Source organism: Molossus molossus, unplaced genomic scaffold, assembly GCF_014108415.1.
Source record: "Molossus molossus isolate mMolMol1 unplaced genomic scaffold, mMolMol1.p scaffold_m16_p_1, whole genome shotgun sequence".
In the NCBI taxonomy this organism is placed as follows: domain Eukaryota; kingdom Metazoa; phylum Chordata; class Mammalia; order Chiroptera; family Molossidae; genus Molossus; species Molossus molossus.
Genome location: NW_023425344.1, coordinates 156,863,967 through 157,003,550, shown reverse-complemented (window position 1 = coordinate 157,003,550; position 139,584 = coordinate 156,863,967). Strand labels below are relative to the sequence as shown.

Sequence of the window (139,584 nt, the reverse complement as noted above, 5' to 3'; positions counted from 1 at the left end):
ACTTTTCAGTAAGAAATTCTAGACAGCAGAAGCCTGCAGCACGCTCCACATCTGTGGTAGATGGCGACTCCTAGGGCATGTGTCAGAGTCTTGATCTGTTCTCACCCTAAGGGAGCTACTTGTCCAGTCTTGATGGGAAAGTGTATACAAGGTGAGAAGCATGGTGAGCTTCCAGGTCTGCTGTCAGGATCAAAGCCCGGCCTCAAGCTACTAGACCCTGCTTTCACACACTCCTCCAGTCCTGAAAATCCTGAGATCCTCCTGGCACTTTATGGGAGAAGCGCAAAAAAGGTTCACTTCAGCTTTCTCTGGACATCGTGGAAATGAACTGAACCTCCGAGCCCCAGGAGGAGCTCTGGCTAGATTTCAAGACTAGCATAAGTTTGCAAGGAAGGCGAAAGCCTTTTGGATCTGAGGGTCTTTGAGGCATTAGAAGTCTGTAATTCCATGTCCTAGGAAATTCTTTGATGGCTACAGCATTCCAGTGTGGACAGGCCTGGATGTGAGTAAAGCCTTTAATAGGAGTCAGTATTAGCCCACAGGTGGGGAAGTTAGTGGTTATTCATGGTAAATGTAGATTTTCTCAATTCCGGCAATTTTTCTAGTGAAGACTTGCCCACTGACACTAATTGCCCCTTTTTACTTTATTTTTTTATATTTTATTTTTAATGTGAATATTTTCAGAGAGAAAGGAAGGGAGAGGGAGAGAGAGACAGAAACATCAATGAGAGAGAACATCAACCAGCTGCCTCTTGCATGCCCCCTACTGGGGGTCTGGCCTACAACCTGGGCATGTGCCCCAACCCGGGAACCAAACCGGTGACCTAGTGCATGGGTCGATGCTCAACCACTGAGCCTCACTGGCTGGGCCACATTAGGAATTTGATCAGGGAACATTAAAATTTCTGTAAGACTAGAGCCCTGGCCGGTTTGGCTCAGCGGTTAGAGCGTCGGCCTGCGGTCCTGAGAGACCCGGGTTCGGTTCCCGCTAAGGACGCGTACCTCGGTTGCAGTTTGTCCCCGGCCCTTGTCGGTTGTGCAGGTGGCAGCCACTCGATGTGTTCCTTTCACATTGATGTTTCTCTCTCTCTCTCTGTTCCTCTCTCTCCCTCCCACTCTACCTGAACAAAAAATGAAAAAATGTCCTCTGGTGAGGTAAAAAAAATAAAAATAAAAAAAATAAAATAAAATTTCTGTAAGACTAGAAAACATATGTTTATGCAAACATATTTCAAGGGCTGAGTAGTCAAACTTCACGATGAAGTTTGTATCTTAACACACTGGTGTATAGACAGTTAATGAATATGAAGTCAGAAATCTGGGCTTCAGGTCTCAGCCTCTGCTCCTTTACTACCACCACCACAGTATGAAGCATGTAAGAGTTGGAAGCTATTTGGTTTTGAAGTCAAGCAAAATGGGGATCAGAATAGCTGGTCTACCTTTTCTGAACTCGGACGCGCACCCTCCAGACTCCAGCGTGGGGGCAGCAGCTTGAAAGGCACCAGAGACATATGGGGAAGAACTGAATTGTTTGGCATTGGAGCAAGGGCTGGAGAGGCGGCTTTCTCCTGGACAGACGTGCTGTCAGAGGCCTTTGTTCCTTTGGTGAGCCCTTCCCTGGGGCGGCAGACAGCCGCCACATCTGGGACTCCATCAACCTGGCTCACACTCTTGGCCCCTTTTTATTTTTATTTTTTTTTTTTTTATCCTCACCCGAGGATATTTTTCCATTTCTTGTACAGATAGAGTGGGAGGGAGAGAGAGGAAGGGAGAGAGAGAGAGAAACATTGACGTGAAGGGACACATCGAGTGGCCGCCACCCGCACGACCAACCAGGGCCGGGGACAAACTGCAACCGAAGTACGTGCCCTTAGCGGGAACCGAACCCGGGTCTCTCCGGACCGCAGGCCGACGCTCTAACCGCTGAGCCAAACCGGCCAGGGCTCTTGGCCCCTTTTTAATGGAGTGGTTTCTTGGCTTTTCTTTGCCAGAACAAGCCAAGCTGGTCCTCATTGTACAGGCATCCTCGGACTCATTTTTCACTAAAGAAGATCTGTGTGATAATATTATTTTATTAATTGAGGTGGATGAAAGAGAGGGTTGAAACCCTGATCCCTAGTACCGTGGCTATACAAGAGGGCTAGGTGTCTCATTCTTGAATGGCTTTATAGACACTGAGTCTAAGAGTGAAACAATGGAGGAAAAAAACCCCACCTTAATCAACTTTCTTCCAACCTTTCATCAAGAAAGTTTCAGAGTCTAGGTGGAAGCCCTTTCCCAGTTTTCCTTTTTCAAAGCCACCCTAGAAAAGTCTCTTTTAGACATTGTCCAAGTGTGTGTTGTGCAATTTCTAGAGGAGAGGCAATGTGGGATAGATGAGGAGATCCCTGGCCAGGAGTCCAAGGCCTTGGCCTCTCATCCAGGCTTTGTACATATGCAGTATGTGACTCAGATCAAGTCTCCTCACCTCTCCTCACCTCTGTCTTCACAAAACTAGATAAGAATGATAGTACCGCCCAGCCGGTGTGGCTTAATGGTTGAACATTGACCCATGCACCAAGAAGTTGCCAGTTCAATTCCCAGTCAGGGCACATGCCCAGGTTGTGGGCCAAATCCCCAGTGGGGGCATGCAGAAGGCGGCCAATTGATGTTCTTTTTCATCGATGTTTCCATCACGCTCTCTCTAAAATCAATAAAGAAAAAGAAAAAAAAATGATAGTACCGCCTTGGCTGTTTGGCTGAGAGGTCAGAGCATCAGCCTGAGGACCAAAGGGTCACAGATTCAATTCCCAGTCAAGAGCACATGCCTGGGTTGCAGGTTTGATCCCCAGCCCCTGTCTGGGTTGTGTGGGAGGTGACCAACCCTCTCTCTCTTTCACTCTATCTAAAAAAATCAGTGGAAAAATATCCTCAGGTGAGGATTAACAAAAAAATATATTAAATAAAAATTTAAAAATAAAATAAATGGTCTAATTAAAAAAAAAAAGAATGATAGTGCTTGACCTATGCTCCTAAGAAAGTAGTTATGAGAGTCTAGTAAGGTGATGGATGTGGATGATTTGTAAATCACCACTGAAGGTGGTCTTGCCATAGAGGGAAGGAATCAGATCTGTGTTCCAATTTCAAATAAGCATCTTCTGTGAACCATTCTCATTGCCTGTAGAGTGGAGCATGTAAAACTGACTATTTTCGCCTGGCCGGTGTGGCTCAGTGGTTGAGCGTCAACCCCATGCACTAAGAGGTCACTGGTTTGATTTCCAGTCAGAGCACATGCCCAGGTTGTGGTCCTGATCCCCAATGGGGGGCATGCAGGAGGTGGCCAATCAATGTTCTCTCTCATCAATGTTTCTCTCTCTCTCTCCTTCTTCCTCCCTCTCTAATATTAATAAAGAAAAAAAATTTTTTTAAACAAAAAACTGACTGTTTTCAGGGAAAAGTTTGAATCTGTGACAGAAGACTTAGGTTCTAATCCAGTTGCTGCTAACTCACTCTGTGATTTAGGCAAATAACTACCTCTCTGAGTCTCAGTTTCTTCATCCATAAAATAGGAATAATACCTCCCTCGTTTTCCCCACTTGGAAAATGGGAATTATAGTTGCCCTTTTTTCTCCCCCTGCAAATGGAGATGGTAATAATAGCCAGTCTACTCTCAGCAGTGAAATAACTGGATTGCTTTACTCGTTTGCCTGCAGTATACACTTGACATATTTCACAGGATTTGGAGGTTCCGAAGAAACAGGAGTATGAAATTGCTCTGTGCAGATAAGTTCTAGATTGATATCAGACATCTCTCATTTGGTAAATATTTATGGAGTGTCTACTACATGACATTTCATGAGCGAGGGAAAGCAATATGGTTCCTATTCTCATGGAGCTTACAATCTAGGGGGGAGATAAATATTAATCAAGTAATTACACTAAAAGTTGATATAATAGGCATTACTCTTGAGTAAAAGTAATGTAGACATTCTTTCAGCTCCAGAACATAGCTGTGCTGTGAGTGACATTCCTTTCCCTGCAGAAGATCCAGAGGCTGTTAAGGTGGAGGAAATATTACCCAATTCTGGTTTTCTAGGTAGCGGCTTCCTAGAATCTGGAAGAGGCATTCCTTTCCTTTCTGTTCCATAGCATAAGTCAAAGATATTTTTAGCTTTTATCTTTGGAATTTCAATTTGGTCAAAATTAATATTGTTGGAGGGAGGGGGAGAACCCAATTTTTATAAAATGAAGATCTTGTCTCAATGCTAACCTATTGCGACTCTCACCATCACTCCAGAAGCTCGATGGAAAGACATGTTATCCAAGAAATACAGTAAGAGGAGCAAGAAGTGGTCAGACCCTGCAGTGGGCTGCTGGTGTTACACATCCCGCCTTCCAGCGGCTCCCTCCACTGGAACAAGGGAAGAAGCATACACTCTAGAAATGTCAGTGTGAGCCAGAGAACAGAATGCTTACTGAGTCCCATTGCAAAATTTGTTTTCCCAGAACCTTTAGTGGAACATTAACACTATTCATACTTGAGAAGATGGGATCTTTTCTTTCTTCTTCTTTTTTTTTGGGGGGGTTAATATTCACGCAAGGATATTTTTCCATTGAGTGGAAGAGAGGGAGGGAGAGAGAGGGAGAGAGAAACATCAATATAAGAGAGACACATCAATTGTTTGCCTCCGAACGCCCCTGAACAACAATGACTGGGGCCAGGGATCAAACCTGCAACCCACACATGTGCCCTTGACTGGGAATCGAACCCATGACCCTTCTGTCCAAGGGCCAACACTAACTGCTGAGCCGAACAGGCCAGGGCAAGATGGGATCTTTTCAATAACATCATTCTCACTTGCACCTTGCAGCAGCCATTCCTGGCGCTGAGAAATGCCTACTTGTTCCCCAGCTTCCCTTTCAGCATCTTAAAGACCAAAGTCAAACCTTATTTTTCTCCTGTATTGATTGCTTCTTTAACCTCTTGAGCTAATTTTTTTTTTACCCCTAGTTATATTGCTCTCTTCTTGGCTGGCTTTGAAATGCCCTACAGATCATTCTACTGATAAATACCTGCTGGGCAAAGAATTTATTATCATCTTTCAGGGCTTGTTCTCAGTTCCCAGCAGCACATTTAGTTTGCCAGTTGATGAGTCACTTGACAGGGTGACTGAGTCTTGAGTCTTGGGATACTAGTGCCTTTTAATATCCATTAATCCATCATTCATGCAAAGCACATATAGGGATAGTCTAGACCCCTTCCCTCTCCCATTAGTCATTTCACACCGCAACATTTTAGTTTGAAAAGGAGCAGCTTAGTTTGCATCCTAGAGGAATAGGACATTATTGGTTTTTAGAATATAAATATTCTTTCTTCCCTTTGGCTGAAATATCTGGATACATGGCCTGGGATTAAAAACTGAATTTTGGTTTAGAAGTAAGTTTCAGGACTGGATTGAGGATGGGTTATGGCTAAGGTCTGAAAGATTTTTTTTGTTTTGTTTTGAATCTGCCCAAGGATATTTTTTCCATTGATTTTTAGAGAGAGTGGAAGGAAAGGAGGGAGGAAGAGAGAGAGAAACACTGATCAGTTGCCTCTTGCATGCACCTTGACCAGGGCTGATGGTCGAGCCTGCAACCCAAGTATGTGCCCTGACTGGAAATCGAACCCACGACCTTCCAGTGCATGAGACAATGCAATACCCATTGAGCCACACTGGCTGGGCTGAAAGACTATTCTTGAAAGCTGAGCATAAAATTCTATAATCTGCATCTGGTTCAACCCAGTACAAGTTTCAAACCACTAAAGAGATATGGTGGGAATTTTAGATGTCCTCAGAACACTGTCAAATTCAACTGGCCCTTAATACTCCATCTAGCTCTGCATTTCTACCTGGATTTGCCTAGCCTCTGCTTCTTCACTCAGGCCTTTAGTGGTGCAGCTGGGGTGGGGCTCGAAGAGAGCTTTCAAAGCATCTGTCCAGGGATCCTGATCCCATCTTGAATAATAAGAAATAGACAAAAGAAAGCTTGGGAAGGAGCAGGTCAGTCACTTCCCCCACACTCCTACTCCTCCCCTGCCCAATACACACATCGCCAGCTGTTCAGTCCTTGCTGCTGGCCTCACTTTTCTGGAGAGACAGGCTCTTGCGTAGAGAAGCAGAAGCAGATTAGTGGAGAGAATGCTGGATTAAGCATCAGGAGACTGACTTCTAGCTCCAATTTTACCCATCAGTAGCTGCGGCATTTAGAGACAGCCACTTAACCTCTCTTGGTTTCTTAGTTTGTAAAATAGAGAAACACCTAAGCCCTGGCCAGAGAGCTCAGTTGGTTAGAGCATCTTCCCAATACACCAAGATTACAGGTTTGATCCCTTGTCAGGGCACATACAGGAAGCAACCAATGAATGCATAAATAAGTGGGACAATAAGTGGATGTTTCTCTCTCTCTCTCCCCCTTCCTTTCTCTAAAATCAATAAATTTAAAAATGTAAAAAACAACAAAATCCTGTTCTCTTTATAAAATAAAATAGAAAAATACCTGCCTTTCCTCGTCTTCCTGAATTCCATAGGTTGTTGTGAGGGTCACATGAAACAGTGGAGGAGAATGATCTTTGGAGGAATATAGTGCTGAGGCTTTGCATGGATTGCACTCCTACAAACCACTGCCAAAGAACTAGGACTGTTTTTATTTTTTTTTTTTGTTTGTTTTGTTTTTATCCTCACCCGAGGATATTTTTCCATTTTTTTGTACAGATAGAGTGGGAGGGAGAGAGAGAGAGAGAGAGAGAGAGAAACATCGACGTGAAGGGACACATCGAGTGGCTGCCACCCGCACGACCAACCAGGGCCGGGGACAAACTGCAACCGAAGTACGTGCCCTTAGCGGGAACCGAACCCGGGTCTCTCCGGACCGCAGGCCAACACTCTAACCGCTGAGCCAAACTGGCCAGGGCTAGGACTGTTTTTATAGGGTTGTTTCCTGTTTCTCTCCAAAGGTGGGGCAATTGTGTCTGGGGTAGAGGCCAGCCTCCAGGAGTGCTGTCCACACTCAAGGGTCTAGAAAACCCCCAGTCATGTGATATGGCCACAGTCTGTCCCTTTGGCTCACTTTTGAAGCTAACTGGCAGCTGGTCTCTGACAACATCCCATTTTTCCAGCCCTGTCGTTTCCAGCCAGTCTTAAGACTTTTGTCACCTTGGTCCTGGCCGGTTTGGCTCAGCGGTTAGAGTGTTGGCCTGCAGTCCAGAGAGACCTGGGTTCAGTTCCCGCTAAGGGCATGTACCTCGGTTGCAGTTTGTCCCCGGCCCTGGTTGGGTCGTGCGGGTGGCAGCCACTTGATGTGTCCCTTTCACGTCAATGTTTCTCTTTCTCTCTCTCCTTCCCACTCTGTCTGAACAAAAAAATGGAAAAATGTCCTCGGGTGAGGATAAAAAATAAAAAAAAGACTTTTGTCACCTTGGATAGACCATATGAAGTCCAGTCAGAGGATCCTGAGGTTCAATACCTATGCCAGCACTTATTACTGTGTGGATGTGGGCAATACACTTGGTGTCTCTGAGACTCAGTTTCCTCCTCTGTAACATGGGAGAAATTATATCTGACTCCATAGGCTTGTCCTAAGGATTAAAGAAGACATGTAGAGTACCTGACCACATTCCTGGTCTCTAAATGCCTATTATCTGCTCCTCTTTCCCTGCTTCTAAGAGGAATCACCTCTGCCTGAAGGTGATTCACGTAACCCAAAGGTATTTTAGAATCAGATCAGAGACCTAATCTGGTCCTGCTTCTTGTGTTGATACTACTATCTCCCTGGTGCCTCATGCAGGAAACATCATTGGCTCTGGAATCTTCGTTTCACCGAAGGGTGTGCTGGAGAATGCTGGCTCCGTGGGCCTCGCTCTTATCATCTGGATGGTGACGGGTCTTATTACAGCTGTGGGAGCCCTTTGCTATGCTGAGCTTGGGGTCACCATCCCCAAATCTGGAGGTGACTACTCCTACGTCAAGGACATCTTTGGAGGACTGGCTGGGTAAGAGGTTCTACAGAGACCTGAGTGGTCTAGGAAGCCAAGGCTGGGGGTCGCCAACGTGCTGAGGAGAGCTAGAGAATGGGATTCCTCTTTTGTCTTCATGTCATGCTTGCTAGTGAGGCCTTGTGTCCTCTTGATGCTTGTGAGAGGAACCAAGTTGTAGTTTGAATCTCTGTTGGCCTTAGTGGGCAAAATTCTATAAGTGAGAACAAATACAGTGATACCTCGGTTCTCGAACATAATTCGTTCCAGGAGGACAGTCGAGAACCGAATTGTTCGAGAACCGAAGCAATGAAACCAATAGGAAAGCGTGACTCCACAAAGCCTGACTCTCTCTCTGCACTCACACTGATGACGCAAGCAAGGCGCGCTGGGCCGAATGAACGCCATTCGGCTCAACTCGGTTCATCTCGGAAGTTCGAGTTCCAAATATTTGTTCGGATTCCGAGACAAAAGTTTCTCGAATCTCCTGGTCGAATACCGATTTGGTCGAAAACCGAGGCGTTTGAGAACCGAGGTATCACTGTATGATAACTCTGACTGGAGATTTCAAGGAAAAGCACTTCACAAAACAGAGCCCTTTTATCTTGACAAATGAGAGTGACCACCTAAGAGACAGAGGTACTCTCTTCTCACATTACCATGGATAATAGCCTCCCTCTAGAGCCAGGCTCTGATCTTGAATTTCCCCAGCTTTCGCAGCCCTGCTGCTGAAGAACTCAACCCCCACCCAGTGGGCCAAGCATGTGGAGGACACTTCCACCAAAAACACCTTCTCAATGCCTCCCCTGGCCGTTGCTCAAGTGGCCACACCTTTAGCATGTCCTGGCTTTTAAAATTCTGAGGTTGCAAATTTTCTTTTCCACCGTTGGATGCTGGGGGCCAGAATAGTAAAGAAGAGACAATGAAAGGAGAGCGAAGAGTGAAAGAATGCCAAGATGTGTGTTAATACTAGTTGAAACTTAACTCTTCATCATTAAACCATTTTATCATCATTGCAGAGGGCTGGGTGTCTCATTTCAGGGGGCACTGGGCTCCTTAGCATCTTGGAAACAAAAAAGGAAATGCATCTCTTTAGCCCACCTGCCTCTCCTAATGCTGCCCCATGACTTGCCCAGGCTTCCCCTGATGACTTCTGAATTCCTGCCATGCTTTCAGTGGGGGTGAGGGGTCTCCATTGCTGTCTTGGGTCAAGTCCTGTCCTGTTTCCCCTTCAGGTTCCTGAGGCTATGGATTGCTGTGCTGGTGATTTACCCCACCAATCAGGCTGTCATCGCCCTCACCTTCTCCAACTACGTGCTACAGCCACTCTTCCCCACCTGCTTTCCCCCAGAGTCTGGCCTCCGACTCCTGGCTGCCATCTGCCTACGTAAGTGCCATTTGGGCCTTGCTCTCAGGATAGCCTCTTTTAGTCTTCCTAGTGGTCGCCATGTCTCTGCTTCTTCTTCCTCTCTCTCTTTCTTTTCTTCACTCTTTTACTTTTTTCCTACCTGTGTGCTTTGGATGAATGAATTCTGCATACAATTACCTGGTGTTAAAAAAAAGAAGAAACGTAAGTAGCTGCTCAAAGGCACAGTAATCTTCATTGGCAGCGTTCTTTATACAAAGCACTTTCACTTATATGATCTGATATGAGCAAATGACAAGCTGAGCAGTATTATCATTTTTCTTAGTACAGATAAGGAAAGGGAGCCAAACAGTGACTCACCCAAAATGGCAGGGCCTGAGTGGAACCCTGGTGTCCTGAGTCCTTCTCTTCCCAGCACACACATTGTTCTGAAGACTCCTGCTGCCCATAGGAAGATTTTTCTGGCATTGTCCACCTCTACCTCAACCTGGCAGCTCACATCTTAAAACTCTTTGGATGGAGAGTGTAGAGATGTGAGTTGGGGGGAAATAAATGAATTGTTTGTGGTTCCTTGATAAGATTTCTGTCTAACTGGGGAGAAAAGCCATATAGAAAGATTCTGTGGTTAGGATTCAATTGCAATAAAAAGTCAAGGAAGGGAGAAAGATTTCTGTCAGCTGGAATAGGTTAGAGAGGCTTCATAGAGAAGTTTTCCAACCTATATTTCTAGGAAGTTTCAACATTTTTGTTGTTGTTGTTAATCCTCACCTGAGGATATGTTTCCATTGATTTTAGAGAGAGTGAAAGGGAGGAAAACAGAGAGAGAGAGAGAGACATTGATTGGTTGTCTCTTGCACGACCCCCAACCAGGGCCGGGGATCGAACCTGTAACCCAGGTATATACGTGCCCTTGACCAGAATCAAACTCGAGACCCTTTGGTCCTCGGGCCGTCACTCTAACCACTGAGCAAAGCTGGCCAGGGTGGAAATCTCAGCATTTAATCTCTGATATCAAGCATCTCAATGGATTGGGGGTATTTTACATCTTTCAAACAAAAACTAATTTATACAGTAATATTTAGATCTTTCAGAAGCTCTGCTTCTAGAGTTAGCTCAGTCTCTGCCTTCCCATACCTTCCAACACACATTTAGCTGGGGATAGTGACTACCCTGGCCACACCCTTTCCCAGGTCTTAACACTCTCCTTCTGTCATGCTGGTGGGATGGGGCAGGAGGGATAACTCACCCATGCCAAAGCTCTCATAGGACAGCCAGCTGGGCCCCAAGTGGTGGTCTCCTTGGCAAGTGTGCCCTCTTTGGCAGTGATGTTCAGTCCTGGGATGGACCCCTATCTTCAAGCAAGTGGTACTGTGGGGCCAAGACAGTTGTTTGATCAGGCCTGCTCATGGATCTAGAGAGGCTTGTGGGCTCCAGAACCAGGCTGCTGGAGACTGCATCTCAGTACCACTTTCTAACTGCTATGAGTGCTTGGCAAAGCAACCCCCACCCACCCCACAGTAGAGTGTGGTTGCAAGGACTGAATGAGACAGTTGGGCACCTTGTGGCCCAGCCATTAGTCAATGAAGGTGGTCAGTGAGGGTAGTCACTCGGTCCTTATTTGCTAGCTGGATCTAGAGCTAGAAGAGGTGGGGGAGGGGGAAGAAGGCGTGGGAATGCAAAAGAGTTGCTATTTCTGCCTTCAGACAGGCTAATGGGAGTTAGAAGGGGGACCACATGAGTGCTGGCTACTGCTATTTCAGTGTCTCGTGCACACAGACACTGCTTCCTCTTTCCTGCTGATGCTGCTCAAGTGTCTCAGACAAGAGGCTACCTTTACCCTCCAACCAGAAATCGAGACTCCTGAGGCTGTTCAGGCCATTCCCTGAGAAACCAGGCCACTGCAGGGAGTTCTCTGAGCAGCTGGACCCCACCGCTTCCTTTGCGTTCCCCAAACCCATCGAGGGTAGCTGACGATTTCGCAAAGACCTTCTGGAGTAATATAGCCTAGCATATATCCCCTTAGGGCAGAGAGGTACAAACCCTCCCAAGAGATGAGAATTGCTCCTGCCGATAGCCCAGTTCCAGAAAGACAGGTTTGTATGTGGTTCCTTCAGCAGCCTACACCTCATCAGGACACTGTGAGCACCAAGCCAGGAGGAATTTAGAAACTCTAATGACAAAAATGATAAGATCTTCCCTTCTCCTGATTCCTGACATCAAAGGTTCAAGAAAGCTTATCTGGCCTGTCCTCTGCCTTCTAAGTAGAACTGCAAAGAAATTATGAACAGCCTAACAGAAGTCTGTCTTGCCCTCCAGAGATAGGAATTTTTCAATGTCCTTAAGATATGTGTTCAAATACTTTTCCACCTTCATAAAAAGAAAGGATTTCTTAAACCCAAACTTATCCCTCCTGATTTCCTTGGGGAAAATGCAAAACAGTTCCTCATTTCACCTTGTGCACTACCCGTGACCTTCCAGATGTGAAGGCCATGTAGAGTCCCCAACTTATCTCTCCACAGGGGTGCCCATGGCCACTGGCTGTAGCCACACACCCACTCTTTCTCACCAGACACTCCCAGATACTTTGAGTCTGTGTGCAAAGGTTCTGATTTCTGGATCATTGAGTACTTTTTTTAGGGAGGGGGAGCCCACTTTTACAGGCCTCTCAAATAATCTCTTAAGGTATCCAGTAAAATAAATCAGAACCGGGCTGTCAGGAAGGCTTAATGGAGTCTATCTGTCATTAAATGCTGATATATTTTATTCCAGCACCCCTCTCACCACCATCCAGCCTCACCCCATCCTCCTAGCAAGTGCCAGGCAAGCCAACAGTATAGAATAGGCCCAGTGTTCCCTGGCAGTAGAGCCGAGATTGGCCCAGTCCAGCCATATTCTTAAGAGAAGCAGTAGAGAGCTTGGGGGTGGTCTGAATGTACTGCTATAAGAAGCTCTGCTTTCTGCTGTGTCATTTTGGCATGCTGGTGTGTAATGGAGGGCATCGGGTTGAGGGAGCTGGAGGACTGGGCAGGAGCTCAGCGGGGAGAATCCGTGTAGCAAAGCCCCTGGCTGGGGTTTGCTGTTGGAGAGAGGAGATGAGGTCAAATGTGGTTCCATGGGGCGTTATTAAAATAGATCAGATGAAAAATGATGGTAGACGAGCCTGATGGGGGTGGAGAGGCAGAAAGAAACTGCTGTAACTGGCTTGCCTGCTTGGAGTCTGGAGCGGGTGTGGAGGAGAGGAGAGGGAGAGAGAGAAGGAACTGCGGATTTGGATCAGGCTTATGCAACTGCAGCTGCCACTTTGAGTTATTTTATGATTTAGGTCAAAGCTGATTATTCACTGCTGAGTCAGCAGAATGTTCCTAGCCACCAGCCAGTAAAAAAAAGAAAGTGCTTTACGTTTTAATTAAATGAAATGCCTTTCTCCCTTCTCCAGAGCAAGCATATTAGTGGGAGGAGCGAGTTAGGAAGGAGGGGAACGGGTGTTAAAACTTTGTTTGGGTGCCATCTTTTATGATTTATTTGTGTTTCTTTTATTTTGTATTTCATAAGTAAATAATTATATTCTCTAAGTAAAGGACAATCCCCTTATCTTCACCCCTCTCTCCTGCCCAGGAGTCTTGGTAACAGTGGGTGGGTATCCTTACAGTTCTAAATAAAATGCATCTAGTGATGTACGGATCTGGGTATACAGACATCCATGTTGATAGGTTATTTCTGCAGCTTGCTTTTTTATCGTGTAGCTGCCTCTTTTGGCCATTACCTAAGTTTCTGGTTATAAACAAAGTGGTCCCAGTGACACAGAGGAGCACAGGTATTCTGGGGTCCCCCACTTGAGCTTCTTGCTTCCTAAAACTGGGTTTTCCTTTGGGATGTTTGTACCTCCTCTGTTGGGGACCAGACCACCTTTCACTCAGGCAGCTTCCTGGCCTCCTTCCTCTCTTTGGGGACTGAAGTCACGTCCAGTATCTGAAGCAGATTTTTTTCTTCTCGTTCAAGTTCCCCTCTTGTCTCTTAATGCCTTATGCTAAAGAAGTTTCTCTTCTTTCCCACCCCGAAGAGAACAGAGTATTGTGCATGAGTTTCATAAGTAAAAATGCTTCTTATCTTGTTTTCTATCTCTTTACTGAGATTCCTAATAAGCTAGTTTTCCAGGACTTCAGATTTTTTTCTTCTTCAGGACTTCACTGTATACATTGCTTTTAGCCCTGAGTTGCTCAGCAATTCCTCTACAGAAAGAATAGGGGACTGCAAGAAAGTTTCCAGGTGCTCGATACAAGATGCTGTGATAGATAAACTTATGTGTGCTGGTTTGCGTGTCTCTTGCAAATTAATCCCTTGACATCAGAGGATTCCACAGTCTTTCCTAACATCTAAACCCCATAATCTCGGTTCATTTTCCTTTGAGGCTTCATACTCTCGAGCCCCAAACTTCTCATCCCTGGGCACTAAACGTATTGCCTCAGATGCCTGGGCAGCACTATCTTCCTGCCCTTCCCTCATCCCCAGAGAGTTCTTTGGGTGTCTCATCAGCCTTATATACATATATAAATCAGGACAAATTCAGACTGGCCTAGATTTGATTCCCATATATCTAAGCCCCCTTTTTTCTGTACATCTTCTAACTAGCCAACATTTAAAATATAAATGTATTAAAAATCTCTTGGTTTTTACACAATAATCAATTTGACTAAAATCCCATTTATTATTATTATAATGCGTTAAGATAAAAATTACTTTGTAAATGGATTTTCTAGAAAAAAAAAGTAAAGAAACTGCAAATCCAACAGTTAATTACCATATTGAATTCCTACACTGAGGTGAGACGGGGCATTATTTATACAGTCTTGGAAGAGATTAAAGACTAGTGAAGAGATTAGTGCACAAACACATAATTACAATACAAAAGGTGCTTCAAAATTGGGAGAGGTGTGTTAGGGAAGGCTCCCAGATTGAACTAAATCTTGAAAGGCAAGTAGGTAGGTTCTAGATCAGCGGTTCTCAACCTGTGGATCTTGACCTCTGAGGGTTGAACGACCCTTTCACAGGGGTCACCTAAGACCATCAGAAAACACATATTTCCCATGGCGATTCATAACAGTAGCAAAATTACAGTTATGAAGTATCAACAAAAATAATTTTATCGTTGGGGGTCACCACACATGAAGAACTATATTAAAGGGTTGTGGCATTAGGAAGGTTGAGAACCACTGCTTTATTTTTTTTTATTTTTTTTATCCTCACCCGAGGATATTTTTCCATTTTTTGTACAGATAGAGTGGGAGGGAGAGAGAGGAAGGGAGAGAGAGAGAGAAACATCAATGTGAAGGGACACATCGAGTGGCTGCCACCCGCACGACCAACCAGGGCCGGGGACAAACTGCAACCGAAGTACGTGCCCTTAGCGGGAACCGAACCCGGGTCTCTCGGGACCTCAGGCCGAGGCTCTAACCGCTGAGCCAAACTGGCCAGGGCGAGAACCACTGCTTTAGATGGACATAAAAAAGAACAGCCAGGTAGAGGGAAGGACACAGCAAGACTTGGGCTCAAGAGAGAAATGGCCTGTTGGAGAGAAGTACTTTTGAGTGGGTGGAGCCAAGGAGAGGGACCAGAAATGAGGCTGAAGAGGTGAGCAGGAACCAAACCTTGAAGGATCCTGTACATCATGCAGAAGAGAGCAGACTTCATCCAAGGGATGGGGAACCACTGAAGGATTTTGAGGAGTAACAAGATTAGGTTCACATTTGAGTGAAGAAAAGACCATGAGATGATAAGTTAGCAGGCTAAGGATTTGTCCAGGCCAGAGAGGTAGTAGCCTAAAATAAAAACAAAGGTACAAGGAGAAGAAAACAAAAATGATTCAGGAGTAGAATCAGCTGGCCATGTTGATTGATTGACTACTAAGAGAAAGGAATCTATTTTATCTACAAATCAAAATGAAGTAAGTTTCAACTAATTGTCTTCAACGTTTGCGATAAGCTGTTATGTGGTTTCTGTGCTTCTACCTTCCACGTCCACTCCAAAGCCCTGAAGATCAGTGAACAGGTCTTTGGTTGGAAGTCTTTCTCAGGGTGGTTACATCAGAATGCTGCTCAAAAGTCTGCTCTAGAGTAATATAACTTAGGGGTTGGGACTCTCAAGAAGCATTATATAAACGAGAATCACAATACTTTGTTCATTCAATAAATATTTATCAAGAGCCCAGGATGTGCCCTGACCGGTTTGGCTCAGAGATTAGAGCGTGAGCCCAAGGACCAAAGAGCCCAGGATGTGCTAGATACTCTTCTTGGCACAGGGGATACAGCAACGAACCAGAAAATGTTCCTTCTCATCTGCAGCAGCAGCAGAAAATTAAGCCTTTTGTCTTAAGTGTTTACTGAGTCCACTTGTGTGTCTTTTATGGGTACTGCAGGGTACAGGATCATTCAGTCATTATCAAGTATTCAAATATCTGTTCTGCTCCAGACACTGTGTTAGGCATGAGAATACTTAGGAACCCTCAGTCCAATGGATGCTTATGACAGTTACACAGGAAATTTCAGTTCCAAGTGGTAAGTTCCTCCAAGAGGACAATATTCAGGGACTTGGACGTAACAGAAATGGTGGCCCTCTGGGAAAGCTCCAGGTAGTTCTGGATAGCCACAGCATAGACTAGGAGGTAAGAAATGTAGACAGCCCGGCCAGAGTGACTCAGAGGATTGAGTGTTGCCCCATGGACTGAGAGGTCCCAGTTCTATTCCCAGTCAGGGCACATGCCTGGGTTTCGGGCTCCATCCCCAGTAGGGGGTGTGCAGGAGGTAGCCAATTGGTGTTTCTCTCTCATATCCATGTTTCTATCTCTCTCTCCCTTCCTTTCTCTCTAAAAAAATCAATAAAAAACGTATTTTTTTTTTAGAAAGAAATAAATGTAGACAGAAGTGAAGACCCAGACATGAAGGGCCTTATGGGCCATGCTAGAGAGATTGGGCTTTACTCTAAGAGCAATGGGAAGGTATTAACGGGCTTCAAACAGAGGACTGATATTATCATATTTATATTTTAGAAGAATCTTGGCTGAAAGGGTAAAGGATGGAGTGCAGAGAGGAATAACTGGCAAGGAGACCAGTTACAGTGTGGTTACAGAAATCCAGGTTAGAGATGACCAGTATGTGAATTAGAGGTGGGGCAGTAGAAGTGGAGACAGTGTACAGTTGACCCTTGAATAACACGGGTTTGACTTATGTGGGTCTACTTATGTGTGGATTTTTTTTCCAATAAATACATAGTTGGGCCTCAATATCCCCAGGTTTCACGTCCATGGATTCAACCAACCTTGGATCAAAAACAGTATTTTTGCCCTGGCCAGTTTGGTTTAGCAGTTAGAGCATTAGCCCCTGGGACCAAAGAGTTTCGGGTTTGATTCTGGTCAAGGATACATATCTCAGTCCTGGCCCTGGTCAGGGTCATGTGGGAGGCAACCAATCGATGTGTCTCTCTTGCATCGATGTTTCTTTCTCTCTCTCTCTCACTCTATCTGAACATAAATGGAAAAATATCCTCGGTGAGATTGAAAACAAACAAAAAAAACCAGTATTTTTATTTCGTGGTTGTGAATCTGTGGATGCAGAGAGCTGGCTGTGTGCATTGTTTTACACCATTTTACATAAGGGACTTGAGCATCCCTGGGTTTTGGTTTGGGAGGTGGGGTCCTAGAACCAACCACCCTTGGATACCCAAGGAGAACTGTAGTTAAGTTTCTGGAGAGACAAAAGTAAAATGCAGATTTTCAACTGCAAAGGGGGGTGGGGGTGGGATTGGTGCCCCTGACCCCTATGTTGTTCAAGGGTCAACTGTGTTTGGTATCTACAAGTAGAAATAGCGGGATTTGGTAATTAATGGTGAGAGAGTCATGGATGGCACATTCTTTTTGGAATACAGGTGAAATAGATCAAGAAAATCACTGGATCATATTTTCATGTCTTTTCAGTGGTGTGGTTCAGACTGGGTTGAGTTGGCTCCTCTGTCTTTGCCTCTATTCTATTCACTCTCTAATACTTAAGCTTTGTTGCTGACACTTGAGGGAAGGTATCCCTTATGCTTTGGGACTTCATGCCTATAACGGCAGAGTAAACACCCATTTGGTGCTATTTCACTTCCTCCCTGCCCTATATGGCCTTTGGAGTATTCCTCGTGCATGTTGCCCTGACAATGAAGGTATCTCCGTTGCCTTCATCTTACATTTCTGTAAGAGCAATTCAGTCTTGAGCTCCAGTAAGTTGAACAACTATTGGTACAGTGCTTTTTAGTTTATACATCATAGTAAACAGTTACAAAGATCACAGAGAATTGAAAAATGGAGATCTTATTCCCTTGAAATCCACTGGTGTTGGACACCTCTGTCCACTAGTCAAAATCCAATCTATTTTCAGATTAGGATCTACCTGAGAAGTCGGAGTCTTCTTTTTAGTTTTAGTATACTTCAATTCCTGGTCCAGATCATCTCCTCTTTCCTGGCTTCCCATAGTGTCTCTTCTGGTCTCCAGCTTTTACTGTCAAACTGGAATTCTGCTGTTCAAAGGGTATACAGAGCCCAAGTGTTGGATACTGGGGAATGAAGAGCTTATTCCTGAGAACGTGTCCACCCCTGCTTGGAAAAATTATGAATGAGATTGAGGTTCCCTGAAACAGTTTTTCTGCAGTCCAGCTTCTACCAGTATGGAAACAACTTGCTGACTTTTTCCAACCAGCCTAGAAGCTTAAATTCTCCACTGGCCTTTTGTTGCTGACTCTCAAGGATCACTCCTCACCCTCCAGAGGAAATCACCCATCAATTGTATATGGTAAACTTTTAAGGGTTAATGTGACACACCAATTTATATCACATACCTAGGAACATAGCATCAGAAGCCTAATGGGAGTGCAGCCTAGTGGTACTGGGAGCTTTGGGGAAAAGAAGACAGGGTTAAATTGTTTTGAGAGTTTAGCAAGTTCGAGTACTAGCTGTCCTTGGAATTGGGTTGTAACCAATGTTGATGTAAGAACCTGTAGAGCCCTGGCCGGTTTTCTCAGTGGTTAGAGCATCAGCCAGCGGACCAGAGAGTCCCAGGTTCAGTTCCCACTAAGGGCACATACCTCGGTTGCAGTTTGTCCCTGCCCCCATTGGGGTCGTGTGGGTGGCAACCACTCAGTGTGTCTCACATCAATGTTTCTCACTCTCTTCCCTCCTTTGTTCCTGTTCTGTCTGGAGATAAATGCAAAAATATGAGGATAAAAATAAATCAATAAATAAAAAGAACATGTAGAGCATGTTCATAAAAAGTTATTTGAGTTAAACAGGGGATGCACCTGGAAACCCGATCTCAAAAGACTGAGATAAACGCTCCTGAGAATAACAATTTGCTATTTCTTTTATGCATTTGAGATTAAGGAGGGAAACTAAGGAAGATTACATGAAGATGGGGGAAAGCAAGGCAGGGATTAGATTACAAAGTAGTTCAGATTATGTGCTCATGCATTCGAAGGAGGGGTCTGATAGGGACATTTGAGTGTGTTAACCCAGATGCACAGAAACAATGGACAGGGCTTGCTTAAATCAAAGATAAATCTTTTACTAAAGAAATTATATGCCTGGGGCATGACTACTTACCATGACCTGCCCAGTTAGGAATTTATGATCAGACTACTCTGTGAGGTTACTTTCCCCAGAATCCCCTTTTTTCATCCACACTGACCAGTCTTGGGAATTTTGCATCCATGGACTTTGGTGGATACTAACAGAGCCCACTAAACTTTCCAGTCCATGAACCAACCAGACTTCCCAGGACCCACACCATTTCCCCAAGGCTGAGGATGATAGAGTCAGGTTAGCCCTCACAAGCTCTGTGCAGACCCCTTAGAACCCATTCCATCCCCTTTATTCTGAGTCTGGAAGATAACAGGAATTCTTCAGGCTAAAGCTAGAACAGTAATGAATAGGATTAAAATGGGACTCCCCAAGGTGGCATGGTACACTATGTCGGTCTCCTCTGCTTTTCAGGTGTCCCGTTTTTCTCACCTCCCCCATTCCAGCTCCTGACCCTTGCTTAGCTAATGCTGGAGAGAGAACTATTCAGCTCTTGGAAAATGCTGAGCTGGGTGTTTGGGCTTCTTGGCTGAACTAAGTACTGGATGGTGATTCAGCAAAAACACCATGTCCAGCAACTGGCTCTTGCCATTAGAGGGATCAGGATAAAAAGGAAGGTGCAGAGAGAGCCAGGAAGGGAAGGGGAAGGGGGAGGAGTTTAGCTGGAAGTTTCAGGAAAAGCTGTGTGATTCAGGACCTCCAGAAGCTCACAGCATCTCCGTGCCCCTCCTCCTCTGTTTGTTTGTGGTTGGAGGAGAGAGGCCATTCCAGAAGGCCTAGCACACTTCCTCTTCTTAGAGGGGCTTCTGAGACTTCTCAACAGGTGTCTGTGTTTCAAGACCAAAAGGGCTGGACCAGACAGGCAAGATGTTACTGTAATGTGTGTGGTAGGCCAGATCTATTTCAAAGCCTATTTATGGACCTAACAGAAGCTGGGATCAAAGCTTAGTTTATTACAGCGAAGGGCTACTTTGATCTTTTTGGTTGCTGTTGCTTTGTTTTGTTTTTGTTTTTCACCAGTCAAGTTATATACACATACAATAAATAATACCAACCTTTGTTTTCAGGTAGGCAGAGACTTGAGACTTTATAAGGCGGCTCCTCGCCCCATATGAAAATGTCTTGGCCCTACACTAGCAGGGAAGGATTCTAGGAAGCTGGCTCTGTGTTCACAGTCCTACCGCAAATTTCTCCCATCCTTTCTGAGGAAAGAGCTCAGGCTGACCTGCGTGGGCAGAACTGGAAACTTATCAGAGGCTTGGGTTGCCTGCGTAAGAACTCAAGCAGGGCTCCGTGTTTTCTTTGCCTATCAGTGCCTTTTGGCAGCCGGCACTGGGTGCCTCCTAGATCTGGCAACGGTGAGGCAAGTCAACCCAGAGCAGCCTTTCCACAATTAGAAACACGTGCCCAGTTCCTTCCAAGAGCAAGAGAGGCGGCCAAGGAGCCCGGTCCAGCCTATCACAGAGCGGAGCGTCGCCACACCCCTTCCCCTTCCCATGCCCCCCGCAGGCTGGGTGCTCATCCTCGGCTCCAGCGTGGGTGCCGGAGGGCTGGTCGGAGGGGTGCCGGAGGGCTGGTCGGAGGGGGACCACCTCGCCCCTTTTGCTCCAGGTCCAGAGGGAGGGAGTCAGGGGAAGCTGGCCAGAGCGTGGCAGAAAGAGAAGTGCACACCGCAGCAAAAGGTGAGATAGAAACCTACACCCTGCCAGGCACATGACCAGGTGAAATTTACTGCTGTTTGGGAGGGCTGAGGAGCTCCATCCCAGAAAGGTGCTTATTTTAACGTTATGGAAAGGAACAGGCTGTTCTGATTTACACAAAGTGGTGTCACTAGTTCTGCTTTTCAGCAGCTGCCTGCTTAGTACATGCCATCTTTATTTTTTGTGTCCTGGCCCCTTCTCTCTCTGTTCTCCTCAAGCTCTCTTTCTCCTTCTCCCTCCCTCCTTCCTCCCTGTTATTGTTTCTCATGCTCACTCTTTTCTCTTCTTCACCATCTGTCTTCATCCTTCCTCCTGCCTGTTTTCTCTTTTCTGAAAAGACAAGGAGAGGCCTGGTTTTGGAAATTCTAAAGGAAAACAAGGCTTTCCAAGTTCCCTCCATCCAGCCCACTCCTGAGAAAGGGGCAAGACCGAGAAATACAAATGGAGTTCCTGGAGTTCCAGGGAACATGTGATGATGACATTGAAAGGGCCCAAGAGAGAGGACATAGGCAGAGAGACAAATCTGCCTTACCGGAAATTACTCTCTAAAACTCTGGGGATGATAGATACGACTCTCTCTCGTGGTTTCTGAGGAGTAGTCATCTTAGTCGTCCCCCTGTTGCCACATTGGCATCTTACACCCTGCTGCCCAGAGAGCAACCTGGCCAGTATCCTCAGGTAACAGAATTGGAGCCCCAAGGGGCACTATCAGCAGTGACCATGGGCACCACTGACAGGAGCAGGGTGTGGAAGAGTTGGGATGTTATCATGTGGTGTGAAAATTTGCCAACTAAATCAGCACATTGGTGAGCTCACTTGCACTGCCCCCCTCGCAGAGATCCCCACCACTTCCCTCCACTCGGTGTCTTGCAAGGCCTGTGGACAGGGACTCTGGGATCTTGATATGTGCTGCTTGGTTGCTCTTTAAAAGCTTTTCTTTTTCAGGGTATGGATGCACCCTGCTTTCTGGTCTGTCTGCATGGTGTCTGGCCCTGTACTAGTGTCCTTTTGTTGCTGGAACAACTTACCATAAATTTAATGGCTTAAAACTACTTAGAGCCCTGACCGGTTTGGCTCAGCAGTTGGAGCCTCAGCCTGCAGACCAGAGAGTCCTGGGTTCGGTTCCCACTAGGGGCACATACAAAAAAAACTACATAGACTTATTCTTATCGTTCTGGAGGTCAGAAGTCCTAAGTTCAAGGTGTCAGCAAAGCTGTGTTCCTTCTGGAGGCTCCAGAAAGAATTGTTTCTTTGCCTTTTCCAGCTTCTAGAGGTCCCCTACGTTCTTTGGCTCATGGCCCTTTCTTCCATCTTCAAAGCCAGCAGAGTGGCATCTTCAAATCTTCCTTTCTCCCTCTTTGATCTCTGTTTTAGTCATCATATCTCCTTTTCTAACTCTGACCCTCCTGCCTTCTTCTTAAAGGGCTCTTATGATTACATCGAGCCCAGTCAATATCCCCATCTGAAAATCCCGAATTTAGTCACATTTGCAGAATTTTTTACATTATGTAAGGTAACATATTAACAAGATTAAGGTGTTGACATTTTTGGCCTCTCCCCATGAGTCCTGCTGTTATTGTCAAAGGGAAGAAGTAAAGAAGAGGCTTCTGTGACTCCCCAGACATCAGAGTCTGAGGATCAGAGCCGAGAGGGGGCCAGGAACGCCTTCTCTGCAGGAAGCAGGAGCTTGCCCACCCCCTCCACTGTGGACACATTCCAGGATCTGCATTGTCATCCATCTGAGAAGAACTCTGCGTTTCTCTGCCAATCCTGCAGCTTTCCCACAGGCAGGAAACACTGAGCCCACCTCTCCTACTTGGCAGTTGAAAGGCCCTGGCTCTGGGCAGGGCATGAGACTACTCCGGCCTGCCTCATTTTTTGTATCCCCCCTGTCACCTTGACATTACGCTTTTCAAACTGGGCAGATTAAGTTAAGTAACCAACCCCTGACTTCAGCATCTTCTTGACAGTCTTTTCACCTTTTTTTTTTTTTTTTTTAAGCTAGGAAACAAAGAAGAAAAGGCCTAAGAAATACAGATAAGCCTGGGCTTCCAAAGAGGGCCTTTAGAGAAGCAGCAACCACCCCCACAGCCAGATTACAATGGATAAGAACCAGAGTTTTATGCCTTTTTATTATTTTGTCCAGCTGGGCCAAAATGATAAAATTCTCCCTATTGCTAGGATCTCCCCATTGCTAGGATCTCCCCTTCCTTTAGGAAGCATCTCTGGTTCCCCTGGGCCGAGTTAGGGACTCCTCATGGACACCCGCTGTCTTCCAGGAAAACTCTACCATTACTACATCATTGTGTGATCATGTTTTAGCTCACCCATCTCCCCTCTTACAGTGTCAACTTCCTAGGGGCAAGGAGTTGAGTCTTCTTTATGACTCCCCCACTTACTAGAGTGCGTAGCAGGTGTAGGCCCTTTGTAGATGACAGCTGCATGGATGGATGAAAACCCTCACATTGCAAGCTGCAGTGGCCACTGGTCCCCATCTACATGTGGCTTCCCTGAGGTCACTGTATCTCAAGCATACAGAATTCACGGTCTGGCTGTGAAGAGAGGGAACATAGCCATCAGCAACAGAAAGGGGTGCTGGATAGCAGATGGGCAGAGGCAGGACGCCTGAGCAGGGCAGAGGCTTGGCAAGTATTGCCTTCGCTCACTGACCTTTCCTCTCTGGATGGAGGCTCAGGTTTCAGCCTGCTGTGAGGGAAACTGTCCTGTGGTACTAGGAGACTGAAAGTACCCTCTTTTCCTTCAGTCACATGCTGTGACGGCCTAACTGTGGGTGCAAGGTCACACAAGGCCTGCAGCCATGATTCCAAGGAGATCAGTGTCACAGGCAGCCTGTCTCCTGCCTCGTTCTCAGGAATTCTCTTTTTATTTCTGAAAGGTCCCTGTAAAGGGGGGAGATGAAATATTAGTCAAGGATTAGGCTCTTGTGAAGTTGTGGAGATGAGCTCAGGCAGGACAGAAGACACACACCTCAAGTTCATTTGACAAATGTCCCTTCCTTCAAACACCTCTGATCCCCCAGGATACTGTGGAGCTGACCTTTTGAAGGAGTCTTTCTGGCTGCCTTAACAAGGAGATGACTTTGTGTTTTCTGTCCCATCACACAGGGAAGTAGCCACATTCCCTCTCCTACTTAGTTATCCTGCTCTGTCCTTATTTTCCTCCACACACTTTCCTGATACATCCCTACTGTCTCTCTCTTCCCCTTGGTGGAGGGTAATTTCATTCTCTGCCCTTTGTTCTAGAATCCTTACCGATCCCTGAGCCGCATGGGTTTTGTGTTCTAATCTTCCTTTCTTTCCTAAGTCAGGTTCCTTTATCTTTTAGTCATTATTGCTTGTGTCTGCAGAACCCCTGGAACCCAGGGGCCCAGACTTGTCCCTAGCATGCCTCGGAGCCCTAGGGAGAAGCCCAGTTGCTGAGAGTGATTTGGGTTGGATTGTTGCCAGGCATGTAATCCTGAAACCCTTATTAAATTGAGTAAGATAAACCAAATGTGTATTTATCAGGACATCTCAGTTTATCTGGAACAGTCGAGTATTTACAACATGTTCTCCCTGTTCAGGTGCTTAAAATCCTTTCTCCAACAACATGTGTTGGTTCTCCTTATATGACACCATCTTGGATAACAGCCCCTCCACAAGTAGTCAAGAGCTTCTACTCTGGAAGTCAAGTTTCCTCTTGATCTTTTGGCTCTGTGAAACCAACTGAGGGTTGCATCTCCTTTTGATAAGTTTCCTGGAGAATGGGGGGATTAGTGTGCTTTGTGAAATGTATAGACTGTGATGAGATTGGAAGGGTAATGAATTGGGGCATTTTCTTTATTCAAGTATCAGATATTTGCTGAGCAGCTACTATTTGCGGGCACCAGTGATATGCCCTGGTATTAAAAATGAAAAAAATCGCCCTGGCGGGTTTGGCTCAGCAGTTGGAGCGTCGGCCTGCAGACCGAGAGTCCCAGGTTCGGTTCCCACTAGGGGCACATACCAGAAAAAAAGAAAAAGAAAAAAATCACAGGAGAGAGAAGGAAACAGATCGTTATGATACAAAGAAATACGTGCCAAAATTAGATATAAATAGAATGGTCTGGGAGGAGAAAGGAGGGACAGACTTTGTTCTCTGTCTGTAAAATGCAGCTGATAAATCTTACCTGGTGGGCACATTGTCAGGAATAAGTAAAATAATAATGACTCACAGAACAGGTGACATTTGAGCTGGATCTTGAAAGATGAGGAATTTGCCAGCTAGAGATGGCTCAGAGGGGAAGGTTAAAGAAGAAGAATAACAGTGGGTCCTTACTTTGCCAAAGTGTTCTCAGAATCAAGTAAGGTTGAAAAATATTTGGAAAGTAAATGCAGTTTCAGGATAAGCTATTGATAGAACTTGATCAGCTGTTTAAGTGAAATCAGAGGCCTGGTTAGCAGCTTGAGGAAAGAGACTTGTGCCCTTGGAGAACTAGGGGGCGTCCTGGTCACTATTTCAGGGGAAGAAGAAGTGAGAGGATTTAATGTCTTTTCCTTTATTCTCAAGCACTTCATAACCACCAGGAGGTTGAGACTCCCACTCCTGTATGAGGGCTCCCATGGGTTACTTAGGGACTGTGACAGTAAAACAGAGTTCCCTTAGGGGCTGTTTCCGTAGTGTAGTGGTTATCATGGTCGTCTAACAGAGTGTCCCTCCATCCTGGCGCTCAGCCTCTGAGCTCTCCTCCAGCCCTGGAGGTTCCACATTGTTGGGATCTCTGTGAGAGCCTATGACTCCTAAGAAAAGAGGCAGATTAAAAGTCCCCCATACCACCCAACAAGATATGGGGATGATGGAAATAAATACAGGAAAACATGTTCAACATTATTAGTCACTAGGGAAATGCAAATCAAAACTACAACGAAATACCACTTAACACCTATTAGAATAGCCAGACTTTTAAAGCCAACAGTAGCAACTGCTGGCAAAGATATAAAGCAACAGAATCTTGCATACATTGCTGGTAGAAATGCAAAATGATGCAGCCACTTTAGAAAACAGTTTGGCAGTGCCTTACAAAGTTTAATATACATTTACCATATAGCCCAGAATCCCACTCCTGGATATTTACTCGAGAGTAATGAAAACCCGATTCAAAGGCCTCTGCAATCTACTTAAAGATTTCTGTGCAAGTGTTTATAGCAGTTTTATTCATAATAGCCCCAAACTGGGAGCAACTCAAATGTCCATCAGCTGCCAAATGGAAAATCAAACTGATACATTCATATAACAGAATATTACTTGACAATAAAAAATAAACTACTAATATATATAGCAACATGAATTATCTCAAAAGCATGATGTTAAGTGAAAGGAGCCAGACACAAAAGGCTACACATTGTATGCTTCCATTTGTGTGACATTCTGGAAAAAGCAAACTATAGGACAGAAATCAAATTAGTGGTTGCCAGTAGGAGTAAGGGAATGATGTCAGAAAAACACAACATACGAGAGAACTTTTTGGACATGTTCTCTACAGAAAATGTGGTAATGATCAAACAGCTGAATACATTTGTCAAATCTCATCAAATTGTGCACTTAGAAAAATGAATTGTATTCTATATGTATTATACTCAGTAAACCTAAGTAACAAAAGATTCCTCTAAATGTCTGTTGCTCCAAAACCAGGCTCAGGAAGATGGCACTGAGGATCCCACCAGGTGCTCAGAGTGCCCCTTGAATATACAATGACTTGAAAACAAAGCCCACACTGGTGCCCTGATCAGCTGCTGCTTCCCCCCCCCCCTAAGCTAGTGCCCACACTTCCATGCCTACTTCTGGCTTCCAGCCCTGGGAAGGGCACATTCTGACCAAGCTCCAATTTATGGCACATAATTTCCAATCATAACCCATTAACCTAGCCAAAGTGTCTGGACATTGGGGCTGAGCTTGCAGGAGATTCGGCTCATCTGCTACAATTCCACTATCAGGAGCAGGGAGCATTTCTGCTTCTGTGCAGAGGGCATCCTGCAGCCTCATCATGGCCCCTGAGGGTATGTTTGGGGGTCTTTCATTTCAGTGCTCCTCACATGGGTCAACTGCTCCAGTGTGCGGTGGGCCACCCGGGTTCAAGACATTTTCACAGCTGGGAAGCTCCTGGCACTGGCCCTGATCATCATCATGGGGGTCGTACAGATCTGCAAAGGTGAGTATCATTGAAACCATGGGGCCCTGCCCAACCTTTCACCCGTTGCGTGTACATACCCCTCCTCATACTGACTTTGGGTGTGAGCACCCTGAGATTTCCCAATTCTGGCCTTAAATTACTTCTCTTCCTCACTTGCTTGACAAAGGGGAAGAGAAACCGTTTTCCACAGGAAGTAGAGCGTGCCCTGCCTGTTAGCAGATTCAGTCTTCCCATGCTGACCTCATGATTCTGAAGACTCTAGATCTCTGAACTCCTATCGCCCCCTTGCCACAATCCCCGGGAAGCTCCCTGCATCTTATATTGTATCTTGTCCATATCTTAAAATGGGGGATGGAGGAAGAGATTTTATATGTTTTTAAATTACTCATAATCTCTACAAGAGAGAGCTCTACATTCCTGGGGCCCCTGCCAACATTCCCCACTGGATTTGGTCCTTTCCAAGCCTGAGTCTGTATTTGGTTTCCATGGGACCCGTAGCACCATGCAGCTCTGCCCAGTGTCACTGCCTCCTGGAGAAAGTCAGATGACAAGCAGGAGACCTCCCACCTGCCCACAAGCCCCAAGGTAGTGTGGGGTGCCTGGATTTTTATTCCAGGAAATATAATTAAGGTTCTGCTATACAAAATGTCCATGATTATATTAATCAGTGGGATTAAGTTCTTTAGCAGGTTATATTGTTTTCAGGAATTTAGACTGAAGGAAATCACTGTGCTATATTTTCAAAAATAAAGTCCCTCTTAATCTTGCCCCAGTGCTTTCTCTTGGTCACTCGACTCTCCATATTTACCATTCCAGTGCTGGGTTACAGGTGGATAAGTAAAGTAGGCAGTTACTCTGTGTCTCATTACAACCTCAGTCAGCAACCTTTCTTGAGGTTACCTCTGTGTGCAGGATACTGTGCTAAGGGCTGGAAAGGAAATTTAAAAACTCTTTGCTGGCCCTGACTGGTTTGGCTCAACAGTTAGAGTATTGACCCTCAGACCAAACGGTTGCGGGTTCAATCCCCAGTCAAGGGCATGTACCTGGGTTGTAGGTTTGATTCCCGGCTCCTGGCAGGGTCATGTGGGAGGCAAACAATTGATATTTGATGTGCCTCTCTCACATTGATGTTTCTCTCTCTCCCTCTCTCTCTCTGTTTCTCCCTCTCCCTCTCCCTTCCTCCCTTCCATTCTATCTAAAAATCAATGGGGAAATATCCTTAGGTGAGGATTAACCAAAAAAAAAAAAGCTCTTTGCTGAAGGACCTCGTTCTCAAAGAATCTATACCATGAAAAGGGAGACCAAACACACACCTTAGAGACAGTTGGAGAGTGACAAAAAAGCAAAACAGGCTTGACTAATATAGCATATGGAAGCTTATGTTTGAATGTTTGTTGTCCTAGATGCCTTTTTCATGAAAAATACAAACTTAAATATCAGAGAAAGTGGTCAGGAGGCTGTAAAGGGTTCTAATCCTGCCTCTCCAAATCCCAGCTCTGCTTTACCCTTCTAGTCCCCCAAGTGACCCTGCCCTCCCAGTGACCTTCCTCTGGCCTTTCCTTCCAAGTACCTTTGCCTTGTGAAAAAAAAAAAAGAACATTCAGAACTGTGCTTTGAATCTGAGCCCCCATCGGACTAATGGTTAACAGGTTCGGGGAAGTCCTGGAGATGTATTTCCATGCTCCTGTTGGTCCCACTTCTCCAATTCATGGGGTTACTGGAGACAAGACAAAGAGCTGGATCATCACCACAGGGAGTAGTGGAGACCAGGCCAGGGAGGCCAGGGGGGCTGCTGGGCCTCTGACTGGTTTCCCTGAGCAGCCTCCTGTCCCTTGTGTCCACAGGAGAATACTTCTGGCTGGAGCCAAAGAATGCATTTGAGAATTTCCAGGAACCCAACATCGGCCTCATTGCACTGGCTTTCCTTCAGGGCTCCTTTGCCTATGGAGGCTGGAACTTCCTTAATTACGTGACTGAGGAACTTGTTGATCCCTACAAGTGAGTTGAAATAGCCTAATTCTTCCTCTCTCCCCGGAAAGGCCAAGGCACCTGCTACTGGAAAGAGGGAGCCACTTTCTGTTTGCCCACTTCTCTTCCTCCCAGACCCAGTTCTGACCATGGCCTGGAAATAGTTCATTTCCCAGGAACTTAGATCACTTGCCATTCACTCTGCTAGGAGAAGAAAATGAGCTGGTGACTGTACCAGATTAGGTTAAAGGCTGAAAACGGTGCTGAGATAACACTACTGCCTTAGAGAATGAAATGTGCCCTGAGTGGTTTCCAGACATCTTACCTGTTTAGGGGACAGATGTGTCTTTGTGTCTTGAGGCAGTGGAAAGGGTGCATTGTGGAGATTCTGGTTAAGAAGAGATCAATATCGTATCCTGCCGACTACGCCAAAAAAATAAAAAAATAAAAATAAAGAAGAGATCAATAGGCGAAGAATATATTTCCAACCTAAGCTGTTTCATTTCCTTTAAATTATCCTGCCCATATTGACACAAATCCTACCCGCACCCCTCCAGGGGGAGAAAACATTGCAGAAGGTCAGCTTCATGCAGAAATATAGAATGCACTCCCCGGCCCCCCGATGAGGCAGGTGGTCCCAGGTGCCAGACCTTCGCCCTCTCACCTCCTCTCCCTCTACAGGAACCTTCCCAGAGCCATCTTCATCTCCATCCCACTGGTCACATTTGTGTATGTCTTTGCCAATGTCGCTTATGTTACTGCAATGTCCCCCCAGGAGCTGCTGGCATCAAACGCAGTCGCTGTGGTAAGAAATCAAACTCACAGTCCCTCAAACATGGAAGGTTGACATAGACTTGCCTGCTGAGCTACCCTTACTTTCCCCTGATCCATGGATTTGTGGAAATGAAAGTCACCTCAAGTCTTTAGAGCAGAAATCACATCTTCAAGTGCCCAGGAGCCAGCTGATGGCCATGCTGTACCTAGAAGAGCCACAATAGCCGAGCTGAGTAGTTGCCACAGGGACTCTCTGGCCTGCAAAGCCAAATTACTTACTGTCTGACCCTTTTCAGATAAAGTTTTCCAACTCCTGACCTAAGGCACTTTAAACTGTAAATGTGATGATTGTATAAAGGAGACAGGCTTCTCCCCAGAAAGATGCAGTCTTGCACAAGACATGCCATTTCTCTCTGCCTCCCTTTCTACCTCAGAAAAGCATGCACTCTGACTCCTTCACTCATCAGGGGAAAGTGTGTGCCAGTAAATGACTAGGAAGTAGGAGTGTGTTGTGCTCTTTGGGGAAAGAGATAATGAAGGTCCAAGGCACTGGGGTTCTTGATATCCAGGTAAGCCCTGGGAGCCATGTTGCTCCCTCACCTGGCTTCACCTGGGCCATGGCCTCACCCTGGCAAACAGTGTCATCACTTGTCTTATTGAAAACTAAAGAAAGAGGTCCAGTGTCCCATAGCAGCCTGTTCCATGACTAAATATTCTAAACAACCCCTTCTCTATGATATGCTATAAGTCACGTGTGTACTTGGCTCAGAGAATATGGAAAGATGGATCCCCCAACATTTTATATTCCTTCAATACATAAGGACTAGTCTATAGCTTCACCACTGTTTCTTTCTCAGCCTACATAATAGCATCTTCTTATCTTTCTCCCAATATCATTTGTTTATGAATTTAGAAAGTCTTACCCTACAAATTAGGATTCATCTCTATTTTACAGAAGAGAAAACTGAGGCTCAAATATTAAGAACTTTGCTCAAGGCCTTACAGCTCCTAAATGTTGGGCTGAGATTAGAGCCCCAACCTGCCTGGCTCACTAGCGTACAATGTAGTGAGGCCTGGACTCACATGGCTGGTTTTCAGTCCAGGCCCCACCACTTCCTGGGTGTGCGATTTTAGGCAATCTATTGAATTACTTTGTGCCTCAATTCCTTCATCCATAAATCAAGGATAATAAATGCTAGTTCATTATTAATAGTATTAGTATTATTACCATACACTGGCTCCTTCAGGTAGCTAGCCCAGAACACTGTTGACTCCCTGCTGTGTAGTGGTCACTGTGGGAAGTGGGGGTGTGGGATGGGCGCCAGGGAGCGGACACCATCCCTCCTTTCAGGAGCTTAGCCAGAGGCTCCGCAAGGGTGGGGCTGGGAGGGAGCATTCCTAGCCGCAGCACACAGGTACAGTGCTGTAACCTCTCCTTTTCCACTCACCCCTTGTTTTCTCTCATAGACTTTTGGGGAGAAGCTCCTAGGGGTCATGGCCTGGATCATGCCCATTTCCGTTGCCCTGTCCACATTTGGAGGAGTCAATGGGTCCCTTTTCACCTCCTCCCGGTGAGTGTTGTCCAGGTCTTTCCGGGCAAGGGGCCACTCTGCTGTGCATATTGCTCTGTGTGTGTGTGTGTGGGGGGGGTTTGTCTTCGTCAGCAGAGTCTGTGTGGACAGCTGGGCCTTGCAAGGGGTGATTGCTTACGTGAGGGCATGCGTGTATCAGTGTAGACACGGAGAGGTGTATGCTGCTCACGTGGTTACCTGTGATGTGTGTGCTTTCACACGTAGTGGTGAGAAGCCCCATTCCACCTCATTTCAATAGGAGCAGGAGGCCAGGCTGCCTAACACAGTCCCACGTCAGGGACTGTGGTTGGTGGCAGGACTGTCTTGGCTGCAGCTCCCAAGCCCCTTTTCCACTCTCCTGGAAACAGACCATGCTGGCTAGAAAGCAGCCCCACTCTGAAAGAGATCAGGAGGGACCTGTGCCTGGGGGCTCTGGGCTGACCTCCCAGGAAAGTTCTGGGACCAGACTGTAGGCGGGACAGGATCACCTCTCAGCACCCTGCGGATGCAGGCTTCTCTCTGCTCCGCAGACAGACGTGGGAGGTCTTCTCGTGGCCACCACCGCTGAGACCCAGGTAGACTCACACGTGTGAAGTGAGAGGGCTGGGGAAGAGTGAAAGGAAAGCATTTGTCTAAGCCGCATCCCTCACCCCTCTCAGGGAAGCCAGAAGCTCAAATGGGCCCAGGAGTCCCCATCTCCTGCCTCCATATATCCAGGGATCTATCCCCTTGATATCCCTTCTTGCTGTCTCCAGAATGGGCTGTGAGAACAGCAGATGCTGGATGATATCCATTGGTGTAGCTCAAGGGGGTCTTCCCAGAGTTCTTAGAAAGCCCCCCTGTGCCCAGGGCACAATCCTACTCAAAAGATACAGCAAAAGGAATACGTCCCTGAGTTCAGTTACTTCTAAAGCCACCAATCACATCAGAAAGGAATTCCTGTGAAATGACAAAGTAGTGCCATGTTTTCAGGGCCCAGGCAGGAAAGAGGGAGTGTGGGTGTCCCTTGTTCCCCAGAACCCTATGACACATCCACAGCAACCTCGTGTGCGTATTACACAGGAGCAGTGGCCACCTGGAGGCCCCAGCCGAGGGCGAGCGGTGGAAGAGCAATGACCCATGAGGCTCTCTGGGATCTATTGGAGGAGAGTGACTGGCTACAGTCACTTTAGAGTGGGGTTTGTCCCTCAGGCAGGCCAAGCAGTGGTCTGCGTGCATGTGGTACAGCGGTGTGTGCATGCAGGAGATGTGGCCTGGTGTCCTCAGCCTCTGAGTCAGAGGCGCGGTTCGCCCACCAGGCCTCCTCTATCATCTTCCAGTTCCTTCCTTTCTTTCTTCTTTCTCCTTCCCTCCTCTCTTTCTCTTACTCTTTTGTGTTTTGGGGTATGGAGAAGATGATCCTTCCTGAGGAGTAGGAGTGTGTGTGGGTGTGTGTCATCCTTATTGTCATTGTCCCCTCCGTTGTCAGCTAGCTGGGCAAGGATTGCCTCTTGTGAACTTGACACTTGCAAATGCTGTTGGACCTGGACAACTCCACTTGGTCCTGGCTGCCTGTGGAGGAGGGACGTGACTGGGGGAGCCTGGCTATGTGCATGACGAGGCCCGCAGACACCTGGGGCTCAGCTGGGTGCATGAGGCTGCACTGTAGAGGCCAGCGCCCTGAGGCTGCATGAAACTAGTGATGCTGGCTAAGGTGTTCAATGATGGCAACTGATGGTGATGCGTTTGGGTACTTGGGACCATAATTGACTCCCACAGTTCTGATAAGCTACTGCTTTTAGCTGCACTCTCCCTTTTACACAAATTACAAGGTAAATGGCAGCTCTCTTCAGAACACCCAGTGTGCTGGCTCTGTGCATTTCTGTCTCCATCATACCATCCCTTTCCTCTCACCCTTTAGGTGCTCCATTCCCTGCAAAATCCTAGAAAAAAGAAAAAGTGGTATAATTCACACTAACATGTAAATGACTCCTAAAAGCTTATAGTGTTCTCTTTTCTCTCCAGAGAGGAAAGAGGAAGAGGGCCTGGTTTTTATTTTAAAATTTCTCTTTTTAAGAATAACGCTTTAACATCAATATCCTGGTCTTAATATTGTACTGTAGTTTTACAATATGTTGCCAATGGGAGAAACTGGGTAAAGGATATATAGTATCGCTCTATATTATTTCTTACAACTGCATGCAAATCTATAATTATCTCAAAATAAAAAGTTTAATTGTTTTAAAAGTTAAAAAATAATTTTTATTCTGATTGCAAATTTTTGTCTACTTTAGAATTTTAAAATTATTTCTATAATATCTAAGGAAGAAAATTTAAATTACTCATAATCCCACTACCTAGAAATAATTAGTTGGTATTTAATATATGTGTTTACATGCCCCATAAATAATTTCTCAATTAGTAGGAATTATACCGGAGTCATCAGTTTTCTCTCTTGCTTTTTTTATTTACCATTATATAGTGAGCATGTTCTCATGTGATCTATTTTTTTTTAATCCTCACCTGAGGATATTTTTCTATTCATCTTCGGACAGAGTGGGAGGGAGAGAAAGGGAGAGAGAGTGAAACATCGACGTGAGAAGGATATATTGATTGGTTGCCTCCCACACGACCCCGACCGGGGCCGGGACGAACCGCAAGCAAGGTGCGTGCCCTTAGCCAGAATCGAACACGCAACTCATTGGTCCACGGGCCGACGCTCTACCGCTGAGCCAAACCAGCCAGGGCTGATCAGTTTTGTTTCTAGAACATTATTATGACTGTATAATATTCCATCTTATGGATGTACCATAATTTATGTTACCAATCTCCTAATTTTAGGCATTGAGGACATTTCCTTAGGATGGCTTTTCAGGAATAAAATAAGTCACTTAAAGATACACATTTTTAGGTACAATTTACATACAATAAAACACACAGACCGTAAGTGTTCAGATTGATGTGATTCAGCGTTTGCAGGCAGACTTGTAACCATCACCCACAGCAAGATTCAGGACATTTTCTCATATCCCACAAGGGCCCACAGGTCTCCTCTGGTCCACCATGCATTCCCCACCCCCAGAGACAACTCCTTCTGAGTAGGAATGAATGCTTTTAAAGCTTTCTGTGTGCAGTTCAATCCCCATGTCTTTTTTGAGGATGCAGAAGACACATTTTTTTATGGGATTAAGGCCTTAGGCAAAGGAGGGAGGCTGTTCCCACAGCAGCACTCCAGGCGTTCAGAGACACCCACAGAGTGACAGCATTACCATCGGTGACCCCAAGCCACCCAGGCCTCATTCAGGGTCTCCATGCACCCAGGATCCATCCACTTACCCACTGGCTGCTTCTGGTTTGCCTGCATCTGCATTTGTGATTGTGGGTCCTGTGACTAGTGGGCTGGAAGGTGTGCATGAGAAGGGGGTAACCTGTTTGGTGGGGGTGATGCTCCTGTGTGGGCAGAAGGGGGGCATGGATAAAGCAGCCTGGGCAGGGGTGGGAGCTTCGTTCGGTAGTCCATGGGCCATGCCAGGCTTACCTGCTTTTCTCTCTGCCAGGCTATTCTTTGCTGGAGCCAGGGAGGGCCATCTTCCCAGCGTGTTGGCCATGATCCATGTGAAGCGCTGCACCCCCATCCCAGCCTTGCTTTTCACAGTAAGGGCCCCTCCTTCTGCCAGTCCCACACACACCCTCCCTCCCATGCTTGCTCTGAGCTGGAAGTTCATGCTTCGCACTCCCCTATAACCCTTCTTCTGTTCCTAGGTTTCACCCGTCCTAGATAATCTGACAAATAGTATGCGTAGACTTTACTAATATCAAGAGCTATAGCAAGGAAAGAACCTGAGTCCTGGAAGACCGGAAGGCTCTCAGGCCAAGTCATTTTCATTCTCCTCTCCTTTTGGATCAGAACGAAGTGACTTCCTCAAGATTTTATAACCTCAAAACGTGTCTCCTTCCTTAACTCTCCACTGACCTGTTGCCCACAGGGTTGCCACTGTGGCCCTCTGCTCCCAGCCCATCACCACACATCACCACCCTTCCCCATTGATCTTCCTGCCTAGGAAGCTCTGCCAGTCTCGGGAAATATCACTGAAACAAATTCAGTGTTAAGGGTACACCAAATAAGAAAAATAAAGGAAGACTGGAACATCAGAAATGGAGGAAAAGGAAACTTGGGATAAGGAAAACAGTGGAAATAAAATGACCCCAGAGTAGAATCATTTAGAGAGAGCCAAAAGAAGGAACAAAGATTTGCCCCTACAGAGCCGTATAAGTTATTTCTTTTTTCCCCTCTGGGTCCTGAATAAAATATTGAAAATTACTTTGGTCCACCAGAGAAGCAGTTAGACCAAGATACCAGAGCTCTCCAAAGTCAAGGGCATTCATTGTACATTAGGGGAATTTCAGAATGCTCACATACAGGAAGGAGGTCATCGTGTCGTGATTGGCTGCTTAGTTGGGAAAGGTGACTGGAGAAGACTCAGTGCTCCCAGGGGCCACAACTGTTTGTCAGTTTGAGCCACTGGTGCAGCATCGTGACTACAAGGCAAGCACAGTCGGAATCTGGCTTATTAATTTATTAAAATCTTCTTAGTTATTTTCACCGTCAGATCTCACAGGAAAACTAAACCTTCTGTTGGCCTGAGCATATTAGCAAAAGGGAAGAACATTCCAAGAGAGCCAGAGATGATTTTAAAGTTGGAAAGTGGCTTCTATCAAGGAAACTTAACAGGGACGTTATGAGGGTTAAACAAGTTACAATTTGTAGAATGCGGAGCATAGAGCCTGGCACCTAATAAATGCTGTAACTGTTTATGATATTTAAAAAAGAAAGGAAAGGAAGGAAAAAAATAAATTAGATGACTCAGACAGGAGAAGAGGATTAGGGCACGATAAAGCCTTAATCTACAGTTAACAACCTTCCCTAAAATGATAAAATGAAATTAATTTGTGCTACAACCAAAGAAGAAATGTAAATGAGACAAGGGTGGATATGGAACCAGGTGCCACTATGACCAATCCAGTTATTTATGGCCAAATTCTGTTCTGACCGGTTAGTGCCCATGCCACACAATGATTAAATATTTTGATTATCACCCTTGTAGTCGGAAAGAACTTCCTGGCAATGAAGGTTAGCAATGGCCTGGGTTTCTAGGGGAGGTTTTTAAATTTCCGTTTTGAGACATCCTTTGTGAAATGGCACCATCTGCCCGAAGTGGGGGGCACAGTCCTGATCTGTAAATAGCTCGTCTCCAATACCCTTCCACTGATTGATGCTTCTCCCACTCCCCCCAGTGCATCTCCACCCTGCTGATGCTGGTCACCAGCGACATATACACTCTCATCAACTATGTGGGCTTTATCAACTACCTCTTCTACGGGGTCACAATAGCTGGACAGATAGTTCTTCGCTGGAAGAAGCCTGACATCCCCCGCCCCATCAAGGTGCGAAAACCTCCCCATGGGGGGGGTCCCCCTTTCTCTACTGGTTCTACCTGCAACACAGATTTTTCAGTCGCCTTGTTCTCGGCTGCTGACCACAGATCGACTCCGTGATGGTAACAGACCCTTTGGGAAGCAAGGGCAATGTGTGAATGGGGCAGCTATTTCTTTCCCTTCTCTGTTGGGCAAATTGCAGCTGGAAAGATGTTAGATTAAATGATATTTTCATCACGTCATTCCTTTGTTTGCTATGACTGTGTCTTAAACTCCAGCTGATTGTTCAAGCCTTCCTTATCTCTCCAACATTTCCCTGGACCCTCTAGTCTGGCCAATCTCCTCCTCCCTCCAGAAGCTGGATTCACTTATGCTGTTTCTGTCCTAGGATGAGTTTCCTCCTGCCATCTGCCTATCCAAATCCTAACCATTTTTCACATAAGCTTCCATGACCTCCTCTTCTTTGAAGCTTCCTGGTTCACTCCAGCCATCCATGAGCAAGCCTCCCTTTTAAAACGACTATGGTCCTACGCCTGGCAGGGTCCTCAGGGAACCTGTTGATTGTTATAAGAAATAACTGTGTGCCCTGACTGGTTTGGTTCAGTGGTTAGAGCGTCGGCCTGCGGTCCAGAGAGACCTGGGTTCGGTTCCCACTAGGGCGCGTACCTCGGTTGTGGTTTGTCCCTGGGGTTGTGCAGGTGGCAGCCACTCGATGTGTCCCTTTCATGTCAATGTTTCCCTCTCTCTCTCTTCCTCTCTCTCCCTCTCTTTCTCTCTCTCCCTCCCACTCTATCTGAACAAAAAATGTCCTCAGGTGAGGATAAAAAAAAAGAAAGAACTTTGTGATGGAATGACAGAATTGCTCAGAACAAAATGTGCAAGTGTGCTGTGGGTTTTCCTGCAAATTAGAAGGATAGAGTATAGCCCTGAATTACTTGAGTAATTCTATTTTGTTTATTTATTTTTCATTTAATCCTCACCCAAGGATATTTTTTCCACTTATCTTTTAGATAGAGTGAAGGGGGGGTGGCATTGACGTGAGAGGGACACATCAACTGGTTGCCTCCCACAGGACCCCGACCAGGGCTGGGGACGAACCGCAACCGAGGTACGTGCCCTTGGCCGGAATCAAACCCGCGACTCTTTGGTCTGCGGGCCAACGCTCTAACCGCTGAGCCAAATCGGCCAGGGCAAATAATTCTATTTTGAAAACAGAGAGAGTCTAGATGCTTCTAGAAGGTTCTTCCAACTGAGAAATTGGGGGCTCTCCAAATCTCTGTTTTCCACTGCCACTTCCCTACCACTCTCAGAAAGCCTGCTGGAGGGAAGAGGCGGTAGAAGAAGCCCGTCTCCCCGCCACATGCATTATCCCTGAGAGAGGACAAGGGGGAGAAAGGCAGTTGAATCTGGAGGCTGGACAAGGACTGTGGGAACTCCCACCTCTGGTTAACAAGAAGGAATGAAGCCCAGAGAGAGAGACTTCTTTCTGAAGAAAGTCAAGGCCCCTGACTGCCTTATACTATGCTAGGTTTCCTGATTTCTTGGGTCTTGGCAGATTTATCTTCTCACATTGCTTGAGAGAAATAAATTGGGACTGTCCTGGTGAGAGGGATGGCCCTTTGCCATGTGCCCGGACGAAGGCCCTGCCTAGAAGTGGGTGAGGGGCAGGGAGCCTGGCTGACCCAGGTCACTTCCTTCTTGCCTCTCATTCATTTGTCCACTTCTCCTCCACCTTAGGACTTCCGCAGGTATACACTAATATACCAACAAGCTTTCCAGTCCCCAAGGGCTGCTCTGGCTGCCACCGGCACATGGCATGGATGGCAGTGCCTTGTTTGATCCCACCCAGGTGGGAGGAGAGGGGCAGGGAGGATTGTTCCCGCCTTAGGTTCCCCAGTCCTCTTCTTGTCCCCCTGCCCAAGTTCACCAGTATTTGTTGACATAGCACTTGTCCTGTCAAGGCTCGGGGTATGGGAGTCTCAGAGCGGAGTGAAGTCCAGCCTTTGCACTCAGAGAAGGGTGAAGGAGAGGGAGGGTGCCCTGATTGTGGGGTCATGGCATCCACACAGCTAACACCGCCTCTGCTCCACAGATCAGCCTGCTGTTCCCCGTCATCTACTTGCTGTTCTGGGCCTTTCTGCTGATCTTCAGCCTGTGGTCGGAGCCCGTGGTGTGTGGCATCGGCCTGGCCATCATGCTGACAGGAGTGCCTGTCTATTTCCTGGGTGTTTACTGGCAGCACAAGCCCATGTGTTTCAATAACTTCATCAGTGAGTTGTTCAAGGCTCTGGGTGGCTAGAGGGTCTGGGATGGAGTGGTCAGCGGTCTGACCGGGGAGCCCCACCAGAATCCAGAGACCTGGGCTGGGCCACAGAGCTCTGGGGAAGGAGCTGGGGGCAGGAAAGGGCAGGTACCTCTAAAACAGCTGACAATTCCACACAGACTCTAGACCTGCAGGGATAGGCAACGTGAAAGCTTCCCTGCCATGGCTGCCCTGGGCTGAGTGGAGACCCTGGAATTGGTGGTCAGTGGGCTTGGGGATGGTGGAAAACTGGGGCCTTGATGAGCAAGTGGCAGCTGGCAAACAGGCTGCCCAGAGACACAGGATATGATGGAGGAATATCTCCTGGAGGGGAGTTTCCTGAAGGCAGTAAGTGGCTCTGCTGAGGCAAAACCCAGGACAGGAGAGCAGAGAAGAGCGTGGGGGACCCCGCACTGACCTGGCTTCTGTGTCACCTCTCCCCACAGAGCTGCTAACCCTGGTGAGCCAGAAGATGTGTGTGGTTGTGTACCCCAATGTGGGGGAGAGCTCGGGGACAGAGATGATAAATGAGGGCACGGAGGAGTAGGCAGCCCATCAGCCAACTCATTGCCTCCAAGGACAAGGACTCGGTGGAACAGCCCAGCCCTGAGGACGACCATCCCCTCTCAGCTGCCTCCTCCCTCCTTCACCCCTTTCTACCCTCCTTCCCTGCTTGGGTTCCCCCAACACACACCCCTCTGCTTCTGTCATGCAGGAGCAGGACCTTGGGGTGAGTGGTAAGAAACTATAAACAAATACACTGACATTTGTATCCAAAGAACCAGCCCTTTACTCCCTGACCTGTGTCCAAAACCAGGGCTGCCCATGCTCAGAGCTGCCAGAGGGGAGGGGAGCTGCTGGCCGCCCTACAGGGCCCTCCCTCCCAGCCTACACCCATGTTGCCTCCTCAGGAGTCTGTGAGTTCAGTAAGGCCTAAGTTAACTGGAGAGATGTGTATCCCCTCCCTTCACCAGGGACCCAAGAAATCAGAGATGATGCTTCCCTTTGCCCTCTTCCCCACCCCTCCCATCAAGCCCCCACCCTCCCCAGCCTGGACTCCCTGTCCAGAGTAAGATTCCTCGGGATACCACTACCACCCCTACCACCCCTCCCCACCTCCCTGCCCTCACCCCCCCACCTCCAGCTAAGGACCAATGAAGCAGGGGAGCTGCCCCTCCCCTGACCCCCAGCCAGGCCCGTGGAATAGATTGGGAAAGGCTCTGATTGCAGAAACCTAGCCCTGCCCCTACCCCCTGCATCCTGCCCCCTACTGAGTGCCAAAGTTTCCTGAAGCTAGAAAAGTTCTCTCCTAATGACAAGGCAGCGCAGCTCCTCCTCCCTGCCTGTCCCCCTGGGAAGGAACAGTCACCCTGTCACCCTGCAGCTATGCTCCCAACACATACCAGGCAGCCAGCACTGCCTGCGCCCCCATTGTGCCCTTTTCCTCCTCTCTGGACCTTGGCTCCTGGACCTGGGACTGGGTGTGAAGGCTCCCCAAGCCCTTCAGGCCTGAAACCTGAGCCAAACCTGCCTTAAGTCACCTCCCATCCAAGAACTGGACCTAAAAATACTCCCTTATTTCTAACATTCAGGGCAGACCTAGTATGAAATGCTTTCCCAGGAGAGAGGGCGCTTTCCCCTCTCCCTAGAGGTGCCATTTGGGGAGAAAGTGTGTTCTGAAGGCCAGTTCCCCCCTCCTCCCCCAACTCAAACAGCCCTTCCCTCGTTCAGGCCCCACCACTGTCCTACCTTTGGACAGCCTCCAGGGCAGGGTGAGAAGGCAGGGGCAGAAGGTGCCTCTTTAGGGGCCCTCGGAAAAGCCTGTTGTCTGTGGTATGAGGACTGACAGAGGCTGCCTGTCCCTGTCCTCCAAAGGAAGGAGGCAGTGTTCGCCCTGGGCCTTGAGCCTTCCCACCATACCTGTTGTGCTGAGAACTAGGACCCTTTTGTCCCAAGCAGAAGGTCCCCCACTCCCCCAATTCTCCATCCCACCTGCTTAAACTGGAATAGCTGGGAGCCTCTTTGGCCCACTCCCGTCTCCCAGCTTCCCGCTTGGCCTGCCTGAGCCTGCACCGGTGAGATGCCAGGTTCGAGCTGAGTTATGGTCCCTGCTGAGTGGACTCTGGGCAGGCTGGGGCTGCCCCTGGAGGGTGAGGGGACCATTCTCTTATTCCTTCTTCTCATTCCTCCAACCTCCTTCTCACCTCCAATTATTGTTGTTGTGTGTTTTTTAAGTGGATGCCTTACTTTTTGGATACATATTTTTGAAGCTGGTATATCTATTTCTTTTGGGGTTTTTAATGTAAAGTTGTTTTAGGGGAGCAGGGAGTTAATTATACTTGGATAATAATCTTCCATCTTTGAGTTGGTTTAGGTTTTAGAGGGTTGGTTCGTTGGTTCTGTGGAGGGTTCGGGGTTTTTTCTTTTGACGTAATAAAATTTTTAATGGAAATGAAGTTGGCGGTGATAATTCAATGACCTTCTGAGACAGAGTCTCCGGCATTTCCTGTCTTCTTCGGGAGGTCTTTGGTTGCCAGGTTCCTTTCAAGATGGCATTCCTGAAGGCCTTTGCTCTGTCCCAGGGACCCAATGTCAATACTTTCAAACAGCCACCTCTCATTTTGAACCAAAGCTTTCTCTCATTTCTTTGGTGAAGTCACAAAGTGTTATTAAGTTCCTGCTCTGTGCACTATGCTGAGAGACTACAGACTAGCAGGCCAGAAGAACCTCATCACCACCCAAGGTGGGATATGGGCACCAGGCTGGATGGAGGAAGGCAAAGGCAGAGGTGGTCTTCATGGCCCGGTCAGCGAAGGCTTCTGGTGCCAGGACAGCAGAGCTGAGTAAGAAAGAAAGGGGCAGCCTGACCCTGTGGAGAGATACAGAGGGGAAATAGAGCACCCAGCTGAGTCCAAGGGGCTTGATGGGAGAGACTGGGAGATGAAGGGGGGTCCACTTAGCTGTACAGAGCCACCAAAGAGGAGACTTCTAGGTGGACTAGGGCAAGGGAAGAAGTGGTTAAGGTAGGAACAAGGACCTCCTGATGCTTTGGGTTAGTTGCTAGAGGAAGTTGTGGGATTAGGCCCTGTCCTCGCGGGGAGTTCCTCCTTTGTTGGCAGCCCTCCCACTGCCTGTCCTGGAGCGGCATCATTCCAGAGCCAGCACTGCTGACAGACACGGCAGGAGGGGGCGGGGGTGGACAGGTGTTAAGACATCACCTTCCACCACCTTGGCCACTGTGAGGACACAGGCGGGCAGATACCTCCCTGCCCCGCATGGCTCTGGCGTCCTTTGGGCTGGTGTTCTAGACTGAGGTTGGAGGCTGGCCATTCACAGGAGCACAGACATTTGGCCCTGAGTCCCAGGTCAGCCACCGAACAGCTGTGTGTCCTTGGGCAAGTCATTTAACTTATGTAGCTCTTTTAGAAGGGGAAAAAAGAGCACTGAATCTAATTTCACAGTGTTCCTCAATCTCCTAGCCCAAGGTTGTCCCAAAAGAGCGAGGGCAAAACTGGGCAGAGGCCAGTCTTGTGCAAGACGCCATTCTCCAAGCCTCACAGCCACCCTTTGAGACCCCTTCTTCCCCAGTACACACTTTCCTTTTCCCTGGGCCACCCACGGTCTTCTCCATGTTGCCCCATTCTGGCAAGTCTAGCCCTCCCAATCCCCTTTTGCTCTGTGGAGACACTTGTCCCTGGGGGCCCCCTCTCTCTCTGTAAGGTGACACTTGCTGATTTTTTCAACCTGGTCAAAGGAGCAAATGTGGGTCTCCTCCTGAGCAACATGCATTTATTTTTAACCTGGGCCTTTCACCTGTCTTAACCCTGTCAGTCACTTTAATGTTAGGAACTCAGATGCTCAGGCCTTAGGGAACTTGGGAGACTTTTGGAGGTCATTGAAATCGTAGCTGGTTAAGCATTCATTTATTAATATAGTCATACAACAAATATTTTTGCAACTGTTTTGTCCAAGAATTTTGCTATATGCGGTGGAATAGCAAACTTATTCCTGAATTTTCCAACCCAGTACAGACTTCAGATATTTTGTTCCATTTTCCCCATAAGAATATTTAAACATGTCAATTCACCTGTCCTTAATTTTTATTCAGGCAGTATGGTCACTACAACTGAAGAGGTCCAAAATGTGTATCTGACCCTACCTTCAAGGAGCAGATAGTCTGTAGGGAGAAAGCAAGAACACAAATGGCAACCCTGGCCAGGTAGCTCAGTTGGTAAGAGCGTTGTCCCAATACGCCAAGGTTGCAGGTTTAATCCCCAGTCAGGGCACATACAAGAATCAACCAATGCCCAGGCTGGTGTGGCTCAGTTGGTTGAGCGTTGTCCCATGCACCAAAAGGTCGCTGGCTCCATTCCCAGTCTGGACACATGCCTGGGTTGCGGGCTCGATCCCCCTTGGGGAGCATGCAGGAGGCGGCTGATTGATGTGTCTCTCTCTCTCTCTTTCCCTTCCTCTCTCTCTAAAAATCAATAAAGACATATTTTTTTAAAGAATCAACAACAACAACAAAAATCAACCAATGAATGCATAAATAAGTGGGACAACAAATTGATATCTCTCTCTGTCTCTCCCTCTCTAAGATCAATACATTAATTAATTTTAAAAAAGAAAAGAAAAGCATGCACATGGCACAGATGTGTGCCCTTCACAGCACCACTATCTGCCCACTCTGGCTGGACTCCAGCTGCTGCAGGCAGGGGCTGAACCCTGCAGCTCCCCAGACCCCAGGCAGTGCCTGGTACCTAAGTGTTCAAAGTGCTTGGCAAATTGAAGCATCAGATGAAGCAGCAGAGTATTTGTTTAGGAGACACAAACTGCTATGGGTGGCCAGAGGAAGGGCAGAAAGAGGCTGAACGTTGCTTTCCTTACATTATCTTATTCAAAGTTTAATTGAACAACCTAACCAACTGGCACGACTACTGCCATTTTACAAGTACAGTTAAGTAACTTGTCCAAGGTCACAGAACTGGTGACAAAGGCAGGATTCGAGCTCGGTTATCTCACACTTCACCGCCATGCGCAACCTCCTCCCTGTTGGAAAGACTAGGTGAAAGAGGTGGCCTTTGAACTGAGGCAGGTTACAGAATCAGTAAGATAACACACATGCATTGCTTCAGTTAATGCAAACAAGGTAACACCTGCAGGAAAAGGAGACACTGATCCTGCTGTCCAGGGAGGCTTTCTCTCCTGAGCAATTACGCAGAAACCAAGAATCCCTCAGCCCTTGATTGTCACTGCCCTCCCCACCCTCCTTCCTGCCCAGCATCCCTTCCTCCCCTGCCCAAACATCCAGAGCACCTCCTGCCTGGCCACACCCCTGGGTTACTGGGAAACACTGATGGCAGTACGTCAGCCACCAGCCTGGGAGGTGAGAGACCCGAGATCACTTATCTCCCCATGGCCAGAGCTGCCAGAGCTGCAGACTTTCTCATTTCCTGCTGGCTCTATTTGCACACCTCCCTGCTTCCTCCAGCACCAGGCTCATTCACTGCTGATATTCCCCTCCCATGCCCACTCCGCTCAGAATGGCTGACTGAGAGCAAAGAAGGGACTGAGTCACAGCTCCCCTTTCCCTAACCCTTCTTGACTAAGGTTTCAAGAACTAACCCACTGACCTTTCCCCCAAGATCAACGCAGCTTGCTTGAATGACCTTGGGTAGCTTTGCCTCTCAGCCTTGTTTTCCTCATTTATAAGGCTACGATAAAAATACCATCTGTCGCCCTGTTGGGTTTGGCTTAGCAGTTAGAGCGCTGGCCCGTGTACCAGAGAGTCCTGGGTTTGGTTCCCACTAAGGGCACGTACCTCGGTTGCAGTTTGTCCCTGGCCCCAGGGCCTTGTGGTTGGCAACCAGTCGATGTGTTTCTCTCACATCGATGTTTCTCTCTCTCCCGCCTCTCTCCCTCCTGCTCTATCTGAAGATAAATGCAAAAATGTCCTCGGGTGAGGATAAAAAAAAATACCATCTGTCACCTGGCTGGCTCAGCGGTTGAGTGTCGACCCATGCACCAAGTGGTGGCCCTTGCACCAAACAGTGGCTGGTCCAATTCCCGGTCATGGCACATGCCCAGGTTGTGAGCCAAATCCCCAGTGGGGGGCATGCAGGAGGTGGCCAATCGATGTTCTTGCTCATCAATATGTCTATCTCCCTCTCCCTTCCTCTCTATCTAAAATCAATTTAAAAAAAAATTTTTTTAATACCTACTTAAGCCCTGGCCGGTTTGGCTCAGCAGTTGGAGCATCAGCCTGTGGACCAGAGAGTCCCGGTTTCCGTTCCCGCTAGGGGCACGTACCAAAAAAAAATAATAATAAAATAAATAAATATCTACTTAAGCCCTAGCCAGTTTGGCTCAGCAGTAGAGCATCGGCCTGCGGACCAATGAGTCGCGGGTTCAATTCCAATCAAGGGCACATACCTCAGTTTCGGTTCGTCCCCGGCCCTGGTTGGGGTTGTGCAGAAGGCAACCAGTTGATGTGTCTCTGTCACACTGATGTTTTGCTCTCTCTCCCTTTCTCTCCCTCTCTCTCCCTCCTACTCTATCTGAAGATAAATAGAAAAAATATTTTCAGGTGAGGATTAAATAAATAAATACCTACTTAATTTTCAGGGAAACTGTCAGCATGAAAAAGTATATGTTTCAATGACTAAAAAAAGCATAACATCAGAAAATGTGAGGCTTTCACCATCATCACTAGTCTTTCAAAGTCGGGGAGGGCTGCCTGGTTGGTGTGGCTCAGTGGCTGAGCATCGACCCATGCACCAAGAGGTCGCTGGTTTGATTCCAGGTCAGGGCACATGACCAGGTTGTGAGCCTGATCCCTAGTAGGGGGCATGCAGGAGGTGGCCAATAGATGTTCTCTCTCTCCCTCTCCCTTCCTCTTACTCTAAAAATCAATAAAGAAAAAAAATATATCAAAGTAGGGGAGGGATGAGAATTTCTCCTCATTGAGATGAGGCCCTATCAGCCTGCCCACTCTCCCTATAAAAGCACCACAAGTCCTCATCCCAGCCTTGTTTCCTCTTCCTCCTTCCCCAGGGATCCCCAGCCTGTGTCTCCCGGTGCCAGGACTGTGGGAGACTGTCCTCTGTCCGCCATCTATTCTTGACTACAGTAGCCGCTCAAGTCTGGATTTTGGACCAATATTGCCACCCGATGGTCCACAGAGGCACTGCCACCAAATTGAATTAGTTTAGCTGTGGTACCTGTTTGCTGCAAGGTCTTTGGAAATGGGGAGAAGGCATAACAAATCTTCCCATCTGGTTCCTGAGATCTGTCTCTGGGATGCATGCAGATCTTCCCATGCCAGGTCAGGGCTTTAGAGAAAGCATCTCAAACCCTGCACAGAGAGATCCTGGGTATTGTGGGTGTGGGGAGGGAGACAGGAAGAGGATACTGAGGGTACTAACTAGAGGGGTCACTTGCCTGACCTCTAGGCAGCTCTGCACACTTTACTTTAGTGCTTAATGCCACACATTCCCCTTCTGCATTTCCCCACTGTGGCCTGGCCCTTGGTGTGCCTGACCTATAAAACCTTCCAGCTCCCCACAAGGCACCCCCAGCATTTGCTGGTGATAAAAGAGCCAGTAACACATTTCTATGTGTCCTTCCTTTTCATTGAACCTGCAGTCCTTTTTACAGATGGAATTTGACAGGTAAAAGCAGGGTCACAGCCGGTACCTCTGCCAGAAGGGAGCGGGAAGTTCCCAGAGGAAAAAAAAAGAGAAAAGAGAAGAGGCCTCCTGAGAGACCAAAAGTACAGGCAGCAAGCTCTGAGCCTCTCCTGAAGACCCTGAAACAGAGCCCCAGGAAGAGGTGATGACAAAAGACAAGGCTTCTCAAGCCTCACAAGAGGAAGTGGACCCAAGAGACACACATCGAGGTCAGAATATGGCTATGCAGAAGGAAAGACAGCAAACCGAGCTGCAGAGAGCACAGGAAATGAGGCAGAGCCCCAGGACCAGAGCAGGGCAGAGCTGGAGCTTGAGACTCTGGCAGCACAGGGCAACGAAGAGAGAGGCTCTGGAGCCGCCAAAGAGTGTGACAGTCTGTTCTTGGGGCAGCGACCTGCCTGGGTCAGGGGCACAGAGCCCAAGTCCTGATCAGGAGCCTCAGCCAAGCCAGGCCACTCAGGGCCAGTACCAGGCTGCTAACTAGCCACAGCTGGAAACATAAGGGTTTGGGCTATTGCACGGACCTTGCGCAAAAACCTAGCAAATGAGCGTGCTCTGGGCCACTACATAGATCCCATGTATGACTTGATCCCAGAACCTAACACTACTTCCTAAACCCCTCAAACACCCCCTGGCCTGCACCCAGGAGAATGCCCTGGGAGGTGGGGCTACAAAAGGAACTGACTGCCCCTGGGGGTGGGTGGAGCCCAGCCCTTTGGGGGACTGAGAGAGAGGTGTGTCGAGGGCGGAGCTCAGCCTAAACTGGGGGTCGGCACTGGAAGAGGGTGTTCTCTGTTCATTCTGACTTGGCACCTCATTCTGCACAGAACTTTTTGGAAGTCAGAGGGAAGAGGACACTCAGAGGGAGGTGTTGCCTTCAGCAAGGACGCTGGAATGCCCTGGACTCAACGGGGACTGGGGAGGTGTTCCCAGAAGCATCCGCTCCCAGGAAGCTCAGAACTCTGGCTTGGACCCTCACCAAAGAGTGCCCCAAATGCTAAATAAGCTGGGGGCCCCATTTCTCTAAGGCCCGAATCCCTCCCTTGGGGTGCGCCCTGCCCCTCCCTGAGTCACCTCAGGGAGAGAGGGGGAAAAAAGGGAAGAGAAAAGCTGCATTGACTACAGAGGAAGGAAAAGGAAACAGCAGAGGAGGGAGGAGAGAGGCCACACAGGAGTGGGTGACAGAGGAGCCCAAGAGGGCAGATCTAGGGCAAATCTAGGGCAGGGGGAGATACAGAAAGGGCCGGTTGAGCATCCCAAGGGTGCACCAAGAGCAGGGCTCAGGGGCGGGGAGCCCAGGGGGCGGACCAGCCATGTCTCACGGGACCTACTACGAGTGTGAGCCCCGGGCTGGCCAGCAGCCACTCGAGTTCTCAGGGGCCCGAGCAGGGCCTGGGGAGCTGGGGGACATGTGTGAGCATGAGGCCTCCATCGACCTCTCTGCCTACATTGAGTCTGGGGAGGAGCAGCTCCTCTCTGACTTCTTCGCTGTGAAGCCTGCAACAGAGGCGCGAGGCCTCAAGGGCCCGGGGACCCCTGCCTTCCCCCACTACCTGCCACCTGACCCGAGGCCCTTCACCTACCCTCCACATACCTTCGGCCCAGACAGGAAGGCCTTGGGACCAGGCATCTACAGCAGTCCCGGGAGCTACGACCCCAGGGCTGTGGCTGTGAAGGAGGAGCCTCGGGGGCCCGAGGGCAGCCGAGGGGCCAGCCGCAGTGGCTACAATCCTCTGCAGTACCAAGTGGCACACTGTGGACAGACGGCCATGCACCTGCCCCCAGCCCTGGCAGCACCCAGCCAGCCCCTGCGTGTCCTCAAGGTAAGAGCAGGTCAGTTCTCCTTGCCTTCCAGGGGCTGGAGAGAGGCCCATGTGGATGGGGGAACTCTGAGCTTCCTGCTTACATTCTTAACGGGTCTGTTTGGTGCTGCTTTGTGAAATTGACTCATCCCAAAGCCCTCTACAACCACCACCCAACCGTGACCCTGTTTTCCTTCTCTGTGAATTCACTCCCACCCTGATCCCTACTGTGTCCTGCAGTCCCTGTGGCCAGCTGACCTGCCCTGACCTCAGGCCCCCGCCAGCTTCTCTGCAGCCCACCTCCTCTTGTTTCTCTGCTGCCTGCTTCTAGAAGAGGAAATGCCTGCTGATCACAGAACTGGAGACTCAAGATAGATTGAAGGAAAGTGTCCTCAGAGAGTGTGGGAGCATAAAGGAGAGTTTTAGTCAGAGCAGAGACCCTGTGCATCTAGAAGGACAAAGGCTTCTCTGACTGGGAGCCAGGAGCTGGTTCTGGATCCCATATCCCTTTGCTCTGGCTGCCGGCATTCCTGCCCTGCCTCTCCACTCTGCTTCCTGGCCAGCCCTCACCTCTGGTCCTTCTGGGCCTTCCCCTCCAGGCCCCTATGGCTGCTGCCGGGCCCCCCTGCAGCCCTCTTCTCAAAGCACCCTCTCCAGCGGGCCCCTCACACAAAGGCAAGAAGGCGGTCAACAAAGACAGCCTGGAGTACCGGCTGCGGCGGGAGCGGAACAACATCGCGGTGCGCAAGAGCCGGGACAAGGCCAAGAGGCGCATTCTGGAGACGCAGCAGAAGGTGTTGGAGTACATGGCGGAGAACGAGCGCCTCCGCAGCCGAGTGGAGCAGCTGACCCAGGAGCTGGACACCCTTCGCAACCTCTTCCGCCAGATCCCCGAGGCTGCTAACCTCATCAAGGGCGTGGGGGGTTGCAGCTGAGCCTGGCTGGCAGACTTTGGGCACCTCCCCCCCTCGCCCGAACCTGGGGACCCCCACCCTGCTGGGGTCCTAGAGCCCTTCACAGGCCAAGCTTGAGACACAGACCGTGGACAAATGGCAGCGGGTGGCAAGGGAGGAGGGCAGACCTCAGCATTATGATTTTGTGGCTGAATAAATTTGCACTATGACTTGGTACTGAGGCTGTAGACTGGGTCTGGGCCTGTGTGATGTGTGTTTGCGTGTGTGGCATGGCCGTGCAGAGGAAAGACAGCAAACCGAGCTCTAGCGAGCACCTGGGAATGCAAGTGACTGTGTCTGGTTCTGCATGCCTCTTGATTCCATTCCCGAATGATTCCCAAATATTCAGCAGACATGCTGCCCACAGCTCTCCCCCAAGACAGCACCTGGACAGACAGTATGTCTGTCACTCTGTTCTTCTCCCCCTCACCCCACCCCCCCCACCCTGGACACTGAAGGCACCCTCCTGCCACCCCACAGGACACAGAGCGGCCTCTGGTTATCGTCCTAACAGAGCTCTATGGCTTGGAGGGAGATCTAGCACCACCCAGTCCCTGCTGACCCCAGCCCTGCTCGCCCTCACCTTGGGGTCTCACCTTGAGACCAAGGGAGAATTCCAGATGACTCTGCCATACTCGTGGATATCTAACTATTTTTTTTATCCTCACCCGAGGACATTTTTTTGCATTTGTCTTCAGACAGTGGGAGAAAGGGAGAAGGGAAGAGAGAGAGACACATTGATGTATTGATGTGAAAGAGACACATCGACTGGTTGCCACCCACACGACCCCAGTTGGGCTCGGGGACAAACTGCAACCGAGGTACATGCCCTTAGCGGGAACCGAACCCCGGTCTCTCTGGACCACAGGGTGACGCTCTAACCGCTGAGCCAAACCAGCCAGGGCTGGATATCTAACTCTTGATCCAGGACTCAATCCCTTCTCTCCAGATCCACAGCTTCACTCTACCAGATTGGCATGCCCCCATGGCTCCCTCCCACCTGCTCCCATCTTTGTCCCTCATCCCCTGGGGCCCTAATGCATGAGCATCTGAGTGCTTAGTTGGACCTGTTTGTATATGAGAAAATTAGTAAGAGAGGAGGATGACACCTCCCCCCGCCCCCGTGCCAGTGAAACCCCATGTTCAACGTGTTCTCTTTTTCACAGAATGCTCACCTAAGAAGCATGATAGTACAGTGCTTGAGAGCCTCAGTTTGGATCTCCCTCTGCTACTGACTAGCTGTGTGACCTGGAGCCAGCCATTTCTCTCTGTGCCTCAGTTTCCTCACCTGCAAAGTGGGAGTGGTGCTAGCCCCCACTTCGTAGTGCTATTATGTTCATAGATAAACAGGGCCTGGACCAGAGTCAGCATGAATAGTTATTTTTCCATTTTGCTAGAACTGAAAGGACCTCAGAGATCTCATCTAAACTTCTCATTTTTAGGTGAGGAAACTGAGGCCTCACAGAGGAGAAGGGACTTACTCAGAACCATGCCATTGGTTAAAGGCAGAACCGAAATTAGCTCCATAAAATCACAGATCAGAAGAGGTGCTGGAAAAGACCTCAAGAGATCATCCGGTGGGCTTGGCCCTCAGAGAAGCAAGATAGTGTGAGCCACATTTTATAGATAAAGCGGTTGAAGGGATAAGAGACATTCTCCTGCAGCTCACCCAGCCCCTTTGCTGTCTCAGCACAGGGCACCTGTCTCTCTACTCTGAGCTCACACCTCCCCTCAGAGTTATACAGCACAGGGCAGGGCAACTGAATCTCATTCATAAGTGATCAGTAATGCCTGACAGAGACTGGAAGAGAAACACAATACAGGCTAGAGTCTCCCCTAGACCACCAATGACTTGTAGGCCACTGCTGAGAAAGCCTGAGTTAGACATCAAGGAATAACTTTCTGAGAGGTAGAAAGACTGGGGTCTGGATTCTCCCTATTCTCTCTCTCCACATGCCCAGTGTCAGAGCCTTCCCACATTTTGGGCATTCATGTGCACCGTGCCTGCCTCCCCCAAGACTCATCCCTCTCCTGCCTTTGTCTCCATGTCTCTCGGGCACCATCTCTCCTACATCTGTGCCCTGGATCCCCTGTCCGAGGTCTGGTTTGGGCAGACAGATCTGAACCTCACCCACTGGAGCCGCCTCAGTTTGGAAGGGGGAGGTGCCAGTTTCTGTGAGTGCCTGGGAGAATCCTGCACCTTCCTTTCAGCGCAGAGGGATGGGTTGCATAAGGGGGGGTTGTACAGAACACACTGAGTGACTCAACCTCCGGATTTCCTCCTCCCAGCTCAAGACCACTGCCCCTTGACTTATTTTCAGGGTTCTGGGTGATGGGTCCTGGCTTCTTTCCCAGAGCTCTGAACTATGTCTCCTCCCAGCTCCCACTACCCCAGTGGCTGGCACCAGGACTGGAGAAACCCCACGGGACAAAAGGGCACACCTGGCCTCAGTGTGACACAGAGTGGCTGGCGACCACGCCCCCATCCTCTGTGGCAGATCATATTCCAGAGGTGGTGACAGGGAGCCAGATGTCACCCCATTCTTTTCTTTTTTAATTCTCACCAGAGGACATGTTTATTGGTTTGAGAGAGAGAGACATCAATGTGAGAGAGAAACACCGATTGGTTGCCTTCCATATACACCCTGACCGGGCATCAAACACACAAGTTTTTGGTGCACAGGATGATGCTCCAACCAACTGAGCCACCTGGCCAGGGCCAGATATTACACTTTTTGAATGAGGCTTTTAAGCTGTCCTCAACTGGTTTGGGCCAAAGTAACTTATCTTACAAGTATTTGTTGATCATCTTTCCTGGGCCAGGCCCTTGCAAGGGGTCCAAGACACTGTAGTGACCAAGACAAACCCAACTCTTAGCTGAAGGAGCAGAAAGAAAAGGACAACAAATGAGTGTGCTGAGTGTCTTCCGCTGCCCCTCTTTGGTCATCCTGCCGTGTACCAGGAGCGTAAAGTTAGGTGCTTGTCCCTAACCCCTCCCAGACGGGACAGATTCTCTCCACAGCTCCTTCTCACAAGATTCCTGCCCAAATGACCTGGGGTGGTGGTGGCCTCCCGCTCCCACCAACCCCACTTCTTGCTGCCTTCCCTTAATCTTGTTTGCCACACCTCTATAGAGCACCTTTATTAGTCATTAATTACTCCATTTGAATATGCCCATTGAGGAAATTGAATTAACAAGCAGATGGGGAGGCTATTTTAGTTGGAGTGGTCAAGAAAGGTCTCTCGCCCTGGCTGGTTTGGCTCAGTGGTTAGAGCGTCGGCCTGTGGTCCAGAGAGACCCGGGTTCGGTTCCTGCTAAGGGCATGTACCTCAGTTGCAGTTTGTCCCTGGCCCTGGTTGGGTCGTGTGGGTGGCAACCACTCGATGTGTCCCTTTCACATCAATGTTTCTCTCTCTCTCTCCCTCCAGTTTTATCTGAATAAAAAATGGAAAAATGTCCTCGAGTGAGGATAAAAAAAAAATTTTTTTTAAAGAAAGGTGTCTCGCCCTGGCCAGTTTTGCTCAGCGGTTAGAGCATCAGCCTGCGGTCCAGAGAGACCCAGGTTCGGTTCCTGCTAAGGGCATGTACCTCAGTTGCAGTTTGTCCCCGGCCCTGGTTGGTCGTGCGGGTGGCAGCCACTCGATGTGTTCCTTTCACATCAATGTTTCTCTCTCTCTCTCTTCCTCTCTCTCCCTCCCACTCTATTTGTACAAAAAATGAAAAAATGTCCTTGGATGAGGATAAAAAAAAGAAGAAGAAGGGTGTCTCTGAGGAGGTGACATTTAAGTCAAAACCTAAAAAATGTCCAGGAGACCAATATGCCAAATTGGAGGGAAGGGTGAGCAGAAGGGAGTACAAACACCAAGGCCCCAAGACTGGGTGATCACGAAAGAGAAAGGAAGCAAGAAAACCCCTTCCCGCCTTTCAGAAGGGAGCGGCAAGTGACTCTCTTCTCCTTCCCTCTGCTGGAGAGAACAGTCTCTAAAAGCTGGGACGGGATGAAGAGCAGGCTTATCTCTGATCCCGCTGAAGACAAAGCAGAGGCAGCAAGGAGGAGCCTCCAGGACCCAGGGCAATCAGCCCCATCTCTGCCTGGGGTTAGGCTCAGGGTAGTTTGGAAAACCAGCAAATCAAGGTGCAAACAGCGCACACAAACATTCCTCTTGGTTTGGAATCCACAGCCCGGGCCCACTTTTCCTTCATGAGCACATCTGGGGAGCAGGAGGAGAGTCCTGAGCTGAGAGATAGGATCTCAGGCCCCAGGGAAGCAGCAAGGAGGAAGGCTGTTTGGAGATACCGCAGAGAGGGGGAAGCTGCCCAAGGTGAGCCTGCCAAGGTCAGTCGCGGTGGAGGTTGCTTGTGAAAGCCTCTCCCCCTGCTCCGTGCACACCTCCCCACCCCACCCCCCATGATTGCCACACGCCTGGGCCCCCAGGGCCCCCATCCCAGTGTTGCAAGATCCCGGTTGGGGCTGTAGGGGTAGAAAGGGGCCTCTTTACCTCCACCCCTATCTTGCCCCAGGCCAGTGAAGGGACTATGGGATGGAGGGGGCTGCATAGGAGATGCTGAGGCAACAAGAGCCGGGCTGGCTGAGGGCCTGTGCACCTCTTCTTCCAGTCACTCCCGGCACCCTCACCAGCCCCCAGCAGGCAGACCCCTCCTTTCGGGACTCAGCCTGGGCTGCTCCAAAGTGGAAGAGTCCACCTGGACAGGACTCCTGGCTGGCCACTGTCAGCTGCTCCTATAAGCAGGCCTGGCCTGACCTCAGAAAAAACTTTAGTGGCACATAAAAAATTCTCCAAAGCTGCCCCATGGGGAGATGGGGAGAATTTTCAGAGGAAAATGGCTGCAACTGGCCACCAATTCTGACTTCAGGGAGCAGCAGAAGTATCCAAGGACTTGGGAAAAGGAAGGTTTTCTAAAAGGGAGAGACCTACCTGCAGAACCTCCCCCTTCTCAGAGATCTGAGGTAGGTAGAGGCAGGCCATACATAGATTGGGTCCATTCCCCACATCTCACAATCGTCGCCCCCAACCAAGCCCCAAACTGTCCAAACCTGTTGCCCCCACACCTAGCCCTGTCGCCCCTGGCGAGGCCATCCAACCCTGCTGCAATCGGGACGGTTTGCAAAACGCCTGCTAGCTCCCGCTTTGTCACCATCTGAGGTTAGGACTGTACTCGGGAGATAAGCCCAGGCCGCACCCGCCTGTCCCGAGTGAGACTGCTGGCCTGCTGCAATCGGGACGGTTTGCAAAACCCCTGCTGGCTCCAGCTCTGTCACCATCTGAGGTTAGGGCTGCACCCCAAGATAAAGTCTAGCCCTGCCCACTGGCTCTGCCTTCAAACCTCGCAAGCAGCATGGCCAAGAGAGAGTTCCTGGGAAATCTACTCAGGGTCTGGAAGCCGTACTCAGACCCAGAAGTCCTCTCCTCACCTCTTTCCCCCTTTATTCCTAGCCTCATCTTTGCTCACTGCCCTCATCACCATCTTCTCCCTTCATTCTTCATCTGCTCTCCTCACCTTCCTTCCATCTTCCATTCTCATCCTGCCTCATCCTTGGCTCCACCCTGCCTTCTCATTCATTCATTTGCTCAAAAAGTACTTAATAAGCCCTGGTCGGTGTTGCTCAGTGGTTAGAGTGTTGGCCTGCAGACCTGAGTCCCATCAAGGGCATGTATCTGGGTTGCGATCCCTGGCCCTAGTCGGGGTGCATGTGAGAGGCAACCAATCCTTGTGTCTCTCTCACATTGATGTTTCTCTCTCTCTCTCTCCCCCACTCCCTTCCATTCTCTCTAAAAGCAATGGAAAAAATATTCTTGAGTGAGGATTTAAAATTTTGTTAAGTACTTAATAAGCCTGGCTGGTGTGGCTCAGTGGTTGAGCATCGACCTATGCACCAGGTGGTCGCCGGTTCGAATCCCGGTCAGGGCACATGCCCAGTTTGTGGGCCAAATCCCCAGTGGGGGGCATGAGGAGGTGGCCAGTTGATATTGGTAGGTATTTAATAATACCTACTCCATGCCAGGCACTTTGCTTGTTATGGGAGCTACAAGATAAACAAGGAGGATAGCCCTTGTCCTTGTGGGGCTTACAAATTTATGAGGACAGACAAAGGGAATCTCACTAATAAATACATAACACTAAATTGTGGCCAGCGCTATGAGGCAAAAGTAAAATGTTGACTATAACAGATAGTTACAAGGGCACTTGATTTAAAGGTGTCAGGAAAGACTTCTTTAAGGAAGAAATATATAAGCAGGAATCTAAAAGGTAAGTAGGAGTCAGTCTGGCAAAAAAGTGGGTTTCCTAGCAGAAAGAAGTGTATGCAAAGGCCCTTAGCTGCAGGTCCTTTTCTGTCACTGTCAGAGACCGGGGAGAGGCTGGCAGACTAGACTGACAGGGGAAGATGAGGTCAGAGAGGGGCTGAGACCAAACTCCCTCCAGTGGATGGGATCCAGAGCACCAGAGGGAAAAAACACCTTCCAAAGGAAGGAGACATTTTCTCTCCTAACGAGAAAAGAGGATGGCAGCAGACACCGACAGGAACACAGAGAAGTCAGTAGCAGGCTGAGGCTGACTTCTATCTCACTGTGAAAGAGGAGATGACTGAGCAGGAGGCTCAGAGAAGGAGGCTTGAAGGTATAAAATCCGAGTTGCTGAGGGTGGAAGAGGAAGCTGATTGCTGAGATTTCTGACTTGGGAGCACCCAACTGAAGTGGATGATGACAAATTTAGAGTGACAGCAGTCTGTCCCCTGGGGGATTTCCCTCAGTGGTCCTTCACAGCTCAGCAGCAAATGGGGCATGGCCAGGGAGGTGGGATGGACAGGACAAACTGGGAGCTGCAGGCACTTACAAAAGAGGGATTTAGCGGTGAACCTGGCACCTAAAGTGGGCAAGGAGAGTTGAAAAGACAGAAAGGGACAGTGGTTCTTCAAAGTTGTAGAACAGCTGCAGTGAGCCGACTTGAGCAAACAAACCATAAGGAAAGGAGATCATATCAGAGAGTGGGATGTTTGATTCAGTTATTTCATAGGTGCTACAGTTTCTGGTAATGATAAGGCTCTGGGTATGACTCTGGGAGTGGTGTGCTAAGGTGGAATGGAGAAGAGTGTTAGAGATAAAAGAGTGAAGGAACCCAGACATCAGCGTACTGAACAGAGCGTGTTTGATAAATCACCGAGGACAACTGCTCTGTTCAGCCACGTTCTCTCTCTACCTCCCACACATCCCATATCATCTTTTTCACCTCCAACCCTTCCTCATCAACATCCCCTCTTCTTATCCCTACCTCTAACTTCCTATCTCCAGGCCCTTTCTCACCCGCATCCCCAAGCACTCTAACTTCCATTCTCCTAACTCCTCCCTCTCTTGTCATAGTCTTCACCTTCTCCTTGCCCATGATCTCTCCTCATCTCCACCTTTTCACCTCAGCCTCATCGTTCTCATCCTGTTTCTCTCATCACAGCTTTATTTCTCCTCCACACTGTGCACTTGAGAAGCACTATTGCACGATGGGTTAAAGCCTGTACTCCGGAGCCTAACTATGTGGGTTCAAATCCCACATTTTACCACCTACCCACACTGACTGATTTGGCTGTGCCTCAGTTGTAAAATTGGAATAATAATGATACCTGCATTGCATGGTGGCTGAAAGGCTCACATAAGTCTAAAGAGTTCGGGACAGTGTCGGGGCACAAAGGAAGTGCTCCATAAAATGGTTATTATCCTCACCCTCCTTACTTCCTTGCTCTATCCTCACTTTCATCTCTCATCTCTACTACGTTTCTGCACCTATTTCACACCTCTTCAAAGAGGCATAGGTGAATCAGACTCAGCTCCTACCCACAGTCTAGCAAAGATACAAGCACAAAAATAAACGTCAGGAGAGTATAATAAGAGCTACTTCAAATATGTTAAAGAAATGCTATTGGTGACCAGAGGATATGCAAACTGACAGCCTGGGGAATAAAGTCTCAACAGGCAGATAATTAATCTCTCAGCTGGATCTTGAAAGATGAAGAAGAATTTGCCAGGCAAATGCAGGAAAGAGGTATTACAGCAGAAGAAACTCGAGGTGTTTCTTGAGCTTCCTCTAAGAGAAGGTATGAAGTTCTGCAAGTGTGTGTGAAGTTAGGGTGAATCCCTGCCCTGGCGGGGCACGCCCTCCTCAGTATGGCCACAAGGGGGCAGCAAAGCATAGGAGCGGCTGCAAGCGGCGGCCCGAAAACCTGAAGAGAAGCCAGCCCACAGACCTTGGGTCCATCACCGAAATTCTGACCTGGAAGTTTTGTTTCCAAATTGCCCCGATCCCAGTCAGGAGAAAAGAAGAAGGATTTCAATACTTGGAGAAAAAGACTAGACTGGTCTTAGAGAAAAATCAAGAGTCCCCTAAAGATTTGTATACATGCTGATAAGAACAGAATATTTCTCCACTGAGTTCAAGTGTCCAGAGAATATGCACGCTTCACTTGACTTTGTTTTTATCATGAGCCAGACATTGTTCTCAGCACTTTACAAATCAACCCTATCAGGCAAGTACAATCATCCCCATTTTTGCAAATGGAAAAATTGAGGCATTTGGCTAAAGTTGCATAGAAGGTGGCAGAGTGTTTGGCTCCAGAGTTTGTATGCCTCTCTTGTCATGGGTAGTGCCAGCCACAGTTCTGGAATGTAAGAGTATGAAATTCAGCCTTCCCAGCCTGCTCTATCACTAGTTAGCTATGTTGCCTTATGTCACTGCACCCCGACCTGCCTCTTCAAAAGTTAAATAATAAGGTTAGGTTCTGTTCCTTCATCCACAAACTGAAGACTACGCCCTCTGGGCTATGCCGAGTGCGGTGGATACAAAGCCAGCCAGGAAGCAGGCCCACCTTGAAAGTGCAGGGTGTGGAGGGAGAGCCTCTAAGCCAACAATTATAAAAGAAGATGACAAGTGTTCTGTTAGGAGCAGGAAGGAGAGGTCGTCCTCACCCTCTGGTAGGTGTAAAATTTTGGCTGGAGGTGTTAAGAAAGGCTTCCCAGAGTAATTACAGGGAAGGTAGGAATTAGCCAGGCAGGCAGGGAAGGAGGAGTATCCAGGCAAAGTAAACAGGATGTGAAAGCACAGCATGAGCAAAAAAAACCACCCCAAAACAAAGGGAATTCCAAGAGTTCCATAAGGACATCTTTGAATATCTTCCATTACTGTCCATTTTAAGAGTTTACTTTCCCATGCCCCAGCCGGTTTTGCTCAGTGGTTAGAGCGTCAGCTTGTGGACTGAAGTGAACGGTCATGGGTTTGATTCCCTGTCAAGAGCATGTACCTGGTTTGCAGGTTTGATCCTCAGCCCTAGTTGGGTTCATGTGGGAGGCAACCAATCAATGTGTCTTCCTCACATTGACATTTCTCTCTCTCTCCCTCCTTTTCACTCTCTCTAAAATAAATGGAAAATATCTCAGGTGAAGACTAACAAAACAATAAAAAAAGTTTACTTTCCCTCCCCGGCATGCCTATAAGTGGCTTCTGTGAAGCCTCCCAGAGCTAACACAACAGTCTCTCAATGGGGGCTGCTAGTCAACCGATATGGATTTGTTGAGCACCTACTAAATCCCCTATACAGATGGAGGAGATGCATAGATGTCTGGCAGATCAGAGTCTACCATGCTCTGATATGGGGCTAGTGAAGTGCAGGAGCCTCTTTTGCCCATCTCCATGAACTAGGAAGACACCTATGAAACAAAGACTGCCCTGACACACACACACACACACCATTATGTTAACACCCTATTTTAGTTCTGGGAAGGTCCCAAGGTTGTCCCGTCAGAAAGGCAGGGGAATTAAGATGAGGAAAGGAAGAAGGTTAGGTGAGTTCCTTCGTAGGTGGGGCAGGGTCTTCTTTGCAAAGGTTGGTTTAGGCCTTGGGAATAACACTGCCCCTCCCCCAGCTCTCCACCTCTGGCGCCCCTGGGAGGAGGCAGTTTTGATCCTTGTGCTTCACATCCGACCCCCTGGCAGGAATTGTAGATTTAGTCAACAACACTCAAATCTTGAAAAAATAAGCAAAAGTGGTGAAGGGGATTTGCAGAGATGATAAAGGAAAGCCGGAAGTAAGTGAGGCAGGGAAGAAGGAAACAGAAAATAGAATCCAGGACAGGCTATGGAAGACACTGGAAGGAAGAAGCTGCTGCTGCTGCTGCTACTCCTGGGGGCTGCTGCAAGCAGATGTCTACATGACGAGACACAGAAGTCTGTGAGCCTTCTCAGGCCCTCTTTCTCCCTACCTCCCTCAAACTTCCGCTCTTCCTCCCTCATCCTCCCTGGCTCTCATGATCCTCAACCCCTCCGAATCCAAACCTGCTATATAAAAGACCCTGTGTCAGATGGAGCTTGGGATCCTGAGGGAGATGGGATGAGTGGGGAATCCCGAGCCCTGGCCGCAGTGAGAGAGGCTGCTCAGCGACTCCAGGGTGTCCTAGCAGGTGAGTGGGTGAATAGAAGGAGTCAGGGAGGGCTGAGGAACAGAGGGATCTGAGGCAGAAGATCACCACAGAAGAGGAACTGGAACTCTAAGATACTGGGGTGAAATGGGACTCTTGTCTCATTAAGTGCCTCCAGTGCAAGGACCCCTGCTTCTGAGCCGAGACCCTGCACAGTACTGCCATGCTATCTGGGGAGACCCAGATACCCCCAACTACCACAGGTGAGTTCAAGTCATTGTGAATGTATACAATACCTCTTCGAGGGTGCCCAGCAATGTCTCCAGCTGACCTCAGATATTCATTCTTGGCAGGTGCAGCCTCTTAAACCCAGGGTACAAAGGAGAGAGTTGCCTGGGCGTAAAGGTGAGAGCCACTTCTCAGCTGTGGGAATCTGAAGATCTCTAGCCTGCCTAGACCTCTCAAAGACCACCAGTGTCAGAATTACTTAATGTGCTTCCTAACAGTACAGATTCCTGAGCTCCCTCTTCCCTCGGCAATTTATTAAGTCACAGATTTGGTTGGGGTGGGGAGGATGGTAGAACTCCCTATTCTAACCCACTGCCTAAATGACACTGAATCAGGCTAGAGGTAGGGACTCTCTGCCCCGCACTAGTACCTAGTACCTAGTTTCCTATTGTCATATCTTCCAGCCCATCTGCTAATTTAGATGCCACATTTCACTCCCTGCCAGATCCCTGATGCTCATCTCCGTGGTTATGCTTTGTGGCCAGAGCAGGGTCCCCCACAACTGGTCCAGCCAGATGGGCCTGGAGTTCAAAACACAGATTTTCTCCTGTATGTGCGGGTTGCCCACACTTCCAAGTGCCATCGAGAGGTGAGGTTCAAATCAAATCCCTTTTCCCTACTCTGCCTCTCTTAATCTTAAATGAGGGACAAGGAGCATAAAAAGGAGTTTTTATTAAATTGTGCTTATTTGGGATAACTTGGGGCATGCTGATGAAGTGGGGATTAAAAACCCTCTAAACCATCCCTTGAAACCACTGGACCTCCATTTTCAGGAAGATTTCTTCTGTGTTACCCCACTTCTCTCCTTTCCACCCCTACATTGTCCTGACCCATCCACAGCCCTCTATCATTGCCTATGCTGCCTGCTGCCAACTGGACTCAGAAGACAGGCCCCTTGCTGGTACCATTGTCTACTGTGCCCAGCATATCACCAGCTTCAGCCTCAGCCATAGTGACATCGTCATGGTGACTGCTGCATAATGACAGGTTGGGGGAGGTGGGGCAGGTCACTTAGCTTCCCATAAAGTGGAAGAACCTATTTAGAAGGTGCCTCGAGTTCTAAGAAGTGATGGGGCAGAAGGGCTAGTGTGGTTGGTTGATCCTGCTGCAAATCCAGTTCCCCTCACTCTGCTGTCAATTGTCCGCAGGCCACACTACACGAATTGCTCCATGCCCTGGGTTTTTCTGGACAGCTCTTCAAGAAGTGGCGGGATTGCTCCTCAGGACCCAGTGGTAAATGAGAGGAATTAGGAAGAGGTCTTCCCACAACGTCAACCAGAAGGAATCACTACTATCTCATCAATTTCTTCTTTCCAATTCTACCTCACCCTTCCTAAATTTTCCTCATATTGCCTTTTCCCCTGTCTGTACTCAGTTCGAGAGAACTGTTCTACAAGGCAACAGGTGATGAGGCGAGATGAATGGGGACAGCTGCTTCTCACCACCCCAACTGCTAGCCACAGCCTGGCCAAACACTTGGGAGTGCTAGGAGTTTCACTGGGCGTCCCCTTGGAAGAAGAGGTGAGCATAAGAACACCTTGGGGTGATGGAAGGAAGAGGGAGTAGTGAGGTAGCAAACAGCTACCTTCCTCTAGTAGGGCCCCTTGTCTTCACACTGGGAGGCCCGACTACTCCAAGGCTCTGTAATGACCGCTATCTTCGATGGTGCCCAGCGCACTCGACTAGACCCAATCACTCTTGCTGCCTTCAAAGACTCAGGCTGGTATCAAGTCAACCACAGTGCTGCAGAGGAGCTGTTGTGGGGCCAGGGTAAGAAATAAGGGAGAATTACAGAGGGGCACACATGACCAAAGTCAGCTTGGGAGAAATGAGAGGGGCTGCAAAGGATTATCTGCTGCTAAAATGTAATGGAAGCTATATAAGCATAGCTAGCACAGAGGGATGTTTGGGGCTTCATTTGTTGAGGGCTCTTTCTCTTCTTCTCTCTCAAAAAGGATCTGGCCTGGACTTTGGCCTGGTGACCACATGTGGCACTGGCTCCTCGGACTTCTTCTGCACTGGCAGGTGTGTGTGCTGAGTGGGAGGGCTGTGCAGCATCAGTGGTTCCAGTGTCACTCTACCATCCTTCTCTCCAGTGGACTGGGCTGCCACTACCTGCACCTGGACAAGGGAAGCTGCTCTTCAGACCCTGTGCTGGAAGGCTGTCGCATGTATAAGCCCTTGGCCAACCAGGTGAGTAGACTAGAAAATAGAGAATGAAACTGAGTGGGCCTGGAGAGGAGTTAACTTCTAAGGCATTGAGACAAACACTATTCTACCTTCTGCCCTGCCCTTCAGAGTGAATGCTGGAAGAAGGAAAATGGATTCCCACCTGGGGCAGAGAATCCCCATGGGGAGATCTACCATTCCCAGAGCCGTTGCTTCCTTGCCAACCTCACATCACAACTGCTCCCTGGGGACAAGGACAGGCATCCCTCTCACATCCCACACCTGAGGGAAGCAGAGCTCACTGGCCACTGCTACTTACATCAGTGCACAGAGAGGGGAACCTACAAGGTGCAGGTGGAGGGATCCCCATGGGTCTCATGCCCCCCAGGAAAGGCTATTCAGGTGAGTGTCAGTGAAAAAGCTGTAGCACACTGGCAAATAAGTTCAGAAATGTTCGTGCAGTGGTACTATTCAACCTGTTTTATGTTTATTTTTGACTAAGTATCCAGTGAGCCTATGACTCTGGCTTAGACTACACATTTTTCTTAGGAGGATTTGAGCAAAAAACTGAGGTTCTAACTACACTCTGCTACATATTTCCTTGTAGATACCTGGGTACTATGGTCTTCTCATCTGTCCCAGGGGTCGGCTGTGTCAGACTAATGAAGGTACAGATGCTGTTACTTCCCCACCTATGAGCCTTTCAACCCAGGACCTGTTCTTCAGGCTGTCTTTAGGATTAGCTGGGCCCCCAGGCCATTCCCTGGGGGAAGAAGAACGAGAAGAGCTGACTGAAGCAATCCTACAGGCTCTGGTGAGCAGAGGAGGCACTGACAGGTAAAGGGACAGTTCAGGCTGAGGACTTTCACAGTGGGCCACAAAGAACGCTTAAGTACTTACTTCACAACTGTCCTCTGGAGACTTTCTGTTCATCCCACTCCCAAGCCTGTATGTTTCATGAGATAGTCTTCCAGGGACTATACCTCCACTGAGAGATCCAAATGTCCATTTAGGTGCTATTTCCACAGCCCCTCAATTACCACTAATCTGGTGTTCACTGTGCATATGAGGAAGTCCCCCGGTTGCCTAGGGCCTTCAGTTGGTATGCTGCACAGGGCCCTGACCCTGACTCTCCAGAAGAAGCCTCTACAAATATATTACAGAGGAGCCAACTTTACCACAGAATACACCAAGTAAGATAAGATCCCAAGTGGGTTGTTTTTTATTTCAAATTCCTAGTGCAGATGCTTGAAATTGCACGAATTAAGCACCTACTCATGTATATACATGAATTTAGACAGAATTATTTATTTCAGAAAACAAGGATCCCTGACTAACATGATTACTTCAGGCCTATCATTATGGGACACCCATCCCATCATGATAGTGGAGTTCCCCCATCTCTAGGACACAGGGATCCTACCCCACTCCTTTCTTAAGCACTACCCAGGCACCATGTCTAGCTACCTAACCACTCTAATCAAGCCTTCCATTAAGCCACTTCCCTCACAGCCAAATGAACTCTCCTTCCAACAATCCAAGATGCTGAAGACTTGGATCTTGGTCTTATTCCTACTTTCAGGTTCTACAGTCGCTTTTACTAATTTCCTGTTTAGCTTATTGTTTGTATTGGGGGGGGGTAGGGAAGTACGTGCCCCTAGTGGGAACCAAACCTGGGACTCTCTGGTCCGCAGGCTGACAATCCAACCGCTGAGCCAAACTGGCCAGGGCTAGCTTATTGTTTGAATGAAGCAGGATTTTATGGGCTCTATATATTATAGTAAAGGTAAAGCCCTTCACCTCCTAAGCTTAGGCATTATCCCAAGCCAAATATTATTTCTATGTTCCTAGGTTGCTGGTTACCTCGGACCACAATCACTCGATGACCCATTTAGGTCTGTCCATAGGGTTCTGCCTAACACTGCTTATCCTGGTGTGTACACTGGGAACCATGGCCTATCAGAAACGAGCTACTCTTCAGGTGGGGCCATCTGCCCCATACCATTCACCAGAGCTCCAAAGCACAAGGGGCCCAGTTGGAGGAATAAGGGAGGTGTGACGTTACCCAGAGCATGATGGAGGCAAGACAGAGATTATTTCTTGGAAGACAACCAGACGGAAGGTTGATCTACTACCTACACTTAAGTTCTACTTTTCTCATAATTACTCTTTTCATACTGGGTTTGCAATGAAAAAAAAAAATTAAGAGACTTATGGTTCTGAAGATTCATTCTTTATTTTGATACAAAAAAATAAACCCTTCAATCTCTAAAGAATGTTACTTTTCATATTGTTGTAGAGCAAACTTACAGAATATCTACTAGCAGCTCCAAATGCTTTAAAGAAAAGTCATCGCTATTTCGATTCAAACACACATCAGTATGGAGGAAGGAGTAACTAATTAGCTCCCTCTTCCGATTTTTCCATAATTTTTACTAAATTATCACAGGAAAGACAGTGGTGAGGATGTCACATAATTATGCCAGAATCTGCTAAGGGTAGTGAAACCAGCCAAATATAAAAACATGACTTTTTATTGCCCCTTCTCTCCTGTTTTTGGAGTAGGAGGACTCTATTTTATATCCCATGGGCCAGCAGTAGGCTTGATTTGTTATGTGTAGGTGCCTTTTGGTTATAGCTGCAAAAGAAGCTATTAAATTCTCGAGGGTTTGACATCTCTTGGAAAGATGCAAACTAGAGGCAGACTGCTGATCTGGATTTGCTTAGATAGAAAACATTTACACTAGGGGTCCTGCTGATGTGCTGTTAACATTGAAATAACCAGGCCTGGCCCTGGCCAGTGTGCTCAGTTGGTTTAGCATCATTCCATGCACCAAGAGGTGGTGGGTTCCTTTCCTGGTTGCCGGCTTGATCCCCAGTAGGGGGCGTGCAGGAGGCAGCAGATGTATGGTTCTCTCATGGATGTTCTCTCTTTCCCCCTCCTCTCTCTCTCTAAAATCAATAAAACAATTTTTTCTAAAAAAAGAACGAACGAACCAATCCTCTACTGGTTTTAAGCTCAGTCAGCAGATCAGGATACCATCCCATGAGCTTTAAGTGGCACATCTGGAGTTCTCACTGTAAAGTTGTGGCTTCAGCTCCATAGACTATGGTTATCTTCTCTGGTTGTAATGCCTTTCAGTCTTTACCAGCTGTAGCAGCCACTGCTTGGTAAAATTTTGCCACGAAGTCTGGCTCACTGACCTCCAGCTGCCTGACAAATTCATTGCGCTCCTCCTCAGCCCAACCTCGAAACCACTGATCCCAAAGACGTAGCTGGCACTCAAAGATACAAGGTGGTCGGTTGGCTCCAGACACACTAAGCTGCTCCAGACCTTCCAGCAATGGCTGTAGTTTTCCTGGCACTGCTTTAGTTACCAGGTCCTGTAGAAAACGTTCACGCTGGGGACCTGACCAACTGGCAAACCAGTGAAGAATACACTTCATTTCCTGGGAAGTGATGTAAGACATTGGGGGAGGAGAAGAGTTAGTAAAATTATCTGGCACTGAGGGTAAAGGAGAAGGGAAGTTTAACTGCATCGAAGATGATGATTCCAGTGGCATCCTGAAACATAAAACAGTTATATTCTCTTTAGATAGAGCAACCAAAGTACAACATCCCAAGAACAAGGGATCTTAACATACTCAATCAACATCTATAAAGAAAATTACTTTTCACCAATTCAATTTACAGGAAAACAGGGTCCTTTCTTTGGGTTATTATCCAAGTATTTTAGAGAAGTCATTCAAGAATAACTTCATTTTATACTTACCAGCCTCCCTCTCTTTTTCAAACCTATTATCCTCTCCAACTACTGTTTCCTTACATCATTCTTTTTTTTTAAATCCTCACCTCAGGACAACTTTCCATTTTTTATTCAGACAGAGCGGCAGAGAGAGAGAGGGAGAGAGAAACATCAATGTGAAAGAGACACATTGAGTGGCCGCCACCCACACAACCCAACCAGGGCCAGGGACAAGCCGCAACTGAAGTACATGCCCTCAGTGGGAACCGAACCCGGGTCTCTTGGGACCGCAGGCCGACACTCCAACTGCTGAGCCAAACCGGCAAGGGCCCTTCTATCATTCTTATAAAGAATCTAAAATTAACCAATACTTTTTCAAGTGACGACAAATTTTTTACTAAATTCTATTTCATGCATAAGCATGTCTCCCGTTTATTATTACTTCGGCAATTAAAAAACAACAAGCAGCCTTGTACAGAACAGTGAAAATGGCAAGAGGACAGTTTACAGTTATTCTGTAGGATAAATATCTATTTTCTCAAAAGACCTCTCGCCCTTTGACCATATCAACTCTCAGTTCAGATCATTAAAATACAAATTTCCAAAATTATTTATTCACTTCTCCAAGATCTTTAATGCTATCATTATCAACATCTGGCCATTTTTCCTGAATTACATCAATTATGTCATCTGTAAAGTCTCCTTTAATGATGATTTCATCCTCCCACTACTTAGTCACAATAGGAGAATTTTTGAGAAAAAAAACCTTTGTGCTTCTTTTAAGATCAACTTCAAAAGTTGCAAGGCCACCTACTCTCGTTACATATTTCTTCTTTGCTCTGTGAATTTTGGCTAAACTTGTGACAGCCCTCTTTCTTTGTTTTGGTTGACCCCTTCCACCTCTCTTGTTTTTTCTTCTCATCCTCTTCCCCTGCTGTTCCTTGACCCTCATTAATTCCAGGTTCTTCAATATATTTCTTGCTCACTTTCTCCTGCCTATTTCTATGTCCCAGGTTGAGTTAAAAAAAATAATAATGATTAATGTTGATCCATCACATCTTTCCTAAGCGAAAAAAGGAACACCCCCTCCCCTTTTTTTAAATTTGTTTCCTTTTATTGACTTTAGAGAGAGAAGAAGGGACAGGGAGAAAGATATAGAAACATCAATGAGAGAGAACATCGATCGGCCGCCTCCTGCATGCCCACTGGAGATTGGGCCCACAACCTGGGCATGTGCCCTGACCAGGAATTGAAACGGTGACCTCTGGGTGCATGGGTCGATGCTCAACCACTGAACCACACCAGCAGGGCAGGAACCCCTTTCTTAATCAAGCACATGCAGCTGGTCAGGGAAGACCTAGATACTAACCATTCTAGAGCCATCAACAGTGGAGGGGGAAGAACCACCATCATATATAGTGTCATATATGTGTGTGTGTGTGTGTGTGTGTGTGTGTGTATGTGTATAAACATTTCTTTTGCAATGTGCATATAGCTTCTAAAATATGCCAAGAATTTGATAACATCATTATTTCCTTATATTTCCTGTAAAGCACCAGGAAAAATTAAAGAGCAGAATAAATGATGGGCACCTGGCCAAAAATAAGATAACATAGTAAGAAAAACAAGAGAATAACCACGTGTTTATATAAGACTAAAAAAAAAATTTACAAGACTGAAAAACACAGCCTGGCCAGTGTGGCTCAGTGGTTGAGCATTGACTCATGGACCAAGAGGCCCTGGTTCAATTCCAGTTCAAGGCACAAGCGTGGGTTGCAGGCTCAATCCCCATTGGGGGTGTGCAGGAGGTAGCTGATCTGTGTCTCATTGATGTTTCTCTCTCTCTCTCTCTCTCTCTCTCTCTCCCTTCCTCTCTAAAAATCAATAAAAACATATTAAAAAAAAAAAAAGACTGAAAAACATCTAGTCGGTTTGGTGACTTAGGGATCTCTAACAGTGTTACAACACAGCTGTAGATGACAACTAATGTCTTTGAACAATTTTCCTTAATGTTTAACACCTATTAAGATCTGGCCAGGGTGGCTCTGTTAGTTGTAGTGTCCTCCTGTGGTGGGTTTGATTCCCTGTCAGCTCACAAACAAGGGGTTTCAGGTTTGATCCCTGGTCGGAACACGTTTGGGAGGCTGCCAATCCATATTTCTCTCTCTCTTCCTTCTTCTCGCTAAAATCAATTTTTTGTTGTTGTTAATCCTCACCTGAGAATATTTTTCCATTGATTTTTTTTTTATTAGAGAGAGTGGAAGGGAAGGAGGGAGGGAGGCGGGGAGATTGAAAGAGTGACACCGCCCTGGCCTGTTGCTCAGTGGTTAGAGCGTCGGCCTGCAGTCCAGAGAGACCCAGGTTCGGTTCCCGCTAAGGTCACGTACCTCGGTTGCGGTTCGTCCCCAGTCCTGGTTGGGGTCGTGCGGGAGGCAGCCACTCGATGTGTCCCTTTCACGTCGATGTTTCTCTCTCCCTCCCACTCTATCTGAAAAAAAAAAAAGGAAAAATGTCTTCAGGTGAGGAAAAAGAAAAAAAAGAGAGAGAGAGAGACACATGGATCGGTTGCCTCCAGGGCTGGGGATCAACCTGCAACCCAGGTACATGCCCTTGACTGGAATTGAACCCACGACGCTTCAGTCTGCAGGCTGACACTCTAACCGCTGAGTCAAACTGGCCTGGGCTGTAAAATAAATTTTTAAAAAATTAATATGCCTACTGATGCCCTGCCACTGATTTGTATCACTAAAGCACCTGGAAGGCCAAGTCACTTGAATAGTTTTCAAGGCCCATAATTTGAATCTCGAACAACGAAAACCTTGAACTAGTACTGTATATAAGCTATTTTACTGTTTTTACTACTTCAAACTGTATTATTTGCAATGAGAAAGAAAGGAACCCCTAACAATATCAGTTCAGTACCAAAAGTCTTTTTTTTTTTATCCTCACCCGAGGATATTTTTCCTTTTTTTTTGTACAGATAGAGTAGGAGGGAGAGAGAGGAAGGGAGAGAGAGAGAGAAACATCGACGTGAAGGGACACATCGAGTGGCTGCCACCCGCACGACCAACCAGGGCCGGGGACGAACTGCAACTGAAGTACGTGCCCTTAGCGGGAACCGAACCCGGGTCTCTCCGGACCGCAGGCCGACGCTCTAACCGCTGAGCCAAACTGGCCAGGGCAAAAGTCTTGAGAGGCTGTCTTTTTCAGCGGCCTTACAGGAAGCAATTCCTCCTAAAGGAAACTTGATTCTTACTCCAGGAAAGGGAGAACTTTCCCCGAGTCTTGTGACATGGCTTCCACGGCAAACTCAAGTTCAATGTTCATGAATTAGTTCAAATCTGAGTCCGAAGACACGGTGCTGCCATTTGCCCACTTTGGAGGCCACCAAGCCTGGCATTTCGAGGTCTCAAAGAACAACGTAGCCTTAGATGGGAGTGGCGGGGATTAATAGGATGGGAGGCTGCAACTGTTTCCGTAGAAGAGCGGGAGACTTGCCCTACCAGGGTGATTCGCAAACACCGAGTCTGACCCAGCCCAGGGAGGCACTTCTACCCCGCTTACCTCCCCTTTCCTCTCACAGGGCACCGAGAGACCATCGCAAGAGCGCTTAGGCTCCAACTATCGCCACCGCTTCCATGTTTCCTGAAAACCCTAAGCAAGGCCAGCCAAGCAGCCCACGCACTTCCGGTCCCGGACGAGCTCCAAACACCCAAGCGCCTCAGCGCCTCAGCTTTAGGTCCGGAGACAGCCGAATAACTCCGATCATGGTTATGCCAGAGTCGAGAGCTTCCGAGTACATTCGATTCAAGGCCTCGGTAAAACGAAGATAACCGAACTCTGAAAGCAGGGCGAAGGAGGGGGAGCGTCCGGGAGGAAGGAGAGAACCGATTGGTGCCGACATGGGGACGGAAACACCCGAGCTGTTCCGGAGGAACCCGGAGAGCTCTGAGTGGTAATCGAGGGGTTGACTACGGCAGTGGGCGGGGTCAGATCGGTACGTTCGAAGGGCGTTGGCGGAAATTACCGAAGATGCCCGAAGCCGTCGGGACGGACCCGAGTACCTCACGCAAGATGGCGGAGCTGGAGGAGGTGACTCTGGACGGGAAGCCTCTTCAGGCGCTGCGGGTGACCGACCTGAAGGCCGCACTGGAGCAGCGAGGCCTAGCCAAGAGCGGGCAGAAGAGTGCCCTGGTCAAGCGGCTCAAAGGGGTGAGGAGACGGCCTTGCCGGGGTGTCGGAGAAAGCGGACCCGGTAGAGACGAGTCTCTGCCGCGGCGCAGGCGCAGTGTCCGGGCTCGGCGCGAGCTCGCTCAGGCCGCCAGCGCGAGCCTCCGGAGCCGCGCGCACGGTGGTTGGCGAGGCTCGCACTGGAACAGAGATAGTGCCGGTTCCCGCCTTAACGGCAACGGCGCGAGCCCAAAATGGGAGGGTGCGCGCTACTCTCCTGGAGTGTCTTAAGCTCCTTCCTCCTTCCCCCACCCGCTCCTTGTTTGTGTCTGTGGTTTCGGCGCATGCGCTGCAGAAGGAGTTAAATCCCACTACAACCACCGGCGTTGCTGGCCTGAGGGGGGCGAGTTGGGCTGGGTCGGAGTTAGGGGTATAGTTGGGCGGAGGGGTAGATGGGGTTGGTATCCATAGACAGGAGAATAGGATTGGGGTAGGGTAAAAAAATGTCTGATTAAGTCAGGCGGTGAGATGAAGAGAATCCTTAGTTTGAAGGGACATGATTAGAGGGGGGGTTATAACGTATAGGACATCCACAGCAATTTGGGCAGATTAGAGTTTGATGAATATGGGTGAGAGAGGTGAAGCAGGTTGGTATATGTTGGGGATTTTGAATCGGTTTCAATAGATTAGGGTGGGATAGTCATAAGGTGGGTGGATAGATTGGTGTGTATGCATTTGGTGTGAACGGAGGGAAGATGAGGATGTTTTGGTTTTAATTAGAGTGAATTAGGGTATATGGTGGGTAGTAGAGATTAGGGCTGGGTTGGCTCAAGGGTTAAATTGGCAGACCATTGCTTGTACATAAGCTGACAATTTCGTGTGTTGGGGGGTGGGGATTGGGTCAGACCACAGTTTACAGAGTCTGTGCTCATTTTGTTCTGTAGCCTCCTCTTTGAAATTTTAAAAAATCTAGGTACTACGCTTTTGGAAAGAATCTCAAGTAGCTCTATTCCAGGGTAACTGTTTGACCTAGTAATTCTATCAGCCCCAAAGCAGCAGCCCCATGTTGGTTGCATGTATTTGAAATTCATTCGAGTATTTGAAGTGATTTTACCTGCAGGGCCAGATTTAGAAGGAGCACTAGTCAGAAGTACAGAAGATAATAGGGATTATAGTACTGGTACTGTCACTGATTTTGTTACACAGCTAGGTCACTGATTTTCTCTTATGTGCCTGCATTTTACACTCTGTACATTTGGGATCAGTAACCATGGCTACATTTAAGGGACTTCTGAAGATGATTGAAAACAGTGTTAGTAAAGGTCCCTGGAAAAGGAATACAGTTTAAGTATGTATGGTTAGTTGTTGTATTTAATGAGGAGATTGAGGGAGGAGTGGGGTTTTTGTTGTTGTTTGTTTTTCTGGTTTCTGACATTTTGCTCTTCTCTGTACCAGGCCCTAATGCTAGAAAATTTACAGAAACACTCAACACCCCATGCTGCATTTCAGCCAAATTCCCAGGTAAGAAAGATTCGTTAGAATGGGGTAGGTTCTTTGGACACGTGGAAGGACATAATGTATATTTGATGCTTAATTCCTTACCAACTTTTCTTAAGTTCCCTGGGTCGGAAATGTTCTCATACCAGGACAGTTGAATTCTGATAAAGAATTGAACAGAATCAGAGGAGCTATTAGTTAATTTCTGATATTGAAATGGTGTGTGCAGAAACATGTGGCTCCAGCAGATTGAGTATAGTACTTGGATCTAAAGTCATTTATTTGCCATTGATTTGGGAAGAGTAGTGGTCTTTGAATATAGATATAATGTACTTGCTGAGAAACTATTGTGTTGATACAGGTTTTCCAAGAATTCAGTCTTTTGGAAATCATCGACCATTTAAAGTGTTAATACTAACCATGCTGTTAGTCCTAAATATTATTAGTTGCTGTTATTTAGGGCAAGATACTTAACCTTTGCAGGCCTTGGTTTTCTCAATTTCACTGTTTGTAATATAAGAGGTTAAACTAGATCCGTAGGTTTATAATTGCTCTGCTGGTGTTTTGTGGATCTGCTTTTTGGGGGCTTCCTAGGGAAGATACCTTCTTTCCAGGTCAGCAGGTTTTGTTAACACTCTCCTGTTAAACTAGATTAGATCTATTTTTATCTGGTTTTTATATTGAGTTTCTGCATAAGATGTTTTTAGAAGAAATTATTTCAGTTTTTTTAAAAATCCTGAAAGCTAAAATGTTAGTGCTATCTTAGACTGCATGATCTCAAGATTCTTTTCACTTTTAAAATCCCCTCATTGTAGTTTGTCATGCACTTAAAGTAAAAATCCAGATCTTTGTTAGTGCAGTGGTGTGCAGCTCCAGTACTAGATGGAGTCCCAAGATACGGTGGAAAAACAAGAGAGCCTTCCTAATCCCTTATCACCTCATTAAGCTGCGTTATAATCTAGCCAGCTTTCAGAGGTTTAGTTAGCACTTTAACAATCATAAGAAACTGCATAAGTTAATCAGTTTATGATTATATTCCTTTTGCATTTTAGTGTTTGAAGCTTTGCTTTTTTTTTTTTTTTTTTTTTTTTAATATATTTTTATTGAGTTTTAGAGAGAGAGGAAGGGAGAGGGAGAGAGAGATAGAAACATCGATGATTGAGCCTGCAACCCAGGCATGTGCCCCGACCGGGAATCGAACCAGTGACCTCTTGGTCCATGAGTTGATGCTCAACCACTGAGCCGTACCAGCTGGGCTGAAACTTTGCTTTTATTAACAGGATTTTCACAGTAAATACATATATTCTCTATTACATGCAATCCACACTTCATTGGTGTCCATTGAGTACCAAGATACTCACCTCTAGTTGAAAGCAAACATTTATTATGCTTAGGAAAGAAGACTGAATTTTTTCCTTTTTCTAGAGTTTGTTTTTTTTTTTTTTTTTAACAAATGACGAAGATTGTTATTGGACCAGGAGCAGGGTCAGAGAGAGAAGCAGCAGAAAGGTGGGTTCTGCCTTGAGTCCCTAGAGGAAGAGAAGCAGGAATCAGACAGGAAGAACAGCACCTACAGGGAGGAGGAAGGCGGGGCTGGGTCCCAGGTCTGCCACAAATCAGTTATTTACCCCTGGGACTCAGTTTTCTCACCTGTACAAAGGGGGAGTACAATACCTGCCTGGCTCCCTCCAAGGGCCTCAATTCAGCTTCATGAGAGAGCAGGTATGGAAGAGCTTACCAAACTGTAAAGCCTAGTGCACACATATAGGCTAACTACAGACCTGGGACCAGGCCCAACAGGGCTCTGAGGAGTGGAGACAGTTAAGTGTTGGCAATGAAAATACTGTTTGAGGCCCAGACAGTCCATTGAGCACCTCAGATCCCTAACACTTGTGCTCTCTCTCTGCTCCCCTCATCTTCCCTGCATCTTCTGTCCTGGGGTCTGAGAGACTCAACTGTGGGGTCACTGAGGGCTGGGGAGAAGGAAAGTTCCTGCCTTGGGCTGGCCCACACATCCACTCTGAACCTGAGGCTGGGGCCATACCAGCCACACCCTTGGCAAGGCCCTGCTTGTGGCCTCCAATCCCCCTTGATGAGCAGGTTTGTTTCCTGTGATGAACAAATAAATGTACTCCTCATAGTGAGGAAGGGCCGGGACCCTCGGCCCCCTTTTCCCTGATGGCCACCCTTTCAATGAGGTCTTATGTGTGTCTAAATTGTCCATCTCTGTGTCTCACCTCCATCCTGGTGAGGGTTGGAATGACTGGTGGAGAATTCTTCCTTGCAGCACCCCAAGTGGCTGCCAGCCTGGGAAGGAGACAGCATCTGCCTCCTCCTGGGACCTCCAGACCAAGGAGCCCCAGACCAGCAGAGGCTTGAGCCTGGCTCCCCATAGAATTCTAATGGCACTTGCCATGCAATAAGGTTCTTGGGAGGGAGGAGAACTTGTGAGGAGAAGGATGAAGGGCAGAAGAGTGATGTGGGAGTCTCTGTTGCAAAAAAATGTGGGGGAGGATTAAGCACCTGCATTTTAAATATTATTACCAAGGATTTCATATCACCCAAAGAAAAGGGAATTAAAAAACTGAATGGACATCCCTTTTTTTAGTCTCTTGCTTTCATACTTTTAAGTACTGTACTAGAATTTTAGAGATGTTTGTCAGAATATTTCCTGGATAAGAAGAGATTGGTCTTTTGCTAACCACAAAAGATGAGCTAGTATGACCTAGTATTTTCCCTTTTATTTCTTTTTTTATCCTCACCCGAGGACATTTTTGCATTTATCTTCAGATAGAGCGGGAAGGAGAGAGGGAGGAAGAGAGAGAGAAACATCGATGTGAGAGAGACACATTGACTGGCTGCCACCCACACAGCCCCATGGGGCCGGGGACAAACTGCAACCGAGGTACGTGCCCTTTGCGAGAACCAAACCTGGATCTCTCTGGTCTGTGGGCCGACACTAACCGCTGAGCCAAACCAGCCAGGGCTCCCTTTTATTTCTTGATATTACTAGAAAAATTTAGATTGCTTTTTTCATTTTAATTTACTTTTGTTACAGATGTTTCTCCTTTTCTCCCTATTGACATGCTCCTCTCAATCCCCCCACCCCATCCCCAGCTTTGTTGTTCATGTCCATCGGTTATGCATACATGCATATAAGTTCTGTGGTTTATCTCTTCCCTCCCCCCTAATCCCCCTCTTCTAAGGGTTGTCAGTCTGTACCCTACTTGCACGTCTCTGGGTCTGCTCTGTTCCTCAGTCTGTTATATTCATTATATTCCACAAATAAGTGAGATCATGTGATATTTGTCTTTCTCTGCTTGGCTTGTTTTGCTTAGGATAATACTCTCCAGGTCCCTCCATGCTGTCTCAAAGGATAAGAGACCTTTCTTATAGCTGCATAGTGTTCCATTGTGTATATGTACCACAGCTTTTTTATCCACTCGTTTACTGATGGACACTTGGGCTGTTTCCAGATCTTAGCTATTGTAAATAGTGCTGCTATGAACACGGGGGTACATACATTCTAGATTGCTTTTAGATAATATTTTCTGTCACCTAAAAATATAGCTTAAAAGACATAATTTTACAGGAATTTCTTTTCTTTTTTTTTTAAGTTACTTGTGCATCTCTCTTTGAATGGGAATTAAGTATTTAAAATAAAAAATTAGCCCGGCTGGTGTTGCTCAGTGGATTGAGCTTCATCCCATGGACTGAGAGGTCCCAGTTTGATTCCTGGTCAGGGGCACATGCCCGGATTGTGGGCTCAATCCCCAGTAGGGAGCATGCAGGAGGCAGCCCATCGATATTTCTCCCTCACATTGATGTTTCTATCTCTCTCTCCCTTTCTCTCTCTAAAAAAAAGAAAAATAAATAAAAACATACATATATTTTTGAATATAGAATGCTTCATGAATTTGCGTGTCATCCTTGCGCAGCAGCCATGCTAACCCTCTCTATATCATTCCAGTTTTTAGTATATGTGCTGCCGAAGTGAGCACAGTAAAAACATTTTAATTTTTTTTTTTTTAATCCTCACCCAAGGACATTTTTGCATTTATCTTCAGATAGAGCAGGAGGGAGAGAGGGTGGAAGAGAGAGAGAAACATCGATGTGAGAGAGAGACATCAAGTGGTTGCCAACCACACGACCCCAGTCGGGGCCAGGGACAAACAGCAACCTGTGTGCCCTTAGTGGGAACCAAACCCAGGCCTCTCTGGTCTGTGGACCGACGCTCTAACCGCTGAGCCAAACCAGCCAGGGCAATAAAAACATATTTTAAAATATTATGTTCTGCCTCTTATTGCAATCTTTTGTGAATCATAGAACTTTATTTTGGTCCTCAACATAAAAGTAGTGTAAAAAAAAGACCCTGGCCAGTTTGGTTCAGTAGTTAGAACGTTGGCCTATGGACCAAAGAATTGCTGGGTCGATTCCAGTCAAGGTTACATACTTCAGCTGCAGTTCAGTCCCTGGCCCTGGTTGAGGTCGTGCAGGAGGCAACTAATCAATATGTCTCTCTCACATCAATGTTTCTCTCTTTCTCTCTCTCCCCCCAACTCCCTCCCTTCCCCTCTATCTGAAGATAAATGGAAAAATATCCTCTGATGAGGATTTTTAAATAGAGCTTTTTAAAAAAAAAGGCCATCCAACATTTAATAATCTTTCTTGAGTCCAGATATAAGGAGTAGACTTTGCTCCATGGTATTTTTTTTTTGTATTTTCCTAGTTTGCTTTCATAGACTTTTCTTTTTTCATGTTCTCTACACAGATTGGTGAGGAGATGAGCCAGAACAGTTTCATAAAGCAGTATCTGGAAAAGCAACAGGAGCTACTTAGGCAGCGTCTAGAACGTGAAGCTCGAGAAGCTGCAGAACTTGAAGGTAAGCCCAAACTGTCACTTCTTACAAGGAGTTCTTCATTCTTATTTCTGGAACTGAGTAGATGGGCCTGTTTAACTAGGCAATTTCAGGAATCAGTCATCCTGAGACTATTTATTTGCTTTGGTAGTTTATGGAGCCAAGTGAGTTACTATTTACCTTTTGTCAGGGAAGAAGACAATTTGACTATCCCATTAGAATAGGATTCTTGCCAGTAGGTAGAGTTATAAGTAAATTAAGCCACCCTTTTAGATGAGGTAGAGCTTAATGCTAGGGAGTTTTTCTCTGTGTACAGCACTCTTTTTAGTATATACTCTGTATCCATTACTTTGCCTGATCTCCTTCACTCCTCTACATATTCCCACATGCTGAGCCCTTCACTCCCTCCCTGCCCCGACCCAATCTGTACTTTGCAGAAGCTTCAGCTGAGTCGGAGGACGAGATGATCCATCCTGAGGGAGTGGCTTCCCTGCTGCCTCCTGACTTTCAGAGTAGCCTGGAGAGACCAGAGCTGGAGCTCAGCAGACATTCGCCCAGTACGTATCTCCCTCCCCACTGCGCTATTTTGTCAATCCTGCGTAGTTGGTGGGGGGAGGTAGTTACACCTCCTTTCATGCTAAACTTCCATTGAAGTCCCAGGGAAACTCTGTGACTTGATATTTGACATGTTTTTCATGGAAATTATGTCCTTTTTGAAGTCTGTTTTTACCTCTGTTGTGTTAACCGCAGAGTTGTAAGTGGTATGATTTTTCTACTCATCTGTACCTCTTTAACCTTTTCTACCTCTGGATTTAGCAACAGTCACAACTTTCTTTTACCTCTTCATCAGTTATATATATTATGAGTTGTACATCCAGTCATCCTCCCAAAGGGCATCTGCTGCAGTTTATTAATTCATAATTTGTATTGAGTGCCTATTTATGCCAGGCTTGTACTAGGCACCAGGAATATAGTCAAGAAAGATAAGTCTCTGCCCTAATGAAATGTATAGTCTAGTGAGAAGATGGACAGTAAACAAATTATTACATAATTAATTACAATTGTGCTATGAAAGTCAGTGCAGAGTATAATGTGAGCTCTAACCCAGTCTGTGGACTAGGTTCAGGCAAGATTAAATTTTTCATATTATTAAGCACTTAGTTTTGCATAGCATCTCAAGCCCAAGTCTGTAAATGCTGACCATTTTTTATTAGGAACTATCTATCTAAGACAGTATTCTTCTAGGAGAACATGTATATTAAGTTTGTACAGTAGGGAGCTGTATTACACCAATGTGTAAATTAAGTATTTTGTATCATTAATGATATTTTTAATCATTAATCATCATTAGTGGTCATGGGGAAGGTGATCATATGATATTTAACATTTTGGGAATGTTTGGAAGTTGCTGGCTCTTCTAATTAATGAATTTCTTCCTGAAAATAGATTTTAGGAGATATTTAATGATTGGAGAGAAATACATTTTTATAGAGACTTCTTTTCTCAAATATAAAAGCAGACCCTCAATTAGTTCATTTTGTTCTTAGCACTCTTTTTTCCCTGACTGTAAAGCCAGGAGGAAGGGGAAAACTCATAAATTAGTTGTCAGTGTTTCTTAAATAAAAGTAACTCAAAGTATTTATTGAATTGCTGCTATGTACATATCTCCATGTGTACATGGGGAATTAGTACATTTGTAAAATCTATTTAGGGAGAGAGAAAACAGTTGCACATAAAACTAATACTAGAAGATGGTATGTTTCTAAGCAACATAAAAGTAGTACAAACAGCCCTGGCCGGTTTGGCTCAGCGGTTAGAGCGTCCGCCTGCAGTCCGGAGAGGCCCGGGTTCGGTTCCCGCTAAGGGCACGTACCTCGGTTGCAGTTTGTCCCCAGCCTGGTTGGTCGTGCGGGTGGCAGCCACTCGATGTGTCCCTTTCACATCCATGTTTCCCTCTCTCTCTCTTCCTCTCTCTCCCTCCCACTCTGTCTGTACAAAAAATGGAAAAATGTCCTCAGATGAGGATTAAAAAAAAAAAAAAAGTAGTACAAACAGATGTATCATACAAACTCAGAAGAGTAAAAGCTTTCTGAGAACTAGAGTGATTAGAGAGAGCCTCATGAAGGTGTAGGATTTGAGCTGAGCCTTAGAAATGGGTGAGATTTGAATTGGCACAGAGGAGATGAGGGTATTTCTAGAAAGAAACAAAGGTATAAAGATAGGACTGAATGTGATATTTTTAAAGGAGAGGTACCAGATGAATCCAGCCAGTGTAAAGTGTTCCTTCATATTCAAGAATAGAGAAACAACTTAAAAGATAGATTGGGACAATATTGCAGAAGGTTTTGAATATCAAGCCAATTTGTGTGAGTTTTTTTAGTCTAAAGGTAATGGTGGAACCATTGAAAATTCTTTTATTTATTTATTTATTTTTTATTTTTATCCTCACCCAAGGACATTTTTGCATTTATCTTCAGATAGAGTGGAAGGAAGAGAGGAAGGAAGAGAGAGAGAGAGAAACATTGATGTGAGAGAGACACATCGAGTGGCTGCCACCCACACAACCCCAACTGGGGCCGGGGACAAACTGCAACTGAGATACGTGCCCTTAGTGGGAACTGAACCCGGGACTCTGATCCACGGACCAACGCTTCAGCCACTGAGCCAAACCGGCCAGGGCGAAAATTCTTGATAGGAACTCTTTTTTTAAAAGAACCTGTTTCAGTTTAAATGTAATTTGAAATGAAAATGAGGAATGGATCCTGACATAGAAATAAAGTTTCAAATGCAAATAAAAATTTAGAACAAGGGTAGCCTGTCTCTTCAGTGCTTCATGTCATCAGCAGGACTGCCTATGACTGTCACAATGGAGGAAAACAAAACAAAAAGGTAAAAGAAAGAAATAAGTGAAAAATAAATTAGAAGAACTGAAAGTAGTAAATCGTAAAGTATAGCTAACTATTGTTGTGTATGCTCTTCTGATCTTGGCTAGAATATAAATCTCATTATAGATATAATACAAAATGTGTTAGAGGTCCTAAATGGATTGGTAGTTTGCAGTTCTAGCTTGCAGTTCTAACTGTGCTTAATTGGATCATTAGTAATACCTGGAGTTTACCCAGAAATTAGATGCTTTCAGAGGTACAATGTCAGTCCACCATAGGCCAGAAAACTAAACTATTGGATTGTTAGCTTTGGGTGTTTTTGGGTTCTCTCTTTAATAAGATTTTCATTAAAGTACAGTTATTGTAACATACTGTGCTAATCATTAGTGGCACCCTAGGACTTTTTTTAGTTTACTGGTTTTTGTTGTTGTTGTTGTTTTGTTTTGTTTTTTAATGAATTTCAGAGAGAGAGAGAAACATCTATGTGAGAGAGAAACATCAGTCAGTTGCCTCCCGTACTCACCCCAACCGAACCCAAAACCTGGGTATGTGTCCTGACCGGGAATCAAATCTGCCACCTTCTGGTGCTCGGGGTGACGCTCCAGGAACTAACTGAGCCATACTGGCCATGGCTAGTTTATTATTTTTAAGAATATGGATTCCTGGGCTCTACTCCAAGAATCTCAGGGAATGTGACTTATGGGACTCTACAGTTTTTAAAGCCTTACAGTTCTGTTGATCAACTCGATTTATGAATGACTTATTGAAAGAATCATTTTTCAGTATTGTATTTAATCAGGATCCTTGGCTTATATTCTGGCAACCTTCTGTGTATATGCTGTAGACAAAATTCCAAATAAGAAGGAAGAATTTGTTTATAAAACTTTGGTTCTTCTTCTTGACTTCTTATCTCTCCATCATTTTCTTCAGATTTTCTAAGGTGTTGGGAGTCAGTGGCCATCCTCCAATAGTCAGGAGTTGTCTTGATTTCCTTAACAATCATGACTGGGTATACACAAATACTTATGTTAATTTCTTCAAAAAGAACCTGATCTAGGATGAGAAGGAAAAAGACCAAAATATTTATAAATGAATGTTTAGAATACAGGTTCTTTAACAAAGTGATAGCCCCGGGGGATCTTAGCCAGCCTTTGGCTTACAGAGTAGTACTTACTCCTTTTTTTCATATTAAATCTGGATGCTGAGATTCTGGAGAAATGCTAGATAATGTTATTTATAGAGCTACCATGACTCAGATTTAGGTTTGGCATCATTGCCAGGTCTCTATTCTCTTTAATTCCTGCATTTTATTCAAACCCAAAGATACCCTTTGGCCACAGGCTTTGCTGCAATCTTTAGCTACCTTACTTGGGTCCTGCAAATCCTTCCCAGGGATTTGTTTGCTAGGATGAAGAAACTACTTTCCAATATGGCTCTTACATTCTTCACTTGAATACATTCTACACTGTCTAGGAACTAGCAGCCACCTTTCTTTCTCCAAAAGGCTTCTGGTTTTGGAATCTTGGAAATCTTACATCTACCCTGACTTGCTTTTCAATTCTTCAACTATTTATTAACTTGTGACCACTATTAGCTCCACCCTTTGCTAAAGATGCTCAGTTTCTACACACATTATTCACATCTGGCTAAAGACACTTATGTGGCCATGTGTTCATAATAGAAGATGGCACCTTTCCCAGAAGCTTATCTTCATCATATCAGCTTTGTAGAAAGAGATTCCTCTTCTCTTCCTTATATTTTGCATTGCTTACTAAGTTCATTTGATGTCACATTTTTTTTTAAAAAACTGATGACCAAAACTTTCTGAACAACCCTGCCCATTTTACCTTTATCTTTTTGATGACTTATTACTCAAGTGCTTCCAGAGAAATAATCATCTAGAATCCTGTCACTACAGTTTTACAGTCTCAAAATAATGATCCAGTAGAATAGCATGCAGCTTACATTAGGTGGAAGAAAAAGCTATTTGCCTGTACATACCTAATTTTAAAGAACAACTCTAAAACTCTTTCTTGGTCTATTTAACACATTTATGTCTGGCCAACTTTGTGTATGCCTTTTTCCCCCCTTAAAATTGCATGTATTTCGCCCTGGCCGGTTTGGCTCAGCGGTTAGAGCGTTGGCCTGCGGTCTGGAGAGACCCAGGTTCAGTTGCCGCTAAGGGCACGTACCTCAGTTGCAGTTTGTCACCTGATTGGGTCGTGTGGGTGGCGACCACTCGATGTGTCCCTTTCACATCAATGTTTCTCTCTCTCTCTCCCCCTCCCACTCTATCTGAACAAAATATCCAAAAAAAAAAAAAAAATGTCCTCGAGTGAGGATAAAAAAATAAAAAAAATAAAAATGACATGTATTTCATGAGAGCATATATGCTTATTGAAAGCCTGTTACCACAAAGCATCTTTTGTGTGACTTTAAAATATGTGCTTATAACTCTTGTTTTTAAGTTGAAAAGAAAACAAAAAGAATGTTTCTTATGTAGAACTTGTAGTGATAAAAGTACTTGGGATGGCTAGCCCTATGAATTTTAGCTTTTTATAGTATTTGAGAAGTATTTGAGAATTTCTTTTATAGGTTTTCCCTAGAGTTTAGGCTTCTGTCTTTTTTTAATTGTTTGTTTTCTTATTTTAAAAAGCAGTATATATTCATCAACGAAAATTTGGAAAAACTAGAAAAAACAATTTTTAAATATATTTTTATTTATTTTAGAGAGAGAGGAAGGCAGGGAAAGAGAGAGAGAAACAGTGATGTGAGAGAGAAACATTGATTGGCTGCCTCCTGCATGCTTCCTACTGGGGATCAAGCCCGCAACCTGGGCATGTGCCCTGATCGGGGATTGAACCAGGACCTCAGTCCATGGGATGATGCTCAAACCACTGAGCCACACTAGCCAGGCAAAACCACAAATTTTTAAATCATCAATAGTTCCATAGACTAAAATAACCACAACTGATATTTTGGTGTGTAAATTTTCCATTTTTTTTCTTTGTGTATAATCTTACAATATCTGCAATATTAAAGATCTTTACCTTCCCTCCAACCTGGTTAACTTTATTTTTTGACTCTCGAGCATCTAGATAATGTTATTTTATTGTTTTGTTTTGTTTTGCTTTGCTTTAAAAGCAGTTTTAGGTTCACAGCAAAATTGAGTGGAAGGTGCAGAGAGTTTCCACATGCCCTTTGCCCCACATATGCATAGCCTCCCCCACTATCAACATTCCCCCACCAAAGTGGTACATTTCTTAAAATTGATGCACCTATATTGACACATTATAATCACCCAAAGTCCATAGAGTACCTTCAGGTTCACTTTTGATGTATATTTGGATTTGGACAAATGTTAATGACAAGGCCATCATTACAGTGTCATACAGAGTATTTTTGCTGCCCTAAAAATCCTCTGTACTTTGCCTATTCATTTGTCCCACACCCTCTGCTTTTTTTTTTTTTTAACTACAATAAATCTCTTTTCCTTTGTACTTGCAAAGGAGCTTTGCTCAAAATTCATTGGAAATATTATCTTTTGGATTTACTCATTTTATAATTTAATCTATTCCAGCTCATTTAATTATGAAATTACTATTGTTTATTACTGCCACTACATTATTTATTGATTTCTTACAGGTTATTCTTTAAATTTTACTAAAGAATCTGGCCTGTCACTGTATATCTTAACCATAGATCCTGCACACATACCCATAGTGCAACTCTTTATTCACTAACCCAGATTTAAAAAATGGTGTATATGCAGAGATCCTGTTAATCAGGTGATCATGGAGTAAAGTTTTACAAAATATGTGGCAGTCTTCTAGTTCATTTTATAACTTACTTTTAACTACAGGAGCAAAGACTAGTTCATTGTTGAAAAAGAGAAATAAGAGAGAAGACCTTGGGTTAGAGTTCATACCTCTTGCTTTATTTGCCACTAGTTTAAATACTATCAGTGTAGAACAAATCTTTCGTACTGTATTAAAATTGAGGCCAATCTAGCTGAGTAAGTATCTGGGATATAATTATCATTAGGTTGTTTTCTAAACTGGTTCTCATCAGTATTACATTGATACTCTATATAATGTTTTAATATTGGTAGAAAACTTAGAAATCTTCCAGTCCATTCCCTCCTTTTTTTCAGTCAAGTCATTGAGAGCAAATTATTTAAGTAATTTACCCACAGTTACCATCCTTCATGAAATGTGAGAGAAAATTTTTCAGTTTCACATGTAGTTATTATTTGGAGTAACCTAGATTGGTAGTTTCCAAGCATTCTTTTAATGGAACTTATTTTCTCTTTTTTAAAAAATCTCACCTTGAGCTCCATATATAAAACATAATTGAAAAGGGCTCATTTCTGAAGCCCTGTCCAGTTTGTTTCTAGTAATTTCTAAGAACTTCAGGGCTCTGAAAACCATGTGTCTAAGTACTTATTTCATGAAATTGTTATTTTACAAACTGGTGTATTAATCATCATATTTTGGTCAAAAACTAGTTAGCAATAGGCAGTCCAAAAAATAGAAATCGAACATATTGAAGTCTTGACTTGATTCAGAGTGAGAAAACATTTTAGAGAAATAGGTGCACTTTCGGCATCTCTGCTAGACAGTTTGAAGCCCTTCGTAGTTATTTTACATTTATTTGAGTTATTTGTAATAAGTGAATTGGCTGTCAGATACTAAAAATAGTTCAGACATACACAGTAGGAATTATTAATAAGATCTTGACCTGTAGGGCTTTATATAATTTTTTCTTTTGCAGAGAAGTCAAAGAAATTGATATAAATACGTATTGACTAGCTCATATGCAATGACTGATTGATTTTTAGAAAGCAGTCTTGAGTGAGTGTTCATGTCATGAGTCTGACTTGATTTTCTTTCATTTGATAGGAAAAGGCTCCTCTGTTTCTGAAGAGAAAGGTGACTCTGATGATGAGAAACCAAGGAAGGGAGAAAGACGATCATCCAGGGTCAGACAGGTAACTCAGATACCTCTTAAAGCAGTGGTACTCAACCTTCCTAAAGGTGACCCCCAACTATAAAATTATTTTTGTTGCTACTTCATAACTGAATTTTGCTACTGTTATGTCTTAGGCGACCCCTGTGAAAGGGTCGTTCGACACCCAGAGGGGTCACGACCCACAGGTTGAGAACCGCTGTAAGCATCTATCACCTCTTTGGGTAATGCTTTGGCTATCTCTTCTTCCTCTTCAAAGTATTTCAGTGTTGGTGTGTCTCTAGATTTCTATACACTCATTTTCTTTCTCCTCTTTATCATCTTTTACTTATTTTTTGCTTTTCGATTTAGATCTGCTCTGGCCTTCAGATTTCTAAGTGAATGTATAAAAAATAAAATTTAATTGTGAAAAGTTAGCAAGCTGGTCTATATTCCTAACGCACATTATTGGAAAAAAATATAAATTATTCAATTAAAACTTTAAAACTATATGATATGATGTTAAGTGAGCAGAATACAAAAGAATATATGTAGTGCCCTGGCCTCTGTGACTCAGCAGATTGATCATCAGCCCGTGCACCAAAGGGTTGTGGGTTCAATTCCCGGTTAAAGGAATATAACTGGGTTGCAGTTTCGATCCTCTGCCCAAGTCAAGGCATGTATGGGAGGCAACCAATCAATGTCTCTCTCTCTTCTCTCCCCTTTCCCGCTTCTCCTCTCTTCCCCTTCCACTTTGTAAAAAAAAAAAAAAAAAAAAGGCAATGGAAAAAATATCCTTGGATGGAGGAGTAACAACAACAAAAAAGTATATGTGTAGTATAATTATGACTGTGGAAAAGAAATAATGGGGAAAAATTAAATATACCAAAATGATGAAAATAATCGCATGAAATGATAATAGGTCATTCCCCCCCACTTTCTAACTGTTCAATTTATATTTTGTTTTTAAAGTTTGAAGCTAAAAAAATGAACTGGAAGTTTCATTATTGTATTCCTTTTGGTCACCCTATTTTGATTCCCATAAGAGTCCATATTAGTCATGCTTGTCTATTGTCACTTGTTTCTGTGTTGCTGAAAGGACATCATTGAGTTTCTCCTTCCTGTGTGTGTTTCATGAGATACTGTTTCCTTTCTATTGATAGTGAGTAAATATACTTGCAACCATTATATATCTATCTTTTCTTTCAGGCAAGAGCAGCTAAACTCTCTGAGTGCAGCCAGGCTGCTGAGGAGGAAGAGGATCGAGAAACACCTTCCAGAAATCTGAGGGTCAGAGCAGATAGAAATTTGAAAACAGAGGAGGAGGAAGAGGAAGAAGAAGAGGAAGAGGAAGAAGAGGAGGAAGAGGAGGAAGACGATGATGAGGGACTAAAATCTAGGGATGCACCAGTTCTGAAACAGTTTGAGGAAGAAGAGAGGGAAGAGATGCCTAGGGCAAAACCTAAAGAGCTGATGGATGAGAGACCCCAAACCATAAGATCCCAGGAACAGGAGGGGTTAGAGAGAGGAGGGAGAGTTACAAGGTCCCAGGAAGAGGCTAGTAGAAAAAGTCATCTAGCCGTACATCAGCAGGAGAAAGTGATGGAAACAGTTTCTCCCCTTGAGGAAGAAAGAGAAATAAAATCTTCAAAAGGCTTAGAGGAAAAATCAAAGTCCCCTTCCCCTCCTCGACTGACTGAAGATCTGGAGAAGGCATCTGTTATGCTGCAACCAGAGCAAACTGCCAGTGAGGAGGAGACTCCCCCACCTTTACTTACCAAGGAAGCATCTTCACCACCACCTAATACACAGCCTCAGAGTGAAGAAGAAGTAGAGCCCATGGAAGGCCCAGCCCCGCCTGTTCTTATTCAGTTATCTCCTCCTAATACAGATGCTGAAGCCAGGGAGCTATTAATATCTCAGCATACTGTCCAGTTGGCAGCAGGCTTGTCTCTTTTGTCAAGTCCTACAGACACCAAAGCAGAATCTCCAGCAGAGAAAGTGCCAGAGGAGAGTGTCCTGCCTCTAGTTCAGAAAAGCACACTAGCTGAATCCTCAACACAGAAGGGTCTCGAAACTGAGTTAGACAAATCTGCTCCTTCACTCCCTCTAAAAATCGAGGAATTAGCACCGGCCAAAGGGATCACTGAGGAATCTCTGAAACAGCCGTCTTTGGAACAAAAGGAAGGCAGAAGGGCTTCTCTTACCCTTCTCCCAAGCCACAGATTGAAACGGTTAGCTGACTCGTCCTCTAGCCGATCCTCTTCATCTTCATCTTCCAGTTCTAGATCAGGCTCTCGCTCTCCTGATAGTTCAGGCTCTCAGTCTCACTCACCTCCAAGATCTAAGCAGAGAGATGCATCTCATGCCAACCCTCATGGTAGATCCAAGATGGACTCCAGATCAACCTCAGAGTCTAGGTCCCGGTCCCATTCCCGTTCTCGTTCACGTTCAGCATCAAGCAACAGCAGAAAAGTAAGTGTGGGAATATCCTGTGGGTTATTGATGTTCTGTCTGTATGCCAGAACCTGTTATATTTTCTGGCAGAAATAGGAAAAGCTTCCTTTAGTCCCCAGTTCAGAATGATTACTTTCCCCTCATTTCAGATTCTGATTTTCAATTCATTGCTCCCTAAATAGGGTCCTTTTTCATTTTGAGCCCCTTTGATTCCAAAGAAAAAAAATTGAATTAAAAAATATTTTTAGTTCATTTATCCACCTCTTCCACTGGACTATAAACTTCTTAAGGATATGAACATGGCTTTTTACATGTGTGTTCTAGTACCCAGCACCTAGTTGGAACTTAGTAATTTGTTGAATAGGCTAAGATCACTAACTCAAACAAGAATAAACACAGGGACAAAAAGGTTCTAAGTATTAAATTGGGCCAGCAGAAGTTGGAAAACTCAGTGATCTACTGAAAATATACTCTATAGCCCTGGCCGGTTTGGCACAGCAGTTGGAGTGTTGGCCTGCGGACCAGAGTGTCCCAGGTTCAGTTCCGGCTAAGGGCACGTACCAAAAAGAAAAAGAAAAAGAAAATGTACTGCATAATAATTTACCTTATGTGTTTCGTTTTTTCAGTCTCTGAGCCCTGGAGTCTTCAGAAACAGCAGCACCAGCTACACTGAAACCAAAGATCCCTCTTCTGGTCAGGAGATTGCAACTCCACCAGTGCCACAACTGCAGGTCCTTGAGCCAAAGGAGAGGACTTCCACCTCATCCTCTATTCGAGTGAGGCCTATGAGCCAACCTGAGCCAGCCGAAAAGCATGTCACTCAGAGGGTACAGCCTGAGCGGGTAGGCTATTATGCCCTCTCCCTAAAGAGAGAGAGAGGATTACGCATGATTTTCCCTTTTGTCTTAGCTATGAAACGGAAAGGTCAGTCTGGATAAGGTTTATTAGAAATGTAGACGGTTGGGTATACCTGATAGATTCCACTTAACTCATTTCTAATTCCCTGGTTCATGAAGCTGAATTCTCAACTCCAAGATCTCTTAGGGTCAGTTCTTCCACAGAACTTCTCCTTTATTCTGCTTAAAAGGAAGCCTTTTCTTGGTTCTCTCAAAAAAGAATTCTAATAAAATGATTGCTGGCGTGGAAATTATTTAAGCAATATTCCATTCCACTTTGTGAAATGAAATAACAAAGAGGTATAGGGCTATGTGTGGAGTTGATACAGTGTATGTCCTGCTATGCCTTTTACCAGCTCCAGGTTACATAAAAGGAACCCAGCAGATTTAAGTATGTTGCTGTGTTTGTTTTGTTATGTTTGTCCTGACAGGAGATCCCAAAGAAGTGTGAAGCTAAAGAGGCAGAGCCACCAGCTGCCACACAGCCCCAAACCTCAGAGACTCCGACCTCTCACCTACCAGAATCAGAAAGGATTCATCATACTGTGTAAGTGATACATCTTGACTGGGGTATAACAAGGAACTAGGGTTCTTTGACTAAGCAGTCCTAGTTTCCTTTTAAAACATGAAGGCAGAGCTTTATCTGGACAAAGGCTAGACTTCAGTTACTATTTTGGGAGCTGCCACCAGAACTCTTACAGTAGACTGAAAAGTGGTGGTGAGAGCATAAAGAAACCCATGTCTGGGATCATCTGACTGAAATGATTGATTCCTTTAAGGAGCAGGCAGCAGAGACTTCTGTTTTCATATTCAAGACAATGTGAGGGAATTGACCCAGGACATCTTTTTTTTTTTTTCATCCTCACCCGAGGACATTTTTTGTTCAGGTAGAGCGGGAGGGAGAGAGAGGAAGAGAGAGAGAGAAACATCGATGTGAAAGGGACACTTCGAGTGGCTGCCACCCGCACGACCGACCAGGGCCGGGGACAAACTGCAACCAAGGTACATGCCCTTAGCGGGAACCGAACCCAGGTCTCTCGGGACCGCAGGCTGATGCTCTAACCGCTGAGCCAAACCAGCCAGGGCGACCCAGGACATCTTTAACTCACATTTACCAGCTACATCTAAGCCTGGAAATACAGGTTAATAAAAGATATTGAGAGTCTACAAATAAAGGCGCAAGAGGGTGCTGCTGTGTTTTAGTTTCTGTATTTCCCCTGTTTATTAGCTGTCATTTTATTAAACACAATTAAGTTAGCTCTTACAGCTTACAGCAAAATATGAAGTCCATGTCAAGTCTGAAGTTTATACCTGGGTCCCTAAGACCTTTGAGTTGATTTTATCATTTAGACAATTAATGTGAGTTTTTATCCCTTGTATTTAGTTCTAGAAAAATAATCATATCAAATTAAATTTGTAATTGAACATTCATTATTTGAGCTAGGTATTATAAATTAAGAAGCCATTGAACCAAAATTCCTGGCTTCAAATTCTCACGAAAAACAAAACAGAAAAGAATTGTGAAAATAAGATGCTTAACTTTTGGACATCAGGAATCTGGTACTGCTTTGGTGAATATCCTATGTTGACAGTTGGCCTAAAGCTGTTCCATGATTGTTTCCATGTCATTTTAACACTATACTAGCAAGTATGATTTTTCCCTTTATGTAATAGTAATTTACACTCTTCTGAGAAGTTTAGACTATCTTTTTACCTCTGATTTTGGAGGGTGGAGGTCATGTGACATGATTTTATTATTTCATTTTTTATGACTTTAATAATAGTTTTGTACTCTTTACTGTATAGCTTTTGCCTTGGTAATACCCTTGCTACTGTCCCTTCCAATATTCTTGCCTCTGCTGCCATCTTGTGGCCGTTACATTTTTTTGTTTTTCCTTTTTGGGATGAGTACATTCTCCTTTGGAAAGGAGTTTTTCTTCTAGGACCATAAAGTGAAAACCCAGCGGATTCTGGAAGGTGTTCAGGATTTCCCCAGCTACACCATCGATGAGGAAATGGGGTGACACCTTCCCTTCCATGTCCATCAACCTGAGATAATACTTGCCTCCCTATCCCCATCCCATGGAGATACAGCATGCCCTTTGCATAATGGCAGTTTCAAAGTAGGTGTCGACAGCCTGCTACTAATTGGGCATGAAAAACTGCCTCCTATGAACCTTGAGAAGCATGTAATTTTATAAAAAGCTCTTTGCCTGCTCTAAAATTCTGTGGGTCTATGAGGACCTGGCAACAGAATAGCACTTCGTGCTGTTTTGAAGCACCTTTATTTCTGGACCTTCACATGCAGTCCAGGGCAAATGAGGCTTGGAGTAATACACAGTTTTTCTCCTTGGGTAAAGGTGGCTTTGATCGTCATTTTATGACTCAAGTAATCTAGTCTGCATGATTCTGGCAAGGTGATAGGCAATGGCACCCGGGGCAAATACTGAGATTGTCCATTGTTTCATAGGCAAGGTTCAGTGGAACAGCCTATATATAGATTAGAAATTCAGGGTGAGTTTAGGCATACCTCACACACACATCCCTCTTACCTGCTTTCCTTCTCCCTACTTTGCAGATGGTCTATTCGCAGCCTAACAAAAAAAAAAAAAAAAAACATGCCCAGAGGCCTAAACCCATAGACTATTCTGGGATTGGATTTGGTAAATGAATCTTTGAGAAGATTGCCTACATTTCCGGAGGCCCTGGTACAACTAATTCACAGCATTCTTGGTTTTTCACCCCCCCCCCCTCCCCCAGAGTCCTAGTGTTCAGCCAGGTGATCTCAGGAACTCTGGCCAATTTTAAAAGTGAGATCAACAGTATTAAGTGGAAAAGACCATTTGTGGCTTAACCTTGGTTTTGCTGTCTGTCTCAACAAGAAGTCACATGACTAATAAAAACAGAGTCTAGGGCCTATTGATTTAGTAAAGTGTTAAAAAAAATTAGACTTTACTTCAAGGACCTCTCACCACTTGGAAGAGATTGCCTAACTTTTTTGCTGTGCTTGGTTAAATCCATTCTGACTCTGATTGTGCCCTGAGGAATTCTAGATTTATGAGGTAATGTATCTTTTTCATTGCTTGGAGCAGGTATTTATGAGCCCTCAGTTCTATTTCAGTGGAGCCCTATTAGAAAAATACACTCTTCTGCCTGCTGTGGATATAACAAAAATGTCCTCATACAGCAGAAAATAATATTCTCTCTTTACATTTAAAAAAGAGAAAAGAAGAAAGAATAAAAACTTTATATGAGCAGTTCTATCATCTATAGTAGTTAATTCGAACCTGAATTTTTCTAAAGACAACCTTCCTGTGTATACAAACCTTGCAATAGAAATTTAGGACTTTTTGCCTGAATAGGAAGAAGGGAATGGTCCTTTAAGCCAATATAACAGTGTAATTGATACTCTCCAGGGGACCATCAGTGTCAATATGCCAAATGATACATAATAAAAAAGTAGAATTTATTGTAAATTGAGTTTGCTCACTGAGAAATTGGTATCTAAGGACATATCCCCCCAAATCATACTGCTCTTGGTTATCTTGGAACTAGTATGCCCCTGAGAGCATTCTATATTTAAATCTTACTGCCTGGTGGTTTTTGCATTTCACTAATTTTTTTTTTTTATCCTCACCCAAGGACATTTTTTCCATTTTTTGTTCAGATAGAGTGGGAGGGAGAGAGAGGAAGAGAAAGAGAGAGAAACATCGACGTGAAAGGGACACATCGAGTGGCTGCCACCCGCACGACCAACCAGTGCTGGGGACAAACTGCAACCGAGGTTCACGCCCCTAACGGGAACCGAACCCGGATCTCTCTGGACCGCAGGCTGATGCTCTAACCGCTGAGCCAAACCGGCCAGGGCAAGTTTCACTGTTTCTTACTAACTTTCACTTCACCTTATGAATTTTCTACAAAAACTAAAATTCAAACATATGCTTATAAAATTTCCTTTTCCATTAGCCTCTCTGAATCTTATTCATATTATTAACTGTAGTATGATGTTATTAGCCTCCAAGTAGTTCTGTCCTTTTCTTCTGGGTGACAGATGCTTTGTGTGCTATTTAATTATGGGTAGATAACTGTACCCCCCCAACCCCCATGCAATTTCACATATATTTCAAAGCTATCAGAAACATTTGTGCAAGAACTTAAGTAAATGGGAAGCTACATGCCTTTTGTCTTTTTATAGACAAGCTGTGTGAGGCTTAGACACATAGGTAACAAAGCCTTCAGACTGGTCACCAGTGAGTAGATTGAGTCCCTTTTTGGGCCAATTTCAAGGATTCTTCTTTTAAAGCCTTTGGAGTTTTTGGATCCCACAGAATTGATCATGGGGAAATAGTGAAAACTTGCTGTGCCTTAAGAAGGCCAAGGATAACATGGTAAATTTCTTATTTTAAAAAAAAAAAGCACTAGGTAAAATTTTCAGTAAAATGAATTTTTTTCCTCCCAGGAAACTACTTCTGGAGAGGCATATTGGCAGCTGAAAATATTTTAGGACAGTTGATGTATAGGAAGCATTTATTTGAGGATATTTAAAGATAACATTCTCTCTGAGAATTCTAGCCAAAAAAATTTTTTAAGAAAACTTCTAGTTCAGCAAGCATTTCCACTTGATACCCACAATGATAACCTAATTCAGAAGTATTTACAGAGCATTTCTTTCTGTTAGGCCTTGGACTAGGGCCAAGGGATGCAGTCCCTGACCCTGAGGAACTCTGAGGATGGAGGTGAGGAGCAAGTAAACCAGTGGTTATTACATGGAGTCATAAAGGCATTGCTGAAAACCTGTCAGGCCAATTAGTGAAAGCCTTTGTATCAGAGAAAGAGCTGTCCACTCTGAGGAAATTTTTTAAAGCTCCATAGGTGGCCTCAAATGAGATAATGGTCTGTTAACCAGATGTATTTATCCTTACCTTGACTTGGGGTATGGTTCAAGCCAGACCCTTAAGTGTGAACCCATATCGTACTGTTCCATGAGATACATAACTGTTACTATCCCCACTTTACAGTTTAAGAAGGAAATGCACAGGAAGGGTTAGGAACTTGCCCAGTATCATACAGCTTGTATGGGGGTGGGACCCTAGCCAGAATTGGGCCCTAACCAGTTTTACTCCAAATCTCTCAGTTTTACTGAGGAGACAGGGGACTTTTAGAGTAATGTATAAAATAAACTGCATGACTTCTTTAGCGTTCATTTGGCATGTAAGTTTAAGATTTTAAGCAGCAGGGAGGACATTTTATTCTTGCCTAAAAACTCTGGTATTACAAATGAGATAAACACTAAGCTTTTGGTTAAGTACCCAGAACCTTGTCTTAGTATTAAACCTCTGTCACTGGGATACAAAAGAAGCACCATTGCAGTTTACAAATGATCATTTTGAGCATGTACTGAGTGCTTTATGAATGGTTAGAGTCAGTTTCCCATTTCACTTAGGCTGGTGAAGATGCCCATGATCATTTCCATTTCCCAATCACTTTCTGCCCAGCAGATTGCCCCCACCCTGTATAACAACTTTCTTATTTCAGTTTCTTACCCACTTCAAAGCCCTCACCTTAGAGCCCTTCCTCCAAGAATTGCCTTCGTGCTTCAGCTACTCAAGGTCCCCTTGCCCTGTTTTATCCTTTCTTTTCTCTCTCCAGTGGACCCTGGGGCAGGGTGACCTTATTAAAGACTCTATGAAACAAAGTTGTCTGTCATCTCTTCAGAGACACCTCTTCCCCACCCTACCCCACCCCCCACTGGTACTTAAAAAAGGAACTCTGTCTGCTTATCCACTTATTCCAGTATCCCTGGAGAAAGGACAGGTTGGAGTAGAAACACACCAGTGCTTGGGGTGAGCAGCCAGTTACTGTAGTGATTGCATAGTACCAAATCTCATCCCACCTCCCACCTTGACCAGCTGACTGGCTGGTCTGGTTTCAAAGTTTCATGACTGGCTTTTTGTATAGAGGGAGGTGGGCACATAAAAAATTGCTTATGACCCTCGATCTCTGTCTCCTTCAACTTTGACATTGTTATCTGCCCTCTTGAATAGTTTTTCACTCCCAGCTCTGTGGTTTTCCTTGCTTCTGTTCTCTGGAATCTTCCAGGCAAGCAGCTGTAACTTTGTATGTCCTCTCTACCCAGTCCCCTCCCCGCCCCCTGGGAAGACAAGGAGAGAGCACCCTCTCCCCGCAGGGTCAGGCCCTGGTAGCTGTTGTAACCTGAGAAAAGAAGGAAAAAGGCCAGACCTATTGAGCCAGCAGTGAGCTCCCTGTGGCCTGCCAGAGGATAAGAACCTTGCTCACTCAGCGCCCTCCCTCTTTTCTTTCCCCTCCCCTGCTGCAGCAGGGCCCTCCCCCATCCGAACACACTGGCTGCTGGGTAAGTGGCAAGATGGCTCCCCTGCATGTCTCCGGCTGATCGCCGCTGCTCTGCTAATACAATAGAGCCAGCCACTACCAGCAGCCTGGCCCTCTTCCTCCTCCTCCTCCAGAGAGACCAATCCAGCCGAACTCGGGGTTTGCCGTGAGGACTTAACGATTATCTCTTAAAATCCAGATCTATTTTAGCCTCCCTTCACCACCTCCCCTTCCATTTACCATTTTTTGGATACCCAGTTGCTCCATCTCGATTTTCTCTCTCTGGATCGGGTGGCTGGGAGGAGGTGGTGGGATCTTGGGACAAGGAAGGTGTTTTGTTTTGTTTTTTTAATTTTTTAGGATTTTTTTGTTTGGTTTTTGTTATTTCTTCCATTCCAGAAAGGGATAAACAGCACTTCCAGGGGGAGAAAAAAAATCATGTTATCAGAAAGCAAAGAAGGGTGAGAGCTTCACATTTCCATGTATTCCCTTTCCCCACTGCTGTAGCCCACCTCGTCTTCCTTCTCTTCCCCATGGCTTTCATTCCGTCTTTCGTTTTGGTTTGTTTTCAGTCATTCTGCTTTCCCCCTTTGTCCTTCCTGCCTGATTTCTAATTGGCCCCACTTGCCCTCTCTCTGTGAGAAATAGGTATTTTTTGGATAAGCCTTTTCTTTAGAGTTAAGGAGTTGAATCTCGTGTTTCTGTGGGGGCCTGTTAGCTGGGGGCACAGTTCCGATTTTCCCCTCCCCCCCTTCCTGTGCATCCCTCCCTGTCTGCTCTGGGGAAGCTGTTCTGACTCTGACCTCTGAGTGTCAGTCAGCCTGTCGGGAATGCTGAATTTCCTGGTGGTGGTTATCAGCTTGGGGAGGTTTGGTTTCCCCTTTTGAGACTTAGGCCCCTGATCATATTGATTTGATTGATTTTTTTTTTTTTTTACACCCCAGTGTTTGGGTGGTAGTGGTGAGATTAGAGGTAGAAGTTAGGGATGAAGACAGAAAAAGAAGAGGGAAAGATAGTTTATCTGAAGTGAGTCTGGGATGTGTTGCCTGAAATGGGAGATAACTTGTGTGATTGGGGGAGGGTGGGAGTGCGTTTATGTATGTGGGGGCAAGATGCATGGTGTGGGGGAGGGTGTGTCCTGACTGGGAGGCCTGCTCTCTTTATCTCTTGGAAGTTGGAATGAGGGAATGGGAGAAACGGGGCGAAAGCAGAATGTAAGAACAATTCCTACACTTCTGAGCAGGTAAAAGTGGCCTGATTTCTTCTTCGAGCTTTCATATTCCAGCAGTTTTAGTTTTCCATTTTAGATGAGAGAGGGTTCTTGTTGAAGTTTGAACCCTCACCAGCCCTACTTTCCCTGCAGTCCCCATCCCCACCATTTCTCCATTCCTGGTGTCTTCAGATCCTGTGGGTCAGTAGGCCTTTACTTAAGTAAGCAGTTGATTAAACACAAGGTTGGGATCATTTGCCACAGCCATGGTCATTTTTTCTCCAAGAATCAGTCTTCCCTTAGTTGTTAAATAAAGGTGCCTATGGCCAGGGGATAGGCCACAAGGTTGTGGGCAAATCACAGTCACTTTTGAGAGACTTTGGTGGGGGTGCTATTTCTCTTCATGTAGGAGTACTTTGGTTAATTACCTAAGAACAGTTGGGAATCCTGACCCAACAAATAACAGCTTTATCCCATCCAGGCAGTGGGTGAATGTGGTTGCTCTCATCTGTGCACTTCCCTAAGGAAAACTTGTTTCCCACTTTTCCTGAGGGGAAGAGGTCTCTGGTCTGATCTGAAAAGCGGCTTTCCCAGCCCACCCAAGTGATAAGGCATGGGGATTTCCTGGCCCCAAACCTAACATTTTGTTCTCTCTTCCCCTTGGTTCTTTCCTGCCCTTCCCTCCCAACCTTTCCCCATACTGTCAGTGAGAAGGAGGAAGTGACCATGGACACAAGTGAAAACAGACCTGAAAATGAGGTGCCAGAGCCCCCCGTGCCTGTTGCAGACCACATCAGCAATGATGACCGCCCAGAGGGCACTGCCGAAGATGAGGAGAAGAAAGAGGTAAATCTTCAAGCTGCCCATTGGGGTGGGCCGGCAGGAGTGGACCTAGGGGAAGGAGTGGACCACTCTGGTGATCCCTCGTCCACAGTTGGATAGCTAAAGAAGGGGATAGGCAGAGACTCCCATCAGGGTAGGGCCAAGGGAGAATTCGCTGGTTTAGCAAGGGAGACACCCCTTGTGATGGGGACAGTGCTCATTCTTTCCCCTTTCCTTGATGGGGAAGTAGTGCAGTCCAGACTCTGAAAGTTTGTAACTAACAGGAAAGTCGGTTAATGGCTCTTTATCTAAGACCCAGGGCTCAGCTTTCCTTGCCACCTTCTCCAGCTTTTTCCGTGGTAACTCCTTTAGCTTTCCCTCCTTTTTAAAAGCCTGTTGTAGCTAAACGCCATCTAGTGGGCTTTGGTGGTTCTCTGCTGACCAGCCATGCTGAGGAATTTTTGTTTCTCATCTGCCCCCCAGTGGTCTCATTGCAGAGATGTTGCTACTTAGAAACCAGCTCCTGGGGTGATCCCGAAGGCCCCATCTCCATTTCTATGACCCCTCTATCTCCTTTTTTTGGTATATAGCATCTAGTGTTCTGCATCCAATTCAGGGCCCTCCCCCCATCAGAGCCAGCGAAATCTACTTGGCTCTTAAAGTAATAGAGAAAGAATTAGCTGGGTTTGGGAGTGGGGTAACAGGGTTGGGAGGGACTGTTGTGTGTGTAGCCTTTCTTTGGTGTGTGTTGCGGGGGGTGGGGGTCGGTGAAAGTGATTTGATGTGCAGAATATTATTTATTACAAGGTCCTTCTTAAAACTTTATCCAAGTACCTCATGTACGGTAATCCGCCCGTAAAATATAACCCTGCCCAACTGGCCAATCGCTGATGCCGCCTCTTCCTCTGGACCCACCCGCTGCTACTGAGCTGCCCAATCAGAGCCGAGTCTGCTATCCAGGTGTCTTGGCCAGAGGGGGGCATGTATATGGGATCCTGTGATGGGACCCCTTTTGCCTCCCTGCCTTGCTTACATCAGGGGGCCAAGAAGAGCACTGTTCTGGAGAGACTTGTATTGAGAAAGCAAAAAGCATTTGGAAAGGGGTGGACTTGCACCATCTCCCTATTTGGGACACCCCAAGAAGAGCTTGTGTCAGTGCTGGGGCGCCTGCCCACATGCCCTTAACCCTTTTGAGGACCTGTGGGTTACCTTCTTTGCTACAGACTGTTGGGATCCCTCTCTAGGGCACCAAGACCTCCTAAAGAGTCAATGTTTGTGATCACAGTGCCATGCTGTAAAATATCGAGTGGGGCTCTCGGCTTAAGCTGTGACGACTAGGAACCCTGCAGAGAAGTCTAGGGTCTGAGCCCAGGGATTTAATGCTGATGAAAGCCTAGCCATGTATCACCACTTGCTCGTCAGATGGACTTTCCTCTGGTCCCTGTTGTCCATGGTGAAGGGCAGCATGTTGGTTGCTCCAACTTCTCCTCCATCCCTGGAGGCAGGGGCTCATCCATCCACCTGACTGGAACCACTGTGTCAGCTGGAATCCCTGAGGAGATGCCACATACAACTCTCAGAAGAAAAGCATTCTGACCTTGCTGCTGAATGTCTGCCAGGTCCTGGGGCTATCCACCTTCTACCCTCAGGCTGCCTTCATCAGAGGTTCCATGATCCCACTCGGTGAGAGGAACCCCCTCCCCAGTTACAGGCAGAGGAGAAAGGGACTCTGGAGTCATCACCTGGATTCCAAGTATTGGGTGGTGGTATTGCTGCAGCTTGCCACTGGTGGACATAGGGTCCTGCCTGCCTCTCACGATAAAAGGCCAGGACCATTCCTGCTACTACTCACAGGCCATCTCATCAGGGACTGCAAGATGATGCCCCTACAGGGCCAGGACTGGTGTGTCTGCCCCTTTTCCCCCCTGTACCCCTCGCTGAGCCTGGCCACCACCAGTGAACTGTCTTGACATCATGGAAACTGGGCAGCGTTCCCCCACACGTTTCCCTCCTGCCCCCCCTGCGCCCCTGGGAGGACTCTGGCAGTGCCGTGCTGACCACCACGCCGTGCGCCCACCTTTTTTGCCAACCCAACCCCCCACCAATTGCACAGCGCCTAGCAGGGAGGGCTCATTCTGATTGGACCGGCGGTTGACTAGATACAGTACACAGTGAGGTGCGATTGGCTGAACTGAAGATCCCAGGTGTGAGATGGTACCTGGAACATTTGTCATATTCCTAGTTTATTTTCCTCTTTATTTTCTTCTTCTTTTTTTTTAATCTTTTATTTTAATTTTTTTCTTTATCTTTATTTTTCTGATTTCTTTATTGGATTTATTTATTTATTTGTTTCATGTTTTTCCTGTTTTAATTAAGACCTTTTTTTTTTCTCACTAACTTACCCATCAAGAGCGGCCTGGCTAGGTGTCAGGCTGGCCCTTAACGGAGACCAAGGAGACTTGGTTAGACGACACAAGCAGGGCTGGGGGTGGGGTGGGGGGGGGAAGGGGATTTCATCAAGAGGGTATTGCCCTGCCCTTAAGAAAGGTGGTAGTTCTTAGTTTTTCCAGAAATAAGCATTAAATCTAAAAATGCTGTTCCCCTTTTTTCTCTCTCTTCCTCTTTTTGCTCTGTCCATAGTCTTTTTCCCACTGAGTGTTTAGGACAGAAACTTGCTTGAAAGTAACTTTGGAAGTTTCTGGTCCTTGGCATAGCCTCTAAGGCTTAATCCCTGGTTGGGGAGGAAACAGACTTTACTAGTGTTCTATACAGTGGTTGCAAAGTCTTAGATTCTTCCTGAGGACAGTCTGCCTTTCATAGAAACTTTTCCTTTACCAAAGACACCTTTAAATTCTTTCTGGGGGCACTTTTCTCAGGGCCTTCATCTCCAGTGGGTCCAGTGCTGCCCTTTTCCAGTGTGGCGGGGATCTGGACAATCTTGACAGCTGTCTTAATGACCCAAAGCCACTGTGAGTGGATGTCAGGCTGACATTGAGGAAAGGAAGACAGCTACCTTGTTAAAGTTGCCATCTAAGTTGGTTTTCCTAGTTTCCTCATGTTTTCCTCCGTTAAGAAGGAAGACTAGGGGGCCAGATGACCCAGTTCTGGGTACACCTTGGGCTTGGCGTTTTGCCCCATAGAGACAGTGGAAGAGGTCATGACCAACACCTTTGAAGGGCTAGGAGGCTACTGAATTCCTCTTCCAGCTTATTTCTGGTTAAGCTAATACATAGGTGTGGTACGAACTAGATGACTTTTCCCTCTTGTAATGTTCGATTTTATTTTTTTCTCTATTTCTCTAACTTGCATTGATTCTGCTTCGTTTTTGCCGTTTGCCGCTTCTGTTTTGGTCTCTCTGTCTGTCTCTGTGTCTCTCTCTCTCTGTGTCTTTGGAGCTTAAGCTAAGACTGCCCCATCTAACCTCCTTCCCCCCTCTCTGTGGGGTGTGTCTCTTTCTCTTTTTTCCCCTTTTCTTCTCTATACAGAGTTTGCTGCCTAAATCATTCAAGAGGAAGATCTCCGTTGTCTGTAAGTATAGCCCCAAATCCCTGATAAAGGCCAAGAATACCATAAAAATCAGAGTTCACAGAGAAATATATTCCCGTTCTCTCTCAGTGACATTCTCGGGTCACTCCTACTGCCCCAGGACCTCCACCCAGCAAATCTACATCTCTTTGGCATATGTAGGGTTCCAGTTTGAAATTCAAAACATTAGACAATTTCTATCATTTTTCTCCAGTCACATTTCTTAACTCCAGTGAGCTAGACTGTGAAGCGTTTCACTATTTCTTATCTAGTCCTACATGCATTTATTCTTTCAGATGTCTGAACCCTCGAAACCAGGAGTGGGTTTGAGGGACTCCTATATAATGCTTACTGATTTATGTTTTATTGTAAGAGAGCATCTGAGGAGATGAGAGTGCCCCACAACTCAAACAGTAACATTTTTAACATTTTCCCAATTAGGAACTCTAAATTGACAAAAGTATGATAGATCTTTATAACGTAAATGTCAATCTGTAGTGTGAAATTAACCGAAAGTATGATCAGATCACATCATGATCTTAACTTTTCTTAGATTTTAGTATCATGTCTTATTTTCTACATGTCCATATCTTTTGCAGCCTTTCTTCCCCAGTACTTTAGGTATTTCTACCACTAAAAGTTTAAACTGGTCACTAACCTGGTTACTCCTCCCTGTTGCCTTCAGATATGAGTGGTTTTCATCTGTCAGAAAATTGCTCCAGTCCTTTTATTCTGAAGCATGGTTTCCCCAGTCCCCAGATATAATTTTCTTAAGTTAACCTTTTACTAAAATTCCAGTTGAAGGCTATCTATGGGTGTTGTGGTGTGAACCAGCAGAGGGCCTGAGACCATCTAACTGTTGGGTCCTATTTCTTGGGAACAGCAGCTACCAAGGGGGTACCAGCTGGAAACAGTGACACAGAGGGGGGACAGCCTAGTCGGAAGCGGCGTTGGGGAGCCAGCACAGCCACCACACAGAAGAAACCCTCCATCAGTATCACCACCGAATCACTCAAGGTGAGGTGGGAGGGGTCAAGGAAGGGAGGATGAGACACACTGAGGTGGGAGTAGACATGGGCCCAGTGTAACGGGGTAGGGGGGTATCTGTGTCCCAGAGCCTCATCCCCGACATCAAACCCCTGGCGGGGCAGGAGGCTGTTGTGGATCTTCATGCTGATGACTCCCGAATCTCTGAGGATGAGACAGAGCGTAATGGTGACGATGGGACCCATGACAAAGGGCTGAAAATATGCCGGACCGTCACCCAGGTAAGGCTCTTACACCCGAGTGTTGAGGGAGGGAGCAGTAGAGGTAAAGCAGGTGCAACTGAGGAGCTATGGTGGAGTCCTAAGTGGGAAATCTCTGCAGAGAGTTGGGTTAATTTGTCTTTTAGAGGTTATTGGACTACCAAATCCAACCTGTTGCCTATAAAAAGTAAAGTTTTATTAGAACACAGTCACACCAATTCATGTACTTTTATCTGTGGCAGCTCTGTGCTATAAAGTCATAGTTGAATAGCTGCAACAGAAAAAATTCTGCGCACTCCTGCCTTAGTTTTCCTCGTGACAGAGTTGAGGCATTAACAATCCCAGGATCTGGTAGAGGTGAACTTGATGAAATCGTCCACTAGTGGAAGACACATGCTAGGTTAACTACCACCCTCTCTCACCAGGAAACCAGAGGCTGAAATGAATGTGCCAGTGTTAAGAATCCCTCTGTATCTGATACTTTACAGGTAGTGCCTGCAGAGGGCCAGGAGAATGGGCAGAGGGAAGAAGAGGAAGAAGAAAAAGAGCCTGAAGCAGAACCCCCTATACCTCCCCAGGTTTCAGTAGAGGTGGCCTTGCCCCCACCTGTGGAGCATGAAGTAAAGAAAGGTGGGTGAACCATTAATGAACGAAACAGTACAGCTTCCCGAATTCCAAGAGCTTTTTTTTTGGTCAATTCTTACCGGAGGACATTTTTCCATTTTTTGTTCAGAAAGAGTGGGACACAGAGTGGGAGGGGGAGACAGAGAGAGAAACATCGACGTGAAAGGGACACATCAAGTGGTTGCCACCCGCACGACCCAAACAGGGCTGTGGACAAACTGCAACCGCGGTACATGCCCCTAGCAGGAACCGAACCCGGGCCTCTCTTGACCGCAGGCCGACACTCTAACCGCTGAGCCAAACTGGCAAGGGCCCAAGAGCATTTTGTTTTAATGTTTCCTGCCTTTTATTACAGTATTTTACGTATCTGTCTTCTCTATCCCTCCTAGTTATTAAGCCACTTGAGGGCTAGTATCAACACTGTTTAATCTCTGGATCCCTATAATGAGATTAGCCTAAATAATACCTTGCACATTATAGGTGCTCAGCACCTTTAGATGGAAGAGTGACTCTTGAGTTGGGAATGAAAGAAAGTCATGTGGCTCTGACCCGTATGGCTCAGTTGGTTGAGCTGTTCCACGTACCAGCAGGTGACAAGTTTGATTCCCAGTAGGAGGCATGCAGGAGGCAGCCAGTTAATGTTTCTCTTCTCTCTCACATCTGTGTTTCTCTCTCTCCCTCTCTTAAAAAAAATCAATTAAAAAAATACGCATTTAACGAAAGAATGTCGTGTTAACTCCCTACTGAAAACTCTGCGTGTGCTCTATTTGATAGTGACTTTAGGAGATACTTTAACAAGACGTTCCATTAGCCAGCAGAAGTCTGGAGTTTCCATTACAATTGATGATCCAGTCCGAACTGCTCAGGTGCCCTCCCCACCCCGGGGCAAGATCAGTAACATCGTGCACATCTCCAATTTGGTGAGTTACTGTTTCCCCTAGTGCAGCCTTACTGAGTTTGAGTTTTGGACTTAAGATTCTTAGGTTCAACTCCTAAGGAAATAGGTTGACTCTAAGCTAGTTACTTAGCCTCACAACCTGTCTCTTCATCTGAAAAATGGGAAGAAAAAAATATCACTTTGCAGGATTTTCTTAAGAGTTTGCAGAGAGGCTGGCACATAACACCTTAGTGAGTGTTACCACTTTTCTCACATTACTACCAGAGGGTTCCTAACTTCTCTGCACTCAGCAAACTTTGAAGCTATAATCCTGTGACAGCAGCTTGGGAAACCTTAAGACTAGTTATATGAGTATTGTTCTTTGTTTCTGTTGGCAGGTTCGTCCCTTCACTTTAGGCCAGCTGAAGGAATTGTTGGGACGTACAGGAACCCTGGTGGAAGAGGCCTTCTGGATTGACAAGATAAAATCTCATTGCTTTGTGACGGTGAGGGGCAGAAGCTCTAGGTTGTGGCATGTTTCCTTTCATGACCAGCATGGGCAGGTTTGAGGGCGTGTGGCAAGTGGGAGAGATAAAAGGCCTGTTATGACCTCTCTGCCTTTTCCCTTCCTCCACCAGTATTCAACAGTAGAGGAAGCAGTCGCCACCCGCACAGCTCTACATGGGGTCAAATGGCCCCAGTCCAATCCCAAATTCCTTTGTGCCGACTATGCTGAGCAAGATGAGGTAAGAAACTGGGAGAGGCAGGGGATGCCATCCTCTCCTGAGATTCCTCCTCTCTCTCCTTCCTCCTCTTTGGTTCCTTTAGTTGAACTATGGGCTCCAGAGTGTCTGTTCTTGGTATGTGGGCTACTTCTGTGGGAATATCATCTCCATCCTGACTGTCCTTGTCCCTTCTCTACCCACAGCTGGATTATCACCGGGGCCTCTTGGTGGACCGTCCCTCTGAAACTAAGACAGAGGAGCAAGGGGTACCACGGCCCCTGCACCCTCCACCCCCGCCCCCAGCCCAGCCACCACAGCACCCCAGATCAGAGCAGCGGGAGCAGGAGCGGGCAGTGCGGGAACAGTGGGCAGAGCGGGAACGGGAAATGGAGCGGCGGGAGCGAACTCGATCAGAGCGTGAGTGGGATCGGGACAAAGTTCGAGAAGGGCCCCGTTCCCGATCACGGTCACGGGACCGCCGCCGTAAGGAACGTGCGAAGTCCAAAGAAAAGAAGAGTGAGAAGAAAGGTACTTAGGTGTGGGAGCACATGTATCCACTGGTATGTGGGAAAGTGACCCAAATGGGGTGGGACACGTGGTCCTTTGCATCAACTACTTCACTTTCTTTCACCTCAGAAAAAGCACAGGAAGAACCACCGGCCAAGCTCCTGGATGACCTTTTCCGCAAGACCAAGGCAGCTCCCTGCATCTACTGGCTCCCACTGACTGACAGCCAGGTGAGTGCTGGCCTTCCTGCCCTGCTCAGATTGGGGGCCGACACTGGGGAGCGTCATAGTGCCAAAGGGAGGAGGCCCAAGGAACAGGTTAGGATAATAAGGGAAGAAACTAAGCATCACAGAAAGAGGCAGTTTATTTTGTTTTGTTTTTTGTTTTGTTTTGTTTTTTAATCCTCATCCAAGGATATTTTTCCATTGATTTGTAGATTGAGTGTAAGGGAGGGAGGGACAGAGAAACATTGATATGAGAGAGACACATCAGTTGGTTGCCTCCCGCCCAACCCAACCAGGGCCAGGGATCAAACCTGCAACTCAAATATGTGCCCTTGACTGGGAATCGAACCTGAGACCCTATGGTCCACAGGCCGACACTCAACCACTGAGCCAAACCAACCAGGGCAAGAGGCAGTTAATGATTCTGCCATAGAGAAGCCAAAAAAGGGTGGAGGTAGACACAAAAACGGGAGCTGTGCTCAAATATCCTAGGAAGCTGCTGAGTCAATCATGCTTCTTGAAAATTAATTTCAGGTGGCAGAGAAATCTGTGTTTTAATAACTCTCCCATTTCTCTGTTTTTTGATTTTTAGGAGTTTTTGCTTTTTTATTTATTTATTTTGTAATATTTTTTTTTTTATTGATTTCAGAGGGAGAGAGAGATAGAAACATCGATGAGAGGGAATATCGATTGGCCGCTTCCTGCATGCCCCCCACAGGGGATTGGGCCCACAACCTGAGCATGTGCTCTGACTGGGAATTGAACCGGTGACCTCTTGTTTGGTACACGGGTTGACGCTCAACCACTGAGCCACACCACGCAGGCAGGGGTTTTTGGTTTGTTTATTTTTTTTATCCTCACCCGAGGACATTTTCCCATTTTTTGTTCAGCTAGAGTGGGGTGGGGGGAGAAACATCGACATGAAAGGGACACATTGAGTGGCTGCCACCCGTACGTGCCCTTAGTGGGAACCAAACTCAGGTCTCTCTGGACTGCAGGTCGACGCTCTAACCGCTGAGCCAACCTGGCCAGGGCAGTTTTTGCTTTTTAAATTTGTTTTTTTGTAACAGGACTTTTGCAGATTTTAGGTTTATACTACTCAACTAAAGAGAAAGGAAATTTGTTCCCATGTAAGCAGCTAAGGGAAATACCAGAGGGCAGGCATGGATGGTGCCACTACCTGTTGTGGGTATAAAAGGTGAACACTTGGAGGAACTGGGGCTCTAAGACAAGGACAGATGTCATTGCTGGGCCCCACCTCCACCCAACCCACACACACACACTTCCTGCTTAACAGCAAAACTCCAGGAGTGCCTGGTGCAGGTGCAAATTGACAAAGTAGGGCTGATGTGAGCTGGGCTGAGGTGCCTATTGTCTGCCTTTTCTGCTGGCTGCAGATTGTTCAGAAGGAGGCAGAGCGGGCTGAACGGGCCAAGGAGCGGGAGAAGCGGCGAAAGGAGCAAGAAGAAGAAGAGCAAAAGGAGAGGGAGAAGGAAGCAGAGCGGGAGCGGAACCGGCAGATGGAGCGAGAGAAGCGGCGAGAGCACAGCCGAGAACGGGACCGGGAAAGAGAGAGGGAACGGGAGCGGGACAGGGGCGAACGAGACAGAGATAGGGACCGGGAAAGGGACCGGGAACGAGGCAGGGAGAGGGACCGCAGAGACACCAAGCGGCACAGCAGGAGCCGGAGTCGGAGCACACCTGTGCGGGACCGGGGTGGGCGCCGCTAGCTGGGAGAACACTGCGGAGAGCTGCAGGATCGGCCACCCTGCCCTGGGGTGGGGGCTCAAGGCCACAGAGGGATAGGTACAATCTCTTTCATGCCATTTGCCCAGTGCTGAAGTATGGCTGCCACTTGTCCCCACATACCAAATGGAGCAGTGGTCATCTTCCTCCCTTATACCCCATAACCTATCGGGATTTAGCCCTTTCCTCTCATTTCCTGTGAAGTGTGTGAGAGGGAAGAGCTAGGTTAGAGGGAGGTGGTTGGCCCAGAGTTGGGGAACAGACAGAAACCCCATCCTCTTTCATTTTTCCTCCATTCTGCTCACCACCTCCCTTGGGTACTCACACCCCCTCTTGGGAACAGCTGGGGCCAGGACTGGGTCACCTATGAGCTGAATCAGCATCTCCTGAGTCCCAGGGCCCCTGCAGTTCCCAGTCTCTTCTGTCCTGCAGCCCTTATCTCCTGCCCACCGGTTCCACTTTATATCCACCTTTTCCTTTTGTTCAATTTTTATTTTTATTTTTTTTATTATTAAATGATGTGGTCTATGGAAAAGAATAAAAATCTGACTTAGTTTTAACTAGTGTGTGAGTCGCTTTCCTTGGGCAGGGTCTGGGTGACAGCCAAATTGAAGAGGATGACTGTTGCTTATGCAGGCTGCTGCTTCCGGCAACTGGACTAACCCCCTCCTCCTTCCCTGCCTTGGCTCTAACCGCACCACAGCTAAGGGTCTACCTCGCTGGTGGGTAGAGAGGAAGGCCCCCTGAATCCGGGCTAGAGGCATTTAGTCACCTGCTTTTCACCTTCAAGTTGCCTCCTACGGCTGCCACCAGGGGGCAGCAGCAGCTCGCTCGGTAGGCGCCTGTAAATGAGTTTCCCAAAAAGGCTCCACTTCCCACCTCCGTCCCCTCCCACCTATGTCGTGCCTTGGTACCTGGCCTGTTCCCTGGGCCCAGCCCGCGGATTCCCTGGACCCTTATGTCGTCCTAAAGCTCACCCCAGCCGGTCCGATACCGTACCCTGCATGGGCTCTCCAAATGCCGCCGCCTTATGGGCTGGGGTCCATTCCAGCCCCCGAGGCCGAGGCCGGTGCACGAGCGACAGCGGGCCTCTCTGCAGTGGCTCCTAATTCCCCGCCTCACCGCGCGCTCGCCCTTCGCCCTGCTGCGGGAGGCATGCGGGCTGCTTGGCTCTCCCGGGTGCACCCAACTCGCCAGTTCTGGGGACCTGGCCTGGACGTCCTCCCACCCGAGTGCTCCGTGGGGCGCTGCGGGCTGGCCGGGAGGGGCGGTGCATCAGTATGCGCCGGGTGGCCAGCAGCCCCGCCCCCGCCCCCGCCCCGCCGGCCGGCTAGCTGGGGAGGGTCGGAGGCTGGGCTCTCCTCTCCCGCGCGGCGCGGAGCCGCCTCGCTCCTCCGCAGGCGGAGCCTCCTTCCCCCGCCCCCTCCGTCTCGCTCCCTTGTTCTCTCGCCGGAGCCGCTCAGACCTGCAGCGGAGCCGCGGAGCCGCGGCGCCCGCTCGGATTGGGTCGGGGCTGCGCCCCCGGGACCCGGCGACCGGGGCAGGCGGGGGTGCTCCCCGCCGGGCAGGCCCCTCTATATACCACCAGGTAAGGGCCTGCCCTGGAGGCCGGGGTTGGGGATCCGCGGAGGGGCAGCAGGGGGCCCGCAGCCTGCGGGTGTCTTAAGAGCTGTGCGCTCCGCGGCTGGGAGCCCACTGCCGGCTCCCTTCTCCCGCGCTCTACCTCTTTCCCTTCTTCCCTCGCACCTCCCGCCCTCTTTTTCCCATTTTTCTCTCCCTTGATGTCTCTTCACCCTGCCTTCTCTGCCTGTTTGCCGTCTCTATTCCGTTCCTTCTGTCTCCCCAATCCTTCTCTCTTCCTCTTGCCCTGTCTTTCCCCATCTCCACTTCCTCTTTGCCTTTTTCTTCTACCTTTCTCTCCTTTCCTGTCTTTCTCTTTTCCTTTTCCCGCTCTCCTTTCCTTCCCCTGTTCCTTCCCTCTCCTCTCCTCGTTCCTTCCCGCTGTCCTGTTTTCCACTCTGTCCCTTTCCTTCTCGTCCCGCCTCCCTTTCTGGTCCCCAGCTTCCCTCCAGCTCCCCTCTTCCCTCGGGAGGGGAAGGATTGTCAGGTGTGCGTCTGCTCTGGGGGAGCAGGGGCACCGCCACAGCTACTTGCGGGGTACTCCCACCTCCCAGGAGAGAGGGAAGAGATAGTGGGAAGGGTCCTCTCTCTCTAGCTCCCTTCCCGCAACCCCTCTCCCAGACCCAGAATGAAGTTCCGGTGGCCTGGTCTGACCCCAGCAGCTGAGGGCTGCCCTGCCTGCCCAACACAAGCGCCAAGCTCCTCTGCCCCCTCCTTCCCATTCCCCAGACTAGTACCTATGACTCCTGTCTGCCTTTCAGACACCAGGCAGCTCCTTTGATCTCTCCTTCAGTCTCTCGCCGTTCTGTCTCTGTCTCTGCTGAACAGTCCCTGAGTCTTGGTTTCACCCTCAATCACGCTGTGTCTCTAGCTTGAGTCTGCCTCTTCCCCCTCCTTTCTCCTGGCCCTGCCCCCAACTCTACCCCCTCTTCTTTCAGCTTTTGTCCCCCACTCTGCTTCATGAGCCCAGTTCCCCTTCAAGGACTTCAGCTGGCAGTGTAGGCCTGGGGCAGGTTCTGGAGATGGGGTTCCTGTGGAGGGACTTTCACAGGCTCTCAAGCCTCTCTTAGGCTGCATTCCTATTCATGTTGACCCTCGACAACATGAATCCTAGTCCCTGGGTTGTAAGCCCTTTCCAAGTAGCCCCCATCTCCTACAGCTCCCTGCTGCATGTCCAACATGGGAGGACATGGGCCAGATGGGTTCCAAGCCCTCCCAGCAAGCATCCTCTCTCCTGTTTTCTTCCCCAGCTTCTCTACTCAAAATTGACTGGCTGGAGATTTATCAGCTTGGAGGGCTGGAGGTGAATACAGGCAGAGCCTGAGTGGAGGGAAGGATCAGACTGTCTGCTTGCTCTCTGTCTTCGTCTGGGTTCTGGGCAGTGGGAGTCTGGTTCTGTAGAGGTCCGCTCTTCAGCATCTACCTCTTGTTAGGGGGAGAGTTAAGGGTTTCCTTGACCCTGAACAGCTACCTGTCCTGCAGGTGTGGATCCATGGGGTAGCCCCAGTGCATTTGCCCCTCTGCCCCAGTCAGCTCATGCCTCAGCACCTGGGAACAGTGAACAGCGCCCTGGCTAGAGCCCAAACATGTGGGGCCTGGTGAGGCTCCTGCTGGCCTGGCTGGGTGGCTGGGGCTGCATGGGGCGCCTGGCAGCCCCAGCCCGGGCCTGGGAAGGATCCCAGGGGGGCTCAGGACCAGCACTGTTGCGGACTCGAAGGAGCTGGGTGTGGAACCAGTTCTTTGTCATCGAGGAATATGCCGGTCCCGAGCCGGTCCTCATTGGCAAGGTAAGGATCAAGCCCTCCTATGGCTACTTGACTTCATCGCTTCTGCAATGACCTTGGTTCCTCAGGATTCCTGACACCCCACTCAGTCCTAGACTTCAACTCTTTAGCCTTCTGTTCCTATGTGTGAAACCCCCTGCCATTTCCTCTGACCCCTACAGCTGCACTCCGATGTGGACCGGGGTGAGGGCCGTACCAAGTACCTCCTGACGGGGGAGGGGGCAGGCACCGTGTTTGTGATTGATGAGGCCACAGGCAATATCCATGTCACCAAGAGTCTGGACCGGGAAGAGAAGGCACAGTATGTGCTACTGGCCCAAGCCGTGGACCGAGCCTCCAACCGTCCCTTGGAGCCTCCATCAGAGTTCATCATCAAGGTGCAAGACATTAACGACAATCCCCCCATCTTCCCGCTCGGGCCCTACCATGCCACAGTTCCTGAGATGTCCAACGTTGGTGAGTACCCGAAGTCTGAACACACAGATCCCACCTCCTGGAGCGCCCTCTTCTCTCCTTCCCCCTTACTTTCTGCCCCAGAACCCAATCCTTGAGTTCAGGCCTGCTCATGTCTGGGTTCCCTCATCTGCTATTCTTCCCCTCCCGGTCATGCCCCTGCTGAGTGGGGTGCCGGGAACCCCCCCCCCCACAGGGACATCAGTGATCCAGGTGACTGCTCACGATGCTGATGACCCCAGCTATGGAAACAGCGCCAAGCTGGTGTACACTGTGCTGGATGGACTGCCTTTCTTCTCTGTGGACCCCCAGACTGGTGAGGATAGAGCCCAGGAGTGGTGGGGCAGCCAGGGGAACAGGCACCCCCTGACCCGGTGTCTCTCCCTAGGTGTCGTGCGTACTGCCATCCCCAACATGGACCGAGAGACTCAGGAGGAGTTCTTGGTGGTCATTCAGGCCAAGGACATGGGCGGCCACATGGGGGGGCTGTCGGGCAGTACTACAGTGACAGTCACCCTCAGCGATGTCAACGACAACCCCCCCAAGTTCCCTCAGAGTAAGGGGCCAGTGCTGCCACCCGAGCCATCCTTTGACCACCCACCCCATTCCTCCCCCAGCCAGGCTCCAGAAGAAGGAAGTGCTGGGGGAGGGAGGAGGGCTGAGGACCTCTCTAAGAATATCTCCCCTCCATCCACCCCCAAGGCCTGTACCAGTTCTCGGTGGTGGAGACAGCTGGGCCGGGCACTCTGGTGGGCCGGCTTCGGGCCCAGGACCCAGACCTGGGGGACAACGCCCTCATGGCATACAGCATCCTGGATGGGGAGGGGTCCGAGGCCTTCAGCATCAGCACAGACGCCCAGGGTCGAGATGGGCTCCTCACTGTCCGAAAGGTTAGCCTCATGTCAGCTAGCACCTGCAGACTCACTCACGCCTGCCTCCTGACCCCCGGGACATACTTCTAACTGGTCTAGAACAGACTCAGGAACCTGTGTTGGAGCTTAGAGATCATGGTCATCCCCTCATCTTTCCGATGTGGTCCTGGGGCCCAGAAAGGAGGAGTGACTGGCTCAAGACCTCATAGATCGAGTCTGTGATGGTGCTGGGGGTAGACCTAGAGTTACTCACTTAGTCAGCTGCCCCCGTCCTTGACCACCAAGGCCACTGCCCCTCTGGTGCACCTCTCCTCTGTGGAGGGCTGAGCATTGGCTTCTGGGGAAGGGACTCCTCACCTTCCGGGAGCCTGGTTTCTGCATGTCTCAGTCACTCCACCTCCCCTCGTCATAGCCCCTAGACTTCGAGACCCGTCACTCCTACTCCTTCCGTGTGGAGGCCACCAACACGCTCATTGACCCAGCCTACCTTCGGCGAGGGCCCTTCAAGGATGTGGCCTCGGTGCGCATAGCTGTTCAGGATGCCCCAGAGCCACCCGCCTTCACCCAGGCTGCCTACCACCTGGTGGTGCCCGAGAACAAGGCTGCTGGGACCCTGGTGGGCCAGGTCTCAGCCACTGACCTGGACTCCCCTGCCAGCCTGATCAGGTGAGTGGGAGTGTGTCGGGGCAGGGCCAGGCCCTGAGGAAGGTGCCCAGTGGCAGTCTAGTCCCATAGAGGATATGTCTCCTTTACTGTAAATCACACCTGCCTCCTGGCAGAAGTCTCCCTCCCTGGGGGCCTGGGGCCAGGGGAGGGCTGGAGGACTTGGCTCAACACTCCCCGACTCTCCACCTGTCCCTCTGGGTGGATAATAGAGGTGCCTCTCAGTGGCAGTTCTAGCAGTTATGATGTCATCTGCTGAGTGCGACTGATCCTTGCTCGCTCTCACTGTGGTCCTTCCCTCAGCATGTCGCGCTGTACCCACGGGCTGACATTCAATTCTCACAACTGCCCTATGATGTAGGTGTTTTCATCACCTGTTTTCTTAGAGGCCAGGCCCTGCGAAGTTCAGTAACTTGTCCAAGGTCACCCAGTCAGTAAGTGGCAGAGCTGGGATTCCAACCTGCACTGTCTGCCTAGAGAAGAGCCTCTTTCCACCTCCCAGCCAGCACCTGTCACAGCAGCGAGGGAGGTGCTGCTGTCATTCCCATTTGTAGTTAAGGAAACAGAGGCTAAAGGATTTGCCCAAGGTCACACAGCTGGTCTGAGGCAGAGCAGGGCTAGAACACAGGTCCCGGGGTTCCCAGAACAGAGCCCAGTGTTTGAAAGACAGGCAGTGTGCCCCCTTCAACCTCTTTCTGTGTCTCTCCCCCACCCCAAGGAAACCCAGTCCTCCTGAGTCTCGTGACTGGTAATTAATGTTGATGACTTCCCAGGGGTAGTCTTTTAAGGGAGCCCTATGTGAGTTATAGTTCTGGGTACTTGGGGCAGGTTCTGCCCTTGGAGCTCGGGCCCTCTGCCCAGATGAGCCAGGAGGCCCAGTAAGGGGAACGGAAGGGAGAGGGAGCAGCAAGCTGTGGCCCTGCCCCGGATCAGCCCCAGCTGGGCTCTGTCTTCCCCAGATACTCCATCCTCCCCCACTCCGATGTGGAGCGCTGCTTCTCCATCGAGCCTGAGGACGGCACCATCCGCACAGCTGTGCCCCTGGACCGTGAGGCTCGGGTCTGGCACAACCTCACAGTGCTGGCCACAGAGCTCGGTGAGGAGTCCTGGGCCCCCAGGAAGCCCTGGAGAGGGCAGCAGCCTCCTGGCAGAGGGGCTGTCCCTGAGCTTGGGGGTGGGGAAGGGAGGTTACTGCCATCCGGTGCTCACCAGTGTACTGGGTCCCCAGAGTGGATTGTCACTATGTAGCAGGCCTGTGCTCCTAGGCTGGGTTGGGCTGGGCACGGTGGGTCTGCCAGAGCATCCTTCTGACCTTAAATTCACTCCTATACCTGACTTTTCTCATCCCAAAAGTAAACCTAACCTCAAATAGCTCCCAACCCCTAACAATCCCAGCCTGCACCCTGACAGACCCTGCCCTGTGCAGTCTCTGCTTCCGGCTGAAGCCAGAGGCCAGGAAAGGACTAGGACCTCCTCTGAGGGGTGATGGGGGGCCCCAGCAGCCCTGTGGGGAGTCTTCAAGGTAGAGGAGAATGCTGGCCCCTCCCCTGCCCCTGTCAGTCACCAGTCACCAGTCACCAGTCACCAGCAGCGTAGTTCAGCTGCCTCTCTCTGGGCAGCTCTGGCCCATGGAGGCAGGGAGACCCCCTCCCCTCTGTCAGACTCTGCTTATCACCCCTGCTCTTGCCCCAGGGTGTCCTACATTTGCTGTTTCCTGTCTATGGGAGTTATCCCTGTGTGTGTATGTGTTTGTACATGTCAGTCAAGAGCTAATGTATGTGTATGTATGATGTGCACTGATGTGTGAGTATAATTCCATGTGTGTGAAAAGTACATCTACATACACATATATATCCGCGAATATATGTCTATAACTATATATGTGCATATAGTTGAGTGTGTAGAATCACACTTGCATTATTTATTCATGTGTGTAATTGAATGTATATAGTGATAGACACAAGTAGCTGGTTGTACCTATTGTTTTTTATATGTGAGTGTTTGTGGACAGATAATAATAATTTATTATTTATTGTATATTAGGCACTGGTCTCAGTATCAAATATTAATTTAATCATCACCATAAGTTTGTAAGGGAGGTATGATTATTTTCCCATTCTTCAATGAGAAAACTCAAGCAAAGGGTTTTAAATAACTTTGCCAAGGTCACACAGAGATGAAGTGGTAGAGCAGGCAGACCCTGTCGGGCTGCAGAGTCTAAGCTGTCTCCTTCGCCATACTGCTGTCATGTGTGTTAAGTTGTACATGTATAGGTTTGTGTTTATGTCATGCAGTTATGTGTTACATGGCAGTGCATGTGTGTCTGTGCGTGTCCCTGAGTGTATATATAGTGTGTGTTGTGACTGCTTGTGTACACATAACCAGCCGTGTGTCTGCACGCACATATGTTTCCCCTCACTTTCTCACCCTTCTGACAAATCCTGCTCCCTGCTGGAACCCCCATATTGACTAGCAGACCCTGGGCCCTTACTGCAGTGAAGGAATGGGTCCCAGCCCCATCCTGTCTCTGGGGTATCCCAAACCTTTAGCCAGGCAGTCCACTCAGCCTCCTTTGCCAGGCTGCAACTGTCAGGGCCAGTCAGCTCTCCCCATGCCAGCGGGAGAGACGAAAGGAACCAGCATAGAAGAGGTGATTGCTGGGGTGGGCAGGATTGCACATTTTCCATTTTCTCTTGGGTGCCACTGGCAGTGAAAAGCAAGGCAGGGTAATGGTGGGAGCCACCCGATGAAGGGATGGGAGAAGAGGGGCCTGCATCTGCCTGTGGTACCCAGGTTCTGCACCCTGTGCATGACGCAGCTCCTCCCTTCCCAAGGTCAACTCTAAGTGATACTCATTGCTGTACCACAGCCTTCCTCTGATGGGGCGTGGTGTGTGTGTGTGTATGTGTGTGTGTGTGCATGTATTTGTGTGTCCTACCACCAACGCTGTGCATGAAAATGCATTCTTTGGACCCTGGGCGGGGGGATACTGTATTCATGTGTACACGGAACATCTGCTTCATGTATGTTGCATTTGTTTTAAATGCTGAGTGTTCTTTTGATATATGGTATATATGTATTTGTTTATTTCATGGCTATTGTCTAAATGCAACCTGTATCCACCTTCTCTCTATCCTTCATTTATTGGGTATGTGCCCTACATGTGCGTTAATGTTTTTGTATATCATGGGTACTACCTTTCTATGGAATTATATTGTGTATTGCACATATCTTGGGCACTAAATGAATGTTGTATACACTTGGTGTTGTTCCATTCATTGCACAATGTTCGCTACTTGCAAATTGCATGCATATTTCATGTGTTGCATGTGCACGCTGTGTGCTGCATCCATGCCCATGCACCGTGTGTTGTATATGCGTGTGTGGGGTGTATATGTTCATGTTCTGGCTTCAGACAGCTCCGCACAGGCCTCCCGCGTGCAAGTGGCCATCCAGACCTTGGATGAGAATGACAATGCTCCCCAGCTGGCTGAGCCCTACGACACCTTTGTGTGTGATTCTGCAGCTCCTGGCCAGGTGAGCTGCTGAGACAGAGGAGTTGAGACCTCAAGACCTCTAGCTGCCCACTCCATATAAGGCCTGTCTTCTTCCTCCCAGCTGATTCAGGTTATCCGGACCCTGGACAGAGATGAAGCTGGCAACAGTAGCCGTGTCTCCCTTCAAGGTCCTCTGGGCCCCGATGCCAACTTCACTGTCCGGGACAACCGAGGTGGGTGGCCAACCAAGCCCATGCCTGCCTCCCACCTCCTCTCTTTCTCCACCATCCCCAGTCCAGCTTGCCTGACCCTGCCCACCTATCTGGGCCCTTCTCTTAACAGAAAGTAGATGTGGATTTGCATATGTTTGCTGATCATAAACTTTCCCCATGGGAAGCTGTCTCCATGGGCCAGACTGACCCTACTGGGAAGGTATCCCAGGAGATGCCCTAACACCTTCTTTCTCCCACAGATGGCTCTGCCAGCCTACTGCTGCCCTCTCGTCCTGCTCCACCCCGCCAGGCCCCCTACCTAGTTCCCATAGAACTGTGGGATTGGGGGATCCCAGCACTGAGCAGCACTGCCACAGTGACTGTCAGCATGTGCCGCTGCCGGCCTGATGGCTCCGTGGCATCCTGCCGGCCTGAGGCTCAGCTCTCGCCCGCTGGGCTCAGCACTGGTGCCCTGCTTGCCATCGTCACCTGTGTGGGTACCCTGCTTGGTGAGTCAGGCCACAGTGGGACGTAGAAGTGGGGTCCAGGTCTTTGGGGATGTGGAGAGGCATCAGGACCCTGGGCACAGGGAAATCCACCCTAGGGCTTACAGGAACCCTCCTGGCTGGATTGTCCCACTGTCTGATGCATCCAAGAGAAAAGCTCTGGCCTCATATCCCTGACCCGCTGATCCATAACGACAGTAACAAGCCATAAGAAATATTTGTTGAGCCCCAACTCTGGGCCATGTGTGGCACTGGGCACATCACTTAATGGCATTTCATTTCATCCTTTTGACAAGCCTAAGAGATAAATGCTTTCTCTGTTTTCCAAACAAGCAATGAATCTATCTAAGGGTCAAAAAGGTTTAGACAAGTTAGGCAACTTCCCATGCTCACACAGCGAGTAAGGGTGAAGTCTGGATTCACACGAGATTTGCCAGATGTCAAACCTCGGGCTCGCCACCCCTAGGCCACTCTGCCTCCTCTGTCCCCCAACCCTCTGCCTGCCGGACGCTGTCTCAGCCGCCTGTGTGGCCTGTCCCCCAGCCCTGGTGGTGCTCTTCGTGGCCCTGCGGCGCCAGAAGCAGGAAGCACTGATGGTGCTGGAGGAGGAGGACGTCCGCGAAAACATCATCACCTACGACGATGAGGGCGGCGGCGAAGAGGACACGGAGGCCTTCGACATCAGCGCCCTTCAGAACCCCGACGGGGCGGCCCTGCCGGCCCTGGGCCCGCCCGCGCGCCGGGACGTGCTGCCCCGGGCCCGCGCGCCGCGCCAGCCCCGGCCCCCCGGCCCCGCCGACGTGGCGCAGCTCCTGGCGCTGCGGCTCCGCGAGGCCGACGAGGACCCCAGCGTGCCGCCCTACGACTCGGTGCAGGTGTACGGCTACGAGGGCCTGGGCTCGTCCTGTGGCTCCCTCAGCTCCCTGGGCTCCGAGGCCGGCGGCGCCCCTGGCCCCGCGGAGCCTCTGGACGACTGGGGGCCGCTCTTCCGCACCCTGGCCGAGCTGTATGGGGCCAAGGAGCCCCCGGGCCCCTAGGAGCCGGGCTTCCCTGCCGGCCATGGTGGGGTAGCCCCGCACAGGCCATCTGAGTGAACCCCAGGGGTCCAAGCAGGCGGCAGCAGCCCAGGGGTCCCAAGCCTTTTCCCCTCCCTGTGTCTGTCCTCCTGGCTCCCCCAGGGCAACAGTCTTCTTACCTCCCTCCTCTTGAGTCTTCTGTGTCTCTCTCCAGGGATCTCTGTCTCTGTAACACTGTCTGGCTCTGGGTTGTGTGGCTCTGACTCTGAGTCTCTCTGTTCTGTCACTGTGATTCCACCTTCTCCGTGGCTCTATTTTTGTCTCTCAGATTCTAAATCTCTCACACATGCTCTCTCTGTCTCCCTTGCCCCCCCCCCCCATGCTGTGTCTGTCGCCTGCCCACATCTGCCCCCATTTTTCTCCGGGCCCCTGTGACTGGATTTTTTGTTTTTTTCCGTTGTCCATCCCAAAAGCGAAAGAAACTTCCAGCCACTGCTGCCCATCTTCCTGCAGGGGATGTTCTGCCCCAGGTCAGTGCCCCTATACTGTATGGGGCACAGGTGGCCCGAAGCCCTCCCCCACTCACTACCTCTAACTGGTCTCTCCTGTCTTTACAGACCTTCCCGCATGGTTCCATCCATCACTCATGGCCTCATCCTGGCTCTACGGGCCTCCAGCAGAGAGAGGGAGCCAGCCCACCTCCCCCGACACAGGGGAGAGCGCGAGCACCCCCCACACACACACTTGGCTGCCTCCCAGGAGCTCTGCCCAGCTGTTGGCATCCCAGCTTTGGGCATTATCTTATGTGCTTCCCAGGCCCCAGCGGGAGGGGAGGGGAAGGAAAAGGGGAGGCAGCTGGGGAAGGGGAAAGAGGGAGGAAGGGGAGGGGCCTCCATCTCTAATTTCATAATAAACAAACACTTTATTTTGTAAAGCTGGAGCCCTGTTCTGTTTTTGAACTCAGGTTTCTGTATGGGGCTTCACTGTGCCAAGGGGCAGGAGAAGAGACCTAAGCCTATTCCCTCTGGCTCATTCTTTCTCCTCTGAGGGGCAGTCCACTCCAAGTCCCTCTGGATAGAGGGTTTGGGTTGGTTCCATTCAGGGAGTAAGGAAATAATGACTTGTGCCTCACTCCCACCACCTGTTCTTTGGGTTCTCTGTTGTCCTCAAATTAAGATGTGGGGGACTGGCCAGAGAGGAGAGGAAGAAGTAGAGAATGAGGGCTACCAAGAAGAGAGGAGGAGAGATGAAAGGCTAAGAAGAAAGGAAGAGGGACTCTAGACTAAGAAAACATGTCGGTGGCGGGCAATCAGTCTCTCTTGGGGCCTGTGGTGCCCACTGGGGAAGGGTAGGCCAGCGTGAGATGGCAGAGTCACACTGAATCTGGGCCTGCTGCCCAGCCTTTAACTCCCCCCACTCCATTGTCTTATTCTTCATGGATCAAAAAGGAGGAGGACCAGCGAGACAGGATCAAAGCCAACTGGGGTGTGAGCTGAGTGAGAGCAACAGCATCTCTCAGTGCCCACTCCCTGAGCAGAGAGGGGGTCCACCCAGGAATCAGCATGAGCACCCACTCCTAAGTCTCCTGAAGACTCGAGTAGATGAGTCAAGACAGGTCCTGGGTCCCTCCCCTCCAAGTGTAGGGTGCAGGCAACCAGGAAAACTGCTTTAATGGGAAGATACCTTCTCTTACACCTTCCACACCTGCTTGGTTAAGGGAACCAGGGGGTGGGACAACAGGGTCCCTTGTTCCAGTGCTGGAATTGTCATTTCCTCTGCTGAAGGCTGCAACTGGACCCCTGAGTGCCCAAAGGCCTGTGCAAGAGCAGAATGTCTGTCCCCTGAAGGCCTCCGGAGATGGTTAGGAGGCAGCACACCAAGCAGGGTGTCAGAGGAACAGGTCTTCCAGTTCAGAGCAGGACAGGCAAAATCTCCACCCCTTTGGTCTCACTTTGATATCTGCACCAAACCTTCAGGAATAAGTGGAGAAAAGGAGGGACTCACTGTGGGCCACTCCTAGGCAGTGAGGGGTGCGCCTACCTGGATGCCCGCCTTCCAGCCCTCCCTAGCATCTTCCTCTGGTCCTCCCCAACTTGTTAAACTTAGAGGGGGAAAACAGGGCATGGGGAAAAGGCTTCGCAGCAAGACCCTTGGGCTTATCTCTGGTCTCACATATCTCATCATCTGGAAGGACAAACCTGTCAAAGGAGTGAGAGGGGCAAGCATGAAAGGAAAAGGAAAGGGGAGAGGCAGAGGGAAAAGGAGGCACAAGAAGGAGTGCTCCTCTGCTGTTCTGCCCTCTTTGTCTGGGTTCCATCCTCCCTCCTGTTTTATGGGAAGTGAAAGGCGCAGAACATCCCAGGAGACTGAGCTGCATGCAGTTCACCGGAAGCCTTTGGCTGGGCTCAGGTGGCAACCCCAGGCTCCAGACACCACTCCCTCCCTGCATTTCTCTCTCCCAAGGCCCCCGGGTAGGGGTGGGAGGATGCGGTGTAGTGAACCTAGTGAACCGGCAGGATCAGCCCTGACCCCATCTCCTCTTTCCTCTGGAACATTTTCCCAAAAGAAGTGACAGAGCCTGGCTTTCTCCCCAATAAGGGCCTGCTTTCCTCATCCGGGTGTTGCCCCTTTTCCAGTATGGCTCTGCACATGGGAACTGCACATACACCCCCTGCCACACTCACATGCACACACCAATCCTGGATCGCTCACATCGGGACACACACGTCCCTGCACATGGAGATGCACCCTCTTATGCCTAAGTCCATCAAACACTTGAACCCTGGGCAAAGCTGCCCTTCCTCCAAAGTTCCTCCAGGAATATGCTGGCCAGGATCCCTGACCTCCAGTTATCTTTCCCAGAGTCAGCCTCTCCTTCCCTGAGGCTGGGGAGTGGATGAGGGGTGCAGAAGGGTTGCTGTGGAGGCCACTGGCCAGATTCTGGACCCTGGCTCGAAGGCCAGTCGTCCTGTACTGGGCACCTTTCTGTGGCCCCTTTTCCCAATCACAATGTCCTCCCCTCTATCCCCACTGCTTTCCTTCTTGGGGCTCCCCGACCTTGCGTCCCCTCTCCCGGTCTCCCCACGCCCCTGTCTGGCCAGCTCCTGCCTGCAGGAACCCTTAGCCTGAGGTGCAGGGCTGGGCCTCAGGGACGGGCTGGGGGCTAGGAGGAGAGCCAGGAGGGGAAAGGGGCCGGGAGGTGTCCTTCCCAGAGCTGTCAGCCTGCATCTCCGAGTCAGGGCTTACGAGAGAGCAGGGAGCAGCCAGGAGGGGCAGGAGAAGCCTGCCAACCTGACAGTTCCCACTGGCACAGCCACCTCCCTCTTTCCTACGTTCCCCAGAGGGAGCTTCCGGAAGGACAGGCCGGAAGGAAGGCAAAGGGAAGAAGGGGCAGGGGCAGAAAGGAGGAAGATGACAGCAACGACAGACCCAAAAGAGCAGGGCACAGGTGAGCCACGGCAATGGTCCCAGGCCCCGGCAGGTGGGGCACATGAAGCTCACCCCTCCAGGCCCTCAGGGTTCGCTAGGTTCAGTCGTCCTTGGCCACCAGGCATGGGCTTGGCCCAGCCTCTCCCCCACCTCCCTCCCCAGATGCCTGCGGGGCTCTATCCTGGCGGCAGAGAGGAAAGTCCGTGAGGGGACCTGGGAGGAAAAGCCAACTAAAGGAACTTTGCTCTGGAGCTGAAGGTCGGGGTCCCAGCTTCCCCTGTGCCACTTACTGTGTGACCTCAAGCAAGGTTTCCTCTTCCATAGTGAGGATAATTTTTACCTCAGAGAGTTACCATGAGAACGGCACTCAGTAAAGGACTGATCATTATAGTCATTAGAATGAAATTGGGGTGGGGGGAGCAGAGGTGAGAAGGTGAGAAGCCCATCACCACCCACCAGGAGCCCATAATGCACTGCCCTGCCCCTCCAGCCCTCTGGGCTACCCCCCACCTCATCCCCCCCCCCCCCCCGACTGCCCCACCTCACCAAGCTGAGAAAATGACAGACTCTGAGGCTGAGCCGAGGACTAAAACGGGAGGAAGGAAGATCAGGGATAGGGTGGGAGAAGCAGGAAAGAGGATGGCAAGAAAAGAGGGTCTAGCGCCTAGCACAGCGTCTGGCAGCAGGCAAGCAATAAGGATTTGCTGAAAGAAAGACTTGGCGCTGAGAAGGAGGCTGGACCAATCTATTGGGCGTCAACAGGAACATGCTGGACAAACCATTAATAGCAGAAAGAGAGGGAGACTTGGAACAAATGAAACAGGCCACTCACAAGGGCTAGACCCAGAGGCTGGGAGGCTGCTCACACCCCATCCTTCACCCACTCCCTGCACTGGGTTCCCCCAAGTCCTGCTGCTTCTTACAGAGTCTCAGTCTCTGCAGGGAGCCTGGAGTCTCCTGGTACCAGTCTGCAGAGAGTTCTCCACCTTCATCAGCTCTGTGGAGGGTGACAGGTTCAAGATGGGCCTGGCTGGCCTCCTCCTCTTGCTTCTCGGGCTCTGGGAGCTTCTGCAGCTCTGAGTACAGCACCCAGGCATCGTTGCGTGACACGTACTCCCACCCACTCTCTCGCACATGAAAAAGGTCTACAGAACCCCCAGAGTAGGCGTCGCGGTGGGTAGCGTGGGCCACAGCGCAGCGAGCCAGGGCGTAGGCTTCCTGAGTGGTCATGTCGTAGCGGTAGCCACGGTCTAGCACACCATAAGCATAGGGAGACCCAGAACCCACTGAGAAGATGTCCCCCTGCAGGCGGGTGCCGTCGCTGTAGACATAGAAGAGGGCAGGGCCAGAGCGGTCCCAGCCACAGAGAGCAGTGGCCACGCACAGATCCAGCCCCCGGTAGCGGGACATCATGGTTGATAAGAGCTTGGCGGCAGTGGCCACACTGGGCAGCTGGCCCTCTCGCAATGCCCGCAGCCGCAGCTCCCGCTGTAGCACCCGGTACCATGTGACACAGTCAGCGGAGGTGCCAGAAGTGGTGCCCAGGAGGTGCTGGTGAACAGGGATGACCTTGCGTGAAGCTGGACATGCCACGTAGTTGCCGCAGGAGGAACGGGTGTCAGCCGCAGCGATGACTCCGTGACGAAAGCGGAAGGCCAGGGTGGTGGTGCCGTGGGCCAGCCTGGGGCCATGGGTCTGCAAGAAGGTTTGAGGGTCACAGCCTCGGGGCACAGCCCAGCCACCAGCAGCAGACAGGTGAGGTGATAGTCCCAGGGTGTCCGGGGCCTGCCACTTACACACGTCCTGCAGAGCCATCCCTGGGGCTGAGTGAAGGTTGGAAGGAGCAAGACAGGGATTTGTGGGCTGGGTCGGGTGGGGGAAGAGGGACGCTAAGGAAAAGCTGGGCTGCGGCCAGAATTGGCAAGGGAGGCATGTGATTTGTGGCTTCACTTCTCCCTAACCCCAAATTAGGCTTGGGGATGGGCTGTTGGAGCAGCCCCTCCTCCGCAGAGGACCACTGAGGGGAGACAGGAAGAGGCCGGTGGAGTCTCCAGCACTGGGAAGACGCTGCCCCTGACACACTTGAGCTTCACCCAAGGAGTCTCCTGTCTGTCATCCTCCAAGCACCTGGAGCAAGGTGCAGTAGGAGTAACTTCAAAGGAAAGGAGGTGCGAACAAAAGGAACAGAGCTGGGATCCTCTTGTCTTTTCTGTCCCTGCCCTGAAAGATCTCCCAGCCTAGGGGGATGAATAAAGACACGTCAGTCCTCTCGGGTAGTCAGAATAGGGTGCTGTGGCCCCACGGAGACAGGAGTTTTGAATATGGGGTTCTCCCCTCAGAAGTATGGGGCCAGGGAACTATGATGCTCCCTGAGCTCACATTTTCACCTTGTGAAAATGTCAAGGTGGGAAAAGAGAAATAGACTGAGACAAGGACAAAAGAGAAAAGAGTAAGAGAGTCTGGGGATGGGGGAGACTCAAATACCTTTTGGAAAGGCCAGGTACTGAGGGGCCAGGGCTCAGGGAAACTTTAGTCTAGGGCTCTCTTTCTCCTCTTCTTTGGGGTGAATATGAACCTCCATCTGCATACAAAGGTGGCATTCCTGACAGTTCTCCAGCGGTATAGCTTCTCTGACTTGTATTAGAGTTCTGAGTAAGTAGCTCAAAAAAATCTAATGGTTCCCCTTCTGTCCAAGAGTTCACAATGGCAAGAGACTAGTTTGTAGTTCCAAGGCAGGAGAAATGACTGACTTGGACCCCATAATGCTGAGTCGAAGTCTTAGACCAACCAAGGGTGGTTGAGGCATGAAGTTGGTGGACCCTGACAGCTGGCCCTTCAGAAAGACAAAGCAGAAAAAGCAGAATGACAAGCTGCAGCTATTTCTAGTGCTACATGGGATATATTGTACTAAACACTGCAGCGTAAAGGGGGCTGTGGGGATGGGTTTATTCAAAGAAACAGATCTGCCCTGGCCGGTTTGGCTCAGCAGTTAGAGCGTTGGCCCTCAGACTGAAGAATAACATATATCAAATATATATATAAATATATATATGTTTTTTTAATCCTCATCTGAGGACATTTTTGCATTTATCTTCAGATAAAGTGGGAGGGAGAGAGAGAGAGAAACATTGATGTGAAAGAGACACATCGACTGGTTGCCACCCACACGACCTCCACTAGGGCCAGTGACAAACTGCAACAGATGTACATGCCCTTAGCAGGAACCAAACCCTGGTCTCTCTGGTCCGTGGGCCGATACTCTAACCGCTGAGCCATACTGGCCAGGGCAACTATAAACATGTTAAGGGAAGGCTGGAGAAACCAGGAGGTCAAGCTAAGGTCTAACCAGTCCTTCTCCCTTCCTTTGTGTAGGACCACATGGAAATCTTACTAAGGAGATCAGAATGGCCTTGGCCAGTTTGGCTCAGCAGTAGAGCGTCAGCCCGCCATCCAGTGAGTCGCAAGTTCAATTCCAGCCAAGGGCACATACCTCGGTTGTGGTTTGTCCCCGGCCCTGGTCAGGGTCGTGCGGAGGCAATCAGTCAATGTGTCCCTCTCACATCGATATTTTTCTCTCTCTCCCTTTCTCCCTCCCACTCTATCTGCAGATAAAAAAAAAGAGAGAGAAAAAGAGAGAGATCAGGATGTCTCCTCTTTCTAAAGACGAAGTCTTAGACTCTTTCTATATGCATGAATTGCCACCTCCCTAGGTCAGGCCATTATCAAGTCAGATCTGGACAGTTGAATGGCCTCATAATTGGCCACCCTCCAATCTCCCCATCTAAACTTATCCTCCACACTGAAATATTTTCCTAAGATATCACTCAAATCCTATGTCTCTTCTACTAAGAAAACTTGAAGGGCTACAAGATCAAATCCAAACCACCTCTCCACCCTAGGCTGGCATTTAAGGCCCATGATAGTCCAATCCTAATCCATCCACCACAACCTCTTTTCACACTATCTCCTACCTCCCCTTCATCTATTTGAATTCTATCCTTCAAAATCTGGCTTAAGTAGCACCTATTCTGAAAATTCTTCCCAGGTATGATTGAGAGAGGAGAGATGTGAGTTTGAGGAGCAATGGGGCCCCAATGGTATTTAGGGAAATGAATCCAGACCTCCTTGGCAAAACCTTCCTGGACCCCAACCTCACCCAAGTCTATACTGACCTCCTCTCCCACCTAGGAACTCATAGCATTTATCATCACCTCCATTTATTGAGATATAATTGACATATAACATTGTATAAATTTAAGGTGTACAATGTGATGATTTAATACATATATATTACAAAATGTTTACCACAATAAGGTTAGTTTACACATCCTTCACTGCACATAATTAGTATTTTTGTTATTGTGAGAATATTTTAAAACCTACTCTTTGCAACTTTCAAGTAGACAATATAATACCATTAACTATAGCCATCGTGTTGTACATTAAATCTCTGGACTCGCCCTGACCGGTTTGACTTAGTGGTTAGAGCGTCGGCCTACGGTCCGGAGAGACCGGGGTTCCGTTCCTGGTAAGGGCATGTACCTTGGTTGCGATTTGTCCCTGGCCCTGGCTGGATAGTGCAGGTAGCAAACACTCGATGTGTCCCTTTCACATCGATGTTTCTCTCTCTCTCTCTCCCTCTCTCTTCCTCCCACTCTATCTGAACAAAAAATGGAAAAATGTCCTCGGGTGAGGAAAAAAAAAAAAATAACAAATTCCTAGACTCATTCCTCTTATAACTGGAAGTTTGTATCCTTTGACCAATATCTCCCTATTTCCTTAATCCCTGGCTCTGGCAACCACAACTTTATTCTGTTTTTACGAGTTCGGCTTTGTTATATTTCACATATATATATATAAGACCATACAGTATTTGTCTTTGTCTGATTAATTTCACTTAGTATAATGTTCTCAAAGTTCATTCATGTTGTCACACATGGCAAAGTTTTTTTCTTTCTTATGGCTGAATAATATTCAAATATATAGTCGTTTCTAGGTCTTAGCTATTGTGAATAATACTACAATGAATACTGGGGTGCAGATATCTCTATGAGATAGTGATTTAATTTCCCTCAGATAAATACCCAAATGTGGGATTGCTGGATCATATGTTCTATTTTTAACTTTTGTTGAAACCTCCACACTGTTTTCCAAAGTAGCTGTTTCAATTAACATTCCCACCAATAGCAGCACTTATCATTTATACCTCCCCTTTTGTGGTCCCATTAGTAGAGACTGTGGAGCAGAGAACCAAGGTAAGGTAAATTAGGAACTGATCAAGGAAGGCCTTGAATGTCATGCTGGCGAGCTGAACTTCACAGTACATTTTTAAGCAGACAGACAAGCGATAAGATTAAGATGGTGTTTTATGAAAACCTCTCTGGTGTTGTGCAGAAAGAATTAGAATGTACAGTTTTGGCCTAGAAAGTCAGTTAGGAAAATATTTCAATAATCCAGGAGTAAGGAGATAAGTCAAAGGTGGTATTAGCTGCAATGAAAAGAAGGTGGGAAGCACCGTAGAGGAAGAATCAGCAGGACTTGGCAACTTACTGGATGTGGAGGAAAGGAAGGAGAGCTGTCAAAGCTGAGCCAGGACTTCAAGCCTCTGTGACTGGAACATTGTTGTCATGCTTTCATGTATTCATTTGGCAAACATGTATTAAGCACACACTGGGCACATAGATGAATAATAGAGAAGTACCTGTCTTTAAAAAGCTCACAATCCAGTAGAGATAAATGTACATTTATAACTAGGTAAAATGTGAAAGTGCCTTAAAGAGAAGTACAAATGCTATTAGTGGCAGAGTAAAAGAACCGCTGAGAGAAGTCAGAAGGAGCGCTAGTTGCATTGCCAAATGACTGCAAAATAATACCTGCTCAGTACCATACAAGTGTGAGACATGAATAAAGATCTTCTGCTTCATTACATTCTGATGGTTTGGCTTGGAAAGGGTTGCCAAATTTCAGCATTAAAAATACAACACGTGCAGAATCTGCTGGGGAAGAGAAGGGGCTGAGTTGGGCATCAGAGGAACGCAGAATTCAGATACTGATGGTGGTTGCTGCTGGAATCCAACAAGGAAAGCCAGACACTGATTTCATAAAACCATAAAGCAAGAGGCAACATTTCATACCTTTGACCACTTCCTTGCTTGTTATGGTTCCCAAAAGGTTTGAAAACTGAAGATGGTAGAAAGAGGGAGAGACAATGAAACATAGTGCATTCCTGAATAAAGAGCTTATCTTGGCAACCTTCAGTTAGAGAACCTCTAGGTAAATCTCCCATGCCCCCCCACCCCGCTTTTTTTTTTCTCTTGATATGGAGCCCCAACTCTCCCCTAGCCTCTGAGATGGTAAAAGACTCAGTTATTCTGGAGATGAAGTAAGAATCTAGCTTGTGGATTAACTAGGCCTTTTGCTTTTCCTTCTTCATTCTTCTATCTGCCTTTGGGGCACATCATTACTTATTAGCATTTCCACCAGAGGGTGGGCGTAAAGAGAATACTGAATCTTAAAAATTAGTTACTGCTAGAGAAAGTGGGTAGTGTGGTGATTAACGCTATCAAACAAAAGATATAGCACTTTTATTTTGCTGCGCTTTTATCACAAGCAAATGTGGTTTAACTAACTTCATAGGAAAATGACCTCAGAGTAGATCATTATTTTATCCGGTAAAACAAAGTGGCAATTCCAGCCGCCTTAATAGGGTGCTGAAGCAGTAGAGATGTAAAGCGGTGTTTGGACACCTGGCTGGGCGGGGACAACTTACAGTTAAGGTTTCAGAACCAATTTTTAACCAGTCACGCCCTTCTCAAAGATGGCCGGCCTCACTTCCCTCACTCAGCATGGACGTTTCCGATCGCTTCCTAGACATTTGAGATTAATCTAATCCAGCACTGCTTGCATGACAAAACCTAAAATGGTAGGCATATCCCTTTAGAATTTAAGGATAGTGAAGCCATTTATTTATTTTTTCCCGGTCGGCTAAAATGTTCCCTTGCGTCGAGCTCTTGTTTTTGGAGGCGTGGTTGCCAGGAGTTAAAATGGCTTCTTCCTGCGATTTAATAGGAAGTGAAGCTGTGACGGCAAGGCGTTGCCCGGCCGCTATCTGCTAGGCGTTCCCGGAGGCGGTTCCTTTTGCCCTTACTAGTCATGGCGCTGGCCAGTGTGTTGGAGAGCTCGCTACCGGTGAACCGGCCAGGGTTTTTCGGACTCGGAGGTCGTGCAGATCTGTCGGACCTGGGTCCAGGTAGTCCCAGTGATGAGCTGAACCTGGCCGCGCCCAGCTGGGGTGCCCCAGAGGAGCCGAGAATCGAAATACTTCATGGAACCACCACCCTGGCCTTCAAGGTGCGAACCCAGCAGCCGAGCCGGACTGAACCCCGCGCGCCCGCGCCCTTCCCGGACCGAAGCCCACAGTGGCCGCGGCCACGAAACCCAAGCGAAGGCTCAGGCCTCTCGTCCGGACCCCGGTGGCTTTGCTGTCTCATTGCCCCGGGAGGCCTCGGTTCTCGCGCTGGCCGGAAGGGGTGGCGGTGGGGCGGGGGATAAGAGGGAGAAAGAACCCGAGGCAGCTTGGGTCATTCCCAGGCGACGTCAGGCAGCTTCTTTCCAGAAAAGGGGAGGCTGCAGCAACAAGGAACTTCCTTAAAGGAAAGGCAGTTGTAACCACCAAAGGTTTTGGAAATTGGCTCTTCTTCTAGGCGAGGGTAACCAAAGCGCTATGACAAGGGGGGAATCTTGGGAAGCAGCTCTGTGCTAGGAGCCAGGCTAGAGGGATTCCTGGCCCAGCTTTGCAATAACTAGCTCTACGATCTTGAGCAAGTCAATCTATCTCATTAAAGCTGTTTGCTCATCCATAAAAGCAAAAGAAATACTGTTTATACCTATGTCACGGTATTGATGTGAAGCTCAAGTGACATTAATATGTGGAAAGGTATATGGCAGCGATTTTAAACCTTTTCATCTCATGGTACACATAAACTACTAAAATTCTGCAGCACACCAAAAAATATAATTTTTGTCGATCTGACCAAAAAAATAGGTATAATTTTGATTCGTTCATACCGGATGGCTATTGTGTTAACTGTTGTCATACTTTTATTTGACAGTCTAAGGGAAGAGAGGTCAGTCAGTGCCCCTGACTAAATAGGTATTGTATGTTTCAAAAATTCTTGTGACACACCGGTTGCAAATTGCTGGTGTATTGTGAAGTATAAACAGATAGAGAAAGAGATGTTCTGGGTTTGCATTGATGCAAAAAGAAATGTCAAAAAGATGTTTTTATGGTCTGATGTGGCCTGTTTTATGTTTTCCTTTGATCTTAACAGTTTCAACATGGAGTCATTGTTGCAGCGGACTCCCGGGCCACAGCAGGTGCCTACATTGCCTCCCAGACAGTAAAGAAGGTGATAGAGATCAACCCCTACCTGCTAGGCACCATGGCGGGGGGCGCAGCAGACTGCAGTTTCTGGGAGCGGCTGTTGGCTCGGCAGTGTCGAATCTATGAGCTTCGAAACAAGGAACGCATCTCAGTAGCAGCTGCCTCCAAGCTGCTCGCCAACATGGTGTATCAGTATAAAGGCATGGGGCTGTCCATGGGCACCATGATCTGTGGCTGGGATAAGAGAGGCCCTGGTGAGTTAAGCTTCAACCACATAATTCTTGGGCTGACACTACAGGGAGGAGGGGTTGGATGAACAGATGAGTGAAAGAAAAGGCTTTAGATCATTGCTGAGGATGGTTGATTACTTTCTCAACCCTTCTCTTTGTTAAAGAATGACACTGTAGTGTACAAAAGGGCATGGAGTTAGACCAGCTGTTTCACTAACTACCCATGTGACCTTGGGTTGCTTATTTTCTCAGTTATCTGTTTCATCATCTGTTATGTTGGTTAAATGAGGTAATATACACAAAACATGTCGTTTCTGGCACACAATGTTTTTGCTTCTATTTTGTCTCCCATAAAATAATAAGACCTACAAAGAGTGTATTTGAGAATTGAAGTGCATAATAATGGACATAAAACTCTAGTCAGGCCCTGGCCAGTTTGGCTCAGTGGTTAGAGCATTGGCCTGCGGTCTGGAGAGATCCAGGTTCGGTTCTCACTAAGGGCATGTACCTCGGTTGCAGTTTTTCCCGGCCCTGGTTGGGTTGTGTGGGTGGCGGCCACTCGATGTGTCCCTTTCACGTCGATGTTTCTCTTTTTCTCTCTCTTCCTCTCTCTCTCTTCCTCTATCTCCCTCCCGCTCTATCTGAACAAAAAATGGAAAAATGTCCTCAGGTGAGGATAAAAAAACAAAAACAAAAAAACTCTAGTCAGTATTATCTAATGTGAGCCACACGTGTGATTTTTTTTCTGATGGATATATTAAAAATGTAAAAAGAAAAAGGTGAAATTAATTTTAACAATTCATTTCATCCAAAATACCTAAAATATTTCCACAAGTGGCATTAGCCTCATTTCAAGTGCTCATTAGCCACATGTGGCTAGTAGCTACCGTATTGGACCCAAAACTCTTAGTGTATAGGAAATAACCACTCAAAAGTTAGTCATTTCTCCTCATTTTTTTCCCCTTTAAGAGTCTTGGGCCTAGAAGGGGCCTTGATGTACATCTTCTTTCCTTGCTTGATATATTCACCCTAGGTCTTGTTCTGTCATCACTGAAAAGAAATTTCTTAGCCTAGTTTCCTTTTCAGTATGTAAAAACTTTGTCAGGAAGTTCAGCCTTATATCTGATATCAGCTCCTTCTCAGCCAATTTAGAATGTTCCTATAGTCAAGCTGGAATACAGCTAGTGACTTTCTGTGTAATTTTCCCCCTTGATGCTTAAAAATAGTTCTTTTTTCCTCCTATTGTTTTTGCTTTGTTCATTTATCTGCTTACTAAATGCCTAGTGTTCCTCTGTCAAACATCTATGGATACCACCACTTTTTCACTTTGGAGAATTGCTCCTCAATGAAGGATGAATGAGGAGATGAAAAGATATGAGAAGAGCTCAGTTTGTAACTTTGGAAATTGAGTCATTTTTCTCTTGAAAGGTGTGAAAGAACGGCTGTATGTGTGGTCCAGGGAAGCATCTTGGAAATGCCGCTTTGAACCCTTAGCTACTTGGTTTGTTATAGGTGATGGAAATAGTGTGAGTGTACAGAAGCTGGCTAGCAAGAAAAACGTAGGAAGCTAGAGCATAACTTAAATTGTACCTTCTCAAAGCCCTCCTAACAACCTGTCCCATTCAGGATGAGTCAGCTCTTTGCTTCAAGAAGCAGACTGAGAAGGGATTACAAATTACTTAATACAAGGCTGAATGAGATGAATACTATTTTTTAAAGAACCAATAAAATGCTGAAGGATTTTTGAGGAGGAGGGGATTACTTCTGATGGGAAGAGTTGAGGAAGACTTCATGGATAGGTTGCAGTTGTCCAAGATGTGACAAGGAGAGGATGGAAACAATGAACTAAGGAAAGGAGAAGCTTGAAGTTTTGTGGAGAGTAACTAGAAGTCCAGTTTCACTGGAACTAAAGGTATTGAAAAGTAGTGATCCATAAAGCCAGAAAGGTAAGCTGGAACCAGATGGTGAGCAAACTAAGCAAGGCAGTAGGACTGAGGAGGAAATAAATTAGGGTAGCCATTAGAACCAGCTGAACCTGAAAATTGATAAGGGCAGTGGTTCTCAACCTGGCTTTCATTAGATTACCTGAAGAACTTAAAAAAACCCTGTGCTGATCCCCCACCCTAGACCTATTGAAAAAGAACACCTGGATTAAATCCTAGACATCTTTTTTAAAAGCTTCTTTAGATGATTCTAATGCACAATAAGAGTTGAGAACCACTAAAATAGGAAAAAGATTAGTGAAACCATTGGCAGAATTTGAAATTACAGGAAGAATTGTGTCTTGGTGGGGCATAAGAGAGATGAGTTTGGTAGGTAATAGAGAACTGTTGATAGTATTTGAGGAAAGGATGTTTGAATCTGAACTTAGTGACAAAGGCAGTTGGAATTGATACAAATTTTATAAAAATCTTTGTCTAAATTTTCAGCTATACCAGAGGTCAGCCAACTTTTTCATAAAGGGCCAAGTAATAAATATTTTAGGCTTTCAGTCAATATGGTCTTTGTCTCAACTACTTAACTCTCCTGTTTTAGCACAAAAGCAGTTACAAATAGTCTGCACAGCCCTGGCCAGTTGGGCTCAGCGATTGGAGCATCGGCCTGCGGACCAGAGAGTCCCGGGTTGGGTTCCCGCTAGAGGCATATACCAAAAATAATAATAATAATAATGATATGTACATAAGTGAGTGTGGCTGTGTTCCAATAAAACTTTATTTACAAAAACAAGCAGTGAACCTGGCCAACCCTTGATCTATACCAGCGCTGTGTAATAGAAATAAAATGTGAGCCACACATGTAATTATTCTTTTTTTCTTTATTGATTTTAGAGAGAGGAAGGAAGAGGGAGAGATAGAGACATCGGTGAGAGAGAACATTGATTGGCTGCCTTCTGCTTGCCCTCCACTGGGGATCAGGCCCACAATCTGGGCATGTGCCCTGCATAGGAATCGAACTGGTGACCTCTTGGTGCATGGGTTGATGCTCAACCACTGAGCCATATCAGCCGGGCCATACGTGTAATTTTTAAAAATATATTTTTAATTGATTTTTTTTAGATAGAGAGGAGGGAGAGGGAAAGAGAGATAGAAACATTGATGAGAGAGAAACATTGATCATCTGCCTTCTGCACACCCCATACTGGCGATTGAGCCCGCAACTTGGGCATGTGCCCCGACTGGGAATCAAACTGGGACATCACCAGTCACATGTGGCTAGTGGCTACTACATTGGACAGTGCAGGTCTTTACAATATGATTTGAACCTCTAGGCTTTATGCTCTACTGTGTGATATATGTCTTGTGCCCCAGATAGTTTAAACTTTGAGGGCTAGGATTCTTTTAAATATTATTTTCCACAGAAGTTCTGTGCTTTAAACCTAAGTCATTTGAATTATACTTGCTTTTTTTTATTGTACAGAGAGGACAGACAGGGCAGTTACTACAATGTGAGGTGAGATGGGTTGGTATGTTGTAGAATCCTGAGATCTTAATATTTAATTTGATTCCTTGGGCTTTTTTTTTTTTAAGTAATTTTATAATAGTGTTTTTTTTCCCTTGTACTTCTGTTGGTCTCCCTTGGATTTAAAGAGTGATGATGATCGCCCTGGCCTGTTTGGCTCAGTGGTTGGAGTGTTGGCCTGCAGACCAGCGAGTCCTGGGTTTGATTCCTACTAGGGGCATATACCAAAAAAAAAAAAAAAAAAGAATGATGATGATCTGTTGCCTTAGAGAGTGAATTAGATGTCAAAAGGGGTGGTCAATTTGTTTGTTTTCTGCTAACCTCATCTCTCTTTCTAGGCCTCTACTACGTGGACAGTGAAGGAAATCGGATCTCGGGGGTAACCTTCTCTGTAGGTTCTGGCTCTGTGTATGCATATGGGGTCATGGATCGGGGTTACTCCTATGACCTAGAGGTGGAAGAGGCCTATGATCTGGCCCGTCGAGCCATCTACCAAGCCACCTATAGAGATGCCTATTCAGGAGGCTCCGTTAACCTCTATCATGTCCGTGAGGATGGCTGGATCCGAGTCTCCAGTGATAACGTAGCTGATCTACATGAAAAGTACAGTGGATCTACCCCCTGAAGGAGGGTGGATGTAGTGCTTGCGTTTCTTAGGGTGACTGTTGTTGGTAATATGGGTACAGTTCCCCATTCTATAATGGAGGGGTTCCAAATTGTATCGATTGTTTTTTAAGCTCTGGGGCATTGACAATTGTTAATGAGTTGCTGCAGAGATGATGGTTGGTTTTCCTTTCTTTGGATGTTAACATTACACTACTCGACCTCAGCCTGTGTTATGTCTTTTTTTCATACTGTCCCTCCTCCAAGCACTTTACAGTCAAATAAGCCAGGATAGTGGGAGGGAAGTGACTGTAATTACAGTAAACAGTGGTGTGAAGACAGTGTCTGGTGAATACATTAATGTCCCCACTCATGAAGCTAATGACAAAGGGGGAGGAGGGAGAGACTTCCCGATTCCGTTTGCAAAGAGATGAAAAGTTGATGAGGTGGAAAGATGCACAGGGCTGTACCGGCAGAGCTGCAGAGGAAAGGCTCACCCTGTGGTGGGGGAGGGTGGATTGATGTTACATGCAGAGCAGAAAAGCGAAGAAGGTAAATCTTGAATCTTAAACCAATTAGGAAGGCTTGGACCCTGGGAAAGAAGACCAAAAGGTGAATACGGAAGCAATAGTGACCACATGCTTGGTAGCCCTCCAGTGTGTGTATGTGTTGGGGACAGAGAGGGATAATGGTGGCTTATATCCTCCTGGGCAGGAAGCAGCATAAAAGTGTCACTGGAACATTTGGGTGGGGAAGAGGCCCTGATGAGAGCAGAGAGATGGCTGATTTATCACGCCCAGCACTGAGGGGGTTCCCAAGCTATGGTGGCAGCAGATGGCAAGGCCTTATGTTAAAGAGAAGACAGACATAGGGAAGGTGGAGGTTGACGGGAGAAACCTTTAAAAAATGGGAGAAGAAGGCATAAACAATACTGCTTTGTATTTAGTTAGCAAGAATGAAGAAAGTGGTTGATGAGGGTGACAACTCAGTGTCATGTTTTGAGATGGGTTGGGAGGGGTCATTCATAGAAATAGAGGGGTAAGGCCGCCTCCCCATGCTGTGGCTACCTTCCCTTACACTTTCCCTTCCCCCTCAGCCTGTGCAGTCAGTCGCCTTGTTGATTGATGAGGGCTGTTCAGGAACTGATCAAGGTTTGTTAATTCCATTTGTCAAATGCAGGGAAATTGGGAATTAGTGAGATTGGAGAGGTAGTTTGGAAAACAAATGATTCTTGAGCCTAAGGAGATTCATCTTGCTGAAAGGTGTCCCAGGAGCCCCTGGAGTCAGGGAGCTGCTCGTGTGGACCTGGACCTACTCTGCAGGCGAAACAAGGAGAAACTATTGGCCAACGGTGAGCTGTGTGAGAGGTAGAGGTACAGTCACCCTCCTCTCACTTAGGACACTGGTTTGCAGATCTTTTTAAAAATTAGAACCTTTCTTGCCCTGGCCTGTGTAGTTCAGTGGTTAGAGTGTCGGCTTATGCACTGAAGGGTCGAAGGTTTGATTCCCAGTCAAGGGCTTGTGCCTTGGTTGCAGGTTCGATTCCTGGCCTCGGTAGGGGCACGTGCAGGAGGCAACCAATTGATGTATCTTTCTCACATTATGTTTCTCTCTCCCCCTCCCTCCCTCCTTTCCACTCTGTTGAAAACCAATGGAAAAAATATCCTCGGGTGAGAATTAACAACAAAAATTAGAACATTCCTTTAAAAAGCAACTCTTGCCCTGGCTGGTTTGGCTCAGCAGTTAGAGTGTTGACTCATGTACCAAAGGGTCATGGGTTTGATTCCCAGTCAAGGACACCTACCTTGGTTGCAGGTTTGATCCCTAGCCCCGGTCAGGGTCGAGCAGGAGGCAACCAATTGATGTGTCTCTGTTCCCCCTCTCCTTCCCTCCCTTCCACTCTATCTAAAAAAAAAAAAAATCAATGGGAAAATGTCCTTGGGTGAGGATTAACAACAATAATAACAAAAAGAACTCTTATGAAAAATTCTAACATTTAAAATAAATCAAATTGAAATAGAGCTGGGTCCAGAGCCTCAACCACTGAGCTTCCCCCTCCCTGGAGCCACTTCCCACAATATCCCTTTTCCACCCTGGCCCCCCTACACATACATACTCCCTGGCACTTCTTGGAGCCCCAAGGAACACAATGTGGTTTTTTTAAAATCCTCACTTGAGGACATTTTTGCGTTTATCTTCAGATAGAGTAGGAGGGAGAGAGAGAGAGAAACATCAATGTGAGAGGGACACATCAAGTGGCTGGCACCACATGACCCTTGGGGTCGGGGACAACTGCAACCAAGGCACGTGCCCTTAGTGGGAAGCGAACCCGGGGCTCTGGTCTGCAGGCCGATGCTCTAACCACCCAGCCAGACCGGCCAGGGCACGATGTGTTTTTTTTTAATCCTCAGCAGAGTATATATTTTTCACTGTAGAGTAAGAAAGAGAAACAGACATCGATGTGAGGGAGAAACATTGATCGGTTAACTCACACACGTGCCCAGACTGGAAATCGAACCTGTGACCCTTCAGTGCATGGGACAGTGCTCTAACCACTGATCCACTGGCCAGGACCTAAGGAACACAATTTGGAAACAACTGCCCTGGGAAATAACCTTGAGGATAGAAAGAACATTGAAGATTGGAATTCTTTTACATGACCCCAGAGAGCATAAGACTCCCTCGGCTCTTAGTGCATGAATGAAAAGCTAGTCTGGAGAGAAGAGATGGTCTTGAAGCAATGCTGCCTTTGCCCTGTTTCTGTCTAATGCTTGGTTTTGGCAGTGGTTTGGTTATTTATTTTTATTTTTAAATTTTTTTTTCTTTTATTGATTTTAGAGAGAGAAGAAGGAAGAGGGAGAGAGAGAAAGAAACATCAATGTGAGAGAGGCAGAGACATTGATGTGAGACAGACACTTTGATGTGAGAGAGACACATCGAGTGCTGCCACCCACACGACCCCAACTGGGGCTGGGGACAAACTGTAACCAAGGTACATACTCTAAGCAGGAACCGAACCTGGGTCTCTCTAGTTCGCAGGCCGATGCTCTAACCTCTGAGCCAAACAGGCCAGGGCTGGTTTGGCTGTTTAATGTGGACACCTATTCTTCACCAGCTGAGTCCTTATGTTTAGGCAAGAAAATGCATAATCCCATGTTCCATTCTAGCATATCCCCATTTCTGTCCTCTCCTGGATCTTGGATAAAAGCAAGACTCAGTGGAAGAGGTCCATCTGTGGTAGGTTTTTTTGGAAAGAAGAGCAGAAGTGGAGGAAAACTGCAAGACTCTAGGCCCAGTGCTATCCCCTGTGTGCAGCGTGGCTCCTTGCAACTGGAGACTGGTGGGACGTTGGCTCTGCAGCAATGTCGTATGCCTCTGCTTGTGTGGGATGATGGATGCCACATAGGGTTGGAGAGATGCTGTTGAGTGGAGTGTACCAGTTCAGGGACTCCCATTAGATTCAATTTCCCAATGCAGTCCTCTTGACAAAGGATGATGGAAAAGAAATTACCTTAAATAGCTGGAAGATTAATTTCTCTCAGCAGTTCCTAGGCGTCCAAGGGACAGGGCTCTTTAAGTGATGCCTGACAATTTCTCCTCCTTCCATAGACAGCACAGTAACACCAAAATCTACCTCCTCATACTGATGGGACTAATCTGATTAGGTAGGGAGCAACACTCCTAGAGGCCCTGTGCTTTCTCTTGCTGGCAGGGATGCTGTGGGGTTGAAGGCAGATGCGCCCTATAGCATCTCCACACCAGGCAAGGGAGAGCTGTGGGCAATAGCAGTGCACTGCTGGGTGAGTGGAATGTTCATGAGGAAAGGTGAAAGGCAGGTGAGGACATGGGGAGGGGGAGGAAGGGCACAGTGAAAGCAAATCAGGGACTGAAGCATAATAGTTACTGAGTGTTCCCTCTTTAGGCAAAACCAGAAGGTCAACGTCTCTTGATATCCTCCTCAGCTAGCAAATGAGAAAACTGTCAAAGCTATTTGGGGAGTGGAAGGTTATATCCTTTGAGGGGAAATAAAACAACGGAGTTATTCTGGTCCACAGATTCTATGTGGTCTGTCTGTTAGGAAAGAGAAGCAAGAGGCGGGATGAAAAGGGAGGAAGGTGAAAAAAAGTGGAGGGAAATGGGGGAGCATGTCCCTTGTCTCGGAAGGAAAGAGGATGATTGGGTCAACGAAGACTTTACATGAGCCTATCTCATTTGGTGAGTACAGTTAGGTTTTTTAAATTTTCTGTTATTTTTGTTCTAATAGAAGAGCCCCTCTTGCCAGGGCTATAGCAGAAAATTTAGGTAATTTGAAACTGACCAGCAACAGTGACTTCAAGATATGATTAAGTGTTTCATGATTTAAAATATATGTATATTGCCCTGGCCGGTTTGGCTCAGCGGTTAAAGCGTCGGCCTGCGGTCCTGAGAGACCCGGGTTCGGTTCCTGCTAAGGGCGCGTACCTCAGTTGCAGTTTGTCCCCGGCCCTGGTCAGTCGTGCGGGTGGCAGCCACTCGATGTGTTCCTTTCGCATCGATGTTTCTCTCTCTCTCTCTCTCTCTCTCTCTCGCTGGTCCTCTCTCTCCCTCCCACTCTACCTGAAAAATAAATAAATAAAATAAATAAATAAATAAATAAAAAAAATAAAATATATGTATATTGCAACCAAGCATCTCTGCTGTTTTTTATTTGTTTGTTTTGTAAATTCTAATTTCCCTTCAGGAAGCCAGAATCATAGTGGGAAAGCTTTAATTATAGGGAGCAAGAGGAGAGAGCAAACGCAGCAATCAGAACTGCTCGGGTCAGCAGCTGCCGCCACCGCCTGCCTGACCCAGGCTGCGCTCTGTTCCCGCTCCCACCTTGTTCAGCTGACTGCCCAGATCCCTGCAGTGCTCCCAGGCTTGGCCTCAGAGCCAAGTTCTTGCTTCCAGGGGTTATGCCCCACTGAAGCATTTCAATAAAAACCATTTCCAAAATGTCCTGTTCACAGCTGTTAGTGGGTCAGGCAGAAGAAATTCTACCCATGTCAGCTTTTTGGGTTTATTTAACCCAACTCATTTCTCCCTGAAGCTTTTGCCTCTCAGTTAGGTGCCAGACCTAACTTGGTACTTAACACTTTATAGTCTGTATTTAGCTGTCATCAGCCATGACTACCTGACCTAGGTTATTTGATAGGAAATCAGACATCATGGATTCAGTCTTTTCTGATAGCTCTCCCTACTCGCCCCCACCATCCTCTCAGGCTGCCCCTTCTTTCTAATCTCCCTCTGCTTGATTTCATGTTTTCTCTCTGTTCTCTCACTTTATAAAAATTCCCTTTTCTTTCCTCTGCAGAATTTAAATAAAAACCAATCAATCAATAAACCAAGTGCTGCTTATGGACTTTAATGTAACAAGAAAAGGTTATCATTAGCTGCCGGGTACCCAAAAAGCTGGTATTACAGAGGGAAACATAGATAGACTGTGAGAAAGTCAGCTAGAGAGAACAAGAGACAAATGAGAGACAAACAGAAAAGTGACTCATGGACAGCAAGAGTAAGATTGAGCAAAGTGGAGAGGGAGACATGGACATGGCAGAGAAGATGGATGGAGACACTGATGGGCAGAGGTGGACTGTGAAGGGGGGTCAAGGAGTGAGAAGGAGACTCGGAAGGACAGTGATAGAGAGAGTGGGCAGAGAAATAGGAAGGAAGGAAGCGGCTGGAAGCTAATGCACAATGAAACATGTCCCCCTGGAGACAGATAATTTCTCCAGCCATACATAATGAACACGGGCCTCTCTGTGTGTTGCCCCTGTACTGTCACAGTCGCTTAGATTCCACAAGAATTTCTCCATGTCTATACCGCTTGCGCAAGGTTGGAAAGATTTGAGCTCTCTCATAATAACCTCAATCCAGCCAGGCCAAAGACAGATAAGTAGAAATCTCTCTCAGAAGAGGAACAGAGTAAGTGAGTCAGGATCACAGATTCAGTACCTTTTAACATTTTATTTTTAGGTTTATGAGGAGGTCCTCTCTCCGTTCACCTGCAAACCCCCTGACCACGCACCTCACACATCTCTAACACATTCCCTTTTTTCTATACATGCTCAAGGCCAAGGCTGTTCAAAGCAGGGGTGGGGAACGTCCTGCCCGTGGGCCATATAAGGCCCGAGAAATCAATACCATCAACATCACAGGCCTCACCAAATTAGCCTGATCAAATACAGCAGGCTAATTTTTAAGTTGATAATTTTGTATGGCCCTCAAATGATGTTATAAATATCCAAATGTTCCTTGGCAGAAAAAGGGTGCCCCACCCCTGAAAAAGAGGGGGCCACAAACTCCCAGGAAGACAGGAATAACAGGTGCTTCCGGTTGAAGTAAATAAGCAGGAATGTGGGTAAACCACAAGGGACCAAAGTCCCTCAAGGGGATATTTTTGCAACTACTGCAGCTCTTCTCCTAGCCTCGCCTCAATACCATCACTATTCCAGGACATCACATATCCTAAGCTTCCCCTGCACGCAGAGTAATACATAGGCCATTTTTCATAGCAACTCATCTCAAGTGGTCACATACAGTGTTGTCTGACTAGAAGGAATCCACTAAGCACCAGGGTTCTGTTCCAGGGTTCATAATCACCATGTGTCCCTTGAGCCTTGAGCCTGCACTCACAGCTTAATCTAACCACTGGCTGGTTCAGTGGTTAGAGCGTTGGCCTGTGGACCAAAGAGTCTCGGGTTCAGTTTCGGTCAGGGGCATGTACTTCGGTTGTGGTTTGGTCCTGGCCCTGGTTGGGGTCGTGCAGGAGGCAACCAGTCTATGTGTCCCTCTCATGTCAGTGTTTCTCTCTCTCTTCCTCCTTTCCACTCTATCTGAAAATAAGTAGAAAAATATTCTTGAATGAGGATTAAAAAAGAAAAATTATTTTAATCTTTAGAAAAGAAAGCAATGGAGCATTTTAAATCAGAGTAACAGATTAAGCACAGTCCTACATCTCTAAGTACCTCTCAAAGAGAAACAATGTGCATAAAGGTGAGTCAGCCTTGAATGAATAGAGCTCAAGTGTGGTCCTTGACTAGGTTAACAATGTTCCACATCTCACTTATTTTATTTTATTTTTTGTTAATCCTCACCTGAGGATATTTTTCCATTGATTTTTAGAGAGAGGGATTGATTTTTAGAAGGGAGGGAGGGAGGGAAAGAGGGGGGAGAGAGAGAGACATTAATTGGTTGCCTTCTGCACATGCCAAGGATCGAGCCTGCAACCCAGGTACGTGCCCATGGCCAGGAACCGAACCCACGACCCTTTGGTCGGTGGACCAACGCTGTAACCACTGACCCACACTGACCAGGGCTCAACATCTCATTTATTTATTTATTTA

At 47.4% G+C, this 139,584-nt stretch overlaps 8 protein-coding genes and 1 non-coding gene across 15 annotated transcripts in view; 6 read left to right on the top strand and 3 right to left on the bottom strand.

Moving 5' to 3' along the window:
- SLC7A8 (solute carrier family 7 member 8) overlaps positions 1–39,479 on the top strand; it is a 51,442-nt gene extending 11,963 nt beyond the window's left edge. The window contains exons 2-11 of one of the 2 annotated variants that reach the window (XM_036263848.1): positions 7,807–8,011; positions 9,229–9,380; positions 26,722–26,847; positions 28,674–28,827; positions 29,479–29,602; positions 31,039–31,142; positions 34,679–34,775; positions 36,417–36,566; positions 38,650–38,827; positions 39,306–39,479. In XM_036263848.1, coding sequence (XP_036119741.1) covers positions 7,807–8,011; positions 9,229–9,380; positions 26,722–26,847; positions 28,674–28,827; positions 29,479–29,602; positions 31,039–31,142; positions 34,679–34,775; positions 36,417–36,566; positions 38,650–38,827; positions 39,306–39,406 — 1,391 coding nt within the window. In that variant the 3' untranslated portion in view covers positions 39,407–39,479. Of the gene's footprint in view, positions 1–7,806; positions 8,012–9,228; positions 9,381–20,531; positions 20,643–26,721; positions 26,848–28,673; positions 28,828–29,478; positions 29,603–31,038; positions 31,143–34,678; positions 34,776–36,416; positions 36,567–38,649; positions 38,828–39,305 lie in introns of those variants that run through there. The other variant, XM_036263856.1, reaches the window with a different exon arrangement.
- Positions 39,480–47,333: 7,854 nt separating this feature from the next.
- CEBPE (CCAAT enhancer binding protein epsilon) lies at positions 47,334–49,477 on the top strand. The gene is made up of 2 exons (XM_036278773.1): positions 47,334–48,370; positions 48,949–49,477. Exons 1-2 carry the CDS (start codon positions 47,861–47,863, stop codon positions 49,282–49,284), a joined length of 846 nt encoding a protein of 281 aa, XP_036134666.1. The 5' UTR covers positions 47,334–47,860; the 3' UTR covers positions 49,285–49,477.
- A 7,749-nt stretch (positions 49,478–57,226) lies between these two features.
- Positions 57,227–64,237, top strand: LMLN2 (leishmanolysin like peptidase 2). Its single transcript, XM_036242175.1, is given in 15 exon segments — positions 57,227–57,235; positions 59,466–59,763; positions 59,900–59,984; positions 60,075–60,126; positions 60,455–60,598; positions 60,850–60,975; positions 61,158–61,242; positions 61,385–61,530; positions 61,605–61,779; positions 61,965–62,034; positions 62,106–62,202; positions 62,308–62,580; positions 62,786–63,015; positions 63,192–63,371; positions 64,030–64,237. Coding segments are annotated over 15 exon segments (2,178 nt in total).
- An 864-nt stretch (positions 64,238–65,101) lies between these two features.
- CUNH14orf119 (chromosome unknown C14orf119 homolog) lies at positions 65,102–69,744 on the bottom strand. Of its 2 annotated transcripts, none has more exons than XM_036251518.1 (2): positions 69,489–69,744; positions 65,102–65,743 (listed from the first exon to the last, which is right to left on the bottom strand). In XM_036251518.1, exons 1-2 carry the CDS (start codon positions 69,521–69,523, stop codon positions 65,317–65,319), a joined length of 462 nt encoding a protein of 153 aa, XP_036107411.1. In that variant the 5' UTR covers positions 69,524–69,744; the 3' UTR covers positions 65,102–65,316. The 2 variants fall into 2 exon arrangements, with proteins under 2 accessions (XP_036107411.1, XP_036107439.1); XM_036251546.1 differs by lacking the exon at positions 69,489–69,744 and adding an exon at positions 68,312–68,344.
- A 210-nt stretch (positions 69,745–69,954) lies between these two features.
- On the top strand, positions 69,955–106,053 carry ACIN1 (apoptotic chromatin condensation inducer 1). 5 transcript variants are annotated; one of them, XM_036251083.1, is made up of 19 exons: positions 69,955–70,136; positions 71,550–71,615; positions 76,363–76,474; positions 76,888–77,007; positions 84,237–84,325; positions 85,492–86,757; positions 87,366–87,581; positions 88,067–88,182; positions 95,904–96,042; positions 99,504–99,546; positions 100,427–100,560; positions 100,659–100,811; positions 101,279–101,420; positions 102,189–102,334; positions 102,690–102,797; positions 102,930–103,037; positions 103,220–103,544; positions 103,653–103,753; positions 105,145–106,053. In XM_036251083.1, the coding sequence occupies exons 1-19, from the start codon at positions 69,957–69,959 to the stop codon at positions 105,475–105,477; spliced, it is 3,897 nt and encodes a 1,298-aa protein (XP_036106976.1). In that variant the 5' UTR covers positions 69,955–69,956; the 3' UTR covers positions 105,478–106,053. The 5 variants fall into 5 exon arrangements, with proteins under 5 accessions (XP_036106976.1, XP_036107056.1, XP_036107140.1 ...); XM_036251163.1 differs by having other exon boundaries at positions 100,695–100,811; positions 105,145–106,013; XM_036251329.1 differs by lacking the exon at positions 69,955–70,136 and adding an exon at positions 70,528–70,741.
- On the bottom strand, positions 75,485–75,592 carry LOC118621654. Its single transcript, XR_004957750.1, has one exon. It is a non-coding gene; the product is annotated as a U6 spliceosomal RNA (small nuclear RNA).
- A 967-nt stretch (positions 106,054–107,020) lies between the features above and the next one.
- On the top strand, positions 107,021–116,441 carry CDH24 (cadherin 24). Its single transcript, XM_036271826.1, has 13 exons — positions 107,021–107,081; positions 108,364–108,416; positions 108,596–108,900; positions 109,059–109,353; positions 109,547–109,666; positions 109,739–109,906; positions 110,053–110,240; positions 110,635–110,888; positions 111,845–111,981; positions 114,301–114,422; positions 114,504–114,615; positions 114,855–115,103; positions 115,644–116,441. The coding sequence occupies exons 3-13, from the start codon at positions 108,700–108,702 to the stop codon at positions 116,135–116,137; spliced, it is 2,340 nt and encodes a 779-aa protein (XP_036127719.1). The 5' UTR covers positions 107,021–107,081; positions 108,364–108,416; positions 108,596–108,699; the 3' UTR covers positions 116,138–116,441.
- Positions 116,442–120,464: 4,023 nt separating this feature from the next.
- On the bottom strand, positions 120,465–121,360 carry PSMB11 (proteasome subunit beta 11). The gene is given in 2 exon segments (XM_036247696.1): positions 120,465–120,517; positions 120,520–121,360. Coding segments are annotated over 2 exon segments (894 nt in total).
- Positions 121,361–126,681: 5,321 nt separating this feature from the next.
- Positions 126,682–132,446, top strand: PSMB5 (proteasome 20S subunit beta 5). Its single transcript, XM_036243927.1, has 3 exons — positions 126,682–126,895; positions 127,876–128,182; positions 131,956–132,446. The coding sequence occupies exons 1-3, from the start codon at positions 126,698–126,700 to the stop codon at positions 132,240–132,242; spliced, it is 792 nt and encodes a 263-aa protein (XP_036099820.1). The 5' UTR covers positions 126,682–126,697; the 3' UTR covers positions 132,243–132,446.
- Positions 132,447–139,584: the final 7,138 nt, after the last annotated feature.

Excerpts from the sequence above, each read along its gene's own strand:
- CEBPE (XM_036278773.1), top strand. The coding sequence starts at position 47,861 with ATGTCTCACGGGACCTACTACGAGTGTGAGCCCCGGGCTGGCCAGCAG. Across the intron at positions 48,371-48,948 it reads AGCCCCTGCGTGTCCTCAAG|GCCCCTATGGCTGCTGCCGG; the intron begins GTAAGAGCAGGT and ends CTTCCCCTCCAG.
- CUNH14orf119 (XM_036251518.1), bottom strand. The coding sequence starts at position 69,523 with ATGGTCTCTCGGTGCCCTGTGAGAGGAAAGGGGAG. Across the intron at positions 65,744-69,488 it reads CCTGTGAGAGGAAAGGGGAG|GATGCCACTGGAATCATCAT; the intron begins GTAAGCGGGGTA and ends TTTATGTTTCAG.
- ACIN1 (XM_036251083.1), top strand. The coding sequence starts at position 69,957 with ATGCCCGAAGCCGTCGGGACGGACCCGAGTACCTCACGCAAGATGGCG. Across the intron at positions 87,582-88,066 it reads AGAGGGTACAGCCTGAGCGG|GAGATCCCAAAGAAGTGTGA; the intron begins GTAGGCTATTAT and ends TTGTCCTGACAG. Across the intron at positions 100,561-100,658 it reads TCACCACCGAATCACTCAAG|AGCCTCATCCCCGACATCAA; the intron begins GTGAGGTGGGAG and ends TCTGTGTCCCAG.
- CDH24 (XM_036271826.1), top strand. The coding sequence starts at position 108,700 with ATGTGGGGCCTGGTGAGGCTCCTGCTGGCCTGGCTGGGTGGCTGGGGC. Across the intron at positions 109,907-110,052 it reads CCCCCCCAAGTTCCCTCAGA|GCCTGTACCAGTTCTCGGTG; the intron begins GTAAGGGGCCAG and ends TCCACCCCCAAG. Across the intron at positions 110,889-111,844 it reads TCCCCTGCCAGCCTGATCAG|ATACTCCATCCTCCCCCACT; the intron begins GTGAGTGGGAGT and ends TGTCTTCCCCAG.
- PSMB5 (XM_036243927.1), top strand. The coding sequence starts at position 126,698 with ATGGCGCTGGCCAGTGTGTTGGAGAGCTCGCTACCGGTGAACCGGCCA. Across the intron at positions 126,896-127,875 it reads CCACCACCCTGGCCTTCAAG|TTTCAACATGGAGTCATTGT; the intron begins GTGCGAACCCAG and ends TGATCTTAACAG. Across the intron at positions 128,183-131,955 it reads CTGGGATAAGAGAGGCCCTG|GCCTCTACTACGTGGACAGT; the intron begins GTGAGTTAAGCT and ends CTCTCTTTCTAG.